This window comes from Argentina anserina, chromosome 4 (assembly GCF_933775445.1).
Source record: "Argentina anserina chromosome 4, drPotAnse1.1, whole genome shotgun sequence".
Lineage (NCBI taxonomy): Eukaryota > Viridiplantae > Streptophyta > Magnoliopsida > Rosales > Rosaceae > Argentina > Argentina anserina.
In genome coordinates, this window is record NC_065875.1 from 16418363 (window position 1) to 16540165 (window position 121803).

General features: G+C 38.2%; 6 protein-coding genes, 1 long non-coding RNA gene and 1 pseudogene across 11 annotated transcripts; 5 read left to right on the forward strand and 3 right to left on the reverse strand.

Annotated features, from left to right (window-relative positions):
* Nucleotides 1-1460: 1460 nt before the first annotated feature.
* Nucleotides 1461-2139, reverse strand: LOC126792270 (FCS-Like Zinc finger 15). The gene is made up of 3 exons (XM_050518731.1): nt 2045-2139; nt 1879-2013; nt 1461-1668 (listed from the first exon to the last, which is right to left on the reverse strand). The coding sequence occupies exons 1-3, from the start codon at nt 2137-2139 to the stop codon at nt 1461-1463; spliced, it is 438 nt and encodes a 145-aa protein (XP_050374688.1).
* Nucleotides 2140-10418: 8279 nt separating this feature from the next.
* Nucleotides 10419-12126, reverse strand: LOC126791901 (protein DETOXIFICATION 55). The gene is made up of 2 exons (XM_050518398.1): nt 12076-12126; nt 10419-11978 (listed from the first exon to the last, which is right to left on the reverse strand). The coding sequence occupies exons 1-2, from the start codon at nt 12124-12126 to the stop codon at nt 10419-10421; spliced, it is 1611 nt and encodes a 536-aa protein (XP_050374355.1).
* Nucleotides 12127-17349: 5223 nt separating this feature from the next.
* Nucleotides 17350-20211, reverse strand: LOC126790622 (uncharacterized). 5 transcript variants are annotated; one of them, XR_007671757.1, is made up of 9 exons: nt 20005-20211; nt 19718-19767; nt 19365-19423; nt 19156-19229; nt 18895-19034; nt 18703-18779; nt 18556-18629; nt 18226-18329; nt 17350-17653 (listed from the first exon to the last, which is right to left on the reverse strand). It is a non-coding gene; the product is annotated as an uncharacterized LOC126790622 (long non-coding RNA). The 5 variants fall into 5 exon arrangements; XR_007671754.1 differs by having other exon boundaries at nt 19156-19238; nt 20005-20209; XR_007671756.1 differs by having other exon boundaries at nt 18895-18929; nt 19156-19238; nt 20005-20207.
* Nucleotides 20212-40733: 20522 nt separating this feature from the next.
* LOC126792003 (lipoamide acyltransferase component of branched-chain alpha-keto acid dehydrogenase complex, mitochondrial) lies at nt 40734-44927 on the forward strand. The gene is made up of 8 exons (XM_050518514.1): nt 40734-41063; nt 41207-41362; nt 41487-41612; nt 42597-42973; nt 43106-43353; nt 43523-43611; nt 43984-44211; nt 44511-44927. Exons 1-8 carry the CDS (start codon nt 40893-40895, stop codon nt 44622-44624), a joined length of 1509 nt encoding a protein of 502 aa, XP_050374471.1. The 5' UTR covers nt 40734-40892; the 3' UTR covers nt 44625-44927.
* Nucleotides 44928-44994: 67 nt separating this feature from the next.
* Nucleotides 44995-50864, forward strand: LOC126792006 (protein GAMETE EXPRESSED 2). The gene is given in 19 exon segments (XM_050518517.1): nt 44995-45299; nt 45382-45702; nt 45802-46140; nt 46349-46386; nt 46388-46676; nt 46761-46967; nt 47054-47139; nt 47233-47374; nt 47669-47977; nt 48200-48324; nt 48486-48703; nt 48781-48913; nt 48915-49009; nt 49196-49425; nt 49523-49761; nt 49847-50006; nt 50178-50344; nt 50446-50537; nt 50640-50864. Coding segments are annotated over 19 exon segments (3618 nt in total). The 5' UTR covers nt 44995-45007; the 3' UTR covers nt 50776-50864.
* A 664-nt stretch (nt 50865-51528) lies between these two features.
* LOC126792005 (probable acylpyruvase FAHD1, mitochondrial) lies at nt 51529-53440 on the forward strand. Its single transcript, XM_050518516.1, has 7 exons — nt 51529-51711; nt 51800-51965; nt 52084-52136; nt 52539-52601; nt 52821-52871; nt 52962-53079; nt 53201-53440. The coding sequence occupies exons 1-7, from the start codon at nt 51616-51618 to the stop codon at nt 53311-53313; spliced, it is 660 nt and encodes a 219-aa protein (XP_050374473.1). The 5' UTR covers nt 51529-51615; the 3' UTR covers nt 53314-53440.
* A 3131-nt stretch (nt 53441-56571) lies between these two features.
* On the forward strand, nt 56572-59690 carry LOC126792271 (protein NRT1/ PTR FAMILY 5.7-like; annotated as a pseudogene).
* Nucleotides 59691-92908: 33218 nt separating this feature from the next.
* Nucleotides 92909-95227, forward strand: LOC126792002 (protein NRT1/ PTR FAMILY 5.10-like). Its single transcript, XM_050518513.1, has 3 exons — nt 92909-93058; nt 93187-93425; nt 93791-95227. Exons 1-3 carry the CDS (start codon nt 92980-92982, stop codon nt 95168-95170), a joined length of 1698 nt encoding a protein of 565 aa, XP_050374470.1. The 5' UTR covers nt 92909-92979; the 3' UTR covers nt 95171-95227.
* The last annotated feature ends 26576 nt before the right edge of the window (nt 95228-121803 follow it).

Below are 121803 nucleotides of genomic sequence, written 5' to 3' on the forward strand. Positions count from 1 at the left end.
CTCGCGAGCATTTTTCACGATGAACTGTTGCATGGTGCCAAACTGCCAATTAGTATATAGACATGATGTTCCAACATCCAATCATACATCTCTATCTTACTTCACTAAATAAATTCTGCATTTCTCTTCTCTATTATTGCGGTCAATTTATGTTGATCAATCTTATAAATACAACATATATTGTGATTTTAAATATTTGGCATTTCTCTTTCTCATTGTTGGGCTTCAAATTCTGTTGATTGATCATGCAGATACATCAAGTAAAAATTTATATATAACCGACAAATAGAAATTTACTTCTCAATGTGACGCTAATAATAACAACTAGCTTTATTTTTGAATAATGTGCAACAATTTCGATATATTCATAACTACAACATACATTACGACAAATATAAAGATTTTCTTCCTAATTTGTCATCGGTAGACGACAACGTTACGCTTCAAACCGAAAGATTTGCAACAAACTTTCACTCGGGTACAACTAAATTGATTGATACGAAATTTCTTATACTCTTTTATGAAAACATCTAAACCTTTTACAATAATGTTGGAAATTTCCGACTTAAAACTATATACAACCTGTGACAATTAAAATTTACTCAACCTAGCTACAGATTCACAGGGGTAGGCTTCTACTATAGCATCACCATTAATTTACCCTTAATTTTTGCAACATAGACCCCCTTGAGAAGTAAAAATGGGAACCTCATGAACCAAAACAATAAAGTAATTTAATTCCCGCAATAAATGTTGTATTCAATGTTGCCGTCTAATCAAATTGGGGCTCGAGATTTAAAAGTTCCAAGGGGTTTACAAATTTATGTTGAAGTGCCTTATGTAGAAATCTTATGTCCTTTGGTGGCAATAATTCTTTCTTTTCTCTCATAGGGACCATGACATAGTTCTACAAGTACTATATACTATTGTCCCTTTAGTGCGCAATTTGGACATTCCCTCTTTAAATCCATCACAAATTCGCATCACATAGAAGAAAAGAAAAACACAACACAGATTTTCAATTGCCACAAGTGATAAAGAGCAATTGAACAAGAATACAAACACCCCCACACAACACACAGTCACACACCACACACCACCATTGCTTGAATCCAAGAAAGGCTAAACTCTCATGATTGGTACTAACCAAAGCTCAAAGAAACTCATACTAAACAGGTTTAAGCACAGAATAAAAATGTCATTAGTGTCCACAGGAAGTCACAAACTACACTTAGAAATTAGTCCTCCATAGTTTATGTTCTAAGCAATGGTGGAAACAATTAAAACTATGGGCTACATTATCACATACATAATGTGATGGAGGCAAAATTGGTTGGATTCTTTTGGCCTCAAACCAGGAAACAAAGAAGCTACAAGGGGGACAACAAGGTCATTTCCAAACAAACAAAGGGGCACAAGCCACAAGGGATATATCTCAATTCTCAAGGCCATTTTCCTTATTATCTCAATAGGCAATCCACCCACTCTGTCTCTTTGTTTCGATTTGAGCCTCTGGAAGAAGAAGCTGAAGAGGTTGAAGAATAAGAAGAAGCTGAACTAGAATTCATAACCACCATTGAGCAGTGCATTTCTTTGCGAACAATCTCCTCTTCATCCATCATAATCTGATTATACCTGCACTCCACACTGCAAAAGCCTCTATCTCCCCTACATTTTTCAAGCCAAGATTTCTACTTTAGTTAACCATGCAAATCAACAAAACCAAAAATCTAAGTTTCTATAGAGAAATAGTAAGATCCGAGATGGGTTACGGTTGTTTTTGACAAAGGAGCGAACTTTAGGCATGCATAACCAAAATCACACACAGGGGCTTAAAACTGGAGAGGGTTGTGGTTCAAGACTTGATTTTTAACTTACTTGTACATGTAGATGTCTTTGCCAAGCAAGAGTTTCTGCTTGCACCGAAAGCACTTGTCAAGAAAATTGGAATTGGGTGGCAAATATGGAGAGTTGTTAGAAGTTCTGGGGTAATAAGGCAGAGCAGTGGGATTGGTGTTGGTGTTAGAAGGGTTTGATGTTGGTGTTGATCACCATGGTGGCTTTGTTAATAATACTAGCAGCACAAGCAGTAGTACCACTACCCTTATGACCTTCTAGCACTACACTAAGTCCGACCATATCTCATACTCCACTGTAAAATTCTCACTATGTAGAGCTCTTTCAGAGAAGAAGAGAGAGGGGGTTTGGCTCTGATGGAGAAAATCTAAGCAAAGATAAATAGAAGAGGGAGAAACAAGGGGGCAAGAGGGGAATGAGGTAGGGGGACCCATCACACAGCTATGGGTCAATCACCCTTGCCCGGACATTCATCTAACATGCAAGTATAACTTGCTACCGCCGCACCAAACCACATGGGTAGCATGTTGCTTCATTGTCAATATGAAAAATTGCCAAAATTAAAACTTTTGTACTTCCTTATTGTATTGTTTCTATAATAATCCTTAAATGTCATTGTTAGTTGTATAATCCAATATGTAGCATGTACTAATTATGATATATACAATTATGTATAAGAGTCATGCATTTTGGGGATTTTTTTTTCTGAAAATGAGGGACTTTTTTCTCAACGAAACTCTAGTCGGCTTTGATGGGAATAAAGATTTATTGAATTGAAATATGCAAGAAAGTAAGGTGATTAAGAATACTTTATAGAGAGAATTTTTGAAGAATGACCCATTTATGGTCTTCAAATTGATTTCTAACCATGTTTTTGTAAACAACTGAAAAATAACCATATAGAGAGATACAATGTCATTACTACCCTTCTAAAACCCTAGATAGCTATTTATTATACCATTTAATCTAATTAGATGTCCAAAACACATCTCATGTTTCTGAAACAAAACAAAACAAAAAGCCTCAGTGGCAGAAGACCTCTCCCTAATTCTTATTTTCTGATACTCTGTTCACTAGGTCATTTACTTTTTCCAACCTATCTATGTCTATTCATTTTGTCAATCATAGTGCTCAAATTTCATTTCTAGATATATAACGATCATGTTGCTTGCTTGTTGGCTTGATCATCTACATATAGCCATGTTTTTGAGCTACGTTTCTCTAGAGTAGTGTTAGTTACCTTTAATATTCAATCATGTTTTGATTTTTGAGAGAGCAATCTCATTTAAAGAAGAAGGAGTGAAATCAGTGTGTGCTATCTTTAATTTGAATAGGAAGTCTTCAAAGTTACTTGGAACTGAAACTCTCGTCATCTTCAAGGGGAATTAGCTCGATCATTAGACACTGGGTGAGATCTAAAGATTTTGTTTGAAAAATATAGTGTAAGAAATATAGTCAACCATATATACTTTGAAACAAAATAGCTAGACATTTGTGACTGGATCTATGGAACATTGTATAATGAGCATGATCATATACCATACATAAATAAGTGCTACGACTGCCAATTTCTTATTGATTGATGAAAGTGTCATTCCATCAATAATGATTTAAGAAATAACTCGTACTATTACTTTTTAGGGTAATTAAGACTTTTCGTTTGTATATATGGTTATTTTCAATAGTTTGAAATAAAATGGTTAGAAGTCAATTTAGAAGCCAAAAACAGGTATTTTTTTCAAAATTTCTCTACTTTAGAGGCTACATTGTTTTGATTCTTATTGAATAGAAAATGTATATTATATGAGTATATATGCTAGGTTGATACAATAAAATGACGTAACTACTCTGCACAATATTACTCATATAATCCTAACATGCCTAATCCTGCCTGATGGTAGGCTTTTTTCTAGGCAAGCGATCTTGGGTTGCAGATTCCGGTGGAAGCCTTGTCCGGCAGTAACCGTGGTACATAAGATCAGTGGGTCTTGTATTCAGAAGCTATAAACTTGATAGGGTGAACTTTGCGCTCTATTAACCACTAAATAAGAATTGACATTAGGTTATGTATTTGATGTCTAATGAGTGGACTTCTTTCTTTAGATCTTTCTTTGGCTATTTCTTTGAATCTCTGTTCTTAATTAGCTAATGGAATCCAAGCTTCCAATATGTAACCCTCCCAATAAGAAAAATATACGTACAAGAGTCGATCATCCCATGCTGGCTTTCACTTTCTGACCTAGAGTATAATGGCACGAAAAAGGAAAGCATACGGTATACCCCGTTTGTGTTACAGATGTATAATACATTTTTAGTTTTGCCAACGCTGGTCTTATATGACATGTTAGTATGTCACGACATTTAGTTTGGATTAAAAGATATGTAATGAGATTGAGGGTACTAATAATAACAATCTTGATATCATTTCAGTTCGATCTCATGACATAGCGGATTCCTACTTTACGAGAAACTATTTTTACCATTCCAGGGACTGTTAGAGGAAGTTTGATTATTGAAGATCAAATGAACGATAATGAGATTCTATTTATTCTAACCACGCTTGTCGAGTATTATCGTAGGAGGCCGATTCACCCGATTCTCAAGGCACGCATAGAAACTCATGCATTAATTACCTGGAAACTAAGCCACACGGCACCACCAAATTAAGTTTTCTAGGGTTCTAAGGGGAATATTTCACCGTAATTAGAACAGTGGCGGATCCAAGGTTTAAAACTTAGGTGAGCAGATTTTTTTTCTTTAGGTAAGTGGGTCACTGCCTCACTGGGTCTGCTCTTTCTAGTTACCGAGCTGTTTTTTTTTTCAATGTGGGCTTTTGAAACCTACCGGGCTGGAGCTGGGCTTGCTTCTATGTAAGTCCGCCACTGAATTAGAATATTTTTTATTATACCATTTTACCAACCTAGCTATGAAATCAACTAATTTGAATGTAAATGATAAAGAGCATTTATGCGAAGATATTATAGTGTAAATTCTTACATTTATACTTGTTTATTTCCTTAAAAATGTCTAACTAACTTTGTTATTCATGTAGGTAGTTCGTGAAGCAACCAACGAGAATTTGGAGCTTAATAGAAGCAAGTAAGGCATTGGTTGTGTAGTACTGATGTTCTGCTACACATGGGTGTCAAGAATTGATCCAAATTATGGTGGGAAGCAATTGTTACAATTCTCAGAAGGTGACAAGATTATTTTCTATATGACCAGTGTCGGCCACTCTTCCAAATTGTTTTAACTGCAATGAGTTGAAAGGCTTACTCCTAGATTATTGCTCAAGTTTGGAAGGGAATCTTGTTTATTTCCTACCAATTAAGGATGAACGAGAGTCCAAAAAGAAAAAGGAGGGTGCAAATCAGAATTGAAGAAACATTCCTATATAAGGAGAATTAAGATTGTGGGATGAGACAATTGAAGAAACATTCCTATATAAGGAGAATTAAGATTGTGGGATGAGACACGCAGAGGCAGAGAGAGACCGAGACATTCATATATCTTCAAGCTATAACCCACATCTCCTCAAAGACAAGTCCACATCTCCTCGAGCTCACCTTCATATTTCATCAAGGCTTCCAATTGTTGATTTTATTTTGTATAATTGTTACAACTATGAGTAGCTAAATCTTTTGTGTTAGGGGCTAGGTTAGAAGCCCAATTGTGTTGAACACTTTTGCAAGTTAGCCTAGTTACTTTTATTTATACCAACAGTGAGATTGATTGTTTGTTTCTTGATTTATAGATAACTTTTGCATGCTTATGTTCTTTGCAAGCCAACTTAGAATGTTTGTATATAATCTGTGCTAGACTTAGATTAAACAATTCACATATGTTTTATTTTCTTTGTCATAAGTAGTTTGGCTATAGTACAGTAGTCAATAATCAAGCAGTTAGGGTTTCATGCTAGATAGCTTCTATACTAGTTTGGACTATGTAATCATTCAAACTTCCACATGTTCTTAATGATCTTTGTATCCATCGAATAGACTTGCTTATGTGTATTTCACTAAGTGTTTTGAGATTTCATGTTTAGAATTTTTTTAACGAAAAGTGTGTTTCACGGCGTTAAATAACTCAAGGAAAGTAGTAAGAACTTATGCAGTGCGTTCACGGTTTGTTCTTGATTGATTTATTTCTCATGGCATAGTAAAAAATTAGGTTACTTGTTGTGTTAAATCATAATTGGTGGTAGACAACCTCTCTATTTTGAATTGTTTATCATTATTCCTTTATTTATTCTCATTATAATCATAACCCCTCCCCTAAATTCATTGGTTTAGTTAGTTTAGTTTAATCAAATTTTTTGTGAGATTTAAATACCCTCAGTCTCTGGCATCGAACGATCATTGCTTATTCTATACTACAATTGACAATTTTTTTACAGAGTTAATTGTGGGGCTATTTTAGCCGTATCAGTAAAAGAAAAAAAATCATGCAGTTCATATACTTTTGAAACTTGGTGCTGCAGGTAACTTTTACCAAAAAGTGCATCTATTTTTTTGAAAGCTATTCAATTTGAACTTTGAAGTAAGAATCATACAATATTATCAGCATGAAAGTAGTTGGTAAATTTATTGCATCGGTTGTAGGGTCTTTGACCCGTAGATTAGTGAGCCTCTAGTCTCCTATTACTCCTAGTTTGATCGAGTTAGAGACGGAGCTCTTTGTTTTTCTCTTTATTGGTCTTGCTTTGTGCAGGTTGTGTAATTGGGCTATTTGGCTCCGTTTAATGAAGGTTCCACCATTTCAAAAAAAAAATAAAAAATTTAACCGCCGGCCAGCGCTAATTATTAGTAGTAGCAGTACTGATTCTACTGAATTGGCAGCTGAAGGTAGCTTGGTACAGGCCGGCAGCAAGAAAAGGAAACTTACGTACATCGGTTCTAAAATGGTAAAGAAAATTAAAAGGAAATCTGGTCCTGGTTTTGGCACTGTAGTCTACAGCAACCCTTAGCTAGGACTGGGAGAGTCCCGCCAGGTCGACATAATACAGACCAAACACTGCACAAGTGTTTGATGAAGAAGAAGATACAACGATGGAATTTGATATAGTACTCCTTTTAACTAGCAAGCATGTGTTGGCGCGCAGTTGGCACCTATATGTACATATATAGCAACACTGCAACAGTCTTTGCCCTAAAACCACATAAATATAAGCACAAAAGAGATGAGAGAGTCTTGAGAGCTCCGATCTTATCGATCGATCATGAAGTACAGATCGAGCCAGCTAGAGATCCATGAAGATCGAGCATGGTAATGGTAAAAGATGGAGCTAGAAGATGGTTAATTGAAAGCTAGGTTCAGATCGATAGGGACGAATAGCATGCAGTACGTAAGAGCTGTGTATATACAAAATCAAGCACTGCTTTCATAAAGACCAGTAGTAGTTCTCCTCCTCGATCGATTCCATTATCTCTACTTCTGGAGGAGGCTGGATCTCCTCCATTGGTATAGAATGGAAACAAAACAAACTACAACGGCAATAGTGGTTTGCTTATATACTCCTGGCGCTCCTTGGTGCCGTACATAGATTCTTTTATATAAAGCCGGCGCCATAGCCCACACGGCCAAGCAAAGTCGGGGACAGGTGGACTCTGTACCTGAATTTTTCTGATATCCCTACAAGGCTTCAATGTTGCCGCGTGTGCTAGTGCTACTAGCTACTCGATAATTGTTACCCTTCTCTGGATTTGCTCCGGACCTCTGGTGATCTTCGATATTGACATACTGTTCATAACCTAGCTGCTAATTAATTGTTACACTTACATCTACTATACTTATTAATTGGTCGAGTTGAAGTAGCTATTATTCTATTAAGAATTGATTTCCTGTACTAAAGAAAGATAAATAATATAGCTGATCATCTATTAGAGTTCGATGGTTTAGGGTTCGCTCCCATCGGAGTTCTCTTTTCCTTTCCTTTTTCCTCTGAATTATTATATCTTCTGTGCAAGTGCAACGATGGCCGGTGTAATCCTACGACCAGTTGGAAGAACTTTAATAATAAACTAAACCAAAAGCTTTCAACGTTAACAGTTGCATCAACTAAATCATCTGTACGTTTGGTCAATTCTCAAAGTTCACATTGAGCTCGATCAGGTAGTTACTCAACAGCATTAAGCTCAGCATTCTGATTCAAAAGTTACTTCCTCAGTTTTCCTTTTGGCTAATGTTCTTAATCAACTGTACCGTACGTACCATATCAAGTGACCCATTAGTATTTAACAAACAACCGCCATGCATGGTTCATGGTTTTCTTGAAGATCGACTTGAACTAGTTTGATATTTTTTTTTGAGCATGGAACCAATTTGAAACATGATGGTACAAAGCAGTTCCCTGTATTTCTGCAAGGTGAGCAACAGTCACCATCGTCTTCAATAAAACAATTAACGAAAGCTTATCAACTACAAGAACCTTTTGGCAGTCATAAAAATTCTTGCATGCAGTGGCGGATCCAAGAAATTTTGCCAGCCAAGGCAAGAATTGCATGTCACAGCAACGAGGGCTACGTTTCAAACAGTGGCTGATTTCAGTGTAATCAGCGATTGAATAAATTCCAAAATCACAATAGGCTAATATCAATATGATTCTATAAACTGTAAACTCCTTACATAATAAAGTAAATCAAAAGATCAGTAATCAAATAGTTTCTATTCATCATATCAATTTAGGGTTTCATCTAATACTGGACCTCTAAGCTATAAAAATAAATTCAACAAATTCAATCAAATTAATCAAACTTATAAATCATTCGACCAATGAGGCACTAAGACAACAAGTAACGTGATAATTAAACATTCAAATAACTCTTGATTCATTAAACAACGAATGAACGAATAAGAAAAAATGAAATAATGATGAATATGATTGATCGATTAATCGATTTGATTCATTGATTCAATACTTACTTGAATGATTAAGGGTCTTTTGCCTTTGTGGGAGAGATTAAAGTTGAGAATGATGTATTGTGTTTTGGAATTGGGGTCTGGGAAACATAGAAGATGAGGAGTAGAATATACGTACGACAAAAACCAAAAGCAGGACTCCACATATGACGACTCCACGAGTTGTTCTTATTTCTCCAACTTTTTTTTAATTACAGATAAAAAGATGTCGTTTTTAAAGAGAACTATCGTTTTTTTTTGGGAAGATAGAAAAAAAATTCAAAAGAGGCACAGCTGTGCCGTGGTCTTTCACCTTCATCTTTGGCCAGATTCTGCCACTCTTCTTCATCTTTTCTCCAGAAAAACTTCGTATAGCATGCCCAACATCTTAAACCCAGCCTAGGCAACTGCCTGGGCTCGCCTACACATGGATCTGCCTCTGCTTGCATGCTAATTTTTTTAATTTACATTTAGTTTCCAATTACTGTACCTTGTTATGCTTTATGGACTCTAAAAAGCCCATGCTACATTAACTCGAGGCCTCATGGTCCCAAATTCCCAAAATGTTGGAAGAAAAATTAAAGTACAACTATTTCATTTAGAAGCTGTAAGGAGCCTAAAATGAGAGCTCTACTAGGGTTTTCCTTAGCGACGATTCGGCACTCTTGGCCGGAGCCTGGAGAGTTTGAATTTTTCCACTCCCTTAGGCCAATTTGATGAGTTTGGCGGCGGGAGAGAGATCTAGAGGCGTCAAGATTGTGTATCTCTGATTTCTTGTGTGCGTCAATGGGTATTCGATAGACCGAATCAAGTTTACGTCAAAAACATACTTTTGGTACACTCCGTTACACCACCATTGTTAACGTCTTATTTTTGCCATGGATATATCACTACAAAAAAATTGAGTAAAGGCCACAAATGTTTTATGGGGAATTTGTGGCCTTTAATGGGGTGGGGATTGCTTAAAATCCCACAAAACTCATACAAATGTGGGATTTTGATTATCATAATAATTAAAATGCCACATTTGTATAAGTTTTGTGAGATTTTAAGCAATAGCCACCCCACTAAAGCCCACAAATTCTATACAAATCTTTGTGGCATTTGATCAAATTTTTTGTAGTGTATTCGTTCTGCTCCCTCTCTTTCTTAGAGCCACACGGTCTTGGTCGAGATCAATTAGAAATAAAGGATAGTATATGCAAAGGAACGATTTTTTGAAGTTGTTCTTGCCAATATGTACAACTTATAATTATATGATATATACATACATACAAACTGAAATTCCAAGAATATTACTAATATTGAAATGATCAATTCGCGATCGACCTACAAATCGGCAAAGTAAAAACATAAACAAGAGTACGGACAATAATGTACAAGGATGAATAATGGCACTAAATTTGAGTTCAAGCTGTCCCATTCAATCAAAACATGCAAGCATTACTTTCCATCTCCAAAAATCTTTTTCCCTTTCAAAATCCTACTCACGCTTCCCTTTCAAAATCCTACTCATGCTTCCCTATCACCATTTGAGTTTGACAGTTTGGTTGGTCGTGCATGTGCAATTCCATATGCATTCTCTTTTTCCCGTTAAACCCCTTATCACTTTTCAAAACGATCTTCCATCAATTCGAAACACCCTTACGTAGCTAGCTAGTTAATTAGGCCTCTTCAGATTTGACTGCCTGATGATCATCTGCGTGTGAAAATACATCCCGTCGAGTCTTTCCAACAGAGACCTTAGCCTTGAGCAATTCCTTCTCCCAATCTGTCTTGTGCACCACTGTCAATATCGACACCACGCATGTGATTTGAGCTGCTAGAAGGCCATAGCAAAGACCCTTGAACCCTAATCTCCACACAAACCCCATCACTATGGCCACAGGCGCACCCACCACGTAAAATGAGAAGAAATTGATCCATGCCCCGATTCCGGGCCTAGCACTGCCTCTCAATATCCCACAGCTTGTGGTTTGTGGACAATTGGCGAGTTCGCATAGGCCGATCACCGGTAGGATAGCCACAGTTAGCTCAAGAACCTCATTATCTGTTGTGAAGATTCTCCCCCATGTCTCTCTGCCTAGAGTGGTAAGTGACAAACCCGAAAATGAGCTCACCAGTGCCATTCCCACCGCCACCACCGCAGCTAAACGAGCCTTCTCAGGTTGGCCTGCCCCAAGCTCGTTGCCTACTCTTGTAGACACTGACGCGCTAAGGGCCGCAGGCAATGTGTACATGAGAGAAGTAGTTTGGATCACTATGGCCGATGTTGCAAGGGCAATATGAGGGTTGTCAAGGTAACCAGCTAGAATTGTCATGAACTCGTACCACCACCATTCTAGGCAAACTGCTAGACAACTTTGTACGGATAGTCTGATTAGCATTCCCAATTCGTCTCTGAGTAGTGAACTCTTTAATGAAAGTGGAACTAACGGTTTGGATAGCAATGGTGTCAATATGGGTGCTGGTTTCGATTTAGTACTACTTGCAAGCAGTTCAGGTTTGTTTCTTATGTCATAATACAATGCTCGTTCAGAATTATTAGTGGTGGGTTCAGTCTCCGTTAACCAGCAATACAAACGTGCTTTAGTGATGTAGGTATACAATATGTAACCCAAAAGAAAAAAGAGAGTGGTGAAATTGGTGAAGGAAGTAGAAATGGCTATTCCTTTGACTCCAAGAGGAAGAGTGAAGGTCAAGAAAATGGTGAGAGGAAGGTGAAGAATGGTAGCTAGTAAAGTGCACCACATCAATGGCCAACTTATGCTTTGGCTGCGCAAGAAAATACGTAAAGGGTGGAGAAGACTATTCGCTATGAGATCAGGGATCGCAAACCGGCAATACAAGCTTGCGATTCGGGTTATATCCGGGTTTTGGTGGAGAATGAGCATGAGAGGTTCGATGTTGATCCAAAGCAAGGAAATAGGAAGAGAAGCAACTAGTAACAAGAGAATTGTTCTTTGCAAAGTGAGGAAGGCCATGGAGAAGTTGCGTGATCCAAAAGCTTGGCTACAGAGGGGTTCCATACCCATAGCTAAACCAGAGAGAACAGAGTAGCCTGTGATGTTGGTGAAGCCAATGGCCAAAGCTCCTCCTGCTAGCTCCAAACTTCCTAGTCTCCCCATGCATACAACTAAGACCATGTTTTTGAGGTAGGCAACTAAGCTCATGGCTGCTATGGGGAAGCCAATATCAGTCATCCTGTGAAGCTCCTCCATAACCTATGGAGAGTAAGAATAAGATGTTCATCTTTTGGGAAAAATACGGAAAAAAGAGTATGAAACTTTAAGATTTGATGATAATTGAGATATTTTGTACCTCTGGCATTGTCGGGTACTTTGGGGATTGACTTGCTGCTTCTGCAGCCATTGTCGACTAGGATTCTTTCGCCGCCTATTGTTTTCTTTCCTGATGAGAGATCGGAGAGAGAGGTTCTTGTTGGAAATTAATGAACGTTGAGGGCTCTAATTTATAAGGACATGGAGTACCCGTTGGCACCGAGATAGGGTTATACATCCGTAATTTTATTTTATTATGATGTTAAATTCTACGTCGTAATCTTACGTGTGTCATGTCACATTATCACGTCAATAATTAAAATAATAATAAAATATCATTTTAAATGAAAAGACAATCATATCATTCTTAATTCAACGGTTATAAATTATTATAAATATATATATATTTTATTTTTTATCATTCTTCTTTTTTATCACAATAATGCTTCTAAAATATAATTTAAAAAATTAATGTTTACAAAAATATGTTTGAAATATGTGTGTGCACGCACGAAATATATATATATATATCAGTCTCTATCCAGAGTGAAGCTTCACTCTGAAATTACAGAGTGAAGTTCTAATTTTGGCACACTTTTCGGTCAAATGTTTTCATCATAAGCGATTCAATATTTAGGTATGCTATTCAAGATCATCTCTACAAAATTTCATCTAATTCGGACATCGTTAAAGTATTGAAATTAGATTAAATCAATGAATGAATTAAAACTGTTCAACGTGAACCGTTCGTGTAAATCTCAATTTTGAAAGCTTAAATCATTGTCAAATTGGATGAAATTTGTAGAGATGATCTTGAATGACATACCTAAATATTGAATCGTTTATGGTGAAAAAATTTGACCAAAAAGTGTGCCAAAATTAGAACTTCACTCTGTAATTTCAGAGTTAAGCTTCACTCTGGATAGGTACTGTATATATATATATATACACAAAAAATATTTTCAAAATAAAACTATTTTGGTCTTAATAATTTGATAGAGAATATATGGTAACTGTATTCATTAATTATAGCCATTAATATAATTTGTAAATGTAAGTAAAAATTAAAAATTGAAAAAAGTCATGACATAAAGTCATAAAGAAGGAAATTGTTGATAAGATTCTTAATTATAGAGGATATGTAAGATAACAAATTTTATTTTCATAGAGTATATAAATCTTAATTAATACCATATTTATATTTACCATATAAATACAATATTTATATGGTAATGTTTCCAGAGTATACTACAATTTCTATATATGCGTGCCCACACACACACACACACACACATATATATATATATATATTTCACGCACATACATCTATATACATATATGTAAATATATACATATATCGCGCAAGCACACATACACATAGTTTCTATCCAGAGTGAAGCTTCATTCTAAAATTTATTACAGAGTGAAGTTCCAATTTTGACACACTTTTCGGTCAAATGTTTTCACCATAAGCGATTCAATATTTAGGTATTCTATTCAAGATCATCTCTACAAAATTTCATCTAATTTGGACATCGCTAAGTTATTGAAATTAAATTAAATCAATAAATGAATTAAAACTGTTCAACGTGAACCGTTCGTGTAAATCTCAATTTTGAAAACTCAAACCATTGTCAAATTGGATGAAACTTTGTAAAGATGATCTTGAATAACATACCTAAATATTGAATCGCTTATGGTGAAAAACATTGACCGAAAAGTGTGCCAAAATTGGAACTTCACTCTGTAATTTCATAGTAAAGCTTCATTCTGGATAGACTGTATATATATATATATATATCTATATTTCAATCATACTTTTGTAAATATAAAAAAATTATTAAATTTTAAATGCATTATATATCGTGATGAAAAAATAAATGATAAAGAAACTATTTTTTTTATAATAATCTAGAACCGTTAGATTAACAAGGATATGACTATTTTTCATTTAAAAATAACATTTTGTAATTATTATAATTGATGACATGACAAATTGACATAACATGTCACATAAGATTATGACGCCGAATCTGATGCCAAAATATGACGCCAAAACATTTTCTTTTCTTTGTGTCTATATCTACAATAACATTTGTTTTGAATTTAAGAATCAGAGAGTGTAAAGTTTACATGTGCACATTTAGTATGATCAATTCATATCCAAACTGCTTATAATTTGACATAGCCATAAAATGAAAAACTTCGATATACAAATCGATCTCTATCTTATGAAGTGGATGAATGTGTAGCTAGGGATGGACCAGATATCAAAAATATCATGCACATGATAAGCCCCTAGCTAAATTAAACGGCTTGTTATATATTTGAGAATTAAATGTAACAATTACTAATGCCTAATGCCAACTAAACCTTGTTACTTAATCAAACCTAACTTTGTCAGTTTTCAAAATAAACTACGACATATCCACTACCTCTTTTCACAAAACAAAAGTCACGTCCTGTTGGCATTTTACTAGTTGATCATTTCTTCACGTGGAAATATAAGTCGGGGCCTAATTTCTTCTTTCAGATTTCTCGAAGGGAACTTAAATTATAATACCTTTCTCAGTTGTTAGTCTTGGGTCACTTTCTTCTTCTACCAGTGTCGCCTTCATGTGCACATGTATATTACTACTGAACGCTCTCAGGGAATTTAGGTTGTGATATGGAAGCAATTTTCTTTCATTTCATGTGCTTCAATTATATTTCATAAGAGATGAGATATCGGTCGACCTAACAAGGCAAAGATCTTCCTGCCACGTTCTGGTGTAGACGCACATACCTAATTTGTTCATTAAAAATGGTGCAGCCGACCCTTCCTCTCCAAAGAATAGGTTGCAAGATTATAGCTCGACAAAGAATAGGCTCTTAATTGGTCTCTAAGCTAGCGAAAAGAATAAAAGCTTGGTCTAATGTCGCTAAGATGGAATCTGCAAGATCAATGAAACGAATTGAACTAAGCCAAAGTTTTAGATCGATCGATCAGCTAGTCACATCATTGCACTACTTAAGTTGTTGAGTGCACGTACTTAAGAACTCACAGTTGTATTCAAAGCTTTGACACACAGTAGTGTGATAAATTAACTTCAAAAAAGGTACGTGTAATTAAACTATATTATCGGTTAAATTAGCTGGTAACACTTTTTATGCGTGAGCGTCGAGTAGATATGAAGTACGTATAAATAACAAATCCATTCCATTTTCTTATTTGTGAACTAGTTTATAAATGGTTATGTTGATTTTAGAATCACATTTGCTTATATCAATTCACAATCAAGATAGTGTTATAATGTAATATGGTAATAGTTTATCGTGCATATTTAACCAAATTAAGAGTCATGATCATTGATTGATTCAGGAGTGACATATATATGCACTTTGTATTAAGAATCATGATCACCGATTCAGGATTGACCTATATATGCCCTTTGCATGAAACCATGCATGTGCGTCTAGTTACACCAAACAACAAAAGGCTTCCACATTCTCAATAATTACAACCACCTTATTCATTTAAGTCCATTATATTCCTGTGCGGAGGGATTGCATTTCAATCACTTCTTCGTATCATATCAATGGTACCATTTTTCTAGGATGGGACTTTTTACCTTCGATCTTAACTCCATATTCAACAATATGACTAAAGATCATGGAGTGGTTTGTTGCCTATTATGGGGGAAAAGATGGCATATCCAGCGGCTTCACATGGTTTTTAAGAACTTGATTAATTTGTCTGCTGTAATAATTATTCTTATCTTAATTGGTTCCAAGGTCCCAGGCTTGTCGTAGGAGTTGTAGGGAAGAACTCAAACAACCGACACTATCCTTACTTGCCCCGCCATGAGTGACATAGTGTAAAGTACTCATTACACTTCCTCTAATTGAGTTTGATCGATTAATAATCAAGCAATCGTTTATCAATTACGGACATGACTCTTGTGGAGTTCAAGGCCACTTAATTCGGTTATATAGAACTAATCACTACGTACCCCGTAAAACGATTAAATAATTTGATAGATTTCAATTTTGGTCGAATTTAGGTGTTCGAATAATGAATAAAAAATCAGTAGATCTTTGAGTGAAACAAACCATAGAGAGGGTCCAGTGGTTTGGTATTCTTGCTTGCATATCATGTTAATCGATCAGTTCATGTAGCACTAGTTTTTCTTGGTTCTATTAGTCAAGAAGCTTTCATTTGTATCATAGACCACCAAGTGTAATGCTAGATAACACTCCTAAAAATCCTAGTGGAAAGAACCTGTCATCCGCCAGATCGTGCACATTACTTGGTCTCTTCTAGTGCGCGCCTACTGCTGCCTAATACACATTGAGATGGAGAGTGGAGTAGACCACAAACCCTTTGATCGAAAGAAATGAGCCAAATCGAGTAAAGCAAGTCAAATCATATAAGTACTAATTAATTACATTTCCTAGCTTATTACAGCACTTTCTTAGAATGACCCTAGCTGTATGAAAAACATAGATTCAAGAGCTTTATCAGTATAGTTAATTTTGATTTTAATGACCTAAATCTATTTTCGAATTAAGCTACAGGAACGATGTATACATGATCTTCTCAGACTTAAGGGGCATGCCCAAAGAATTCAATTTACATGCCTACTTGTCTTCTGTTTTGTGAAGAAATTTAAAAAATAGCAGGTATAAAATTTTCTCACACCCTACTAAACTGGGATGCATACACGCTTCTAAAAGCAGGGGCGGATCCAAGTGTAACATAGAATGGACTTGTGGGAGGAAAAAAAAAATCAATGACTTCACTTCCAAAAATAAAATGTAACCCTAATTAACATACTGATATTCATGTGTTCTTCAATTTCTTTCTACTAATTTATAGTCTTTTCATTCTTAAATCAAACCTTAAGAACTCCATTCTAATATGCATAGTCATTACAGAAAATATCGAGAGCACCCACGTTTTGGATTCGTCGGCTTTGACCTCTATGCCCACATTTATTTGTGGCCAATGCATACACCCACGGTGCAGCGACAATAATTAGAAATGTGCGCTTTACTGCCGTGACTATTGCCAAAATTATCACATTTTATGTAGGTTTCGTGGGTTTACTTACATGGGCCCCATGTTTGGGACCTACCACCAGCAAAAAATTTAAATCATCTCACATTTCTTGGCAGAATCGTGGTAATGTTTATACTAATAATAATTTCACCCACGAATCTTTCGGTTTCGTGAGTTCACCCGATATGATTTTAAAAAAAAATTCTCAATTGATATCTGTATTGCAAGTGAGCTTGATTAATCAAACTGGCTGGATTATGAACTCAGCACCACAGAAGAAACAACAATTAAGTCTAATTTTATTTGTAAATAAAAAAAAAGATAAACCACAAGCACCTAATTACATGAGCAAATAACGTGTACGGTTTTCATCCAAAAAACATAAACAAAAAAACCTGACTAATATTCCCATAGGCAAGTCCATTTAACTAAAGACAACTTCTCTGCTACTAACAGAAGTATGGTCTCAATTATTATAGGTTTTCCGTCATAACTCCATCTCCACCTTCATCTAACTATAAGCTTAGTAAATAGCTGCATTTCTTCAAATTCGCAGAGGAGAATCTGCTTCCCACACCTTACAAGTTCAAGGAAACTTATAAGTCAAACATACTTTGAGGTATACTAAACAATATCTTCATAGAAAAATGTTATAGATCAAATTTGATGTATAAGTTTATAATAGACTAACCGCCGAGTACAAATTTAGTTGTCATCAAGTTGAATGACATATCTCACTTTCAACCAATTACAATACAAATTTGAATCACATAATTCAGATATCAAAACTGAGAACATGAGATCAACACAAAAGTAATTATACCCACCCAAAGAATCCATAAGCTTTAAGATCAGAAGCAAATTACCAGTATGTTCTCAAATTGGCCATATTAACCAAGTCCATTTAACTTACTAAAAGGGCCTAATCTCATGTTGGTATATTAATAACATAGTGGCAACTAATGCTCCAGTAAGAAATTAACTAAATCTCTGCACTAAAATAATTCACTGTATATATTGTAAAATATTTTTGAATTGACATTCTGGTAAGTAGCAATCGAAATCCATGCCACATTGTGAATTTATAATTTCATACTTAAACATAATTTATAAATCAACACAGGTATAACTACATGGTTATTAACCAACCTCTTTTAGCTCTTTTTTCCATAAGAAACAGTTTGTACAGGTAGCTTTGCTACATCAACAACCTTTATCTTATTATCAGTAACATCAACATCTTCAATATTGACCTGCGCATAAAACAATTTACTTTAGAATTAATTTACAGGTTCAAGATATCAGAAGAGTAGTTTGACTAAGCTTATTCACATATAATTATAAAGCTAAAGGTCACATAGCTTTGTGTACATAAATATTAATGCCAATGTATATTTAAAAACTATAACAGTACATAACCAATTGCTACAAAGGATATACTGAAACCATTGAATTTTAAAGTCCAGAACTAACACTTACAATTGCTCAATGAGACTAGAAGCTTAGGAAACCATTGAAGGGTGCATACCACTTCTCTTTGCCATGATTTAACTCTAAAACAATAACACAGTGATCAACAACTACACTTTTAGCAAATCACAAAAACCCTAAGTCATATAAACTTACATGGGAAGTCAAGAACATAGCATATTAACTTCCTACAGCCAAATCACAATTTGATTATTACCAGACGGTGAAAATCCCTGTGCAGAGTAGAGTGCAAAAACGGTAAGCAGATTACAACGAATAATGAAGCCTTAAATTTATCAACGTGATTTTTTTTTATCTCTAACCATCTAGATCAAAAGGGAAAAGTACCGAAATTGAAAATGGCTGGTGCTTTCAGTTGGAACCTATAAGAGATGTCATCATCAGTTAGGAGTATAACCTCCCATTGAATAGCCTATCCTAGATTACAATAAGAACAGGTCGAAGACGTAAATTTACCTCACGTCCAGCTGCAACATTGGATATGTTGATTAAAAATTTGATATTATAAAGACATTGTCGAAAATGAAATAGTAAATTCACTTGTAACCATAGTGACAGATACCTGCAGTAGTTATGAAGCAATCTTACCTTTGCGATTTACCAGTGTCGGGGTTTCTTCCACTCCATTATCATTATCCAAAATATCATTTAGCTGAAACGACCTATTTACGCTACAAAAAGGATCACACTTTAGATAAAGACGACGATAACGATAAAGTTATGTGGACTACTCTAATGGGAATCTTCAACCAATCAGAAAAGATCTACAGAAACATAAATCAGAAAGAAGCATATACTTTTCCTCTTTCGACTCGTTTTTATTTGACTTAACCCGGGCAACTGTTTCTAGTATTGCCTGTTCCAAAAAAAAATGAAAAGGAATTTAGATTCATTTAGCATACGCTCTAGCTGAAAGTTGACAAGGAATCTTACAAAATATGAGCTTAGGAAGAACTATAATCAAATCAAATTTGAAAACTGAATCAAGTATGTAACCAATGTAATACAAAAAGATTATACAATATTGGTTCTAGTAAACGATCTCAACAAATAAATGCTCTAACTTTGCTAATAACACTAAATCAGGGTAAATCAGATCTCCATTTTATGTCAATATACTATTGTAAACCACTATAGAAATGAAATTAACCCAATTTTTTGAACGGGCGACCCTGCTGTTAAAGCTTCCAGGATCAGTAGCTGCAAGTAAAAGCAAGCAAAGAAAATCAAAATCATACGTTACTATGACTAGAATCGCAATTTACAACTAACTCACTAACAACATCGTCTTTGATCTGTTCTTATTGCAATTGAAAGTCTCTTCAGTTGAATCAGTTCAGCCTATCCTATACTCAAATTGAAATCAAACCCATTACCGAGTTCAGAGAGAAACAGAGTGAAAGTGTGTGTGTGTGTGTATATATATATATATAGAACCTAGTTGGGTCGGTAGTTAGCTTGTAGTGATGGCAGGCCGCCAATGGCGACTGAAGAAGTTGAAGCTGGAGAAGGAAGACCTGCACAGCAACGAAAGAACAAGAGAAGGAAGAGGGAGGGGATGAGAAAGGTAAGAAGTGTTGAGACTCAAATCTCAAGAGCTGATCTAAGGCTGAAAATAAAAGGTTCTGCAAAAAATAATCGGTGGTTTTATTATCTTTTTGCTTAGAAAGTGTTTGAAAATAAAATATTGGTGCCGATGTCAATTTCCTGACACAAACTAGTATGAAAAAATTATATAAAAATGGTTAGCTCAAGTTTACTTTTGTACGTGAGGGAGTATACCACAATTATCATTTCGTGCCAACGATTATAGATTTCTCACGAATGATTCGTAGCCTTTACCCCCTTTTTTTGTAGTGAGTCGACTCACTGTCTAAAAGTAAATCAAACTATTTCATGAAGTTTCTTCACTGACCAGGAAAAAATTATTCAATGAAATTTTCTCAAAGTATAATATAGATATATAGATTAGTGCTCCAACAAAGGAGAGAGTGCATGTCTGCATGCATGTTCAACTGGGTGATCGATCGTGATGCCATTATGCATAAACGTTACGCGCGGATTGATTAGATGATTGCAATTGTAAGAGATAGGCCAAGGACGAATACGTTTAGAGTATTTTCAAATACCAAATACAGGAAAAACGTAAACCAGCTGCACTATCAATGCAAGGACATGCAATGATATTAGCAAATCCATCACCAGCTGTGAACTGATTCAAACATTCAGAAAACAAATTTGTATCGACAGTTGGCGCCAAAAAAGAAAAAATATACGTACTATATGGAGATGGATAAGATTTCGATCCAATATATATGCATGCATGGAGTTGAAAGAAATGAGACTATATTTTCTGCTTTCAAACCGTCGTAATCTCAATATATCCATCTGCTAAATACGTAATGACAATCTAGAAATTAATCGTGCAAGCTAGCTAGCTAGCCACAGCTAGAGATATTCGATCAATTCGTTTTGATATTAGGAATTTAGGAATGAGGTTGATTATAATGATGTAAAGCATTGTGTGATCGATGACTTCAGAGATATAGATTACCTAATTAAGCTTCGCATGCATCCCCTTTGTAAGTAAGATGTATATAACAATAATACAAGATATTTTGGTCCATAAATGAATGACTATTTTCCAAAACGATAATGGAGTTGGGTATTTGATTGTTGAGATGATCAGGAAAGGAGAAACATACATTATCTGCATATATGAGAAAAGCTTTTGTACATTGAGAGGGTTCGATCAGAAACCACAAATCGATCATCTAATTAAGTAGCATGTGAATTCACCAACTCCAGTAGCTTATAAGAATCATTGCTTCAAAACATGGCATGCTCACAAGTCACAAGCTCATGATCGAGTGCGTCAATGGTCCAATCAACTTCAACCGAGAAGCGCTTCAGCGACCTGACTTCGCTCTAGAGCCAACCCTGATAATTCAGATATTTAGAGCGTAAACTTGTCTGAGATCTTATAATTGTAGCAATGATTTTCTTTTTTATACACACTACAAGAGATTATGGCAAAAGCGAGGAATTTTTTTTGTGACAAACAAAATCTGTTGCAAAAACTTAACAAATGCGAGGAAATTTCATTTGTCCCGCACAATCTCATTAGCGACAACCAATTTGTCGCAAAAAGTAAGCATTTGCGACCAATTTATAGTTGTCGCTTATATACTATTTTCTGACAACCGAATTCCTCACAAAATATCAATTATGCGACAACATTTACCAGTTGTCGGCTACTGTTTTTGTGACAACTCTAACTTCCTCGCAAAATATTAATTAGGCGACGAATTAAAGAGATTGTCGTTTATTATTTATGTGACAATTTACTTTTTGTCACTGAAGACTAGATCGATCATACGAATACATTTGTATTATCAAACAACTGATCAAGATATATATATATATATATATACACTACTAGAAATTAGGCTTGAGATGACATATATTATGTGTGCCTATTGCTAGCTATATGGACATATATATGTCTCCATTGGCCAAAAGAGACAATTAGTGCAAATGTGTCTTTTGAAGGTGTTCCTATTGCTAACTTGGACACTTAATTCATGTGTCCCCAAATATTTCTTGTGGATACCACATATTCAACTTTTAATACATGAGGAAATTGTACACACATAACAAATACTCTTGGACCTTGTTATACATATATAAATACATATCCAAATCAAATGGGGACATTTACAATAATTGTGCCTATATTACCATAATCCAACATGAGCATGCATATAGTGCATTCACAACACAACATTTTCCATACATCCTACATAGCAAACAATAAATCCAAACCATCTAATTATAGTCAATCCAAACCATCAAATTTATAATCAATTTGAATATAAGATTGCTACACATTTCATCATTCTTTGAGCAATATACAAAGAGTCATTTCCAGACCACATTTCATAGTTAGAATCTAAACTAATATTGATGTATCTAATGCAACGAAGTCATTACCCAAAATATACATAATTCATCTCCAAAAGGACCCTAATAGATATTAACAGAGTCTAATATAATGAGATGAAGTATATATACCAGCAATATGCCTCAAAAACAAACTCTTAAAAGCTTATTGTCCAAGTAAATGCACATACCCTTCCATTGGGGTTGATTGCATTTTTGGGATTGATTGAGTCAATATAGCTTGCAGAGGATTGTCAACACGAGCCTTGATGCTATTAACTTCAGTTTGCAAGCTGTCCAATTTCTCATCCTTCTTTGCTGCTTCATTTGTCAACTTGATGATCTCACCACGCGATGCATGTACATTAGACCTTAGTGATGCTACATCAAGGGACCATGTTGGATTTGCAATTTATATTCCAGAAACATCAAGCCACTCTACTCCAATTCCATACCCTTGTACAACATTGTTTTTCTCTGGTCCAAAGTGCTCACTAAACAATTCATTCAACAACTCAGCAGTAAGTTCTCTACCATTTAACCGCTCCCTTTGCTCAAGATTATCCAACTCCAGCTATAGCAAAATCATAAAATAAGTGTATAGTAAGGTCTGAACTAGTTGGCATCATGTAATAACTCATTTATATAAAGATATAGCAAGTAAGTAAATTAATATTTACAAAGATTTCTTCTGCTTCCTCATTAACAGGCTCAGTACCAAGACCATCTGCTTTTGGTTTGCTGTGAATCAACTGCCAGAATGTTACTCAATCTAATAATTTCTCTGGGTTTGCAAGCTCCTACCAATTCCAAAAAGTAGTCAATCATGCACATTATATAATTTTGAACTACTTGATTAAATTTTATACCATTTATGTTGAAAACTGGTACATAATCAAGTATATAATTAGCTGCCAAAGTTATGATCATTATTGATCAAAGTTAATGGAATGAGTTCATCTGTCATTAGGGTGAAAGTAAACCAGCTTCATTATTACAAAGTAGATACTAAAAATTGGAAAAGACCAAAGGAAGCAACTTTGCACACATATATAATGCCCCATGATCTGATGCTTTTCAAGGACCAAGAGATTAAACTAGGAGCATCGAATTTGATATATAAGTAAATAAAATTCAACACAAAGTTGTTGATGATTAGTGTGGTTTATTTTTAGTGGGGGTGCTAAGGCATATATGTTGATGGTCTGTCGGGATATATACGGCTTTGATATGCCACTCATATGTTACTCAACTGATAGACCTGAGAATTGATGTGAGGAGGGAAATCTAACTATTAACTGAAATAGCTTATAATGAATCGGATTTGTACATCACGACGAATTGATTGTATATTTAGATAAGAAGAATGATGGGAAGTTAAGATAATTTAGCTTATTCTAAGGATAAGACAGACATTGTACTCTACTAAGTGGTCATTTATCAAATTTTCAGATCCAAGGTCATCAATCAATTTAAGGGTTAAAATTTAGTTATTTTCCAAATTTTGTAGACATAGAAGAATACTTTACTTAAATGTCCTATGGTTCATTTAGAAGACAAACAAGATGATAAAAATAGTTTCATAAGAAAGTTGACTTGATAGAATTAATTTAGATATCAGACAGGTATCAGTAACATATATAACTTAATACATATTCATCAAACATGTAAATGATTCCCCTGTATTCATCAAGCATTTCCTAGACCTCTTACCTTTTTGGATGTTGTCTGAGAGGCTTCATATGTATGTTCATGCTCAGATTCCTGTGTGGGAAAAGTAGTATATTAATGATATATTTGCAAGTTTATAAATGAAATAACAAAATCATTGATAACTTATTTTAACATATGTATGATTCTATGCATGATTGTGATACCAAATAACTAAAAGAATTTAACATGCTTCCTAATCGTAGGAACTACATAAAGAAACATATATAAGACTATGAAATCAGTCATTAGAGATACCCTACTCAGTCATAAACTGAATAAAGATGTCAAATTACACTGGAGGCACTTACAGTTGAGGAGAGGTATGGAACTGCGAGATAAAAAAACTATAGTGAGTTATATAGAGTGAAACAAGAAAACTAAAAGGTAGAGAGTTATTGCATTTGTGAATGAAAGAAGGTGAAGATATTAAGGAATTAGATTTCTACCAACATATAAGCGTGTTAAGTTCTTGAAAAGTTAATTATGAAAAACCATTCCATATGAAAACTGCATTCCATAACCAACCTGCATTCCGTATCAAAGTTGTTCCATATCAAAACTGCATTGAATATTATTAAAATACTCCACCTATCATGCCTCCTATTATGCATGACAAAGTTCAGATTGATTTCATTTAGAATTAAAGTTAGAGCAATTTGTGTATATTTGTCATATCCTGTATGCATTCATTGGATTTTGTGGTCGTAGTATTGTAATGTAGTACATATAATAGCTGTAATATAGCAGCAAGATTATAAAAGCATGAATATAGTCGTAGTGCACATAATTTTTTTACTTGTTTGTTAATATTCAAACAATGGAAAGAAGACCAAAAAAAGACAATTGCTATTTGAAGTACCAACATTTTCTGGTAAGAAGTGATTTTCTCCCTTGTTCATCCCTAAATACTGTTGTTTTCATCAGTAAAGATAGAGCTTATTACCAACTATATCTCAACATGCAAAAACCCAGTATAGAAAGGGGGAAACAAACACCTTATCTAAACCATGCATTACAATTCATATATGATTGTAATTTATAAATCAAGTAAGAGATCGACAATAGATATGATAGGGAGCATCACCTAAGGATGAAGTAAATTGAAAATACTGCAGATTGATGCCAATAAGGGTTTCAATCAAGGGAAGACATCTTTCCAAGCAATCTAAACAACATAAAAGATAGTGACATTTTATTCATACCTCCTAAAATGACATTTGGACCTCCATTTTTTTCCTATATAGTTTTGACTTAGTCAATGTTTATGAAATTACCAAAAAACATATAACAATAAAAATACAAGAAGGGAAATAATTCTTTAGTTATCTATTATAAAATACAGATGTAGATAATTATTTTTTATATTTATTGCTAGACAATCCAAAATGGGATCTCAAATTGCATTAAATGATTTAATTGATTACCTTCTTATTTGATAAACATCATTAGTCAAAAAATTAATGTAGTTGATAAACATCAAATTGAATGTGGACGATTTAATATATAAACTATATAACTATCTAGATTTTCTCATAAACTTCGATTTGAGAAGAAAAAAAAAACTCATTCATTAAAGGTTAGAATATTTCATATACGTTGATGAACAAAACTCGTTAATTAGATGTTAAAATATTTCATATACGTTGATGTTACTATCAATGAATGAAAAATATAGTTTATAAATTTATTATGAATTTAGAAAACGAGTGGAAGAGTGATCGAATTAATTCGAGAAGATAGTTTGTGTGAATATTATGTATTTTTCGAGTTGTATATAATAAATGATTTTGAAATAGAGTAAGAAATAAATTAATAGATAGTAATATGATTTAATATATCAAATTAGATAATAGACATTTTAGGAAAACTTTGGAGGTCTAAATATTATTTTAGGTATCTATAAAAGTAAAATGGAAATTTATTGAGTAAGGAAGTCTAATACCATTTTAGACTTAGTTTTCCTAGACTCTCACTCTCTTGCTCGTGTTTTGGGACTGGTCTTTGTCAAGTTAGGTTATCCAGCCCTTTTAGATGGTGTTTTTGTGACGTGGTTTCCTTGCCCAAAATGTGACTGATTATAGTGAATTGGTGATCAATATCTTATAGAGTTATATGTATCCCTCAGTATATAAATATTTAAAAAAAATTATAACAAGCTCCTTAATTACAGTATAAGTCAGCTAATTTGAACTGAGTCTAAAAATAGAGCTTGAGAAGATTTGGAGAGTGACCATGTAACGACCCTAAAATTTCGAGCCTAAAAACTCAAAATTTCAAAGTCGTTAGAACACCAAAAACAATCTCAAAGAAATCGAAATCATTTAAGTGCACAGCGGATCATCACTGAGTTATCAATACAACTCAGAAAACCAATTATTACAACCCAAATTTATAATTTACATTACGTAAGTTGGAATGTAATAATCCTCACAATCTCTCACAAAATAGTCACACAAAATCCTCACACAAGCTGGAGGTAAATCACTTCAAGTCCTCTGAGCGGTCCGTCAATTCCCGCTAATCTACACCTGCGGAGTCATCCACTACACCATCGAATTGGTGCACCGGGATTGTAAACACAAACCCGGTAAGCTTTACAGCTCGTATGAGTAAAATGAAAACATATAACTCGCATATCAATATATACGAAAATCCACAAAACAAACAAATATAAATGCACTCATGAGTCAGTGGACGGCCCATCTGGTTGTCCCAAAGAAAAAGAAGCGCTCATGAGAAATTAAGTAACCCTTATGGTTACCTAAATGCATTTATAATACGGGTACCAAGAACGCTGGTACACATCTGTTACCCCTCTCGTAATACACCGCTGATATTGGATAGCCACCCGCTACCCAACATCCAAAATAAACTGAGTACCCATGAGCAGATAACCACCCGTTACCTCACATGCAGTACTAAGGCAGACAGACTAGAGCTCTAACTGTATCGTAACTTTCGCCCGGCCAAAGGCTAGGTTCCGACTTGCCAAACACGTACAATAATCTCACATCATATTGTACCAATCACGTCCGAAGACAAATCAACATTTTAACAATCTCAATGTTAAAAACCACGTACAATAATCTCACATCATATTGTACCAAAAATCATGTCCGAAGACAAATCAACATTTTAACAATCTCAATGTTAAAATCACGTACAATAATCTCACATCATATTGTACCAAAAATCATGTCGGAAGACAAATCAACATTTTAACAAACTCAATGTTAAAATCACGTACAATAATCTCACATCATATTGTACAAATCAAAATCACATGCTCGATATTTAAATCTCGTCATCGAAATGACATAAATCACGATAAAATCATAACAGTATATTATATAGCAAACTATATATATATGTACATATTTACCATTTATACAATATATATATAATCCATTATATCGTATACATGTCATATTTCGTAAACACGTCCGAAGACAAAAACTCGTCCGAAGACAAAACTCGTCCGAAGACAAAACATTTTAACAAACTCATGTTAAAACCACGTACAATAATCACACCTCATATTGTACAAAAATCACATCACATGCTCAACATTTAATTCTCGTCATTCTAAATGACCAATTCCAATGAATTCATAACAGTATATAATATAGCAAACTATATATATATGTACTTATTACCATTTATACGATATATACGTAATCCACTATATTGTATACGTGTCGTAATTCAATATTAAAAACTCTTGCAAAAATCTTGGAATCACCGCAAGGGTAGATTCGTAAATAAGTGAGATTTTACTCACCTTAACGACTCGAGCGTAATTCCACAATTCCCGATGATAATATTTTTCCTCGATTTAATGATCACCTTGAAAAGATAAGAAAAGAATTTAGAATCGTTTCGTAAACCTTTAAATGCCGAAACAGTAATAATCGGTTACTGTTCACCAATTTTCGGTTTTACGAAATTATTGTTCAGTGTTACTGTTCACTGTTACTATTCCCGGTTACTGTACAAATATACGATTTATACGTATTTCTGTACGTATAAATATTATATACGTATTTCTGTACGTATAAATACTATATATGCATTTCTGTACGTATAAATATTACATACATATTTCTGTACGTATAAATATTATATACGTATTTCTGTACCTATAGATACTATATACGTATTTCTGTACGTATAAATATTAATACGTATTTTTGTACGTATAAATATTAATACGTATTTCTGTACGTATAAATATTATTACGTATTTCTGTACGTATAAATATTAATACGTATTTCTGTGCGTATAAATATTAATACGTATTTCTGTGCGTATAAATATTAATACGTATTTCTGTATGTATAAATATTAATACGTATTTCTGTACGTATACGTACGATTTAAATGTAAATACAAATTCAGTAAATAAAATTTACTAAATTACCCTTTTACAAAATTACTTTTTACATTTACCGAAAGTAATTTATAATTACATTTACCGAAGGTAAAATTTAATTACATTTACCGTAGTAAATAAAAATTACATTTACATTTACCGTACACAGTAAATTACCAAAATACCCTTCTGTCAAAACTGTTCCCATCGCCGCACGTGGCGGCGCGTGTGGCACACGCGCCACCTCCGGCGGGCCGCGCGTGGGGCCCACGCACCGAGGCTAACCACGGCGCGTATCACGCCACCGCCGCCTCCAAAACCACCCTCTTCCTTCCCTCTGCCTTCCCACGGCCTCACACCGTGCCTAGCCCCCTCTACTCGCCCACACGCGCCGCCTAAGGCGGCGGCATCTCTCTCCAAAATCTTCCTTCTCCGATCTCCTCAAACATGAGTTCAAACACCACAAAAATCACACCCAAACATCTAAACCACCTAATTAGGCTAACCCTCACCTCAATTCGTTGATGGAGAGCTCGCCTTGAGCACGGTGATGGCGAGGAGGATCGGCGCTGCGATTGCAGAGGCTGTGGCGACGTCGGGGGGTCCTCACGGGGTGAAACGAGTGCTGGCGGGCTGGAGGGTGACTGCCTAGGTCCTTGCGGCGTCGATGGACTGGGCGGTGCAGGCCACGGATGCGCGGTGGTGGAGATCGGAAAGGGAGAGTGAAGGTTTCGGGAGAGAGGAAGAGAGGGAGAGAGAGAGAGAGGGAGAGAGGGAGAGAGGGAGGCGGGCTGAATGGGAGAGAGAGGGTTTCCAATTATGGAAACCCTAGTAAGAAAAATTTCCTTTTTATACTAGTTTCCAAATCGGAAACTAACTTCCGACGTGAATAACTTTTACGTACGATGTCCGTTTCGAACGCGTCACATACTCACGAACTCGTATCGACGAGCTCTACAACCTTCGTGAAGGAAGTTTTCACAACCGAGCGACGGAATAAAAGTCGATAAAATCGTTCGGAAACGTAACGTTTTCATTAAACGTTCTCGGAACGTTTCCGTTTCCGTTTCGTAACGTTTGCAAACAAATCAAATTCAATTTAAATGAATTTCAAAACTTTATAGAATTTACTTCAAATCAAATATCGTTTTGAAAAATTGGGGTTATTACAATCTACCCCCCTTAAAGGAATTTCGTCCCGAAATTCAAGCTCACTCAAGAAACAACTGTGGATATCTGGTCATCATGTCTGACTCTAGCTCCCAAGATGCATCACCCTCATCATGGTGACTCCACAACACCTTGACTAGCCCAACTTCTCTCCTCCAAAGCTCCTTTGTGGATCCATCCAAATTACCAACCGGCTTAATAACAAAAGTAGCATTTTCCTTCACCTCAATGATGCTATGATCGATCACATGCAACTCATTTGGTACCTACTTTCTTAACAAGAGTTGTGAACGTCCGACATGTTAGTAGGCAAGGCTAGTCGATATGTTAGTTCTCCTACCTTCTTGAGACTTTCAAAGGCCCAAGAGATAGGTGATCGACACTGTTTACCATAGAGAGTCTCATAAGGTGCCATGTCGATACTAGAATGGTAACAGTTGTTGTAAGCACTCAATCGATCCTCAAATGATTTTCCCAGTTACCTATAATATCCAGCATATATGCTCTCAGCATGTCCTCCATTGCCTCAACTCTCCTCTAAACACCCGATCTGTCACGTGTTCTAACATTAACAGCCACATGTGAGTCACCAAAATATAATGGTGGTCTCGGTAGAGATGTCAACATAACCCCTTTGTCTAATTCACCCCTCCCTTGCGGTTATCAAACAATTCTCCCGTCATGAGCTTGCCCACCCACTATGCATGTTCAAGACTCTCAATATCTAACACGAGTCAAAATAAATATTTAACACATACCTACTACTTGCATCACACACATCGGTTTCCAAGGAAATCGTACTTATATCCACAACAGTACCGTTATGATTTCACCTCAACCCATCACTAGAACCATGAATCTACCATTCCTTCTAATCTACAAACAATCTCCGTTCATGATTATCTTTTATAAATGAGTTTTTTTCACCAACAGTCCCTCAACTCTGGTGTACCTACCAATGTGATACCTCAACTCTTAATCGTACCAATGTGATACCCAGACTCTAGTATTGCTATCATTGAAGTACTTCCGTTAGTTTTTTTTTAACTTTTCCGTTATCTTGGTGACGTGGCAGTTACGTGAGGCCCACAAAGAGGGTTAAAAGACAAAATTAACCTCATCTGAGAGGAGCAATGTTTTTCCCGCCCTTTACCTTGAGAAAGACACCCAACAATTCCAATTTTGGCGCCAATTTTCCCTCCCTACTCCTTAATTTATGTCTCTTATCTAAACTAAAGAACTACCGCCAACCAGTCGACCACAATCTGATAAAACCTAGATCAATCTCATTTTCTATTTTTACCCTAGCACTTGTTAAACTAACAGAATAAATATAAAAATTTATATGGAACATCTCATTTCCACAATCTCATAAGAATATAAAAACACATAACTTAACGAAATTCAAATACATGTTTAAGTACCATTAGTTGCCACATTTTATGTTGATCTGCCATGATTTTTGCTTGTAAGAACTTTTAAGTACCATTAGTACAATGCTTTATCTGCTGGTATTATTCCCTCTGGCTTAACGAAATTCAACTACATGTACCATTAGTTCTTACAAGTAAAAATCATGGCAGATCAACATAAAAGGTGGCAACAAATGGTACTTAAACATGTATTTGAATTTCGTTAAGTTATGTGTTTTTATTCTTATGAGATTGTGGAAATGAGATGTTCCATATAAATTTCTATATTTATTCTGTTAGTTTAACAAGTGCTAGGGTAAAAATAGAAAATGAGATTGATCTAGGTTTTATCAGATTGTGGTCGACTGGTTGGCGGTAGTTCTTTAGTTTAGATAAGAGACACAAATTAAGGAGTAGGGAGGGAAAATTGGCGCCAAAATTGGAATTGTTGGGTGTCTTTCTCAAGGTAAAGGGCGGGAAAACATTGCTCCTCTCAGATGAGGTTAATTTTGTCTTTTAACCCTCTTTGTGGGCCTCACGTAACTGCCACGTCACCAAGATAACGGAAAAGTTAAAAAAAACTAACGGAAGTACTTCAATGATAGCAATACTAGAGTCTGGGTATCACATTGGTACGATTAAGAGTTGAGGTATCACATTGGTAGGTACACCAGAGTTGAGGGACTGTTGGTGAAAAAAACTCTTTATAAATCATCAAAGGTTGTTGTGCATGTTACTCATCCAACACCTCTTTTGTAATGGTAACTTGATAAGGGTCTTAACTCATTGAATCCAGGACCACAACATAACCCTACCTTTGACTAAGAATTACTCTCGAACAGTTCACCAGAGATTTGACTAATATTCTCACAAGCCAGTAGAGAATCACTGCCGTTATCACAAGAGCGACGCATCATGCATTCTATCACCCTCACCAAAACTTACCGTCGAAAATTAATTACAGCTTCCTGTTCCCATGAGTGGTACGCCACAATTTACGGGTCAGATAAAGAAGGTCCTTATCCCCCAACAGTGGAACGTGAAAATTAGGTGAACTTACGGTGCAAAAATCCAACATGACCACAACTGAGATATATTTTACCCCCTGGTTCATACATGTCTCAAATGCATGACATACTGTCCCACACAAACGACCCAGTGGCATCATCTAAAGTATTAGTTTTCTCACCATTGTAGTACTGAAAATCAGTTCTGTAATCACTTCAACAACAGAATCCTGATATTGGGTCTACCATTTCTTTACCAGTTGGAGGGTGCTTGTCACGAAAAATTCGTTAAAACACCATTAAGCTAAGGTCATCTCGTACCCCTTCAATAGGGTTACTTCACCGCCATTGCGTCTCATTGGACCAGTGGCATTGTGAAGTTCCAATCCCCAACACCAAAATAAATAAATCATGAAAGACCAGCGTTCTCATTTAAATGCTCATCTAGCAAATAATTAATTCATATCGCCACATTGAGATTTCTCCATCACCTTATATTTCTTGCTGAGCCAAGAACAATGCGTAACATTAATTGTCTATAACCGAACCAAAACAAGTTTGGAATGTCACGTCGACAAAATGTGAATCTCAATTCAATAATTGTATTACCATTTAATGGACGTATCATACGCCCTACCACTCTGTTACCAATAGCGTTAGAGATGCTAGTCACGAAAATTTTTGTTAACCACCTCCAACCTATGGTCTACACATCTCTTACCTGAACATAATATCTCAACCTTGTTAGGCTTCAACTTAGATTAGTTGCATAACTAAAATCTAGTCCTTAACATTTAAACGCTGAACATCCCTCAATATAGGGTCAACGCTCTCTATCAAGACTCCTTGATAGTTCTCTGCCCTGATAGGAAACTATATACTCAAACCTGGTAGCATTCCAGTATTTGGATCGCATGTCAAACTCAGAGAGTATTGTAGCCTCTCTAAGCTGATCGCACTAGTCATTAAGTCTTTGAATTCATTTGTCCCATCCATACGGCGTCTTCGTCATAGGGGCTATAACACAGTATCTCCTGAGACGTTTCACTTTACTCTGATATCACAACGATGTCTGTGATAGCTACTTCAGATCCACATACTCAACATATGCCATGACTCAAACTCTCATGACATTATCCGCCTCGAGTCAAGATACGAAACTCTGGTTTCCTGGGTCTACGAATGAACCCACCATGTCAAAACAATTAATCACCGTGTACTGCGTACTCAACCAATCAATTCCTATGATCACATCATAGGTGTGATCCGGAATCACGATCAAATAAGCAGAGAACTCTCCACTTCCAATCACAATAGGACAAACCTTTCATTGTCTCAAATTCGAGGAACACTCCAAATGCGAAGTGACACATAAAGAGTTTCTCATAGATGTAGGAGTCAATCCTACCATCTCCTCTACCGAACTATCAATAATAAGTGTCGATATCATCTTCTTCTCTCTCAGGGTACTCAATCATCTCAAAATAGATTATGATGCCCTCGATCCAGTGGTCCACTACCATATGATCCAAGCCTCTACGAAATAAGACGTTGACAGACGATTAAAGTCCTTGATCAACTTAACACACGACTATTGTCGTCTCTAACGACAGCAGCAGAATCAACCTGTTCTGCCCGTGGAGCAGCCTCCTCCTAAAGGTTCTCCACATTGCGGACTCGGCCTGCAACCCTACCTCGGCTGCGACCTCTCGTCCGTCCTCGGCCATGTTCACGGCCCTTTTTCCAAATTCATCACCATTTAACAATTAACACTTAGTCAAACATGTGAAGTCTCAAATTCGACCAAATAGATCCAACCAATATCAATCATGAAATTTCAGAAGAATGTGAATCATCGGAGTATCGTCACAATACTCTCTACAGGACCAAACCATAAGGTATGGCTCCTAACACTCTCGCGTACCCGACGACATATCACTACCGAGGAGCATGTGATGGGTGCCCGCCTGCAGTCGGATCATCGCTCCCGGATGATATTGATAATCGCCAAATACACACTTAGGCTCTGATACCAACTGTAACGACCCTAAAATTTCGAGCCTAAAAACTCAAAATTTCAAAGTCGTTAGAACACCAAAAACAATCTCAAAGAAATCGAAATCATTTAAGTGCACAGCGGATCATCACTGAGTTATCAATACAACTCAGAAAACCAATTATTACAACCCAAATTTATAATTTACATTACGTAAGTTGGAATGTAATAATCCTCACAATCTCTCACAAAATAGTCACACAAAATCCTCACACAAGCTGGAGGTAAATCACTTCAAGTCCTCTGAGCGGTCCGTCAATTCCCGCTAATCTACACCTGCGGAGTCATCCACTACACCATCGAATTGGTGCACCGGGATTATAAACACAAACCCGGTAAGCTTTACAGCTCGTATGAGTAAAATGAAAACATATAACTCGCATATCAATATATACGAAAATCCACAAAACAAACAAATATAAATGCACTCATGAGTCAGTGGACGGCCCATCTAGTTGTCCCAAAGAAAAAGAAGCGCTCATGAGAAATTAAGTAACCCTTCTGGTTACCCAAATGCATTTATAATACGGGTACCAAGAACGCTGGTACACATCTGTTACCCCTCTCGTAATACACCGCTGATATTGGATAGCCACCCGCTACCCAACATCCAAAATAAACTGAGTACCCATGAGCAGATAACCACCCGTTACCTCACATGCAGTACTAAGGCAGACAGACTAGAGCTCTAACTGTATCGTAACTTTCGCCCGGCCAAAGGCTAGGTTCCGACTTGCCAAACACGTACAATAATCTCACATCATATTGTACAAATCACGTCCGAAGACAAATCAACATTTTAACAATCTCAATGTTAAAAACCACGTACAATAATCTCACATCATATTGTACCAAAAATCATGTCCGAAGACAAATCAACATTTTAACAATCTCAATGTTAAAATCACGTACAATAATCTCACATCATATTGTACAAATCAAAATCACATGCTCGATATTTAAATCTCGTCATCGAAATGACATAAATCACGATAAAATCATAACAGTATATTATATAGCAAACTATATATATATGTACATATTTACCATTTATACAATATATATATAATCCATTATATCGTATACATGTCATATTTCGTAAACACGTCCGAAGACAAAAACTCGTGCGAAGACAAAACTCGTCCGAAGACAAAACATTTTAACAAACTCATGTTAAAACCACGTACAATAATCACACCTCATATTGTACAAAAATCACATCACATGCTCAACATTTAATTCTCGTCATTCTAAATGACCAATTTCAATGAATTCATAACAGTATATAATATAGCAAACTATATATATATGTACTTATTACCATTTATACGATATATACGTAATCCACTATATTGTATACGTGTCGTAATTCAATATTAAAAACTCTTGCAAAAATCTTGGAATCACCGCAAGGGTAGATTCGTAAATAAGTGAGATTTTACTCACCTTAACGACTCGAGCGTAATTCCACAATTCCCGATGATAATATTTTTCCTCGATTTAATGATCACCTTGAAAAGATAAGAAAAGAATTTAGAATCGTTTCGTAAACCTTTAAATGCCGAAACAGTAATAATCGGTTACTGTTCACCAATTTTCGGTTTTACGAAATTATTGTTCAGTGTTACTGTTCACTGTTACTATTCCCGGTTACTGTACAAATATACGATTTATACGTATTTCTGTACGTATAAATATTATATACGTATTTCTGTACGTATAAATACTATATATGCATTTCTGTACGTATAAATATTACATACATATTTCTGTACGTATAAATATTATATACGTATTTCTGTACCTATAGATACTATATACGTATTTCTGTACGTATAAATATTAATACGTATTTTTGTACGTATAAATATTAATACGTATTTCTGTGCGTATAAATATTAATACGTATTTCTGTACGTATACGTACGATTTAAATGTAAATACAAATTCAGTAAATAAAATTTACTAAATTACTCTTTTACAAAATTACTTTTTACATTTACCGAAAGTAATTTATAATTACATTTACCGAAGGTAAAATTTAATTACATTTACCGTAGTAAATAAAAATTACATTTACATTTACCGTACACAGTAAATTACCAAAATACCCTTCTGTCAAAACTGTTCCCACCGCCGCACGTGGCGGCGCGTGTGGCACACGTGCCACCTCCGGCGGGCCGCGCGTGGGGCCCACGCACCGAGGCTAACCACGGCGCGTATCACGCCACCGCCGCCTCCAAAACCACCCTCTTCCTTCCCTCTGCCTTCCCACGGCCTCACACCGTGCCTAGCCCCCTCTACTCGCCCACACGCGCCGCCTAAGGCGGCGGCATCTCTCTCCAAAATCTTCCTTCTCCGATCTCCTCAAACATGAGTTCAAACACCACAAAAATCACACCCAAACATCTAAACCACCTAATTAGGCTAACCCTCACCTCAATTCGTTGATGGAGAGCTCGCCTTGAGCACGGTGATGGCGAGGAGGATCGGCGCTGCGATTGCAGAGGCTGTGGCGACGTCGGGGGGTCCTCACGGGGTGAAACGAGTGCTGGCGGGCTGGAGGGTGACTGCCTAGGTCCTTGCGGCGTCGATGGACTGGGCGGTGCAGGCCACGGACGCGCGGTAGTGGAGATCGGAAAGGGAGAGTGAAGGTTTCGGGAGAGAGGAAGAGAGGGAGAGAGAGAGAGAGGGAGAGAGGGAGAGAGGGAGGCGGGCTGAATGGGAGAGAGAGGGTTTCCAATTATGGAAACCCTAGTAAGAAAAATTTCCTTTTTATACTAGTTTCCAAATCGGAAACTAACTTCCGACGTGAATAACTTTTACGTACGATGTCCGTTTCGAACGCGTCACATACTCACGAACTCGTATCGAAGAGCTCTACAACTTTCGTGAAGGAAGTTTTCACAACCGAGCGACGGAATAAAAGTCGATAAATTCGTTCGGAAACGTAACGTTTTCATTAAACGTTCTCAGAACGTTTCCGTTTCCGTTTCGTAACGTTTGCAAACAAATCAAATTCAATTTAAATGAATTTCAAAACTTTATAGAATTTACTTCAAATCAAATATCGTTTTAAAAAATTGGGGTTATTACAGACCAACTTCTTCAAGTAAATCTAAGAGAACTAGTGGCTGAGCTAGAAGTTATAATTGAGAGGGTCAATTTACAACTAAAACCTAGAGATGGGTGCTAATATATACGATTATCATAGATAGTTTGAGTGTATTTCAAAGAAAGAAACTATAGGTTTTTTTTTAAGAAGACAAGACAACAATTTTATTAAAGTAAGTAATGTCCAAGATAACAGTTAATTATAAGAAGCTAACCACGAGCTAGAAATAAGCTCATATCTAGCAACCAAAAGACTACCCTCCAAACCCAGAAGTATACAACACAGTCAATGAGCGAAAGCCGGAACGACTAATAAAATATTTGCCCCATTGTCTCAATCAACCAAGCCTAGGTGACAACCTCTAAGCACAATCTCATTGTGAAAAAGAAAACTATTGTAAAAGAGCCCACAAACTAACAACCAGCCCAATAACAAGGTCAAGAGAGAAGCCCAAAAGAAGCATAGTCAACCTTCGCAGGAACTCTGGTTGAGCTACTGCCTCCTATTACCACCGGTGACATTGACTGATAGAGACTTGCAACTAAGTGGAGAAAGTAGAGGCTGACCAGAACCATCTCCCCAACATCATCACTGCCATGAAACCTAACAAAGCTAGATCAAAGCAGCACCATACCCACGAGCGAAATGGCACTGCCGAAGATGATGAAGACAACACCAGGCCCAAATGGAAACACAACTCAAAACAGGAAACCGGAGTCAGAATTGAACACCGGCAAGACTCAACCCAACCAATCTTGAATAAGAACATCAGCAGATCCGAAGCAATGAATCTAACCAGAGAAGACCTTGTTGGAGAGGAGAGATCCAACATCTAAGAAGTGACAAAGAAAATAAAGCTTATAAGTGAGTGGATAATACTCAATTGTATCGAGGTCTTTTGTGATTAAAACCCAACACCTGTGACGTGGCTAAGTTGGGACAATATCGGTACAGTTGGTCTACGGGCCACGCTTGTCGCTATTTAACAGACCCAAATTCATAATCAATTGGGGGACTCAACAACAACAACAAATAAAGAAAAGATATAATAGGTAAGCAAAACGAAGACGGGCTTCGGGAGAACGTCCACGGAGGATAGAAGGCCACCACTGCCGTCGGAGACCGAGGAGGAACATAGGAGGATGAAGCAGAGGCCTCTCCCGGACTGAGGCACTGCGGTAGAGCCACCGGCGCTCGACCGACAGGGGAGGAATAGCTCGGATATGGTTTCTCTCACTAAAGTCTAGAGAGATATATATATATATATATATATTTTGTGTACATGAGTAATGCTATACATGCTAGCTCCGCTCTTGACGAGAACCTTATACATGAAGTATTGCCCACTATTAAAATTGGTGTTTCATGTTTCAAATCATCAACTTTGGTACATAACCTTCAAAAATCTGCTTAAAATCTATACATGGCGTCATGAATAACGTTAGTCACATGGCGTCATGACTGCCGTTAGTCCTTGTCATTTTGGTCAAAACTGAAAGGACAATATAGTCTATTTAAACATAATTTGAAAAAAAATATCAAAAATATAAAGGAATACAATCTGGCATATTGACAAAACCATTGATCTTCATCTTCCCTTTAAGCTCAACTTGGTAACCCGCACATTATTATTCTCCTTCTCAATCGACTCTTGAAATTTGGGGCAGGTTGTTGTGCCAGGAGGAGAAAAATTCCGCTGGTTTCGGCTACGCAGTGGCTGTGGGGATGGGGGGGGGGGGGGGGGGTGAGAGAAGAGCGCGGCTTGTGCTTTTGGGGATGAGGGTCTGCGTCTTTGATTGTCACGGCAAGAGCGGTGGTGGGCTTAATGTTCGTCTTCTTCCCCATCTTCGTCCATGTAATTGGATTAGAGGTTGTGTTCATGCCTTCATGGGTGAGTTCTCTTTGGAATGTTGATTGAGACGGAGATGGGGAAGAGAGACAAAGGGGTGGTTGCTAGAAAGTGTAATTTGTTTGTATGTAAGAATTAGTGAATTACCTTGAATTGATGACACTAGCATTATGGAGATGAGATTATGTGGTCTGCCAATCGAAAGAGTAGGGGTTAATTTGGAGAAGGGGGTTGGGTGATGGCTTGGTTCAATTTGATCTGGTTCATGTGATGCCATTGTTAATAAGAACAATTTGGAGTGGGAGGTTGGTGATAATGGAAGGAGATTCTTGCAGGCCTCCCCTTTCAAATTGCAAACATAAACAAATCTGAGTCAGTCCCCATAAATCAGCAAATAGCCGCAACTAAGCATTTTTTAGAACCCTAAAGACTGAAGAGGCTTTTGAGTTGCATCTCGTAAAAAAAAGGCCGTAAAATACCAAAATATCCCTGTTAACAATGGATAATAACACAGGATTTAACACCGTTTTGACGGCATGTATAGATTTTAGTTAAATTTTAAAGGTCATATACTAAAGTCGGTGATTTGAAACATGAAACACCAATTTTAATAGTGGCCAATAATTAGTGTACTGTTGTCAAATTTTTTCCTATTTTCAATAAGAATATCAGATGAATCTTAAGTTTTGAATGCATAAATACAAAACTCATTTTCTTTTCAGTAGATTTAGAAGGCGAAGAAGTCTCTCCTTTTGTCATCAAGTTTCTGATCTCACAGGTATTCATGCACTCAAAACTTAAGATTCCCCCTAATGAGAGAGCTAATAAGAGGTAAAATTACTCTTGTGTTTATTAACACGTGAAGGAATGACTGATCCTGGATTCAGCATTTACGTTATGAATGAATCAGAATGAATGCAAGTTAATCTTATCAGGACTGAGTATTCAACAATCTGATTATGAGTGAGTGAGACGAGTTGAGATCCGGAACCAATACGAGAGTTCTTTTCTTCTTCCTATTGTTCACCATTCAAGCAAACGTGAGTCTATGACAATAATGAGATAGGTGCAACAAAAGGTGAAAACCAAAGGGGAAATATAAAGAAATTAACTTTTATCATCGAAAGTGAAACGAAAATTCTTAAAACGGGACGGCATTATGCCCAAATCAAAAGAAGAGGCAATATAAATTATTACATATATCCGGTACATATTTCACGGAACGTATTTTTTTAATGTTATTGATCCAATTCTTATTGTGATTATTTATGATTAATTTTTATATATAAATAAATTTTTATTATTTTTACTATATGCGTATTAATTATAATATTACGTAATATAATTAACCAAATTACCACTAGTGTATCGGGTAGAAAGAATAATTACTCAATTAATATAACACGAAACCGAAAACAAAGGAAAATGAGATAACCATTCCATCTGGAGCTGAATCAGCCGACTCAATCCCCGCATCATCCTTAAAACAAAACTACTGAACTGATCGACTTGCATGCATATCCTGTCAGAAACGAAGAAATTCTCTGACTTTTGATCTCACAAACACAGTTAGCCAAACCCACACACTTCTCAGACCTCCGTGGACATCTAACTCTGTAATCACTGACACATAGTACTATCGAACCTCATCAGTTTCCGAGTTGTTGAACGGCCACCAAAAACCAGAGATGATTGCTAGGAGGGTATGGAACAGACGGGTTTGGGTCTCCGACTACCGGTGGCTCTGTTCGCGCTCTGCCCCGGGCTTATCGCCGGTGACGGTGCATGAAGACCCCTCCTCTCAAATACGTGTGTACTCGTCTTCCCCTTCATTTCGGGTCGCTGATAGGATACCCAATGTGAGTCTCTTTCAGCAGATTTCGGTTCTGGGTTTTGGTTGAATGATCAGTCCAAGATTGAAAATTTGCTTGAATTTATATAAAGTTTGTAAATTTATTTGTGATCTTGATCGTTTATGTATTTGGGAGTGCGATTGTTGCAGTCTGGAATTTATGGGAATGTGAAGAGGTGCTGGTTTTCAAGTCAGGGTCAGGCAGTGAATGATGTAAATAGTGGAAAGGGTGTGGTCGATGTGCCGTTGGCTCAAACTGGTGAAGGCATTGCTGAGTGTGAACTCCTCAAATGGTTTGTGAAAGAGGTCAGTGCTTCAGCTGCTTTTGCATTTATCTATCAAACCATACATGTCAAAATTAGTGTACAATTGTCGAGGCATTCATGGTTGTGGGAAGGAGGAAGCTATATTAGTTTTGTGATTTTGTCAGGGTGATCAAGTCGAAGCCTTTCAGCCAATTTGTGAGGTTCAAAGTGACAAAGCAACCATTGAGATAACAAGCCGTTATCAAGGAAAAGTTTCTCAGATTAACTTCATTCCTGGTGACATTGTGAAGGTAAGAAATATGTATGCTCCTATTTCCCTTTTCAACTATTGAGGGATTGTACATCGAACTTTTGTTTACTTCATGCCTATAGACATAGTAGTTGTAGGTATCGCTTGAAGATATTATTATAATCTGTTATTTGAGAGACAGAAAGGATAGAAGACTAGCCGCGATGTTATAATTAGAGTCAATTTGCATCTGTTAACTCTGTCAAGAGTATAAGAGTAATTTTTAGTCCATAGTGTATCAGCTCAAGTTTACGGAGTAGATCTAATAAACCTCATCATGGTACCAGAGAAAAAGGTGTTGAATTTGAAATGTTGTGATTGCAAACATGCTATTATTAGTGTAGTACTTTCTCAAGTCTTTTGGATACAGAGCCTACAAGTCCAGGAGAAACATTATCATCTATAATTATAGGTTAAACTTATCAAACTAGACTCGCTTACAATGGCAGTGTCAGAGATGTGGGCTCCAAATGTCTGGCAGAGAGGCTGGCATAGGGCCAATGGCTTTTATCTTTGTTATTGAAACTCTTTCTAACAACCTATGCATTTGGTTATCATTTCCGGTAATATGATCTGTTAATTATGGGCAATTATAAATTTTCTGGAAATTGGGAATGGATGGAATTTCTGTAGGACTCAAATCATAGACAGGATTTATCACAACTTTGGCTACTTTAAGGGCTTGGGCCGTTACCCCAAGATTCCCGACTATTTCATTTCCTAATGTTAGCAATGTATGGCGGTCAAATAAGACCATTTTCTTTTTAGTACCTTTTAATTTTTTTCATCATGTGGGTGTAAAGAATAATTCCCGCTTAATATCTTTCTGGCTTTTGCATATGCTCTAGATATGGAACTGTAGCTGCAATTACTGTTTTGAAATTTACAGGAGTGACTGCATGGCATTTTTTTATTGATGAGTTTAATCTTTAGCTTTTATCCCTTAGCATTGTTATTTATGGTTTTGAGTTTAATGAATTCTTAGGTTGGAGAAATTCTTCTGAAAATGTTGGTTGAGGAGTCTGAGGTTACAAAGCAGACATGCAATCGTTCGGAGAATACAAAGTCACTTGATTCTGACCTGAACACACTAAACATAGGTGGAATTCTATCCACACCTCCTGTTAGGAACCTTGCAAAGAAATATGGTATTGATATCAATGAAGTTCATGGATCTGGTGACGATGGGAGAATATTGAAAGAAGATGTCCTTAAGTATGCTTTGCAGAAGGGAATAATTGAAGATTCATCTGCCTCCTCGACGTCTAGTTCTGATGAATTTTCTGGATCAGAAAAAAATTACCACACTGCCTCAGCTGCTAAAGCTGGAGAGATATATGAAGATAAGACAGTTACTTTGAGGTAGTATGCAGATGTTACCTAGATCACCTCCTTTCATAATTTTCTGCGAACAATGCCATATAGCTTCTGTCTTTTAGAAATAGTAATCAAACGGAAGTAATTTATGCAAGCACTTACTTCCTGTTCTTTCAGAGGCTTCCAGCGCGCAATGGTCAGATCAATGACAATGGCTGCAAAAGTTCCACATTTTCATTTTGTTGAGGAGATAAACTGCAATGCACTTTCAGAGCTGAAAGATTTCTTCCAAAGGAGCAACTCTGATTCAAGTGTCAAGCACACTTTCCTTCCATCATTGATAAAGACACTTTCAATGGCTATTAGCAAATATCCATTAGTGAACAGTTGCTTTATTGAAGAGTCACTTGAGGTCATTCTAAAAGGTTTGTACATTTGTTTCTGCTTAATCCAATTGCAATTTTCATCATTCAAATGTTGGCAATATTTCGAATTCAACTTAATCCTTTGGTTTGACAGAGAACTATGTGCTAGTTATTATATTCTTAGACTCAACTTTCGAGAGGTATATTTTAATTGGTGAAGTTTTTGTAGGTTCCCACAACATTGGAATCGCCATGGCTACTCCATATGGTCTAGTTGTGCCAAACATAAAGAATGTCCAGTCTCTTTCCATTATGGAGGTTCGTTCTATATGACACCTCATCCTTCACCTGGCCTCACTCGTCAACTGTTTTTTTATGTAGTTTTTTAGAAGATCACCCTTCAATTGTTAGTGCCAGTGTATATCAGAAACTATATACCTTGCTTGGTTTATTTGTAGGATATCCAGGATTTGAGAATATTTTTGTGGCTGTAGCTTAAATTCAGACTTTTAGATGATTGACTCTAGAAATGCTTGCATTTCACCTCTATTACTCTATATGCAAGGCTAATGGTATCCTATGCTTGGTTAAATAGAATGTTTATGCTTAATTATCAGCAGAATAGCTACTTTTTGATAGCTTACTGGTGAATGGACTTTATTAAATATTAATTATATGTCTGATACACAGATAACAAAGGAACTATCACGGTTGCTACAATTGGCATTGGAAAACAAGCTTAGGCCTGAAGATATATCTGATGGAACAATTACTCTAAGTAATATTGGAGCTATTGGTGGGAAATATGGTTCGCCTCTTCTCAACTTGCCTGAGGTTGTCATTATTGCAATTGGACGAATTCAGAAGGTTCCACAATTCGCAGATAATGGAAGTGTATATCCCGCGTCAATTATGACGGTAAGCATTTTAATTATATGGATGTCTGTTGTGATTGCTTTGAATAAATTGAAATTTTTTCTCTTACATTACGTTCTGAAAAATGCACTGGGTGCATGTGCGGTTACTCAATTTGCTCAAGAAGCAAGAAAAGAAGGGCCATGTTCCTCGTGATTACAAGCCCCATTTTTCCATGTTGCCTAATAGACTTTCATATAAATCATTCAGCAGATTGAGTGAAATTATGATGTGTAATGGTTGAACGTGAGGCTTTCATGTTTGATGTTGCATGACTTACATTTACTAATTGTTATTGTCAGGTCAATATAGGCGCTGATCATAGAGTGCTGGACGGAGCAACTGTTGCCAGATTCTGTAAAGAGTGGAAACAATTTATAGAAAATCCAGAGCTGCTCATGTTGCATATGACATAGATGACCAGTCATCTGTGCTTTGCAAAGTTGAAAGGATGAGGGGTCCTTTGCAAAGTTCACTTCCTCAGGCTGTTTACAAAATCAAGAGGCCACTGAAGAGAAGTTGGAGGCTGTAGAGGTGGAATTTCAGTAGGCCATCTTATTCTGGTGCTTCGTCTGATACAAATCGTCCAGTCTTTCAAGTTTGGATAATTTCGCAAATAGTATGCATCTACCCGTGTAAACATTATGACGAAGAGTTCGATCAACTTTGTATATTAGATTTGCTCATTTCTCGATAAAATATATAGCCGTGTTCTTTGACTTGGTTAATTTGCAGACGATCAAGAACGATTCGTTAAAAATAAACACGACAAAGTTATACTGTTGGTAAAAGCAAAACCATGCAGAAAGGTTCAGAGGAGAAAGAACGAGATTTTGAATGGTGGGATGAGATTGAAGTTAAAAGTAGCCGAAGGCTGATTTCAGCCTTGACACACCCACCAGATAAACCGGTTTCAACCGCCACTAACCGCTTTTCCATATCTATTTTCCAGTTTCAATCACAGATAGGAAGTTACTGTTCCTCTGCAGAGCCAAGGCTCTTAGCTTTCTCTATGATGGCATTTACAATGAGCTTACTCATATTCATTTCACTCTTGGCTTTCTCGTTTGGCCCCAAGCTTTCACATTCAGGTTACCATCAGCAAAAGTTTCTCTTCCTTTCTTCAAATGATTCGTCTTTGTCTTAAACATTCTGTGTGGGTCTTTGTTTCAGACAATGCAGCAGTGCCGGAGTTCACTTTCAGTTGGCTGGACGATAAGGATACATATGAAGCCGGTGAAATTGCCACAATAAGGGTCAAAGCCCTGAGCAACTTTGACAAGCTTGACAAGAATGCGTTCAAGCCCACTCTTACAATAGATGGAAGGATTGGGAATAGCTCTGTCATATCGGGGGTTCTGTCAGATTTTGAAGGAGACCCTACTAGTTGGAAATTTTTCTTTACGACAATGACAGCCGGGTTATTTAACGTATTGATCAATGAGGACCAGTACAAAGTGTTTGATTCATCTCTGCATTTCCAAGTTTATCCAGGTACTCAAATATTCAGTTTAACTCTTTTAGTCTTGCCTGTCTTGGTAAGTTGGTATGTGTTTAACTAACCATATTGTTTGTCGCTGCTTATAATTGTAGGGACAATATACCCATCTGTCTGTGTTGCTTCATGGATGGGTTTCGTCCATGAGTTTGAAGCAGGTGCTCAAGCTAGAGTACAGATACTTCCGAAGGATGCATTTGGGAATAAGATCAATGAAACCAGTGAAGATATAAGGGTGCATAATTTTACAGTGTCTGTATTTTTCGCAAATGATACCATTGCAAGCAAACCGAACATTACCCACTTTGGTTGGAACCAATTTGGTTATATCATCTTGGAATTTACTGTGGTAAAAGCTGGAGACCTATTGCTGCAGGTGGAAGGTGGTAATCAGAGCTTGAATGGCTCTCCACTATCCTTTAAGGTGAATCCAGGTGGTGTACCATAGCAATATTTATAATTGCATTCTTATTATATGTGTTGAGGCAACTGCTTAAATTAAGATGGATAATTTCCAATATAGGCTTCAAACAGTTCTTTTTATGGTTTATAATGGCAACGAAAAAGCCATTCAATTACGTGAATGTTTCATACATCTGTGATCTTTCTATAGTTGCTACTGAAAGTTGATTATGTCTGCAGGACCTCTTGAAGTTTCCAATTGTGTGGTAATATGGGATTTTCGAGCCAAATGCATGGCAACTATACTCCAAGATGGAAATGTTTATACACCAGCAAGATCGATACGGTAACCTTGTTCCAGGACTATATGAATTTGATGCTGAAGTTGTTGAGACAGAGACAAATTTGTCAATACCTATTACAGATTTGCACTTTGAAGAAGTGGGGGCTGGAATTCAGCTGTTTTCCTTTACCAATGTTGAGACAGGCAACTTTTTGCTGACTATATCAGATATTAAGCATGATAAAAGCATATCTCATATGCCATATGCTTATACTGTCTTTGTTGGTGAGTTTTCTCTTGTTTTAGTAACATATTGGTGTCATTTCTTCCTCTATCTTACACATGCCTCTCTTGTGTACATTTGGAAATGCTATTGCAATGGGACAAACAGTGTGATCAATGGAACTGGTCTAAATAGCTCTGTGGCTGGAGAAAGATCAGAATTTTCAGTTTATTTGAATGACGCTTATCAAAATCCCTCTCCAGTTGAAATCGAACAACTTGAAATACAAATTATAAGGGGAATTGACTGCTACCATGTTCAGTCAGACACATTTCCTTTCCAGATCATCAATGGTGTGTGCAAGCTAGCAAAATATCGAGTTATTTACCTTGTTAACTATTTCCACTATGTTTCACAAAATTTTGTATCTCCATGTTAGGGAGTGGACCTGCTCAAGGAATAGGATATGGTACAACCAACCAAATAGATTTTACTCCTCCACCATCTATGACCTTCACAAATTCTGTAAGAAGAGTGGCTATATACAGACGCAATAACTCTTATTCTTAATATTTTCTATGCATTTGGATTTTAACTTGGTGCAGTTCCTAAATGCAGACTGTTGGTGGCTTCAGCCCTCTGGCAACTGCTTTCAGTGTGGTATATACACCTGACAAGAGTGGGACTTACATAATATATGTATTTTGTGGAAATATTGTGCTGAACGGAGGTCGTCCCTTTAATAAAGAAGTTGTAGCAGGTATGATTTCAGCTAATATTTGTTGGCATTGCTCCAGCATCACTGCACAGAGATACTTAGATAACTATAACTTCTAAATTTATAGGTAAATGTCAATATCAGAGTCTTATATGTTAGCTTCCCAGTTTGGTTTTTTATATCCAGCACAAGTCCCATCATTTGAAGATTGTTTATGGAAGTGGTTTTGATTTTTTGACCTGGACAACATATTATAAAGGTTATGTGTCATCTTGTTAGTTTTAAATGATTGCATAAAGTATTTTACCTGAGATAATAGGTTCCCACATGATGCAGGGAGTGTTGATCCATCATGCTCAAAAGTAGTCAGATTTTCTTCCAAGGTGCCAAGGATGATTAATAATGAAGTAGTAGTGCAACTGAGGGATTCACTTTTGAATCCTGTTTTGTCACAACAATCTGGAATGAAACTAGAGATTGTTTCTGTAAACAGTTCTGGCTTTTCAAGTTCCTTGTTTGTGGACAACAATGATGGGTCATACACTGTGCACTATCTGGCCAAGGAGGTTGGAACTTACGAGACTTGTGCTTCATTTGATGGCAAACGTATTCCTCCATGCCCCTTTGGGGTAAATGTCTACAGTAGTAAGTTAAAGAACCATACCTTCTTTTCCTTTTGAGGTCTGTGGTATCGATCTGAATGCCATTTGTGGAGAAACTTGTCTTCTAGATTGATATTCTGGCAAGCACGCTAGAGAGATGATACATTGTATATATTCCACCCATTTTCAAATTACTAATACTATTATATTAATTTTTACTTCCATTGCCATAGTATAATGGACCGAATGATGTGGTCATCTGCAGGCGAATATTTTCCCAGGGCCGAAAATGATACAATCTCTGTGTGGGAGGATGAGTCAATCGCTTTTGATGTTCTGGCCAATGATTACTTTGCTGGAAATAATGCTAGTGTTGTTGAATTCTCCAAGGTACAATCATCATATTCCATTTTTGATCCTCCCAGATTATATGTTATGACAGCCTATCATGAGCAATTTAATTGATCTACCATTATTTTACATACTCGCAGCCTAAACTTTTATAGGATTTATTTAGTTTTTTGAAAATTTGATTGGTTGATGCTTGTCAGCCAGGTCATGGCTCCCTTATCAAGTATGGAAGGCTCCTCCGGTATACACCTTATAAAGACTATTATGGCAATGATTCCTTTGTGTACACAATGACTGATATAAATGGCAATCTTGCTACTGCTCCAGTGAACATATCTGTTCTAACCATCCCACCGCAATTTAAGTCTTTTCCAAGTGAATTGCAAGCCACTGAAGATGAGATTAATCCAAAATTTGGGTAAGGTACTTACTATTAATTTTATCACACATTCTCAAGGATTGCTGTATAATTATAAATTTTTGGCTTATTTGCAGTGGTTTCTCTGGGATTACGATAAGATATTCCGACATGGTGGAGAACATCTCTGTTAATCTTAGTGCTCAATCCGGGACAGTATTTCTGTCTCCCATGCTAATGCAATTCTGGGAGCCTATATGGAATGGACTTTTATGTATACAAAGAGGATAGAGGAGTAAAGGGGTTGATATTACAAGGCAGCGTGGAAGTAATTAATTTTGCCCTTCAGTCAATTCAGTACTATGGGTATCTTTCACTGATTTTATTTTCCAATTAAAACGACTCGTGTTGAACTTTGTCACTTTTTGTTAGCATTCTTGTTTCATCATAGTAACATTGCACTAATCACATTGACTCATGTTGAACTTTGTCACTTTTGTTAGCTCTCTTGTTTCATATCAGTAACATTACTTATCATTTTCCTTGAGTCAGAAATGAGAACTTTTGTGGCTATGATACAATTCGGCTCACTACGAGGAACAGGAATGGAGTAAATGATTTGCATATTCCAGTTTTTGTGGAACCTATAAATGATCCTCCTTCTATTCATGCACCTGAGTTTATTATTTTGAAAAGCAATGAAGATGAGTCACTGATATATGACAGAAATACAGACAAATTTGAGTTCTATATTGGTGATCCAGATCTTATTGCGTTCCCAGGTATGTGGTTAGAAAGGATCATACTTTTATATATTGACTGAAATGGAATAACTTGCATATGGCAAATTTGATGTTATGTTGTTGGAATATCTTTCAGGTAATGAATCCCTTTTTCTGGTCATCTTCTCTATGGAAGTTAATGATGGATATTTGGTAACCAGCTTACCAGCTGAGCTCATCAGTACAGTAGAAGTGAAGATTATGAATAGCTACCAATGGCTACCTCTTCAGACTTATGTTACCATCTCAAAGCATTTCACTGTCAAAGCTAAGGGAATTCGATTATATGCAACTGTTAATGAATGCAATACTCTTATGCAACAGCTGTTTTATCATGTGTGTAAATGCCTTGTTACATTGTTTGGAATCTTCAAACCTGTAATGTTGTGTTGTGTTGAGTAACACATTTGCTTTTGCACAGGGTGGAGGAGAACAAGATGCTGTATTGACAGTGACATTGAACGACGTGGGAAACTATGGGTGTTACTGTAACTGCTCCGAACATGTATCAGTTTCCTTACTTGCCGAGGCTTCTGTAAATCTAATAAGAAGAAGGCCGATGAGTTCACTCGTGGCTTGTGGTAAGTTGTAATCGATGCATGGGAGACTTATAAGTGCTACTGTTGATATTACCTTTGGATCTTAACATCAGTAATTGAGAGCCAAAGTGTTTCTCCCTGGACTGCTTGGTAACGCAAATCATTTTTGGTTTTTAAAATCACCATTTGTGATGTCTGTTGTGTTTGATACAGGCTTTGGATCAGCTATAGTAATCGAGTCCATTATAGTGTTTTCACTGGGAGCTGCACTAATATTTTTCACATGCAAATGTGCAACTATCCTTGTAAATGAAAGAAGAAACCAAGCTACCAGGACTCCAGCTGAACCAGTGACAGCAGTTAGTTTGGGCAAAGCAACTGTAAGTATACTATGCCAGGAGTGTGTACCACTCATTTTTAGGAATTTTTCTTCTGAAGCACTTATTCAAAAATCTCAGCTCCTCATTTGCTGATTTGACAGTTAAGTAGAAGCTTATCAGAGAATGCAACTCACCTTACTGCATCTTGCTCAAGTCCCTTGCTTGGTAGCCGACGTCCTAATGTTCGACAACGGTAATGAACTGATTTACACAGGTCAATAATGAGCATAGGCGCATAGCAGAGGGACTGTAAATTGTGAAGGACACATTTGACATGTAATTTTCTTTGGTTCAGGTCCTTCCGTTGATCTGGAAATGGGGAATCAAGCAAGGCAGCATACAAGGCTAGTAATGAACGCATTCAGCAGAATTCTGCGCCTAGTTTTCAGCCATTTTGTGTTGAGAAGGAACAAAGTGACACTGTGATATGACTCATATGAGAGTTTATTTACATCGTTGTGTATCGTAGAAATGGTTCAACTAGTTTCTAAACTCTATCGGTGATCTATCATTTTCCACAACTTTCTTCATAGGGAACTATGCAAATAGTGTAGCACATTGACTACATTCCGTTATTTATTTGTAAATAAATAGTCACTTGATAATTATCTAATGCCAGCAACCTTTTTATTTAGTTTCATTTCTCTGTCTATGACTATGAGTAGATTCGTAGAATCATACCATCTATCCTCACAGCCAATCATCCTATCCATCATAACAAACAGCGTAATCGCTTTATCGAAAAAAAAATTAAACAAACAACGTATTTGAACTCAAGCTCGATAACGGTATCTGTATATTGCGACTGATCCTTTGCAACACGGGCACGAACCTGAAAGGCATCTTCAAACTGCTGGTAAAAATAGGTGGGATTTAAGACTTAAAACACTAGCATGGGCTTCTTAAAAAAAAACGTTAGACATGGGGTTTCTGCTCGACTAATATTACTACAACCATCTAGTTTTAAAATTGAAACTTCTTATTTTCTCTCATCGTGAGTTAAGCTCATAATCTCTCATTTATCAAAAAAGAATTTATATTACTAGACTAAACCAACCGAGTAAAGATAAATATTTCTTGAATTTATTTATTTTTTTAACATATTAACTTATTAAGTGTAAGAGTAAATATTAGAAAATCATTGAATAATTGAAAAGGAAAGAACACTGGCTAGTAGCCTAGTACAGCCCGACTCTTTTGGTTTCTCACAAGTGAAGAAGAATACGGCAGTGGAGAGTTTCAGTTGACATTGTCGTCGTCGGAGTGAAAACATGGCAAGTAGGCTTCTTCAAGTAGGCACCAAGATCGTCGCTGTGGGCAGAAACTACGCCGCCCACGCCAAAGAGCTCGGCAACGCCGTCCCCAAGGTCCCCCTCCTTTTCTTCTCTTTCCCACTCTTTTCCCCATCTCATTTTCCCTTTCAGTTTCCAATCTTGATTGTTATGATCTGTGAAGGAGCCCCTGATATTCCTCAAACCGACGTCGTCTTACTTGGAGAATGGAGGCACAATCGAAATCCCTCACCCTCTTGAGTCGTTGGACTATGAGGTCGAGCTGGCCGTCATTATAAACAAGAGAGCTCGCGACGTTCCTCAGACCAAGGCCATGGACTACGTTGGTGGTAATTATAGTTTTAATCTTTAAAAGAGATTAGTTGGTTATTGTTGTGGTAGTTTGATGTTAACGAGATTATCTTGTTTGAGTTGGAATCTGATTAGTGACAATCACATTGTTTTAAGGTTATGCACTTGCTCTTGATATGACTGCCAGAGAAATTCAAGCTACTGCTAAGGTAATCATCGGTTTTATGACGTAATAATTCAATAGTATGTTTGTATTAGGAGGTTGTACTCTAGTCTGTAGATAGTTATTGAGCTATGATCTACTTAATCTGATAAGTGGATGCACCAAACATGATGCTTGGAAGCGACAACTAAATGTTGGATACCTTAATCATTATATAATCTGTGCAAATGACCAACAAGTTAACTACTTTTAGAGGGTTCCTATGAAATATTATTGTAGTGGATCAGTATTCTGGACATGCCATCTTGTCTGGGATGTCTATGGTTTTAATATGCTTTGCAGTATATATCCTGCCCAATTGGATTTAGAAGATTAGCATGTTTGGGTGTACAAGTTGTGCAAGTACATGACTTTTCATGTTGTTGATACAAGTTATATCCTCTGGCAGTCTGCAGGTCTTCCATGGACCATAGCAAAAGGGCAGGACACCTTCACACCAATCAGTTCTGTGGTAAGTATTGTGTTGCAGTTTGTTGATTTCTCTTTGTTAATAGAAATTTGTTATTAACAATCTTTCCCATAGAGGTGTTGTAATATCATTATCATTGGTTGTCTTCCTTTCAAAGTTTGGCAGGCCATTAGATAACTAATTCAGTCTCTATGAGCAGAGCGTTCATTCATGTATATCTGTCAGCAAATCCAATAGTTTAACTTTTCAAACTTCATGCAGCTGTCCCTAGCATCGGTGCCAAACCCTGACGATTTGGAACTTTGGTTGAAGGTTCTTGTTGCTTCCTATTCTTTTCAGTAACCTAGGGATTTATTGGTCACTCCTAATTGTTGTGTTCTAATTGAATTGCTCACTCGACAGGTAGATGGAGAAGTGAGGCAGAAAGGCTCAACCAAGGATATGATATTTAAAATCCCATTTCTCATTAGCCACATAAGTTCCATTATGACACTCCTCGAAGGAGATGTGATACTAACAGGTGAGTCGAATTGGTTACATCCAACGTTGTGTTCTTCATCATTTTTAGCATCTGGTCAGTGGTCAGAGTTGACCAATATTTTGATCTTCGAACTAATGACACTCCTGGAGCTGATCCGCAGGTACTCCCGAAGGTGTTGGTCCAGTAAAAGCAGGCCAAAAGATAACGGCGGGAATAACAAATCTTGTGGATATTCAATTCAATGTTGCAAAGCGCAAGCACGGAAGTTCTTGAGCTATTTTTATTAGCTACATGGAGTCTTGCACTTGACAATTCCATCAGGAACACAGAAATAATGTTGATTGAAACCAGCCAACTGACTTGGCTTCCAGGCAGCCACGAAGGAACTGCAGTCTTTTTTAGCATAAGCTGGACGATCAGGAAATGTATGATACCTTAATTCAACATCTATGTTTATTTTGATCTGGAGTAATGAGTGAATACCAGTAAGAATTATGTATATAGTAGTAAAGAGCAATCAAGCAACAAGTACTTTGCGCCAGAAAATAGTTGGTTTATAATAGAAATATATCAAAATTGCGGCAATTTAAATCTGTCATGCAACTCTTGGAACTAAAGTCCTACTTATAGAAGTCACAAGAGCAGAAGAAGAAATTACCGAGATAATGACGGAAAAGATAAAGAATTTGTACCAAGAGAGATCCAGAGGTACAATTATGGCATCTCCAATCGCACCTGTAAGATAGATCTAGATGCTGTCTGTGCCTTCCCTTTGTTTTCGTTGCTTCACGTTACTGATAGTCTATGAGTCAATACAGCTAATCATCCAGCTTCACCTAATGTGACTTATGCATCCTAACAGGAAGAATAATTAACAAAAGAATGCTCACTGAAATATAATCAGGTTTAGGACTTTAGGGCTACCTACTCACCTGTATATTCCATAATGTTCTGATATTTTTCCGACGAATATCAACCGGCCAGTGCATCTAACGTACACATCAGTGATAGCACAAAGCAAAATGGCAGCCAGTCCCGACTCCTGACCAACATAACATGTTTTCCTTATTTGAAACTGGTAAATTGAAGAGAAATGAGGATACAAACATACAAAGATTGACAAAAGGATTGGAATTTCGAAGTTGCCTGACTGATACTTCAGTAGATTCATTTGATTCAACAAGAAGATGTTTCCCGATTCTTTCACCAGAATGCATACGATAAAACGCTAAGCATAATACTTCGTTAGTTCGTTTAAGCCAAAGCTTTCACCTTCCTTTGTTTGGTAGTGTGTTGATGGTTTGACAAGAATATTTGTGCATCTTGATTTTTCGATCGGTGCCTTAATAATTTTGCTGTTTACTCTCTCTTATTTTCCAATTCAACTCTTATCCTTCAAGCGTCTGATTGCTTAATTAAAAATTATCAACCGTTCTTGTGATGATGACGGATGACGTTATAATATGACGTCCATGCCATCGAAATAAATATTATGAGGTTTCTAAATTAATTCATGACAAATGATGTTTTGGTGTTATATGCTTGAGATTATCTAATTTATTCTTCAAACTCATATACTGTAAATTTAACTTGCTGACTCTTATAGTCTCTTATTTATTAATAATTCGTTTTCTTAAAAAAAAAACTTATATAAGACAATTGCAAAGAGCTGTTTCCTCCCAAATTAACAACATATCATTCAACATACATCTAGAGGCAAAGCATTTGTCCAACTTGCCACTTGCATTCCGTGCATGAGTAATATTTGCAATTAACATCCATCGATCTAAAACGAGGTTTACCCTCCTTAATCTATTATTATATATATTTGAACTGAATAGATGAGACATATTTTAACAAATTAACTATATCATGAAGTCATGAACTAGCTAGCATCCTCAATGCATCATGAATGATGATGTATAAATTGTTTCCCTGATGTCTTAATTAAAAATTCGGAATCTCCTTCAACGTGTATCAATATAGAATCACACGCGACTAACGATGAGCTGCTAATACCACCTCTAAGTATCATGCCAAAGCATGATATTAGGATATGGACAATACCTTTTTTTAGGAGAATGAAACGAATTTATTTGGTATCAAGATGCTAAGAGCACAAGGGTCAAGGATCACAAGGATCATGCAAAGGGTGACACTATCTACTAGACAGAATATAATGAAACTAAAATGGAATATATGATCGGACCCGCTACACTACACTTATTTAAAGGGATGAGCATTATTAAAGAAAATAAATAAATTAGGGCTAGCATAAAACATGAAATCTACAAGGCCCACAGAAAAGCAAAACCGTAAGCCCACAAGTTGACCCAGTCATGTCACCACCACCACTTCTCCGAGCACATAAACCACTGTCGCACCACTGCACTGATCCACTCCCTGACCTTCCAGAAGATGTCACCAATTCCAAAGAAACAAGACACATACCTCCCCACCAAAAAGAGAGGAAGAGACTCGAAAAGCACCAAAAACATTGCACCCCAAGAGCAACACCATTACTACCCTGATGAGGAAGCAAACGCCTTCGTTGCTAGCAAGAGATAAGCATCCTCTAGTGCCACACCTGAAGCCAAACCACCACTGCACAACTCGAAGAAGCAGAAAAATAGAAACAAAGCCAAATCAAACGATCAAATCCACAAGAATCACAGATCCATAAACCCAAAGGACACCAAATTATCAACACCCGTCTGATGGCCTCATGGCGGCGACGAGGCAAGCCTCACCGGTGCGGACCACCACTAGACATGAGAACTATGGCAGGGAGGCTGTTGTACGGGGCTTTGTGGGGAGAGGAAACGTATAGGGTTTTTTTCTATTACTTTGTGATATGGACAATACCGTTGATATGACAACTTAGCTAGAAATTATGAATTAGATTTAATGGTAAAATAACAAATTATCTTTTTATTTAGATTTAATTAATTTAATTTATTCTGTCTTTAAGTAATAAGATAGTATCTTAACTCACAATTAGATCGAGCCTGACAAGTAACAACCACAATGTATATTGACCAACATAAAATAATATAAAAAATGGGAACTCTTTTTATTTTTATATAGAGAATTATCAATAATGTTTGCATTCATTTTCAAGGAGTTTTTCATGTATGAATCAATCTGTAGACTTTCAGTACATTATTAAATAAGGACCAAGTTAATTAAGTAGATCTTGCATGTATTGGCATGGCTTGTTTATATATTATTTAGAAATAAAAATAGGAATTCGCCTTCCCTTAAGTTATTAATAAAGACCAAGTTAATTAAGTAGGTCTTGCATGTATAATATGTATTGGCTTGTTTATTATTTAGAAACCACAAAAAAAAAAAGGAATCCGTGTTCCCTCTTCTAGCTTGACTCTTTTCTGTGATGGTTTTATTCCAATCTCTCATACTCATTCATTCTATATATAGCGACGACATGAGTAACATGACTGTACATCCATATCCAAAGAAAATAAGAAATACATGCGTTACTACTATACTTCTCTTTGAGTTCTCTCAGTAATGGGCAGAGTTAAAGAAATCAAAGAATGGTTTGGAAAGTTCTTCTACTATTCCATACCTACAATATGCATTCGAGGTTATTACGCAACTATCTCTATCTGTTTAGTGTTTACTCAACATGCTGTAATTCGGGAATCTTTCACATACCAAGATTTATATATATAGACCTATGTTGCACGGACACGGACACGGACACGGCGACACGACACGGCGCGACACGGCGACACGGCAAATTTGAAAAACTCTTGTTTCGACACGGTTCCGACACGGCGAATAAAAAATATTTATATATATTTTTAATACATAAAATAAATTAACAATACTATTATAAAATTGTAAAATCTATCAATTGCATAACAATGTTTAAGAAATAACATCAAATAGTCAAAAAATGCAGTTTAACATCATACTACAAAGTATTCATACTGAAAACAGTGAAACCTCATACTTAAATAGAGTTATACCTGCTCACACAAAGCTCCTAATCTGCCCAATGCCAGTCTCCAACTGTGTTTACCGGCCCAAAATGGAGGTACTCCAGTAACTCCACCAAGTAGAATATACAGAATTACTCCAGCACTCCAGATATCTATCTCATTAATCCGGTACAGCCTCCCTGAGATGTGGAAAGAACATGCCACTTCAAATAAGAATTATTCCAAGCCAAACAATCATATCAAAATACTTTGAAAGCTATAAAATCATTAGAATTCACTTTGATACATTGTAGATTAATTAGCTAATTAGCTAATAGCTACACTATCAGATATGAAGCTGGCACATTCTAAACATTATATTACAGCTTAATTCTCATTGATGTACACAACTTTTCTTCACAAAGATAGCTTCTTGACTTCATAATACCTACAACTAAGTTGCAGCTTAGCTTACAGACAACACTAACAATTTACTTCCAAGCAGTTACACCTCCCTTTACTAAAAGCAATGACATTACCATATAACTCTCAGGCCTGAAGCAACTTTGAAGTTTTTACTTTTGTTCGCTTACATTGTTGGCTACCTGCAAATAAAAGAAGATGAACCAGGAATTCATAATTTATTTACGCAACAACCGCCAAACAGAATATAAAGTCCAGCAAATAACCAACTGATTAAAGGCGTATCGTGTCGTATCGGCGCGTCGGGACGTGTCGGATACAGCGACACGGCTCCGACTGACGTATCGGTGCAACATAGATATAGACACACACACACACTTTACTTCATATGTCTGAAGAGATTCAAAGGTTCAAACTAATTAACTTCTGAACTTCTTCTGTTTTCAAACGACATTACATGCAGGTTTAATTTTCAGCCACAGCCTTGTAAACCATGCGATAGTGTCTATCTTGATAATGTATCTAACATAAAATTGGCGGAATCAGCAATAGCTGCTGTAGTTACAAATGTGCAGGAAGGGTTTCAGGCATAATGGTGATCATCTTCGCTAATTTCTCGGGTACCTACAGGGGTTCCCTTAGACTAATCGTCACCACAAACGCTGCCTATATATTGCTGTAAGTATCTCTTAAATAATTAACCTAACTTATATTACTACTTCTGTATAAATTGTTATTAGTTAATGGCTTGAAAGCCGTAGTTCCATCCCTTAACTTTTGAACAGATTCAATCCGGCCCTGGATCGAAAAAATAACAAAATTGTTCAAAAAAGAATAATTGCTCTTTTACTAAGACATGATATTTGACTATTTGTGCACACCTATTGACTTCCTCTTGTTACAGGGACTGGCTATACTATGGCGTTCTGCCAGCAAGCATATGCGGTAGATACTGCTGCCAAGGTATACTATGGAGCTGTCTTACTGCTGCTACTCGGCGAAACAGGGCGGGAGGCTGCCTTGAATGAATTTCTCGACGAGCAATATTCAAGAGAACGAGACAAGAAAGAAGTCATGGACGAATACAATCTCCGAGACCATCAAGACGCTTTATGGGATCTTCCCTGATTGTTGGGTGCCATCGTACCGCTTTTCCTTTTAAAAACAACTTGGGAACAAATCTTCATGATTTTAACAATTGTGATGGGATTTTTTTACTTGTTCTTTTGTTGTGGCTATTCCTTTTATTTCATAAACAGTTCAAATGAGGCCATGTATCCGATAGACGAAGCAGAAAGGGAGGAACGTAACACAAACATAGAAGTGACCAACAAAGGCCAATTACGACGGCGGAAGAATTGCCTAGACAACAAAGAGGAGCTCAAGAAATCAGAAAGAGAGGATTGGCGGAGTTTAATAAAAAAAATGAGGGGGGCAAAGTATTTCCACAGACGTCAGATATTCTCATTGTGATCAATTTTCCTAATCTACAGTGTTGTCACTGCAGCAGGACATTCTTTTATGAACAAACGAGTAATTTGCGTATTCCAATCAAGAACTATGACATTGCAGTTTATTTCAATATTGTCAGCTCAATTTCAAAGTATGCAATTATACATCTTTGGGAATTACTTATTCCAAAGATAAAGAAATCGCGAGCTTCTACACTGGTGAGAATCGAGGACTGGCTTCTACTCTGCTGTGTTGTGTCACGGCTTGGCATGTTGAGATCCGGAGGTTGAAGGAAGTTAATAAGCAAGGAGTCGGAGATACTTCAGAGGTTGTTCCTATGAGCATCTTTTGGCTAGTTCCACAGTTCTCCTTGTTAAGGATCATGGAAGGGCTAGTAATTGATGGGTTGATTGACTTCTTTGTGGAGTGAATGGCGGGTCTTGATGATAAAAAAAGAGTCAGATATTCTGCATCTCACACTAGCGAATTCGTCATAGGTGTAGGTAAGATACTAGCGCACTGACCATTTTAGCATTTAGACGAAGATGGTTCGATGACAGCATAAATATAAGCCGCTTGGACAAGTACTACAGAGCATTATCATTCACAAGTCTTTGTGCGTTTTGCTGCTACTTATTGTGTGTCTGCATCATCTATGACGCCAGTGATAAATCAGAAGAATCGACCGGAGACGAAGAACACGAAGAATATGAGACCAACTCGCACAGCAGTGAGAATTCGAAGCTTCCAATTATGGATCATTATTATAGTTTGCTAGAAAACATAATAATGGTTAGTCTCTACGGAAGGGCAGGATTTAGCTGGTAGAGGTCGTTTATATTTTAACTCGTACTTAACAACACTTGCCAAACCCTAAATTTTGTTTAATATACGTACGTTTAATTTGTACAAAATATTGATCTTTGACAAGGTAAAAAGACTAATTTAATATATACTATTTTTGAGTTGGTCGGTGCCCTGTAGCTAAGCACTGTTCCCAACTTGCACGACAATTACGGTTCTATCCTCGGTTTTATGGCAATTGCAGTCATGCCATTTGTGTCTGTATAAAAGTCGGAGATGGTGTACACGTGTCATAACTCTCACCTCATAGCGAACGTCTCTTGATTCCTGAAGCTTCTAATCCCTTCTCCATCAGTCTCGGTTGGTTCCTCCTCCATCCAATCCATTGGAAATCTTTCTCAGATTTTGGCTTTTTTGCTGGGGATCTAGAGACATAGATTGAGGTCACAGGGCGACAGAAGAAGCGATCTTCTTTTGGGTATGTTCAATGTTCACTTCTGCTAAGTTCTTGATTCTAAGTTTGCATTTGGTGGTTGGTTCGTTCCTTTTCTTTTCTCAAAGTTTCTTCTTGCTCTTTGGGTAGGTCTATTATGCAATTAGTGATTTTGGCGCATCATGGATTGATACGGAACCTAAAAGTTATGCTATAAATGTCCTTTCTTAATTTTTTAGTGGAAGGAATTAAGACTTCACCACTGGAGTTCTGGAAAACATTCCCTGATGCTAGAGAAGAATGACCAAGCACCCCAGAGCTCGATCGATACTACCATTAGTTATCTTTTATCAAATGAACCTCGGCTATTCATTTGTTGTTTTGGACTTTTGGTTTGTTTTTTGCTTTCCCACTTTGGCTTGCTAATATTTACCTTTATATGTTTTAGATCTGTTTGTTACAATTTGTTACTCTCATCACTCTAAAGCTTCATTCAATAAAATAGATATGCAATTTACGTTTGGGTTTCTGGATGGTGATATATGGAGTTTGGGTTTATAGTATCTACATTTTGGTGATTGGACTTCTTTCAGTTGGGACTTGGTTTATGGTATCTACATTTTGGTTTATTTCTATAAATTGTTGGAGTAGTCACCAAGTACGTTATACAGATATAATGGTTGAACCTGAATTTCATTCTTTTCAATTTATCTTATCATCGTTTATCTTCTGCAGATTTTATACCAGAATTGTGGGTATTAGTTGTTCTATTGTTCCTCATTTTGTAATTCTGCATTATCTCAGTTTTCTTTTCTTTACACAGGTTTGTTTGTTTTTTTAATTAAGTGATTCATTTTTGACTGGATTGCGTCTTGATTTAATTTAGCAAATTAGAATAGGAATTTGAATATTGATGATAATGTTATTTTGTAACGTCTTCAATTCTTTTGTTTTGCATATTTGAATAGCAGTATGTTCTTACGCTATATTTGGGTATAGTCGGCTCTTACGTACAACTATTTTAGATTGAGCTATATGAGTAATTTATCGTTGCATTCTTCATTTCATTTATCAGTGTTTTCCATTATTTAGTATATCTATAATAAAAGTGCAACTATGTGATAATTATATTCAATTTTTCATTGAATAACATGTATACGAAATTAATCATTCATCAGGTTTCAGACTTCACTTTCTTTTTAAAGGTGAAATAGGCTGCATTCTTTCTCTAAATTTAAGTATAGCTTGCATTTTTGAGAACTTGGAAAATTTATATTGGTCATTTTGCAGGAAGCTATAATGCGGCCAGACTACAACTCTAAAGCAATATTCACCGTGGTGTTTGTAGAAGGAAGCGAGTGTAGCGTCTTCAAGGAAGCGAGTGTGTCAAGATGCTACATGTGGCAAATCATATGGGCCGTAATGCAAGAACAATAAGGAGAACAGAGTAGGAGGTTCATGAAAGTCACTGTTGATGTATTAGATGATGAAGTTCTCCATTTTTCAGAAAGTCAACCCATTGCCAATTTGCCATTGCTGCCCAAAATAACTACATGAACGTCAAAGGAGATAGTTGAAAGACTTGGAATTCAATGGCCAAGAGAATAAGAGGAACTTAATTACAGGTTAGTCAATCATGTTTTAAATAAATTAACGTATATATCGAGAATTCCAAATGTTGCGTATCAGTTAATTACAATAAAAGCAGAGAGAAATCAAACTAGATAGGTTGTTCCTTTCTCATTTTTATTGTGATTGCCTTACAAAACATAACTAATTTTGGTAGACTGGCATTTCCTACTAGCCTCACCTGATGTTGTAATGGGTTTTGTTCAGTTTTTAAGAATTTTGTAGTTGAGTGTAGTGTGGCTGATAAAGATAGCTTATCTATGTTACAATGGAAAATAGAAGATATGCATAATAATTGTGCCTACTCAGATGAGCTGAGTTGGAATCCTTTCAAATAGAAACTTTTCAAGGGTCATTATAGATTCTTTTTTTTTTATATATAATATATTTGTTAACAAGTATCTGTCCTGAAGTTTATTAGTTTCAATCAACAAGGAGAGAGTGATTTGTAGTGTAGTTGTGGCTTTTTTGTTATTTGGTGTGCTATCTTTTGCATGTTCGTAAAGTGTTATCACTTCTACCATTAAATTAGTAATTCTATATCGGTATTTATTCATTACTTCTTTTCCACATCTAATCTACGTTATTGAATTCATTACTCCATTTCATTTCCCTAAGCTAATTCGACTTGAATACTTCGCGGGTTGTTATAAAAAGTATAACAACATAATGAATGAGAAGTATTGAGGATGAGGTGAGAGGACTGAGGATAGAGCATGAGAGTAGAAAGGTAGAAGTGAAATTATTCTTGGAAAAAACTTGCGTACAAACTAGTATGTACGCGTGCGTCCAAACTCTCGTTTATTTGCACACTTTGGGAATATAAATATATGATTTTAACCGTTCAAAAGTTTAGTTTATTACTAAAGATCATTTATGTAAAAGATCAACATAAACAAAAATCATCTTCATAGTCGATTGCATCAAACAAATTAACGGTTATGGTGAAAGTTAGTAGTCTCATGATCAACCGTCAATTTGTTTGATGCAATCGACTATGAAGACGATTTTTGTTTATGTTGATCTTTTACATAAATGATCTTTAGTAATAAACTAAACTTTTGAACGGTTAAAATCATGTATTTATATTCCCAGAGTGTCCAAATAAATTAGAGTTTGGACGCACGCGTACATACTAGTTTGTACGCAAGTTTTTCCCATTATTCTTTTAGCTTTTACAATGATGTAAATGATTGACTCTGCTAACAGAATTATGCAGAAGGTGTCATTTAGTTTAGCATAGGTATATGTGAAGCTTTGCTGTTTAATTTAGGACAGGTATATGTGATTTATTTAAGGTGCAAATTCTCTAGGGAAGGTTTCCAGACAGGGGTTAGGGCAAATGGAATATGAAGAGCCGTGTAACTGTGGTATGTACTTAGAGGAGTATCAGATGAGTTGATCTACACATGAAAATAGCTACTTGAATTCCGTATCATTTTTTTAAGCTCAGCAAATGGTTATATTCTACTCGATTGGATATCAACCTGTTTGTTTGTTGAAATCCAATCTTATCTCTCTTTTAGAATGATATATCGTTATTGCAAAATTAGCTTATCATGGATTGTTTATCAATAGATTTGAGTGTACTAATATGTCGGCAACCTTTTAGTGCGCTGAATATGACTGCTTTTTCAGCTTCCTTGATCAATTTTTTTCTATCTAGATAGTACGGGACAAGATACCAGCATCTGTATCCGTAGTGAGTGCCCTTCAAAAGTGGTAGTGGAAAGATCAAAAATATTAAAACTACCAAGTGCCCACATCTGTGTAAGTTGAAGGACAATGATTTGCATCCACTAATAATATCATGCAATGCCGCATTTGATTTGTGAAGAAACTTCGAAAGAAATATGAATGAGGTATAGCACAAAGTATAACTCATTTATGTACAAAATTTTATTTGTTATTGGAATCAAGAGTTTAGCTTATTTAGAAATTTCATGAAAAAGGTTTTGTTTGTAGCTTTGCAATGAAACATATGTGGTGTGATATTGGGATGATTTGCTATTTACGTTGTTGGTAGCTACATAAGTCCTACAATTTTTTTTAAGAGTAAGAAGTTATACAAACATTAATTGAAATTTAAGGAAAAAAAAAACTACAAAACAGAACCTGATCTGAACAAATATATAAATCACCATTTGAATATTGTTAACAAAAGAAACTAATATTGACACAGTACACATTCGTTATGACTAAATATTTTTTTGCACTACATTTTCTATCGTTAAGGGTTCTATAATATAAAGTAGTTTGTTACAAGATGCGGAATTGCTGATAAAATTACTGTGAATCCCCCGTGCAAGGCACGGGTCAGGTAACTAGTAATCCTAATGAATGGCTCAGCTTACTTCGAAGGTGTACAAACTATTGATATTGCTCGATACTAGCTAGCTAGTGCATGTGATATATATACATATATATATATATATATGAACATAATTCGAGCAAAAGTAGACACACTAAATCAATTATTATGCATAGCAGCCAATGCACTATAATGAAGTTGAACGAAGGGCTCGACAACGAGACGGGACGGGCTGACCCCGGCCTATCCCGGTCCATGAGTAGTGGGTCCGGTTCGGGTCGGATCGATCTTAGTACATTTAGATAAATGACGGGCTGAATTATACCGGGTATTTTCATAAATACGAAGATTTAAGTCCGCTCACCTAAAGCGGGCCTTGCGGGTTTTTGCAGGCCGGGCTGGGTCTTGCAGGTTTGTATTAGAAAAAAATATAAGGGTTTGAAATAATAGAAGAATTATTATAAAACATTCTAAAAAAAGTCACAAATAAATTCTAGTTTCGAAATATTGTCGATCGACACCAATAGATGTGATTGATATATATATTCAGGGACCCTGTAAAAATTTCATCCGTTTTGAACATCGTTTTCCCGTCCGTACCTACGGTCAACCAAAAAAGAGGCGTTTTCACATAATAAAACCTTATTGACTAGGGCTTTGCCAAATGGGTTTTCTCGTTGAGACCACGCACGATCCGTGACAAAAATTAGGTGATTTTAGATATGTAAAACAGCTTTCCGCATTCGCATCTTGGTAATAGGTCCCCCCTTATGACATATTGGTGTTGTTTTGGTTTACCGGATATTCCGACCGTTAAACGAGGTCCGAATTGGATGAAATTTTAAAATGATCACTAAATATATATACTGATCACATCAGATTGTGTCAATCTACTCCGATAAGTTTCCTTCATATAGTCGCTTCATAATGTGATAGTTTTATTATAAACCTAATATAAAAGGTTATGATACATTAGTGGACACTTCGGCGATCGACAACTTCAATTCAAAATATGGTCGATTGACACCCGTAGATGTGATCGGTATATATATTTAGGGAATTCGTAAAAATTTCGTCTGTTTTGAATATTGTTTGACCGCGGACTTTTCGGATCCGCGGACTAAATGATGAGGCGTAGTTGAACATACAGTAGAATCTCATTAAATGGTATAAAGATGTTTTCATATCTAGAGTAAGGCTTCGAGATGACAGTAACCAACTATTTTGGAAAGAAAAATTCATATATGGTCTTCCCAAACTTTTGCACATAATATAAGACAAGTCCTCAGTAATGAAACATGATTTATTAATTATGACTCCTTAACCTATGGAAACATAATTACAGTTATACAGAAAGAAGACATGAAAATGTGTACTGATATGAAACTAAATTCTCAACTTAAATCAGAAAAGAAATTAGCCAAGTATGAGTTAGGAAATTTCTGTGAACAATATGGTTTACCATCATTACCTCCTTCTAGACGAAGAAAGTCATCCAACAAATTCATTGATCATTCAAGATCTAATAGTCACAAACCTTATTTTCACAAAAGAGAAAATTTTGAATCAAACCAATTTTATTCAAGAAATAAGCCAAAGAAAAACTAGAACAAAAAACCAAAATCTTACTCTAAGAAAGATCTTTTGATAAAAGTAAAACGAAATGTTTTAAATGTCATAAAACTGGTCACTTTGCAAATGAATGTCCAGTAAAAACTACAATAAATCAATTAATACTTACACCAGTTGAAAAAAAAGAATCTAATCAAGGTATTAGAATTAAGAAATACAGATTCAGAGAATGACATAAGTGAAAATATTAGATCTTTATCAGAATCTTCTTTTTATGAATCAGGAGAATGGTCTTCCTCCTCCCTAAAAAATCACTTTTGGCTGCAATGATGCTTGTTTCAAAACAATTAATGTCTTTTCTAAACAAGAAGATCAACAAGATTATTAATTGATTTAATTGCTAGAATTGATAATCCTGACTTAAAAACTGAGTATCTCAAAAAAAATTTTAAAAAATAATTACCCAAGAAGATGTTAGTAAAACTCTCCCAACAAAAATCAGCAATACCTCAACATTTGATAGGTTTAACAAAAGTAAAAAAGAAATTACCATCCAAGATTTACAACAAGAAATTAAAAACATTAAAATAGAAATTCATGCTTTACAACAATCTCATTCTAATCTTATAAATGATAATACAAATATCAAACAAGAATTAAATATTATTAAAATAATAATGCATTTTCTAACTTAGAATACCCTCGAGTTAAAGAAATATTAGATGAAGAAAATAAAATCCCAAATGATGAAGAAGTATCTGAACAAAATATTTTTAGTGATATTAATCGTATTCAACTCAAAAAATGGTATACCACTATCCAACTTAGAATCAAAGATTTTGAACTCACGACAATAGCTCTTGTAGATTCTGGAGCCGACCTTAATTGTATCCAAGAAGGTTTAATACCTTCAAAATATTTTGAAAAATCTAAAAAATCTCTTAGTTCAGCAAATGGTTCAAAAAAGAATATCAAATATGAAATTCCTATGGCACATATTTGTCAGAGTAAAGTTTGTTACAAAACATTATTTGTCCTAGTCAAAAACCTAAATGATAGACTCATCTTAGGTTTACAATTTATTACCTTAATGTATCATTTCCTTGTTAACTATGATGAAATCATTACTTACATGAACCAGTCAAATTTAATTTTTTTTGAAATCCTGAAATTCATACTCTAAAAGCATTACAAGAAAATTCAGTTACAAAAACTATCAATTATATTCAAACAAAAACTAAACAAATTAGCTTTCTCAAAGAAGAAATTAATTTTAAAAGAATAGACAACCAAATTCAAGATGACACTCTTCAAAATAAAATTAAAAATTTTGAAGAAAAAATAATTAAAAAACTGTGTTATGATCTTCCTACGGCTTTTTGGCATATGTCAATACCCAGACCGCTCCGTCGTAACACGATATTGTCCGATTTGGGCATAGCCCTCACGGTTTTGTTTTTGGGAGCTCAGAAGCACCTTCCCAGTGGGTCACCCATCCTGGGATTGCCCTGGGCCAAACATGCTTAACTTCGGAGTTTTCCTCTCCTCCGAAGCCGTTGAGCCCCCAAAAGGCTTCGCGTTAGATAGAGGTGGGTATGTACATATAAGGCGCATCACCCCCTCTTCGTTAGCCGATGTTGGATATTACAATCCACCCCCTTTCGGAGTCTGACGCTCTCGTCGGCACACTCACACCACATGGCAGAGTGGCTCTGATACCAAATGTCACGACCCGGACCGCTCCACCGTAACACGATTCTATCCGTTTTGGGCATAGTCCTCACGGTTTTTGTTTTTGGAAGCTCAAAAGCTTCTTCCCACTGGGTCACCCATCCTGGTATTGCCCTGGGCCAAACATGCTTAACTTCGGAGTTCTTCTCTCCTCCGAAGCCGTTGAGCCCCCAAAAGGCCTCGCGTTAGATAGAGGTGGGTATGTACATATAAAGCGCATCACCTCATCTCCGTTGGCCGATGTGGGATATTACAATCCACCCACGACCCCGAAATACGGCCCATCTGGTTGTCTAATAATGTGAAAATATATGAACTCATGAGAATTGGGCAACCCCTCTGTTTACCCAAATGCATTTATAATACGGGTACTAATGAATGCTGGAACACCTCTGTTACCCCTCACGTAGTACACCGCCGACATTGGGCAACCTCCTGCTACCCAACATCCAAAAATATGAGTACAGATGAGCCGATAACCCATCTGTTACCTCACATGCAGTACTCCGGCAGACAGACTAGAGATCTAACTGTATCGTAACTTTCGTCCGGCCAAAGGCTAGGTTCCGACATGCCAAACACGTCTGAAGACTGGTCCGAAGACATAAACACGTCCGAAGACAAAAATCACGTCCGAAGACAAAAACTCGTCCGAAGACAAAATAACATTTTAACAATTTCCATGTTAAACCATGTACAATAATAATCATGTCATATTGTACAAATCAAATCACATGCTCGATATATAAATCTCGTCATCAAAATGATATAATCACAATGAAATCATAATAGTATATTATATAGCAAACTATATATATATATATGTACCTATTTACCATTTATACAAATATATATATATATATATTCCACTATATCATATACATGTCATATTCCATTCTTAAAAATTCTGCAAGATCTTGAATCTCCGCAAGGGTAGATTCGTAAAGATGTGAGATTTTACTCACCTTATCAACTCGAGCGTATTTCCACAATTTCCAAATGTAATTCCTTTCCATTATTTATAGATCACCTTGAAAAGATAATAAATGAATTTAGAATCATTACGTAACCCTTTAAATGACGAAACAGTAAAAACATGTTACTATTCAGTAATTTCTGGTTTTATGGATTTACCGTTCACGTATTTACTATTCCCGTATTTATGTATAAATACACATCAATTACATATTCATGTATGTATACATACTATTTACGTATTTATGTACGTATGAATACTATTTAAATGTAAATATGGTCGCAGTAAATAATAATTACTGAATTACCCTTCCGAAATTACTTTTACATTTACTGAAAGTAATTTACATTTATATTTACCGTACGTAAAATAAATTTATATTTACCGTCGTAAAATAAATTTTTACAAATTTACAATGTCGAATCACTGTTCACGTGCCGCCGCACGTGGCGGCGCGTGGGGTACACGCGCCACCTCCGGTAGACCGCGCGTGGGGCACAAGCGCCGAGCCTAGGGCCGGCGCGTAGCACGCCACCGCCGCCCCATTTCTCTTCCTTTCTCCTCCCTCTTCTCCTCCACGGCCTCACGCCGCCTCTTACCCCCTCCACGCACCCACACGCGCCGCATAAGGCGGCGGTAACCCCTCCTCCTTTCCTCCTCCTCCAATCTCCTCTAATCTTCCACAAATCCAACCAAAAACACAACAACAACATCACAACAACTCGATTCAATCAACCCTAACCTTGTTCAAGCCGTGGAAGCACCGAAGAGGCGCCAGAGTGGCTCGACAACGGCGGAGGAAATTTGCAGAAACTTGGCGACGTCCTTGCGACTTCACGGCGGCGCGGCAAGGGGTGGCGAGCTGGAGGGTTGCTGCGGGGGTCCTTGCGGTGCTCTAGGTGCCGGCGGTGAGCGACACGGCGGGCTGGAGGCAAAGATCGCCGGTGAGGGTGTGAGATCGGGGAGGGAGAGAGGAAATGAGAGAGAGAGAAAGAGAGAGTGAGGGGTTTCCAATTTTGGAAACCCTAAACTGATAAAATTCATTTATATACTCGTTTCCAAAATCAGAAACTAACTTCCGACGTTAATAATTTTCACGTCCGACGTTCGATTCGAACACGTGATGTGTCCACGAACTCGTATCAACGAGCTCTACAACTTTCGTGAAGGAAGTTTTCACAATCGAGCGACGGAAATAACAATCGATTCTCACGTCGCAAAACGTAACGTTTTTCTAAATAAACGTTTCGATAACGTTTCCGACGTCACAAAGCAGAACAAACACGATTTATAATTTTCACAAACTTTAAAACTTTAGGAATAATCTATTAAATCGTCCCGAAAAATCGGATTATTACAGCATAGGAAAAAACATATCGTTTCATTACCATATATAAGGAATGCAACGAAAGTAATATCCCTACCAAAGCTTGACCATTACAGATGAATCATGAATTCATGGAATTTTGCAAAAATGAAATTAATGAATTACTCAGAAAAATGATAATTCGACCTAGTAAATTGCCTTGGTCCTGTGTCGCTTTTTATGTTCAAAAATTGGTGAGCTTGAAAGGGGTACTCCTCATTTGATCATCAACTATAAACCATTAAATACAGTCCTGGAATGGATCAGATACCCAATTCCTAACAAAAGAGATTTAATCAACAGGCTAAATAAATCAGCAGTTTATAGTAAATTTAACATGAAATCATGTTTTTGGCAAATCTAAATCAATGAAGCTGATAAATATAAAACACCATTTGTTACTCCTTTCGGCTATTATGAATGGAATGTGATGTCATTTGGTCTTAAGAACGCTCCCAGTGAATTCCAAAATATTATGAACGACATTTTTAATTTTTACAGTCAGTTTTCAATTGTGTACATCGATGATGTTCTAATCTTCTCTCAGTCTATTGATCAACATTGGAAACATCTTAACCAATTCTTTTCGATTATAAAAAACAACGGTTTAGTGGTATCCGCTTCAAAAATAAAACTATTTCAGTCAAACATTGGATTCCTATGATTTAATATCCATCATTTACATATCCAACCCATTAACCGAGTTATCCAATTTGCAGATAAATTTCCGGATGTCATACTAGACAAGACTCAATTACAAAGATTTCTTGGATCATTAAATTACATGCCAAACAACCCACTATTCTGCAAAAGTGAACAGTAAAAGTATATTCGTTTTCTTATATAAAGAGGCCCTCTCCTTTATTAGAACTATCCCAAAATTTTCCAATTCCTATCATCTCTCCCTCTCTGGACAATCCGAGAGCTTCTTCATTGTAATAATCCATTCTTTGTAATTCATGCATAAGTTCATAGTCAAATAAAAGTATATCAGATCTAAGTATGAGCTGCCCATGAGTGGCGTTCCCCCATTGCACAATCAGTTCCTCTGCTCCAGTACATTTATGTTTAATTTAGCTTTCATGTATTAATTTAACTGTCATATAGTAATTATAAATTAATTTTATTATACTTGCTTCCGTGGTCTCTGATATCAGAGTCGTAAGAGTTGTAAGTATTTAATCTCTGCTTTTTAAACCCCTTAGTCCCCAGGTAGAGGCTCTGCCTCCTAAGTGTGGATCCTAAGTATATATATATATATATATATATATATATATGAGAATTTTAAGCTACGGACGTCTGTAACTTACGTAAGGTACGGATTCGCCGATTCCGGCGAAAGCAGGCTGCAACGGCGGGGCGGACCACGACAGCCGCACTACCCACCTCCCGGCGGTCCCGTCTGTGCCGGTCGGAGCTCCATCGGCGAGCCACGGCGGCCGGAATCGTGAAATCGCCGAAATCTGCCTAGAAACTTGATTTTTGCAGATTCTGGCCGCCGTGGGCCACCGATGGAGCTCCGGCCAGCACAGACGGGATCGCCGGGAGATGGGTAGTGCGGCTGTGTTGGTCCGCCGCGCCGTTGCGGCCTGCTGTCGCCGAAATCGGCGAATCCACACGGTGCGGACGTCCGCACTTGAAGCGGCTTATATATATATATATAAGAATTGTCTTCGGTCGTAGTTGTGCCTCACTGAGGGAAAATAAGAATGTGCCCTGAGGAGATAACATACCAAATGCGGTAGGGCGGATGCCGAATAAGTCCATATAAAGAAACGTCTCGGTGGTAGTTGTACCACACCGGGGAAATATATAAGTGTGTGGACACATAGAGCTCGTTGCACATATAAGAACATGTCCCGGTGGTAGTTGTACCTCACCGGGATCGGGGAAATACATGTATGTCGATAAGTGAAAAATGTACCCATAAAGCTTACACTTAATCTTGACATATGGAGCCGTATCATGTATGTGCTGGCGGCCCGGAGTCATTGAAGTAGAGCAACAACAAATATATATAGAATGCTTCCGGAGCACAAGTACATTCATTTATGAAAGTTCACAGGAGATCATGTATATATAGCACCGCTTGGGACATGTGGTAAGCTAGCAAATCATATGCCTCATGCATAGCTCAAGTTGTTTCATGGGTGCGGCCAAGTGATGACATTTGTAAGCTAATAGATGAGGTAGACATTTGCTCCGGATGTTGGCATTGAGCTCCGGAATATTTAACAGGCACGGTTGTGGGAAGTAGCATGTAACCACAAAAATAGGTGTTGCAAGGCACATGGAGAGGTAGGCGTTGATATGTTGATCATCATAGCAATTGGACTTCACTAGAATACCAATATACATGCCGTGCACATATGATAGGTGTCCAGAGCAATAGATGACACAAACAAAGTTTCCAAGTATCAATAACATATTTACATCATCCATCCATGTCTCTACGGTAGAAGCATCTTTGTTTGGACAATTAGAGAGAGAGAGAGAGAGAGAGAGAGAGAGAGACTTCCACTGTGACAATCCAGGAAGCATCCAAAATAAGTGAGAGGCATATTGATATCACCAACCAAAGGAAAACGTAACATGATAAAACTCATGAGGATCATCGCCTAGTGCAGTTCATTTTGTGCATCTGTGCTACCACATGTGACAGTTTTGGTCACTGACCGACAACCAGCTTCGGCAATTATAAATGTTTGATATAATTAGTAGATATGCCAAATTAAATCCAAACCTCCATAGACTGCTCCTCCATAACAAATAAGCGGACTCATTGTTTCACAATGACAGGAGTGTAAGCAGCGAAATAGACAGTGCCACAACCTCATTGCAGAGAAGCATCCACAAAGCATATCACCGACTCAGTGTCAAACTTGACCCGTGCGCTAACTGTATAATTCACCTCCAATTGTAGCGACAGGTAGTGACCTGGACCCATTTGTACCAGCTTCTGTGGTGAAAGAGTATCTAGTTGAGGCAGTTGCTGGATAGCCAGGTGAAGGAGCATCAGCGTCGAGAGTAGACAGATGTAGCTCTAAGACAGGGATAGATCCTTCGGGCCGGCGGAGAAGCTTCGGTGTTGACTCGGCTCAGCCGGGTGAGGAACTTGGTGTGGGTGAACTGTGAGGATTTGGATTTGGGGTTTGTGAACCCCTAAATCTAGAGAAAAGGGATGCTTGTTTGGATTTACTTTGCTGAAATTGTGTCCGATTAGCAGAGAGAAGTTTAGGGTGTGTGGATAAGGATATGAGTTATTGGGAGAGAGAGAGAGAGAGAAGGGGTTTGGATGAGCCTTCTTTCGCTTTTTGCTGGGTCTAGCCTAGTGTATATTAGCGAATGAATAGAGGGAAACCCAAGATGGGATAGAAAGTCGGCGGCGTGCAAAATTTTCAAAGAGAAATCTTGGCCAGTGATGAATTCGATGTAGGTGAGATATGATGGTGACCACTGAGAGGACCCTCCCTCTAGCGCCTCACGTCAGAATTTCTAGTAGGGATAACTTCGGCGAACCGATGAAGTTCTCGGTCACTTGAGATCCACAAACACATGGCGTTACGCGGAGAAAATTGGGTTGGCCGGCCTTTAACACTCTAATGCCTAAGTCAATAAAGATAGACATTATGATATGTGTGAGTGGAGTATTAGAGGCTTATGAGGCTTACCTTGATGTGGAGAGGATATGCGTATTTATAGAGATAAATATGGTGTAACCAGTGAACTTACCAAACTATCCTCATGGGTTAATAATACCTGCAATGAGATTTTGGGCCAATCGAACCCTAAATGAGCGAGCAATCATGATGTTTAGCCCATTAAAGGGTGTAGCGAACCGATGAAGCTCTCAATCACCTGAGATCCACAAACACACTGCGTTACGGGGAGAAGACCGGGTTGGCTAGCCTTCAACACTCTGATGCCTAAGTCAGCAAAGATAGACATTATGATATGTGTGACTGGAGTATAAGAGGCTTAGGAGGCTTACCTTGATGTGGAGAGAAGAGGAGTATTTATAGAGATAAATATGGTGTAACCAGTGAACTTACCAAACTGTCATCGTGGGCTAATAATACCTGCAATTGGCTTTTGGGCCAATCAGACCTTAAAGCGGCGAGCAATCACAATGTTTAGTCCATTAAAGGGCGCAGCGTTAACACAAGACCAACCCTTTGTCAATATAGGTTCCGGGTGAAAAATATTATGGGCCCTCAACCAAATACTTGGATAAAAAAAAAATTAAAACAAATTGAATCATGGAGTATCCTTAAACAGTTAAATCCTAAAACCAAAAGTAAAAATAAATTTCAAAAACATATTAAAGAAAGTCAATATATGATATACCTCTTAAGAGTGTTATCTCTCAATTGCCTCAAGTTGAGAATTTAGGATTTTAGAATTACTGGATTAAATGAGATTTTTGAGAAAAACTGAAAAGAAAACATAGAGAGCCTAAGAACACGAGAAATAAAAATTTGTTTTTGTCAATTGAAACTATAAAAATAATGATGGAAATTTGAATGATCGAAGAAGAGTTAGAATACTAGGGGTTTTCTAGGGACGTCTCGTTATTCTTCAATTGAAAAAAAATTATATTAATGTAATGAACGAAAAAGACTACGAATTTTAAACTTTTAATAGGAGACACCCTTCATTTATCATTTAAACTTGTTTTTTTAATCAAAGCAACTCAATTTGTTTTAAGGCCCCATACAATTTCGAGTTTTAGGCTAGGGCTTATTGGCTCTTGGCCCAGGGACGAACCTAGTAAATGAAAGTGACAAGTCTAATATTTTATTAATAAACCAAGAATAAAACTGAGATAGTTTAAATTTTGAACTTCCCAAATTGCTTAAAGTTTATTAAACTCCAAAATCTATTTGAATATGGTTAAAAAGATACAATTACAATTTGTAATATATAAATGTGAAAATAAAGAATAGAATGAGAAAAAAAACCACGATCTTACAATTCAATCAAAATGGATAATGACTACCATTGTGTAGAAAAGAAAACAACCCACTATTAGTTTTATTTTATTTTTTCACAATTTCTGTTAGAAAAATGGAGTGTGTGTCATGTGGCTGGTAAAAATTGAAGGAAAACAAAATAATACTCCATCAACCAATCATGCAATAAATTAAACTAAATTGACTAAAGCAATACCGTATTACATCTGTACAAAAGGCATGCATGCCTATCCCTTACCTTAAGCAAAGAACTCTATAAACTTTCATTCGATAAGGAAATGCACAATTTGGAGTTACGTAGAGTAGTAGTGGAACAACCAATTTACATTTTTAATGGGGTTTTTACCACCAACTACAAAAATATCACTCTAATTACCAGCTGTAGGACCTAATTTTTGTTACCCATGCTGTCAGCTAAGAGTAATTAGTCGTTAGCCCGTCCAAAATCTAATGACAAGAGTACCCTAATAAGTTTAAGAAATTACAAACACATATTATCTGTTACAGGAGCTAAATCTGGGGGACCGAGCTTCTCGTAGCCTTGTATTCCGGTGTGTCAGCTCAGTGAGACCTACACACAACAAGTCAAAGTCAAAGAGCCAGTGGTAAGCCGGCCTTCGACCCTCCGAAGCTTAAGTTAATATCCGTAGCAGAATAAGTTCGAGAATTAAGGACTTAGGAATACATTACCCCTTTTAGGTGGATTGGTCAGCCTATTTATAGGTGAACTGGGGAATGTGTCTGGCCTTCCCCTCAATGTGGGAATGTGTGCCAGTACATTGTATTTATCTCTGAAAGCGAGCCACCGTTGGTGGTGTTAATGGCGATACCCAAGCAAGTAGAGGGGTTGCCGAACCGGCATGTTTGCCTGCTGGGTCTTCCAGGTCTCTGGCCACTGGTCCGGTGACTGGAGTATGAGGAGATTAAGCCGAAAATCACCCCATTCAGGGGGTGGCGTTAAGTCCCCAAGTCTCCAATCAAGGAGATTCATTGGTTGGGGAGTTTCATATCTTCATCTCCGCTGCAAATATCCGACTTCATATTGTTCGGGACCCGGGCCGGCCTATCTGTGGTCATGGAGAGTAATCAAGGACCCCGGGGCTAAGCATATGAGTTAGCTAGCGCGTTCAGGGAGTCTGTTGATCTGGAGTGACCTAGATATGCCGGGGTCAGGTTTTTTGACCGCCAGGTCAGGTGGTGACCGCCCGGTCGAGTGCCGACCGTATGGGGGCAACCCATGGATCTGGTCAAGGACTTCCGCATCAGACACATGGGTTAACTAGGTGTGCGAGCGTCATCAAACTAGAGTGTGACCTAGGGCTTGGAGAGTGGCCGAGACTTCAATATTAGATAAGGGTTAACTAACAAACCCAATTAGGCACGCGGGTTAACTAACATCGGAGTGTCCCCGGACTTGGAGTGACCTAGGATCTTGGGGTTATGCTCGCGGATTAACTAACACGCTCAGAGCATCCATGAATATGGAGATTGGCCCGGGTCAGAGATTTGCTTCATTTCGGAGTTATATGGCGAGTCCCCACAGTTCTCATTCAAGGAATGTCCCCCGCTGCAACGGTTGAAGTCCCCCAACGCGAGTGGCCAACTCATCCCGGGGCTTGGATAATTAATGCAGGAGTCAAACGTGGGTCACTCGAGGACGTGAAGCGACGGTGACATCAGCAGCAATTATAGCGTATGGGGGTAGGTGAAAGATCGAGGGGGTTATGGATAAATACAGGCACGTGGGGCGCATAAGGGGGAAATCGAGGCGGTTTTATGGTAGTGGGGCACGTGGCGATGAACCGACGGCTGGGGGTAGGTTTTGTCGACGATCGGGATCATCTTCAACGACTATATATAGAGGGGTGGAGTCCTTGTGTCTCATTTCTAAAAAGTGTTAGAGAAGAAGAGGAGAGAAAGAGAAGAATTCTCGGCGATTGTGATCGGAAAAGAGTAGGTATCTCCGTGTTTGCAACCGTAGAAATCACTACATCCAGTCGTCCACAACTAACAAAGGTATCCCTCATTTCTTTACTCTCATTCTTCTAGTTTGGGAGCAATGGGCTAATATGTGTTGATTTGAGAGTTGTAGTAAATGGGGAAGTGGGTGTTGGGAGAAAATAGGCCGGAGTTCTTAACATGCTCCAATCTTCTCTTATAATTGTACCTAGGCGACTTCGGGGTTTTCAGCTTAAAGCGTTAGCCACTACATTTGCTTTATCGGGATGGTATTGTAATGTGAAGTCATAGTCCTTGATAAGCTCCATCCATCTTTTTGTCGCATGTTTAAATCGTTCTGACTTTTGTGGTCAGAGAATAGATCAAACCGCTCATCGTACAAATAATGCCTCCAAACCTTCAAAGCAAAAACCACAGCTGCTAGCTCAAGATCATAGGTTGGATAGTTCTTCTTATGCACTTTCAATTGTCGAGATGCATAAGCTACCACCTTCCAATTTTGCATGAGAACACAACCGAATCCTTGATGTGATGCGTCACTATATATGACAAAATGAATCCCAATTTCTGGAATGATGAGAATTGGTGTTGTCGTCATATTTTCCTTTAGCTTCTGAAATGCTTGTTCACAATTGGTGTCCCAAATAAACTTCTGTTAATATATGCCTTGAATCATCCAATCTGTTCTGGCGGCTAATCTGTATATCGGGTTATACTAGGTTATGGTTTCCTATTAGGACTAGTATATCGGGTTTAGGGTTGTATATAAACAACCTATTGTGTGTTGTGTATATGTTGTTCTGTATTTTTTCCTCAACATAATAAAAACTGTTCTTCTTCTGTCCGTGGACGTAGCTAACACATCGTTAGTGAACCACGTAAATCTGTGTTCTTTCTTGCACTAGTTATAACAAACTGGTATCAGAGCTAGCTGGCCTGGTTGTGATTTCCGCCAAGAAAGATGTCTGGTTTGAATGTGAAGATTGATAAATTCACAGGGAGGAACAGCTTCAGTTTATGGCAGATCAAGATGCGAGCCTTGTTGAAACAACAAGGGATGTGGGCGCCGCTGGTTAAGAAGTCAGGGGATCAAGAAATCGCTGAGATGGCCAGTCTGGAGGAGAAGGCACACTCGACAATTCTGTTGTGCCTTGCAGATGATATAATCATCGAAGTCGCAGAGGAGGAATCTGCGGCTGGTCTGTGGTTGAAGCTTGAGAGTCTATACATGACGAAGTCTTTAACCAACAAGTTGCTTCTAAAGCGACGTTTGTTCGGTCTGCGTATGGAAGAAGGTACATCTCTAAGAGATCACTTAGATCAGTTAAACACTGTTATATTAGATTTGCATAATATCGATGTTAAAATTGATGATGAGGATGCTGCTCTAATTCTGTTGGTATCTCTACCTTCGTCGTATGAGAATTTTGTGGATTCTTTTATTGGTGGGAGAGATACTCTGACTCTGGAGGATGTTAGATGATCTTTACATACTAGAGATATGCGTCATAAGGCGACCGGTACTAGTTCAGACAGTCAGGCTGTAGGGTTGGTAGCCAGTGGAAGTTTGGGACAGAAAGGTTCGGGGAAGAAGAAATATAAGAATCCAGTTTCAAAGGGTTCCAAATCCAAAGATGTCTGTAACTATTGTAAAGAGAAGGGACATTGGAAAATTGAATGTCCAAAGAAGAAGAAGCAGTATGAGAAAGCATCAGGTACTGCTGTTGTAGCAGAAGTTGACACCACTTCGGAAGAAGATCTGGCCTTGGTTGCAGATGCACACATACATCACAGGGATATGTGGATTTTGGATACCGGGGCGTCTTATCATATATGTCCACGCAGAGAGTGGTTTTCAACCTATGAGCAGATAGATGGAGGCAATATTTATATGGCAAACAGTTCTACAAGTAAGGTGGTTGGAATTGGCTCAATAAAAATACGGACACATGATGGTAAATTCTGTACATTGAATGATGTTAGGCATGCTCCACACATGACGAAAAACCTGATTTCTTTGGGTCTTCTAGATAGCAAAGGTTTCAAGTACAAAGGCTTATGTGGAATTTTAAATGTCTACAAAGGTACCAATGTGGTTCTGAAAGGTGTCAAGCGAGGTACTTTATATATTCTGCAAGGTTCAATGTTGTCAGGCTTGGCTACTGTTGCATCATTAGAGGTTCACAAGGATGATATGACCAAGCTATGGCACATGAGGCTTGGTCATATGAGTGAAAGAGGGATGCAAATTATGTCAAAGAATGATCTTCTTGGTAGCCACAAGGTCAAGGATTTTAGTTTCTGTGAACATTGTATCTTTGGGAAGCTACATCGCAGAAAATTTCCTAAAGCGATTCATAGAACTAAAGGCACGCTTGATTATATCTATTCTGATTGTTGGGGTCTCTCTCGCGTTGACTCTTTGGGAGGTCACAGATATTTTGTGTCTATGATTGATGACTACTCAAGAATGACTTGGGTGTTCATGATGAAGCATAAAAGTGACGCCTTCAAGAATTTCAAGCAGTGGAAGGCATTAGTTGAAAATCAAACAGGGAAGAAGATCAAGAGGCTGCGAACTGATAATGGTCTGGAATTCTGTTCTGCTGAATTTGATGATTTCTGCAAGACTGAAGGTATTGCAAGGCACCATACAGTCCGGAATACACCACATCAAAATGGTGTAGCAGAACGTATGAATCAGACACTTCTGGAGAGAGCTAGGTGCATGCTCTCTAATGCTGGATTAGAAAGAAGGTTCTGGGCAGAAGCGGTGAATATTGCTGGTTATCTGATAAATCGTGGACCACACACAGGTATACATCTCAAAACACCTTATGAGATGTGGTCTGGTAAGTCTGCTGATTACTCCAATCTGAGGGTTTTTGGGTGCTCTACTTACTATCATGTAAGTGAGGGTAAGTTAGAACCAAGAGCTAAAAAGGAGTGTTTGTAGGCTATGGAGATGGGGTTAAAGGTTTCAGAATCTGGTCTCCATCTGAAAGGAGGGTTATACTGAGTAGGAATGTAGTATTTGATGAAAATTCTATGTTTAACCCTACTATGAAGTCTGTGGTTGTATCAGAAAATTGTAGTGTTGAGAAACAGGTGGAGCAACAAGTCACTGAAGATGTGAGTGAACCACAACAAGAAGATCAACACCTACATTCAGAATCAGAACAAATGGTTACTAATCAGCATGGTTTGGCTCATGAGCGATCTAGGAGACCAAACTTTAGGAAACCACCTATAAGGTGTGGTTTTGAGGACATGGTGGCTTATGCACTACAGGTTGCTGAAGAGGTGGATCCTCATGAGCCGTCCACCTACAAGGAAGCAGTTACAAGTACAGAGTCAGCTCAATGGCTTGCTGCAATGGGAGATGAAATGGAATTACTTCAGAAAAATCAGACTTGGGAATTGACCAAACGACCTGATCAGGGGAGAAAGGTTATTACTTGCAAATGGGTTTTCAAGAAGAAAGAAGGGTTGTCATCTGCTGAGGGCATCAAGTATAAAGCTCGAGTAGTTGCAAGAGGGTTCCATCAGAAAGAGGGAGTTGACTACAATGAGATTTTCTCACATGTGGTCAGACATACTTCTATCAGGGTGCTACTAGCCATAGTTGCACATCAGAATCTGGAGCTTGAGCAATTAGATGTGAAGACAGCGTTCTTACATGGAGAATTGGAAAAAGAGATTTACATGACTCAGCCAGATGGTTTTCAAGTCCCCGGAAAGGAAGACTATGTTTGCAAGTTGAAGAAGTCCTTGTATGGACTAAAGCAGTCTCCTAGACAGTGGTACAAGAGGTTTGATAACTATATGATAGAGATCGGCTACATCAGGAGTCCGTATGATTGTTGTGTCTACTACAACAAGTTAACAAATGGTTCCCTCATTTATCTGGTCCTGTATGTAGATGATATGCTGATAGCTGCAAAAGACAAGTCTGATATTCAGAAGTTGAAGGGTCTCCTCAGTGCAGAGTTTGAGATGAAGGATTTGGGAGCAGCCCGAAAAATTTTGGGAATGGAGATTTACAGGGATAGAAGTCAGAAGAAGCTTTTCTTATCACAGAAAGGCTACATCCAGAAAATATTATCCAGGTTTGGTATGTCTACATCCAGATCTTTAGATACTCCAAGTGCTGCAAATATTCATTTGTCTACTGCGTTTGCACCTAAATCTGCTGAGGAGAAGGAATACATGTCTCGAGTTCCTTATGCTAGTGCAGTAGGAAGCTTGATGTATGCTATGGTTTGCACTAGGCCTGATCTTGCACACGCTGTTAGTGTTGTCAGCAGATTTATGGGCGATCCTGGGAAGGAGCATTGGCAGGCTGTGAAGAGAATTTTTCGGTATCTCAAAGGTACGTCTGATGTTGGTCTCATTTATGGAGGTAATACAAATGATACAAACTGTTTTTGGTAACAGGCTATTCAGATAGCGATTATGCTGGAGATGTTGACACTAGGAGATCTATGACTGGTTATGTCTTTACTCTCGGTGGCTCTGTTGTTAGCTGGAAAGCTACTTTGCAGCCTACAGTGACTTTATCTACTACTGAAGCAGAGTACATGGCTCTGACAGCCGCTACAAAGGAAGGCATATGGTTGAGGGGACTGGTCAGTAGTCTTGGTTTGCATCATGATCAGGCTATAGTATATTGCGACAGTTTGAGTGCAATATGTTTAGCTAAGGATCAAGTTCATCATGAGAGGACTAAGCACATTGATATCAGGTATCATTTTCTGAGAGATGAGAGCAGAATTAAGGTGAAGAAGGTGGGCACTGCTGACAATCCCGCTGATATGTTCACCAAGTCGGTTCCACACAGCAAGTTCCAACATTGTTTGGACTTGCTAAATGTTACAAGCTGTTAGTTGCCCTTTGGGGGCGACATCTGGGGCAGAAGGAGCTATCTGTACATCTGGCATCACTATGGTGCGTCTGGTACATCTGTTATTTGTGAGAGGATTCAAGTCAAGGTGGAGATTTGTTAATATATGCCTTGAATCATCCAATCTGTTCTGGCGGCTAATCTGTATATCGGGTTATACTAGGTTATGGTTTCCTATTAGGACTAGTATATCGGGTTATACTAGGTTATGGTTTCCTATTAGGACTAATATATTGGGTTTAGGGTTGTATATAAACAACCTATTATGTGTTGTGTATATGTTGTTCTGTATTTTTTCCTCAACATAATAAAAACTGTTCTTCTTCTGTCCGTGGACGTAGCTAACACATCGTTAGTGAACCACGTAAATCTGTGTTCTTTCTTGCACTAGTTATAACAACTTCACATTCTTTCGAGTCAACCTTGTCAATGGAAGAGCAATTTTTTAAAAGTCTTCAATGAAACTCTGATAATACCCAGCAAGACCAAGAAAACTTTGAACTTCGGTTGGAGTGGTATGAGCTTTCCATTCCAACACAACTTCGATCTTTGCAGGGTCCATTGCTATTCCTTTTGAGAGACAACGTGGCCCAAGAATTACACTTAGTGTTGCCAAAAATTGCACTTCTCAAATTTTGCATATAGCTTGTGTTCTCTTAACACTTGTAAGGTAGTCTCTAAGTGTTGTGTGTGGTCTGCTTCATTTTTGGAATAAATGAAAATGTCATCGATGAAGATGATAATAAACTTATCCAAAAATGAACTAAAAACTTGATTCAACAAGTCCATGAATATGTTTGGTGCATTAGTTAACCCAAAAGGCATTATTAACCACTCATATTATCCATACCGCGTGTCGAATGCGGTTTTAAGGATATCATCCTTTTTTCCAAGAAGTTTGTGGTACCCCGAGCATAAGTCTATATTTGAGAATACTCGAGCTCCTCGTAATTGATCAATAAATCATCAATTCGCAGAAATGGGTACTTGTTCTTGATAGTCACCTAGTTTAGTTGTCGGTAGTCAATGCATAGACGAAGGGATCCATCTTTATTCTTTACGAATAACACATGTGCTCCCTAGTTAGAAGAACTACGCCCCATAAATTCAAGATTGAGCAACCCATTGATTTGCTTTTGTAGCTCATCTAATTCCTTCAGTGTTATTCTATAGAGTGTCACATAAATTAGACTAGCTTCGGGTATTAGGTCAATGCTGAATTTAATTTCTCGCTTGATGGTAAATGAGTGATTTCTTGAAAAACATCTTTATAAGAGTTCACCACAGGAATTTGGTCTATTGAAGGTTCAGAATTCATCGATTCAACATTGGCAAGAAATTTGGGATGAGTTGATTTTCTTTGAAAGTCACAATGGAATTTGGAATAGGTTGGCTAGGTATGGCAAAAGTGATAGTTTTCCCATGACAATCTATAAGGGCATGATATTTGCTTAACCAATCAAATCATAGAATTATGTCACAACGCCTCAAATTTAAAACTATAAGGTTCTATGAGAATTTTTGTATCCAAAACATGTATAGGACATGATTTGCAAACTTTGGTTAAGATGACATAATTTTTCTAACGGTGTCGAGACCATTAAAAGCTCATCTTGTTTAGCTGCCGTTAAGCCCAAGGATGCGATAAGTGCAACAATATCAAATAGTATATGCGCTTGAGTACTATATGCTACTAGCGTACCCACCATGTATAGATTAATTCCTTGATTAACATACATAGTCACCATGATTGTTTAGAGAAATATAAACACACATATTATAGGTAAGTTGTCTAGCATTAGCATATAGTTCAAAATACTCATTACTGAATTGAAAATCACTTCGTAGTACTTCTACGAACCGATGATCCATACTATCAAATTATCATTGTTAGTTAGACAAATCAACTCTAATTTCGAAAGACATCGATTCAAATCAAGCACAAAACTTCAAGATGCAACAAATTATAAGTGAGAAGTTATATGCAACTCCTCTAACTTTGAGAAACACATTCACATACAACATAAATACATAACACTCCCCGTTCTTGTTAAGTTTTTGAAAAAAAATATATAGATTTATTTTTAAAATAAAAACTTTAAGAGAGCGAAAGCTCTAATACCAATCTATCACGCCCCCAAATCTAAGACCACTATTATATGGAAATATGGTTCCCGAATTAGAGGTGTGACATTAAAACCAATAAAATTTTCTTAAAATCAGAGTTATTTCACAATACAACGGATTTATAAATACTGAATTTTAGCGAAGATACATGAGTGTCGCATTTATTGTCTTGAAATAGTAATTGAAGAAAAATAATTATTTTATTTAGTATATTCATCACATTCCCCAAGTATCTACTCACTACCTAAAAATAAGATTGTGTAGCATCATGAGTAACACAGACCTAGTAAGTACATATTACATTCTTATAATAATTTGGGTAATGAGAAATTCAAATATGAACAACCAAGTAAAATGTACCAAGAACTAGGTGTATTTGGTCACACGAATTCTTACTTATGCATATAGATATACATATCAGCATCAATATATTCAATCAATTGTGTCAATTTTCAAGAAAACTGGTAATTAATCACAAAGTTACATGTTAGGGTTCACGTTTACCCAAAAACACGGATAAGCCTCAGTATACCGAGGCCAACATTAAAGTATGTATACTCAAGGTCAATTCTCCAATGAGTATAATAGTGCACTATTTGTAGGGACTAGGGCCCAAGGCTAACTTACAAAACACAAAACAATTTTACCAGTAATTCACTTAAGCACGGGGTAATACTAATCACCTGACTTCACACCTCCAACTCAAGAACGTCAATAAAGTATCACAAAGTTTAGTAATTAAGACAATATTTAAATATAATAAAGTATATAACCTTATACCAAGATATAAATACTTATCAATAACTCAATGTATGCATGAAATAAACAAGTTAATAAACTTGAAAGTAAATGTGTAATAAAGTAAATATACTTTAAATTAAAAGTAATTAGACAATATTAGTTTGTAGTCAAATGATTAGTAGTCATTTCTCTCATAATAAGGAAAGTCTTTGTTCAAAGTAGTAATTGTCCTTCAGATAATAGTGTCAAAGTCCGTCAACTTTCCGTATCGATAACTCAATCAATAAATGTTCAAATTAGGTAAGTGAGGAGTCTATGTTCAAGGATTTTTCATAAAGAATCCAATAGGATAAGTTATACAATCCTGTTCAAAGTCATTGAGTCCAAAAAGTTCAAACACTGTCGCAGTGCAAAAACCGATAATCATGTTATCATATTAGATGTCTACGTATTCTACTTGTAACACAAATTTCATCATTTCTTCTGAAACTTTCTAGATTAAAAGTAGAGATCTTAAACTTTAATTTGATATAAAGTTTGTGGTAAATGATTAAGAATGAGTGAGATATGAGTTTTTAAAGTCATGAGTTCTACAAGAGATTTCAGTGAGTTTATTAACTTTAAATTTGATTAGCCATAACTTCTCCATTTATAAACATTTTGGAGTGATTAAGAAGCCTAAATGAAAACATTTTTCATGATGAATTTAATGCTATTATCACCTTGGAGGCTTGGACAAACTCAGATGTTATAAAATATGAAAATATAACTCTTACCAAAACATGGTCTTTTCCATTTTATCTTTAGCTATGCACTTTGATAAATCTTAAAAGACAAAAGATTATAAGGATGTAAGATGTACTAAGCTTGAAGTTTCAGGAGTAAAATGAAGGTTTTTATGTGGATCTAAAGTTTGATTACTTTAGTAAGTAATGAACTTGGTTAAGAGAGAAAGAGTGAATGCTAGAATTTTAGCTTGAGGAACATTGGCTGGTTGAGTTTTCTATCAACTAAGAGAACTCTAGACTTATATGATTTCTGATTTTGAATGTGAAGAAAACTTGAGGTAGTTCACAAATATAAATAGGCCAAGAAGGAACACAAAAATTTAATTATCAACTACCCTTATTGACTTAGGAGACCAATAATTAATATGAGTGATACCTTAGCTAGTTAGGGTGTTGTTCACAAAGAAAAAAAAAATAGTGTGATGGGGTAAAATATAAAAATCAGCTAGGTTCAAAACATATTGGCATAAAAATTATATATGGGTAGATATAACAAACACATTTATATGTGTTATTCTAAAAAGTAAAGGAATTTAGTATATTCTTTTCATCAGGTTTTCAATATATTTGCACTACCTAACACTAATATAATGCATAAAAGATAATACTATTAGTATTAGTCTTAAACTCGATTACAAAGTATCGAGTATACGCAAGAAATATGAGATACCGTACTCAAATTGTGGTCTAATACTTACAAAAAAGAAATTTCTCTATCTTTGAAAGTATGAACCTTAGCATCATTGGTTTCTAAAGAGAAATATTAGAAGAAAAATTGAATGAATTATAAGTTAATATAACCTTAGAGTACTAAGTAGTAAATACTAAATTTCTTTGGGGCGACTGGTAGTTTCCCAATCAAGTCAAGTTCCCACTGTGCAAACGGGACTAAGGAGATGAAAACGGAGAGCGAGACAGACAGGCGACTGATGTAGTTGGCGTATTGGTGGCATTGCACACATGCCCCAACTATAGCGTTGGTATCAGCCTCCATCCTGGGCCAATAATAGCTAGTCAGAGGGCTTTAAAGGTTAGGTCTCGTGCTCCAGCATTGTTGCCTCATATGCCTCCATTCAGCTCGTTTAACATATGTCAGTCCTGCTCCGGGGCCAAATATTTGAGCTGTAGAAAATATTGACCGCGCTGGCAAAGTTTACCATCGCGAACCAAGTAGAGGGCGGCCTTATGCCGCAGGTGCTTTGCTTCGGTTTTGTTGAGCGGCAACTGGCCGATTGTCAAGTATGCGATAAAGGGTCCATCCATGATGGTGGTGGAGCCTGCTCGATGGTGAAAATCTCCGAATAGATTCGGGTGATGCTCAGTTATTCTAGGGTTTCCACATGTTCACTGGGCGAGAGAGCGAGCAGATCTGCTTTAGCATTTTTAGCTCGGGCGATTTGTTTGATCTCGAAGTGGTCGAACTTCCGGAGCAGTGACCCAGCTAAATTCTGGTATGAGGTGAGCCGGGAGAGGTTAGATTGGTAATTCTCTTCAATCTGGTTGACCAACGATTGAGAGTCGTTGTAAATCCGGACGTTGGTGGCCTCTAATTCTCGGCACAACTAGAATCCATCGATTAGTGCCTTATACTCTGACGTATTGTAGGAGGCGTTAAACCAGAACCGGAGAGCATAGGGGTACTCATTCTTTTCCGGGTCAATGATGATCACACTTGTGCCGCTGCGGTTCTTGTTGGCGGAGCCATCAACATAGAGTTCCAACACCGGCGTCGGTGTGGCTGCCTCTGCGTCAGGGTGTGTGGCGTCTTTTGTAGGGATAAACTCAGCAATGAAATCGGTCGCGACCTGTCCATTCAACGTTGTCTGATGCCTGAATTAAATATTAAATTCTCGATGTTTCTAGCTTTTGAAGCACCTGGCGTAATGGCTGGTTGATGAACACATGGACAGTATGGGCCAGGAAGTACTGTCGGAGGCGTTAGGCGGTGGTGATTAGTGCTAAAGCGAGTTTTTTGATCTCCGGGTACCTGGTTTCGGGGCCATTCAAACGTTTGCCGTTGTAATACTCCGGGAGCTCTTTGGTTTCCTCCCGCCGGACCAGGGCGGAGCTCACTGCCAAGTACATGAATAAAATTTTCCCAGATACCGTGGTTGTTAATGCCGGGACTGACCCTATGTATTCCTTGAGCCGGCGAAAAACCGTCTTATGTTCCGAGCCCTAGGCGGGAGATGAAGCGGACGAGTCCGGAGCAATTGGAAAAACAGTGCGTACTTATCCATCAGGTGGGAGATGAAGCGGGCGAGGGCTACCACCCGGCCGACGAGGCATTGGACTTCATTCCTGGTGGATGGCGACTTCATATTCATTATTCCTTGGACCTTTTCGGGGTTAGCCTCGATGCCCCGTTCGCTCACCATGAATCCCAAGAACTTGCCTCCCGCTACGCCCATCACACATTTAGCCTGGTTCAGCCTCATGCCGTAGCGGAGGAGGATGGATAATACTTTGTCGAGGTTGGCGATATGCCCCTCTGGCGTTTTTTTCTTGATGACCATGTCATCTACATATACTTCCATGGTCTCGCTTATTTCCTTCTCGAACATGCGAGTGATTGCCCTCTGGTAGGTTGTTTAGTGTCTTTTAAGCCGAACGACATGATCTGATAACTGTACAACCTTTTATTTGTCACGAAGGCGGTCTCCTCTTGGTAATCTGGGTGCATCTTGACTGTAGCCCGAGTAGGCGTCTAAAAAACTCAGGAGCCTGAAACCGTCAGTCATGTCTACCAGTTGGTCTATCCGAGGGAGTGGAAAACTGTCGATCAGACAGACCTAGTTAAGGCTAGTGTAGTCCACACACATTTGCCACTAGCCATTTGACTTCTTAACAATCACCACATTAAAGACCCATTTGGGGTAGTTAAACTCCCAGATAAACTTGATGTTCCAGAATCGCCTGACCTCGCCCTGAATTGCCTAATATTTCTTAGTCAAAGGCCCAACGCTTCTGACGTACTGGCAGGGTCCCTGGTAAGATGTTTAGCTTGTGGGACATGAAGTTAGTGGAGATTCCATGCATATCCGCATATGACCAGACAAAGATGTGTTGATGCTTTTACTAACTGGTTCCTGAGATCTGGTCCTAAACCCATTCTGATACGGATCTTTCGGTCCAGGTACGTGACCGATAGGCTTATCCATTCAGTCTCCTCGACGGCTATCGGACGTGCCCGTAGGGGATGTTTGGTGGCTTTCTTCCTATATATGTACTTTGGAGAGCTCGTGCGTCATTGGGGCCTCTTCCCGTGGATCGTCAATGGCCTCTGCCGAAGCCATTGGTAGCATCTCATATAGTCTCTGCCCCGCCGAGATGAGGTCGAGGTGGTTCCGAAGCATGTCAATCTCATCTCCTCTGATCGTCAAGATTCCGCCCGGTGTCGGCACCTTCAGCATAAGCATGTGGCCGACGATTATACACTGTAAACCCCATAAAACATCTCAGCATAGGATGGCGTTGAAGGAGGACAAACAGTCCACTATGAGAAACCGGGTGGTGATTCTCGTTTGCTTCGTCCCAAACCGAGCGGCAGGGTCATACGGTCAGAGCCAAGGGGCTGCACAATCTCCCCATAGAAGCTGACCAACGGGTCGTGATTGCTATAAAGTTTCGTCTGGTCTTGCTTGAGCTTGCGATAACAGTCTGAAAACACAACACTGACCGTCGCCCCGATGTCCACCAGTACCTTCCGACATGAGTAATGGTTGACCTGTGCAGTTATCAGCAATGGGTCAGTTTGAGAGGCCTGACTAGGTGCCTCCCCCCTGGAGAATTAGATCGTGTCCCAGGTAGCCGGTGCGGCTTTAACACCCTAATTGAGCTCGTAGAGCTCCAAAGTCTCTTGCCACTTCGCTGATATGTGGGGCAGAGCCCGGATTGCGCCGCCTTGCAAGGTTTCTATTTCGCCATGGATTTATATGACGTTGGTGTCTGTCGTTGGGGACTTGTATCGATCCACCCAGCCAGTCCTGACTAGCTCTTCAACGGTGAACTTCAATGTATAACATACGTCCGTGTCGTGCCCCGAGTCGTCATGGTAGTAACAGTACTTTCATGTGTGCCTTATTGGCCTTTTGTCGTACCGACGCTTGGGGGGGGTTGACAGGAGATTATTGTGGCGCTCATATATTTCAGCGTAAGACATGGTGAGGTTTGTGAAGACCTCATTTTGGGGAACCCCCTACTGTCTATATCCTGACGTGTCACGTCCCCGAGCGGGATACGAGTCAGTACAACCTCATCCTCCGTGGTTGTCTCAGTGCCATTCGCTTCCCTCCGTCCCAGCTATCCTGCTTGTTGGCGGCCTGAGCCTGATCTAACCTATCCCACGCGGACCGTTGTCTGCCATCTCGGGTGTTGGTCTCCGAGGACGCATTCGTCCCGTTGGGATTGCCATAAGTGCAGTATTCGGCTTCTACCCACAGTGTGGCCATTTCTATTAACTCTTCGTAAGTCTTGGGGGGATTGTCATTAATATTGTGGAGGAAATCCTCTGGCCTGAGCGCTTGCCAAAACGCCGCCATAGCAAGGACACAATCGAGGTCGTGACCCCACGCCATGGCGGTCTGCCACCGGGATACAAAATCCCATAGTTTCTCGTCGTTTCTATGCTTTATCCAGAACAGAGAGCTGGTGTCGTGGTAGGCATTCACCTGTATGATGAAGTGGTCGAGGAATTTGCTAGTAAGCTCCTCGAAGCTCTCCACACAGTTCGAGGATAGGCTGAGGAACCAACCCTCGCTAGAAGGTATGGCACGACTGTGCGCATGTGTACCGCGTGCTGGCTAAAACGGATTGGAAGTTCTCCAAATGAGTGTATGGGTCTGAGCACTCGTTGTATTTCGTAACCTTGAGCGGTTTATCCCCTGAGGGGCATCGCTTCGCTTGCACCAGCTGGGTGAATGGGCTGGCTTGGCCGCCATATCCCCCGTGCAACGGCCGCGGCGTGCCCTTTCCCTCAATCTCGTCGACCTTGGAAGATAGTCATTCCAGAGTATCGCTCATGCGCAACAACAGCTAGGTTTGGAGATCATGCGTGGGGGGGGGGGCACTTGAACCCCTAGGCCATCCTGGTCTATATTCTTATTCCCGGTTTCGTGGTCTACATATTGTGGCTCCAGCGAGGGTCTATCCAACAATTCGTTGATTAGAAGTTTAATGACTATTGCTGTCTTGGACTGTGGCCCCAGATGTTGTAGAGCCGCCGGCTTCTCCGTTGCGATCAGCGCCCGTGTGTCCGGGGTGCTGAACCGCTGCTGCACTGATTCAAGGGCTTTATCTGCACTTACGCAGCCCTTAAGGGCAGTCTGGAAGAGTTGTTGCTCTTTCTCCAGTGCCGCCGAACGTGTCATGGCTGCGTGTGTGGCTTGGCATTCCAACTCCGTCTCAGCTTGAAGTCTCTTGTAGTCTTGGAGTGCCAATTCCAGCGCGGCCTGGGAATCCGTGAAGGGTACTTGGGATGACCCCCCAACCGTGGTCTGGGAGTCGAGCAATAGCCCCCAGCCCCGCGTTGTGGGTCACTGAACAATTTTAGCGAAAGCACAGTGTCCGCCTTCCGGGGAGGGGACTGGCGAGGTGGCGATGGATTCTCCTGCTTGTTTAGGGTCACCATTGTGTGAGGCTGAAAAAATTGCTGACAAGGACCCTCCTTCTAGCGCCAAATGGTACGGGAGCTAAATTTGGAGGACCGAGCTTCTCGTAGCCTTGTATTCCGGTGTGTCAACTCAGTGGGACCTACACACAACAAGTCAAAGTTAAAGTCAAAAGGCTAGCGGTGCGTCGGCCTTTGACCCTCCAAAGCTTAAGTTAATATCTGAAACGGAATAAGTTCGTAAGTTAAGGACAGGACATAGGAATACATTGCCCTTTTTAGGTAGTTTGGGCAACCTATTTATAGATGCACTGGGGAATGTGTTTGGTCATTCCCTCGATGTGGGAATGTGTGCCAATATATTGTATCTATTTCTGAAGGCGACCCACCGTGGGTGGTGCTAATGGCGATACTCAAGCAAGTAGAGGGGTTGCCGCACCAGCATGTCTGCCTGTTGGGTTTTCTAGGTCTCTGGCCACCGGTCCGGTGACCAGAGCAACAGAAGATTAAGTCGAAAATCACCTCATTCAGGGGGGGTGGCGTTAACATTATCCATTTTATCAAAAGGAGGCTGTAACTTTCAATTTTATTCCAGATCGAGAGCTCAAATTCACAGCTCTGAATCAAAAGTAGAAGGGAGGAAAATCTCGGCGGCGAAGTGAAAGATTGACGAATGGAAAGCTTGGTTGCCAGGGGAAATCTCGATCGACGGTGAAGCGACTTCACGACGGAGAAGGGAATTAAGAATGTAATAGTTTTTTTTTTTTGAAAGAAATGGTAATTTTTGAATTAAGAATGAGTTTTTAATTGCATGTCACGAAACTCAGTCAAAAGAAGACGCTCCCCTAAACACTAATTGATAGCTGCCGCAGTCGCCACTAGACCTAGTTGTCATTCCAGTTAAATCAACATCACAAGAAAGCAACTAAACTTAAACTAACAGAATTAATACTGCAATTAACTTGATAATGTAATTAGATTGAGGGAACGTATGGTGTAGTAGCATTGTCAACTGTCTAACCACACAAGCTGTAGATTCTTTGTTTATTCTAGTCTTCTGTCTTTAACGTCATGTATATCTAATTGGTAACTTTAATTGTTATAAATTAGCAACCCAATTCGAGAATCTAATATGTTAATCAATTTTAAGTGAAGATGTCGATTTAACTAAATTGTGCATGAATGGGCGCGTTCGAGAAACACTTACAGTCTCATACTAAAAAGTTAGAAGTTGGTGGTTGGGAACCCAATGTGTTGAGACCTTAGTGGATAAAACTTAACCGGGTACTCAAGTGGGTAGACAACTGGGTACTGATTATATATACATGCGCTATGCTTGCATTCCTCATTAGTACAATTAATTATTAAGCTGAGTCAAATGGTCAAATTTGTAACATAGGTCATCCAATTGGTCAATTTTATATCATATAGTTCATCAATTGTGTTATTGTTTTTGTTACTTAGCGTTGTCGATAAAATCAAACGCCGCAATTACGCTGTTACTTCTGGAGCTAAATAAATTATAACATACCTTAACAATTGCATGTTTGTTAAATTTAGGACATGACTTTAGACTGTATAGATAGTAGTCGCAGTTGTTGTAAAATAATCATGTCGATTAATGGTTGGTCAGGTGGCATAACTTGACATAAGCTATGACCCTATGAAGCAGCGCATTCTCCCTAAACAACGTCACAGGCCAGCATAATAGTATTTCTTCCTCTTGCGTTGGACAATAGGCTTGCTTATGGAACCTCAACATGCCTTTCTAAATTTATCCCAACAGTCCAACTTGATCGATCCTCTTCTAAAACGAAGACCGTATTACACACCTTGTACGTAGTTGATCTTTCTTAAATCTCAACATGCACTTCTAAAATTAATCCAACAGTCCAACTTGTTAAAGAAAAAAAAAACGTGTGGATGAGGCCGTGGAAACGTCCTTGGGAGAATATTACTACATTATTGTCCTTGGGAAAGACTTTAAAGTCTCCTCGATCTCAGCCGTGTCAATTGTTACGATGCAAGCCATGGTATAAATTCCCGAAGTCCCATCCAATTTCTCTTCACATCAAAACTGCAGCTTCAAAGAGTGCATGCACAGAACTTCTGCTCTTGAAGGTTTCCGTTGTTTTAAAGGTAGCTAGCCAAGGCATTCTGAATCATATTTCCGCTACATATATCCCTCAGTATAAAATGTGGAAACTCTTCAGTTCAGTGCGAAAGTGGATCAGAAACTACATCTACTTTTCCAAGGCTACCTCATGCATCCGAGGTACTAATTATAATTAGTTAACTCATACGTACATCTCGGCATGACGGCATGTTAATTAAATTCGTGCTTAGCACTTTACGTGCTTTAAACATCTGAAACTAAATGGTGTTTAAATACTTACGATGTAGGTCTGGTCTTGAGCCATAGCTACGTGAAACATGCGATAATATCTGTATTGATAATGTACATCACGAAAGAATTATGGAAGCCGATCGAGCCAAACGATTCCGATAGCTTTCAGCAGGCTGCTGTTGCTATAAATGTGCTGAATGGGATATCAGGTATCCTGGTGTGTGTCCTTGCTTTCATCACTAACACCGTCGGTCCTTTTGAGGTGATTGCGTCCACAAATGCTGCCTATCTTCTTGTAAGTACTCTGATTGAACTATTTTAGTTACAGTTTATTTAGGAGGGTGTGCTTCTTTATTTCTAAGCTCAATTAATTCTTAGCAGGGTAATTAAACTGCTTTGTGAAGGGTCCCTACTCACTAGCTGGCTAGATGGATTGTTTTTATATAGTCATGTCTGCTAAACGAAACTGTATTCTAGTTTAACAAATCAGTACAATTAGCATACAACCAAATTAATTTGTTGAATTTTCTGGTGAACTTTCTATTGGCAACTATTCACCAGTAATTTCGCTCCAAATTATGCATAGTTGATTTCCTTTGTATGCGTTTCATACTTCAGATGAAATTTATTCATGATATACGTCGCATAAATATGCTGCAGGGACTGGTACTCTTATTGAGATTATCGATACATCTGGACGACGACAAAGGGAGCCACCTGGGCCATGCATCTGATAATTATGTATTCTTCGGAGCGGGCTTACTGCTAGCATTAGGCGAGGCTGGACGGTCGGCTGGTTTGAGTAAATTTCTCGACGACCAATATTTGAGTGAAGCAGACTACAAGATCAAATTACCCGAAACAAGTAGTGCTGAAGAAAAAGAAGAAGAAGAAGACACGAAAAAACGTGTAGAAAGCCGTCAAACCGCTATGTGGAACCAGCCCTGGTTCATTGGTGCAGCTGCACTTGCACCTCTTGCCCTTGTAATTGAACCTTGGCCAGATCGCCTGCTAGTCTCAGTGGTCGCATTGGAAGTTTCTTACTTATTGTTCTGGTCTGGAGTCTTCGCGTATTCCAGAAATGTTAGAAATGAATCAAATGATCCAGCAGTTGAAGATGCACCAAGAAGTACTGGACTCTCCCAAGCCTTCAAAAGTCTCTCTCCATCTAAAGAAACAGCTCCAAGCTGGAAGTTTTGGCTCAAACCCGTTTCCAGAAAACGTTATTACAAAGAAATGCTAGTCATGTGCCTAGCCTTCGTAGTATACAGTCTGGTGGAGGCAACGGGAAGCACCTTTTTTTTCAAACAAGTGAGTCAACTGAAGGGTACCAATATTGGGAAGCTTAAGATCCCCCCCTTTTATTTTTCTATGCTCAAATCTTTGTCAAGCTTTCTGATCTCATATCTTTGGAAATTACTAGTTCCGAAACAGTCAAAACGTTCTACGTTGGTCAAGATCGGTTGTGGTTTAGTTTGCTCGGTGCTGTGTATGGTTGCTGCCTGGCAAGTGGAGATTCATAAAAATAGGAGAACTAAGATCGATCCTGAAATTTCCATGAGCAATTTATGGTTAATTCCGCAGTTTTCCTTGTTAGGGTTTACGAAAGGGTTAGCCGCAGATGGACTGGTGGATTTTTTTGCGGATCGAGTTGATGCTGATGGTAAGAGAAAGGCGATGTATTATGGATCCTGCGCTGGTAAATTAGTCCTGGGTATTGGAACACTACTAACCGCCGTTAGTATTGTCGGGTTTAGAAAAACTTTGTTGGTTGATGATTTAAACACGAATCGTCTGGATAAGTACTACAGGGGAGTAGTATTCATTGGAGTTGCTAACCTTTGCTATTACTTTTGCGTTGCTGTTTACTTTTATAGAAAGCAGGATGATAACGCGCAAGTGTGTTGTGAACCAGATGGAAATGAACAAAGTGAAACCTCGTTCAAAAACAATAAATATCATGACCAGGATGTATCCTTAATAAGTGTTCGGGAGACTCCAACGAAGTCGAGTTTTAATTGTTGTGCTATTTTCTTTTGATCGTTCATTACTGATTGGTAGATACTTAATTAGTTTGTTTATGTCGAGAACAGTGTACGTGCGTGATTGTTTAATTTTCTATGCTTAATCTGCAATAAGACAGATTATTTGTAATTTGTAACTAAACGTAGTTTTTTTCATATCATTTATGTGAAGTTCTTTTCTAAACGCTGAAAAGCTAGTTTCGCTGTTCACAACCCCAATGCTGTATAAGATGGATAAGAAATTATCAGTTTGTGTCAATAATTTGATCAAATGAAACACAAAAACTGAGAAAGCTAGACTGGATAATTGGCTGCAATCTAATTACGTACAACTACATTATAGTGCATTTGGCTGCTATGCATAATAATGGATTTAATGTGTACTTTTTCTCGAATTATATTCAAATATATATCACATGCACCTAGCTAGCTGGTATCGAGCAATGTCAGTTGTTTGCACACCTTCGAAGTAACTCAAGTAAGCTGCTCCATTCATTAGTATTATTTATCTTCTTACCTCGTCAAAGATCAATATTTTGTACAAATTAATTAAAACTACGTATATTACAATAAAGTAGTAGGGTTACGGAAGTGGTGTTAACTGTTAAGTACGTGTTAACATATATACGACCTCTAGCCACCCAAATCCTTGCCCTTCCGTAGAGTCTTATCATTATTATGTTTTCTAGCAAACACAATTACATACGAAAATTAAAGAGAAAATCAAAATTATAAACATCCATTTTGATCCTCTAATTATAATTAATCACTAAGTCTCTTTATATAATGATCCATAAACTGGAAGTTTGCATTATTGTGACGGTTAAAGTTGTGGCCTATATGGAAGTGAGTAAGACTGTGGTGGGTACAGCTTCTCTACGAGCACGCTTGAGTACGGTGGAGATCGATGAGTTGTGTACGCCTGCGACGGGTATGATTGTGGTGGGTACGACTCTACAGGCAAGTCTACTAAGTGGATATGCCATTGTTACGTGTTAACACCTCTTCCTGACGGGACATTGCTCGGCGAAATCTCCTTCTATTCCGGTCGCCAGACTGGCGGGAAGGGACCCAACCCAGCGAGATGCTAGGCTCGCATGACCTGCCACATAATTTCCAGCTTAGGCGCCGGCGCCGTCCAAAATAGCTCGTTAGAACAGTAAACGCACAATGTTGCGACACGTTTTCCCACATCAAGAATAGAGAATTGTACTTCCCCCATTGCGTCTATAAAGACCTGTTAGAGGTCTTCTATAGAGGGTAACGTATTCCTAAGTCCTTAACTCCCGAACTTGAATTCTGCTCTGAATAATAACTTAAGCTTCAGAGGGTCAAAGGCCGGTGCATCGCTGACCATTTGACTTGACATTTATTATGTGCAGGTCCCAATATGAGGCACAGGATCCTCCGAATTTAGCACCCGTAACATTGGGCGCTAGAAGGAGGGTCCTCGTCAGTATGACTCTTCCAGCTTTACGATGGTCACCCTTAACAAAAATGAGAATCCTCCATCTCCTCCTCCTCCGGAGGGTGACATACTTTTCGCTCAGGTTGTTCGCTAATTCAAAACCCACGATAAAGGAACCATCCCGGGTCCCATTCACCAATCCCGCAATAACTTTGGAGATAACACTCCAAGATCTTGTGAAACTCCAGCCGAGAGAAAGGAGTAGCGACAAGCCACCCGACCGCCCTAGCGTAGATAGTAGAGCTTGAAAAGAAGCAATTACTCTTCCGAACCACCCTCGAGAGTTGCCTGGATACAGACGTGGCTTTGGAAGCCGCGCACTGATGGTTCCTCACCCGGAGCACCACTCCGCTAGGGGCCGCCACGCCCAACGGTGCATGTCTCCCAACCTTTTATCTCTAAAACGATGGTGGGACCGCCACTGTAGTATATAGAGGGGTTAGAACCAAGGAATCCCGGGACAACCCAGAACTCCAATCAAGAGACCCCGATAGAGCCAGCAACCAAGCAAGATCTCTGAACCAGGCTCCTCTTGCAATTGAGCAACACTCTAAAGGGTCTGACCGCTAGGGTAGAAGGGATTGAAACCCGGGGTGTGCCACACCCGTTGCACGGGGAATATGGCAGTCGTGCTGGGCTATTCACCCAAAAAATACAAGCAGAGTAGCAGATGGTTGGAGTTAAACCTCTTAAAGTCACCAAGTGCAATGGCCTCTCCAACTTGTAGACTCACCTGAAGAATTTTCAGTTTGCTTTAAACAGTTGCAGGTACACGGACGCCATCACATGTCATGCTTTTCAGGAAACCCTCACAGATGAAGCCTTGAGTTGGTTCTTAAATCTCCCACAAGACTCAGTAAACAGTTTGGTGCAGCTCACTGATAAATTCTATAACAGTTTTATCATCCGGACCAGTATGTATCATACCACTGATTCTTTGTTCAAGATTCGGCAGTAGAAGGATAAAAGCCTCCGAGACTTTGTCTCCAGATGGCAGACCGCCACAATGTAGAACCATGACTTGGAATATTCAATCACCAAGGCGGCGTTTAGACAAGCAATCAGCCCGAAGACTTTCCTTTTGAAAATCAACGAGAACCCCCATCTTCATATGAAGAGCTAATGGAAGTAGTAACCCGGTGGGCTCAAGTTGAGTACCATACCAATGGGAACCCCAACGCTGCGGGTACTTCCCAACCTAATTCGACTCGTATGGAACCAGACCCCGGGCAGCAGTCCACCCGGAAAAGGGGTGACTCTAAGGATGCAGGCAGACATGGCAATCAGGGGGGAAGCCGGCAACGAGACATGGACTGCCGAGACAACGGGGCCGCTTCGACCCTTATCCGGCCCAGAATTAAAGATCCCTGATGAGGAATAGGCCAGTGCCCTCTCGGAATGAAGTTTGCACCAACCTCACCATGTCTTACGCCGAAATATAAGAGCACCTTAAGGATATCTTGCCACAACCTTAGCGACGGAGGTACAACAAGAGGCCAATGCGAAACACTGGGAAATATTATTTCTACCATGCAAACAGTGGACACAACACGAATGTTTGATACGCTCTCAAGACCACCATAGAAAAGTTGGTCTAGTCTGGCCAGTTGAGTCAATATCAAACCCCAGGAACTAACGCCAACGCCATACAACTCCATGGGGAGATTCTGATTCTACATGGTGGGGCCCTTCGACCCCCGCCTCATATACAAACAAAGCGACAGCAGACCTATGAACTTTTTGAGCTCCGGTAGGGAATGCAAGCCACCCCGATCATTTGGGACACAATCCAATTCTTTAGTCGGGAGATGGCAATCCAGGCCCCTAGAACAATCAACTACTAATCACGATACATGTGGATCATTATTCTTGTCGTAGGGCATTGGTCGACACCGGGCCAACGGTCAATGTTATGTTCATTGATTGTTACCATAAACTCCATAGGGACCGGACAAAGCTTTACAACAACCATAAGCCGCTGGTCAATTTTTTCGAGGAGATTGTCCAACCTCTCGGGTCGGATCGCCTAACTCTAACCCTCGGGACATGGTCTAAACAGGAAAGCATCACTACCTAGTTTTGTTGTTGTTGATTGTTCTTCCTTTTATAACATCATCTTGACATATGCTCATGGTGAAAGTGCCAATCCCGGGCGGTATCTTGACAATCATCGGAGACAGTGGACACACTCAGAACCACCTCGATCTCCTTACCATTGGGCATAACCGTCTTGAGATGATGCCCTTGGCCCCGATGGAACCCATTAATAACCTTTGAGATGACTTCCCTATGGGGAAACCTTCAAAGACAGGTAAGAAGAAACTCAATAAACACCCACCAAAGGCTAAGTTAACATCAATAGAGGACACGGAGTGGGTTAGCCTCTCTGACACACTCCTGAATCGAAAGGTCCGGATCAGAATGGGTTTAAAGTCAAGTCTCTGGGACTAGCTTGTGACGTACATCCAAGAACACCAACATGTTATCGCCTGGTCGTATGAGGACATACCAGGTGTCTCAACTGATTTTATCTCTCACAAGCTCAATATCATTGAGGGCTCCAGGCCAATTCGCCAAAAACATCGGGCCTACAACCAGGAAAAGTATCAAGCCATCCAGGTAGAAGTTTAATGCCTCCGTGACATCCAGTTTATCCGGGAGGCCAATTACCCTGCCTGGGTCTCAAATGTAATGATGTTCATGGCGGATGTATGCAGATTATACCAACTAGAACCAAGTTTGCTCGATCAATAGCTTCCCTCTCCCACTAATAGATCAGTTAGTTGATGCCACTGCCGTGTTTGGGCTGCTAAGTTTCGTGGATGCATATTCCAAGTACAATCAGATTAAGATGCATCCGGATCACCAAGAGAATACTACTTTCGTGACTAATAAGAGCTTATACGGTTACCAAGTCATGCCCTTTGGGCTGAAGAACGCAGAGGCGACCTATCAGAGGGCAGTCACCCGAATGTTTGTGCAGGAGATTGGGATGCCCGTAGAGGTCTACGTGGACGACATAGTGATCAAAAGTAAAACAGCCTCGAAGTATATTGCCAATCTAGACATAAGTGTCCCCATACTTTTCCACCACGACATGTGGCGTAACCCCGCCAAGTGTGTTCTGGTAGTGGCCGAGGGTAAATTTCTGGGCTTCATGGTCAGTGAGCGAGGCATTATGGCCAACCCTGAGAATGTCCATGCGATAATAAACATGGAACCCCCAAAGACAAAGAACAAGGTTCAGTGTCTCAAGGGCCGGGTGGTGGCCTTGGCCCAGTTCATATCTCGCTTGACAGAGAAGTGTGCCCCATTCATCAAGATACTCTGGACTCAGCACTAGAAACACATAACATGGGGCCCAGAGCAGGAGGCTGCTTTTCTCCAACTTAAGAACTATCTCATCTCGATCCCGGCTCTTTCCACTCCGGTGCCTGGCGAAACCCTATACCTTTACTTGGCAGTCTCTCCGACAACAGTCAGTTCCACTTTGGTCCGGCGAGAGGACAATAGTGAGCTTCCAGTGTATTACAGTGGAAAATGTCTTAATGGCCCAGAAACCCAGTACCCGGAAATCAAGAAACTCGCCTTAACATTGATCACCACGACCCGTGTCAGGCTCAATTTAATTGTAAATTAAGATACTATCAGGAATATCAGGGGCTTTTTCAAATCATGATCAAGATTGGAAACGAAAGGGAAAATGAGATGGGGAAAAGAGTGGGAAAGAGAAGAAAAAGAGGGGGACCTTGGGGACGGCGTTGCCGAGCTCTTTGGCATGGGCGGCTTAGTTTTTGCCGACAGTGATGATCTTGGTGCTTACTTGAAGAAGCCTACTTGCCATGTTTTCACTCCTATGACGATAATGTCAACTGAAACTCTCAACTGCCGTATTCTTGTTCACTTGTGAGAAACCAAAAGAATTGGGCGGTACTAGGCTACTAGCCAATGTGTTCTTTCCTTTTCAACTAAGTCGCACGGACACGGACACGAGTGTCCGTATTTGACACGATTCGATACGTAGACACGGTATACATAAATATTTTTGGACACGGACACGTGGTAGACACGTTAATTAAATATTATTTTTAATTTATATATATTTATTTAAAAAATTATTTTATAAATTTGAAAGTATTTAGAATTTTAGATGTATATATATATATGTCAAAGTGTGCATTAAAATGATGAAAACATAATTTGTTAGAATGACTAAGGACTTGATAAGTACCTTGGATAACCAAGGTTTGAATCCCACCACAAGCATTTTTATTTTTATCACGAGTTTCTCTCCTTATATATATTAATGTGTGCATAAATATAACAAAAACTGAATCTGTTGGAATGGTTGATGAGTTGTTGAGTGCCTTGGATGACCAATGTTCGATTCTCACCATAAGCATTTTCACTTTTATTATGAGTTGGTGCGTGTCCGCGTGTCCGGGCCGTGTCCAAAGTCAGTTTTATTATGAGTTGGTGCAATACGGTGCCATGAGCACGTGTCCGTGCTACTTAGCTTTCAATTATTCAATGATTTTCTAATATTTACTCTTACACTTAATAAGTTAATATGTTACAAAAATAAATAATTCTATAAATATTTATCTCTACTCGATTCGATTGGGTCTAGTGGTACAAATTCTTATTTCACAAATTAGAGATTATGAGCTCAACTCACGATGAGAGAAAATAAGAAGTTTCAATTCGAAAACTAGATGGTTGTGATAATATTGGTCGAGCAGAAAACCCATGTCTAATGTTTTTTTAAGAAGCCCATGCTAGTGTTTTAAATCTTAAATCCCACCATTTTTTTAGCAGCAGTTTGAAGATGCCTTCAGGTTCGTGCCTGTGTTGCAAAGGATCAGTCGCATTATACTAGGGCTGTTAATCGGTTCCGGTTCCTAAAGGAACCGTTGGAACCGAACCAATAAACCCCAGTTCAGTTCGGTTTGTAGGGAAAAAATGAAGGTATAATAGTAGAACCGAACCGTTTTCAAACGGTTCGGTTCGGTTCGGTTCTAAATTCTCAAATGAAGAGGAACCGTTCGATTTTAAGTATAACAAATACTAACCGTTAGATCTTAATCAGACTCACTTTCCCTTCACTCTTCACTTACCCAGTTACCCTAATCGAGTAGTCGCAGCCTCAAGCCTGCACTCCCGCAGTCTCCCCCCGCAGTCTCGCAACCCGTACTCCCGCACTCCCCCCAGTCTCCCCCCGGCCCCCGGCCCCCGCAGTCTCTACTCTCTAACTCTCTATCTGAGTATCTGTCTCTCTCACTCTCGAAGTCTCGATCTCATTCCAAAATCCAAACTCTTAGCCCTCTACAGTGATTGCAGTCTGCCCATAGCCACGAAGACCCAAACTCTCAGTCCTCTGCCGCCTAGTTGCACCGGCCGGAGGACCGCTCAGTACGCACCGCCGGATTGACTCTGAGTTCTCCACCTCCCTCATCTGCCCCCACCTCCCTCATCCACCTCCACCCTTTGGACAAGATTTAACCTTCCACAAATGAACCTTCTCTGATCATTTTGAAGGTAATCCACGAGTGAATACCTATTTCTAGTCTCTTTACTATGATGCTGGAGCTGTTTGATTCGCAAGATTGCTACTTTTGTTTGATTTACTTGTTGAAACTGAGCCCACCAAATGTTCCCTTAGGTTGAAGTTTGCTGTGATTGCAAGATGAAATTATGTTAATTATGATATAACATAAACAGCGTTGGGAATTGTTGAGAATTGTTGGGACTATCTGATGCCTGGACTTGCTGGAGAGAGGGAGGGAGTTTCAGGCCAGTGGGGACTTTCACCAAGCTCTTCTTAGCTTTACTCAGGTAAACCCATTTTATGTTTTGCATTCAATTTAAGTTTGAAGTGTTTGTTTGGTTGAGTTGGGTCTTGTTTGGATAGATGGGTTATCAAATAACTACTGAGATTTTATCATGTTTGTGGTAACTTAATTTAATCTTCTCTTAACTAATTAGTAATTGATAGTTGTTTTGATGTTTAACCTTCTTGAAGATTATTACACTAAAAGAAACTATGGAAGCTAATCTACACCTTGAAGTTTATGTATTTTGAACTCGTTTTGTTTTGCAATCATTTGCTTACTTTTGTGTGATAAATTGAGGGGTTGAAGGTGGGGAGAGGGGGGAGGTAGAAGTTTCTCATTCAATTTGCAGACTATATGGTCTTCTTTGTTTCTGGAGATGAAACAAAATGGCCTAATTTGCTAGAAATTCTGCATTGCTTGAAAGAGACTCGGGTCTACAAAAAATTAAAAATTAAAAATGAATCTATACAAATGTTAGAAGCAGGAGAGAGTAGCTGACTGGCCAAGTTGTGAGGTTGGCCTTTTAAGTAGTTAGGTTTAAGAGGTGATCCTAGAGCTGCAAAATTTTAAAATCCGGTGGTCGAAAAGGTTGAAAAGCAGTAGGATGGTAAGAAGAAAGGTCTAAAATTGTTATGGAATTCTCCCACTGGGTGTTTTTGAATTTGATAAGGGAATGGAGTTTTCTAAACCTGTAGTGTATATTTGAGGATTATAAGGCTTGGGGGCGTAAAATTGTGGTAGAACGTTATTCATTGCTCATCCTTTTGGAAATCAATTTTATGAGGCAAGCTTGTTTTTTATAATGTGGAATTGGAAATAAGCTATTAGTTTAGTCATCTTACAAGTTTGTCTGCTTTGATTTTCTTCTCTTCTTATAATTTTTTTTTCTCTTCTATAGACTTCTGGTTCACAGTCGGTAAATTCTATCAGTTTCTTTCAATAATGTTTATTGTTCCTTTCAGAAAGAAATAAAATGTTACTAGTGAAAGCTTCTTCTGTTTCTGTGTACTGTTTCCCAATGCTTAAATAGTTGCATTATATCTAGACCCAGAAGGTAACCTAATAAAGGGTCCTAGGAATTGAGTGCTCTCATTGGTAAAGTCCCCAATTCCATATTTGATGTTTATAAACATAAACTTCTGAAAAAGATCAATCATCTATCTTTATAGATTAATTTTTTTTAAGAATTGGTAACTGCTACATGGATTTGGTTGTGAGTTCATGACGACGATGATATTATTCTTCTTTTTACCGTTATTATTTATACCATTTCTTGTCAAAAAGAAAACAGAAGAGAGAAATAGTGTTTAGATAAACAACTTAAGTGCACCTCCAAGTTTCCAACAAAAAAAAAAGGATATAAATGCAGTTCAAATATTAGTACTACCTCTGACATACTTGGCCGGTGCCATCTGTGGGCAGCTGGTTTGGGTAGCTGTAAAGAAGTATGGGCTGACCTAGTGTTTAACTAAATTGAGTGTTTGTATCATCCGGCTTACATCGGTTGTATATAGCCACAATTTTCAAGGTTAGATTGCTACTTAGTTTTCCAACTTAAGAAAAAGCTAATATGACTAGCCTTTAGGCATGGAATTAAATGGGCATGACCCATTTCATATGTTGCGTTTACCTTCTCTACTCCCTGATACTAATACTAGTTTTGGATGGTGCATCTTAGAATGACTTTAACATTCTGCATTGATTTTCTATATCTCTATCATTCTTCTCACTGTGTTTGATGTTGGAATCGGCACTATATGAAAACTTACTTCTGTTGTGTTTTGACAATGAACATATAACTAACCAACAGAACTTTCATTCTTTCTTGTAGCACTGTAAGAAGTATTACATAGTAATAATTCACAAAGGTTTCATTTGATTGATCCCAATACATACAATTTGATGTCCAATATGTTGATCTATTAGCTGCTTTATGATCACTGATTATTGAAAGTAGCCGTTGGCTTATTTAATTGTTGTCTGTCAGATTGTGTTTTATAGTCGAAGAGGAAGGTTAGGGATCACAAGGAGGAGACTGTCCGTAATTAATTGGTGTCCTCACATCTTTGCCTCCTTCACTGATTATTACTGGTACTGTTTCCCACTCCTCTATAGATATGTAGCCATATGCAAGTCTATACATCTTTATGTTATCAAGAATGTAGCCATATGCAAATTTATATACCATAAATTTTGAGAGTTGTAGTTGTATATTGAAAAGACAGCAGTGTTATTAGAAAAATGCTAAGTGTATATATACAGAAATATCAATATGCAATTAGGATCCAGAGAATATGCAATATATTACATGCAGCAAAGAAAAGCAGTGAAAACAGAATAATAAGACTGATTGACTAGGGTACAGTACACCATAAACCCTAAACCACATCTGACATCAAAGGATTTCTTTGAAGACCTAAGTGAACTAATGATTTTCAGAGTTAAAAGTATCATAATGATCTTTAATAATACTGTACTTTTTGAGATGTTTGATTAGCTAATTGCAAGGCAAAGCTATAATCCACAATCAAACAAGAGAAATAGCAAATATTAAGGATCATCCTGAAATTGAAAGGATTTAATCTCATTATTCAACATTTAAGCTATAGGAACTGTACAGTACTTTTATTTAGCAGCAGAGCAATTGATTTTTTACCACTATGCATCAATTATATATATCTATATTCAGCTAGCTTGTCTTGTTTTGATGAAGCAAGGCATGCGTAAATTCAACTAGCCTTAATTAGGATTCAAATGGTTGCTTAGATTCATTAAATTTTTCTAGTAATCTGATCAGATGACTTTATAGTTTATATGAGTAATTATGCTCATCAGTGATAAACCACAACTTCCATCAGCTGATAAATGATGATAGACCACAACTTCATGTTCTCAAGCACAAAGTATACTTCATAAGATTAACCGTTAATGAATAAATCTTTAAGAGTTAACAATGTTAGAACCATATGTAGTATTTATTCAAATTAGAGAGGAGGTAAAGCACAAATTGAGAGGCCAAACTATAAATATCAAATCTCCCGGCTAGCTGCAACATCAACCAAGCTACGAATTATATCTTCTTTTTAACAAATATTATGGTTGATCCTAGTAGTTGCTGTGAGTATTATTAAACAGAAATGATCCACTTTGAGAGTTGTAGTTGTACTATGTATATTGATAACATGTATTTACAAAAAACCAGAAATTTCATTAAACATTCCCCTGCCCAGTGCCGCCAGTAATGCTGTAATATTAGTCTCTGTGAGTTTCAGATGTCCTAGCTTCTGTGTTTGGTCTCTGATCCCTATGCAAAAGTTTTTCATGTTGTTGGGTTTTGCTAGGGATCCTTATGTCTCTGATCCCTATGCTTGTGTCTGCATTTTGATCTGTTTATGTGTTGAATTGTGTATGTTTCCAAGTGTTTTGGGACATGAACTGAATTGATTGTATGTACTGATTGTAATTTGCAGATATTCAATGTCTGGATCAGAGAGGAGCTACTATTATGACGAGTCTAATGAGTACGACTCTAGAAGTGATGACTGCAATGATATGTTGGTTGTTGATGGTACAGCTCAAAGGAAGGAGAAAGCAGTAGTTAGTGATGAAGCTGTTCAACCTGCTGAACGGCTTGAACCTGTAAAAAAAAGGAAGAAAAGGAGTGCGAAAAGCATATGTGTATCCTCATTTCGTATTTAATGCCTTGAAGTTGATATGTATTTAGTATTTACATTCTTCATTGTTCTCATTAATGTGTTTTTTCTTGGTGTAGAACATATAAAAGAGGCTCTTAACAAGGCAACTACTCCAACTAGTGCTGCTTGTGCATCTACATCCGCACCAAGTGTGAGAACTACCAAAAGTTCGGAGGCTTCAGTTTCAGCCCCTACAGCTACCAACAACAGGAAGAAAAGGCTATAAAAAAAATTAAATGTGGAGAATCAGAAGCATTTGGGAAGGTATGAACTGAAGATGTTATAGATGATTAACATTGTAATTTGCTATGCTTTCTTGACTATTTGATGAATTTGGTACTGTGGTTTGTTATTTTGTAATCTGGTGAGTCTCCTTAGTTTACCACTGAGACTTGACTATTTGATGAGTTTGGTACTTTATGAAGAAAACTTGAATGTTGATTGAATGATTGTAAATTTGTAATCATGAAGCAAATTACTCTAGATAGTAGCAGTATTAGTTGATTTACTTTGTTACAGACTTCCACAATTGCATATTGCCAATATCATCAAGAAACATTGATGTTTCATTGTTTATACAGAGTTTATACAGAGTTTCAGCTACAGGTTTTTTTTGGAACCGTTTGGAACCGTTTCGGGACCGGAACCGTTAGGAACCGAACCAAACGGTTCCTATTATGAAAAATACAAAAACCGAACCGTTTAAATATCACGGTTCGGTTTACGGTTCCACATATTTTTGGCTGTTTTGGAACCATTTACAGCCCTACATTATACAGATACCGTTATCGAGCTTGAGTTCAAATACATTGTTTCTTTTCTTTTTTCAATAAAGCGATTACGCTCTTTGTTATGATGAATATGATGATTGCCTGTTAGGATAGATAGTATGATTCTACGATCTAGTCGTAGTGATAGACAGAGAAATGAAACTAAATAAAAAGGTTGCTGGCATTAGATAATTATAAGGTGATTCTACAAATAAACAATGGAATTTAAATTTGTCGCACACCTTTAATATGCTCATCTTGTGCCCACCTCTAATCTCGATATCACATGTGTCTCTTTTTTCTATTCACTACCATGGTTAGCTATTTTATATTTATCTTGGAAATTTTATATTTCCTTTTTTATATCTAATTAACTCAAGGATTGAGATGAATATTTGGTTTAAAATCAAAGCTTATGTAATTCATGAAAAGCTAAAAAAAAGAAATACACACAAAAACAAAGCCATAAAAGAATCATCTATACAGTGAATTTTGCATTTGTTACACTGACATCTATGGAACACCATAGATATAATTGGGATTCATGCCACTCGGTCAGTTCGTCAAGGGTTCATGGTTGCATTTTAAGTTACATAAAAAGGGCATGAAATTCTACTCTAAGCAAGGCCAATTAATTGCAATATATAGGAGAATGAATATAATTCTTTATCCCATCGCAAAAAAGAAAAAGAAAAAAGAAGGACAGGTGGAAGAACTATTGACTGAAGGAGAGGGGAGTTATTGACTCTTAACAGAGGAGGAACTCTGAGGAAAAAGAAGAATAAGAGTCCTGGAAAACGAAAGCTTACCAGAAAAACTCAGAAGTTTATCTGGGAGACACGAGACTTGTGAGGATATATTGAGAAGTCCTACTTGGCTTTAACTCGATCGATTGATATATATTTTTTAATTGAGTTAATTGTTTAATCATAAAAAAAGGAAATAAAAATTACAAAGAGAAAATATAAAAGATAAAAGAGTTAACCATAGTTTAAAAAAGGACATGTGGCATCAAGATAGGAGGTGGGCGACAAATTTGCTTACACTTTATGTCAATAATTTGATTAAATGAAACATAAAATCTGAGAAAGACCGGATAATTAGCCGCAATCTAATTACAGTAAAACCTCTATAAATTAATAGGCTCGGGACTGATAAAATTTATTATTTTACCGAGATATTAATATATCGATAAATTAATAATCTATTAATTTATTGATTAATTAATAACTTATTAATTTATAAAGGTTTAATAAATATTTTCGTTCACATTTTCGAAGAAAAAAAGTGTTATTTCGTTCATGCACCACATTGTTTGATTTATCATAAATACCGTTATTTAAAATATTATGTATTATATTATTTTTGTTTGATAATAATTAAATTAACAACATTCTTCAATAAAATCTTTAAAAATATAAAATTTATTATATAAATTATGTAATTATTAATTCATATATTAGATGGGCTCTATATGAATTCTCAAATTTCAATTATCTTACAAATTTAGCGAATATTAATTTAGCACATTAACCCAAAATGAGGACCGTTAAAAAATATTATTTTAGCAAGGTTATTAATTAATTAATTACAATGTTGGGCATTTTAAATTATTGAGTTGATCATGAATTCGAGAAGTGATATGACTTGGAGTAGGCCTCATCATTTAGCCCGCGGACCCGAAAAGCCCGCGGAAGCCCGCAAGCCCGACGGGCTTTTACTCGGCCCGGCCCGCGAGAAAGCCCGCCAAAGCCCGCTTCCGTGGGTAGAGGGCCGGGCTTAAATTAGAGGTGTGAAACCCGGCCCGGCCCGTAAAAGCCCGCCAAATAATAAATATTATACATACATATTTTATTAGGTTTAGAATAAAACTATTGCATTATGAAGCAACTATATTAAGGAAACTTCTTGTGATCGATCGACACCAGTAGATATGATCGTTATATATATTTAGTGACCCTGTAAAAATTTCATCCAATTCAGAACTCGTTTGACCGTCAGAATTTCCGGTAAACCGAAAACAACACTAATATGTCATAAGGGAAGACCCATTACCAAAATGCGAACACCAAAAGTCATTTGCATATCTGAAATCACCTCATTTTTGTCACCGATTGTGTGTGGTCTCACCAAGGAAACCAATTTGGCAAAGCCCCGGTCAATGAGGATTTTAATATGTCAAAACGTCTTTTTCTTTATTGACCGTAGGTACGGACAGTCAAACAATATCCAAACCGGACGAAATTTTTACGGGTTCCCTAAATATATATACCGATCACATCTAATGGTGTCGATCGACCATATTTCAAACTAGAGTTATTGATCGCCGAAGCTTCTACTAATTTATTATAACCTTATATTAGGTTTATATTAAAACTATCACATTATGAAGCGACTATATGAAATAAACTTCTCGGAATCGATCGACACCATCCGATGTAATCAATATATATATATATATATAATGATCATTTTAAAATTTCATCCAATTCGGACCTCGTTTAACCGTCGGAATTTTCGGTAAACCAAAAACAATACTAATATGCCCTAAGGGAGTACCAATTACCAAGATGCAAATGTGGAAATTTATTTACATATTTGAAATCACCTAATTTTTGTTACCTATCGTGCGCGGTCGAACTGAAGAAATCTATTTGGCAAAGCCCCAGTCAATGAGGTTTAAATATGTCAAAACGCCTCTTTTTTAGTTGACCGTTGGTACGAACGGTCAAACTATGTCCAAAACGGACGGAATTTTTACGGGTTCCCTAAATATATATACTGATCACATCTACTGGTGTCGATCGACCATATTTTGAATTGGAGTTGTCGATCGCCGAAGTGTCCACTAATGTATTATAACCTTTATATTAGGTTTATAATAAAACTATCACATTATGAAGCGATTATATGAAGGAAACTTCTCGGAATCGATCGACACCATCTGATGTGATCAATATATATATTTAATGATCATTTTAAAAGATCATCCAATTCGGACCTCGTTTAACCGTTGGAATTTCCGGTAAACCAAAAACAACACTAATATGCCCTAAAGGGGGACCAATTACCAAGATGCGAATGTGGAAATTTGTTTACATATTTGAAATCACCTAATTTTTTTCACCGATCGTGCGTTGTCGCAACGAGAAAACCATTTGGCAAAGCCCCGGTCAATGAGATTTTATTATGTGAAAACGCATCTTTTTTTTGTTGACCGAAAATTCCGACGGTTAAACGAGGTCCGAATTGGATGAAATTTTTACACGGTCCCTAAATATATATATTGATCACATCTATTCGTGTCGATCGACAATCTTTCGAAAAAAACTAGAATTTATTTGTGACTTTTGTTTTAGAATGTTTTCTAACAATTCTTTTATTGTTTCAAACCCTTAAATTAGAATATTATATTATTTTTCTAATATAAGCCCATAAGGCCCGGCCCGCCACTTATTTAAATTTATTAAGGCCGAGCCCGGCCCGTTGACGAGTCCTAACTTGGAGTACCTATAAAATGTTGGATGATTGTATAGAATAAAGTGTTTATAGCATCTGAAATGCCCATATTACAACGCTCATCAAAGATTGGGGTTCCATCCGGTTCGCATTGTATTGCATGTTTAATATCAGATCGTGCATCAGGAGTGAGATGTTTTTCTCACCAAGAATGCAACATTCCGGTAAACCCAGAGGATAGAATATCAATAATTTATGGTTGTGTGAAGTTGTGATTTGTGATTTGTGATGTAACTATTTACTGCCATAGACATGTGATGTAGTTTATTTAATATTTCTTGTTCTGATAAATTATCAATGTTCCATTCATATGTTTTGTCAGAGGAAAACTGCAAATTGTATATTTGAATGAGTGTTGGGTTGAATATCTATTGGGAGTGGTCTTTCAATCCAATTTCTGGAGTGTTGTTTCTTTGGCCGCATTATTCGATCAATATTCAAAGTTTGGAATGCCTTGTCTAATTGGGAAATTATGGTTAAATCGCTATCAGAAGTAGAATCAGGAGTTTGTTTTATATTGATTACGGAGATTATATTAGATGATCTTGGTTCATTTTTTAGATTTTTTAACAATTTTTTTATTTTTTGAATTGAGTTTGTCGGCGTGGTGACAATAGGTTTACTGTTGAAGTGAATTATAGGAGATTCTGCTCTATGATTAGGTAAAATGTGAACTTTAGATGTAACATGATCAAGCATTGTTTCTATTTTGTCTAATTGTTCTCCAATGGTAACTAAGTAATTATTTGTGTAATTATTATGTTCAATGATTTTCTTAGTATCTTGGTAAAGTTCTTTAACTTTTGGATCTCCAGAAAGATTTTTAAAAGGCGATGCTAGGACTGGGCCTGATTTGTAATTAAAAACTATAGTTTCTGAAGGAGGATGACTAGAAGAAATAATGTTAGTTTGAGTTGAATTTGGAATGATAGTTTGCCATTTTATTTTTGTTAAAGTTTGAATATTTTTATGTTCATTTAATTGGTCAACGAAATCAAGAAAGAATATTTCAGTTCTTGTTTTTAGCATTAAGTCTTGCCAATCTTTAAGTAATTGTTTTCTCTGATTTTCAAAAGGGAATTTCATCCTCAAGAGATTCTCCGAAGAATATTTTCTTTAGCATCCAAATGACTATCTAATTTAGAGTAATTGATTTCAAATTGTCGACTAAGCACATTTATATGAGGATTTTCTGGAGGAATTACAATAAAATCTGAAGTTGTCGGAGATGTTGGAGAGTTTTGTCTGTCTTCAACAATTGTATTATTATGATTTTCAGTCTCAGTATAATTTGGGTAACTGACTTGTTCACATATTCTTAAACTGTTAATTCTCAAATTCTGAACTTGTTCTTCTAATTCTGTTATTCGAATTTCTTTGATGATATTATCAAATTCTATGTCATGATCACGACGAGAAATTGAATCTGCAGTAGTTGAGCCAACGAATGAATGCCTGGCAGTTGCAAAAGAATGCCTAGACGAATTTCTGTTCTCTTGGATTCTCGGTGTTTTACTAATTCTTAAATTTTAGAAATTAATTCTTAAAGTTTCATCGTTGAATTGACGAATAGAATCTAAATCAGAAGGATTACGTTGAGTATTTCTTGGTTGATATTCATTGGTAAGAGACCATTCGGCCAGAAGATGAACATCTGACCACTTGATTGTTTGGGAAACAGTGATGTTTGCATTGTTTTAACTACTTTGCATTAACAGAGTTTGACTTTTAGGACTTCGACTAATGGCTTGAAAGTTCATATTTGTGCCCGTAACTTTGTAATGAATTCGATCAATTAAAGCAAGAGGTTGGGTTTCTTCAAGGATATTGTATCCTTAGGTCTTAATTTTTAAAGTTAATGTCTTTAAAATATGAGGATCACTTAAGCTGATTGAAAAATCAGGGAAACAATTAAAGTGAACTGGTTCATTAAAAATGCTTGATTCAATTAAACCAAGGGTACTGTCAGTGAAGTCGGTAAACCTTGCGTCTCTTAAGCATAAGAGAATGGAGGCATTAAGGCCAAGCCTTGTTAAAGGCTTAACACCAATTTGAACTAAACCTATATGAATGAAATGGTGACCATCTTTTTGATATTTTTTAATTGAATCTGGACTGAGAACTTGGTAGGTTTCATGTTGTTTACTTAAGGCGTATACTTGTTTTACTGATTTAATGTGGTGTTCTCCTTTAAAAGATGCAAGATTCTATGTTTTTTCTATAAATTTCACTAGTAGGTACTCTAGGTATGTTTCAATCATTAGGGTCAATATTATCATTTGACTAGTATTCGATCTGTTCTTCATTAACAACGTTTGAGATCATATTCAAGGAGAAACTAGACCTTCGAAAGGAGACTGAGTTGGATCTGAAAAGTCTGCTCATTGTGCCAGATGAAAGGGATCTGGTACTAGACTTATAATGATAGAGAATTGACTTCAAAATACTTAGATCTAAGAGTGACAATCTTCCCTGCTCCACTCATGCCGCATCCACTCATGCCTCACCCAGGACATATTGTTTGGACCTGGAAAACTTACTGTTTGGTCGGAGAAGAAGGAAACCCAAAAACCCAGTAAATAGAAGTAAATTTCCAAATTTTAAGAATAGCAACAGAAATACAAATAACACAATAAATAGAGGATTTAAAGATTCAACTCAAGGACCACTTTAGGATACGTATGTGAGATACGACTACCACCATGACGCTTTCTTATATGGGTAAGCTATATTCTCGGGCACTTATCTATTTCCTCAGTTAAATACAATTGTCACCGGGACGTTTTCTTATATGCAACGGGTTTTGTCGGGGCACAATGGCTGACATGGAGTCCCGTGCATTCACTCCATTTATGTTATCTACGGCATCTTCATGCCTCTCCGGTACACTTCCCCTTACACTTGACTCATCATTACATTATCTCCATATACGTTCTCCATTACGCCATATATGCTACATTATTATTTAGCATACGTGTTACACTTGCACATATTCATATATGTCGCGCAACACGGTAACGCCTCTAGGCTAACACCTAAATGGCTACACCTGATGTTTATCTACGTACGTACACTTTATGCCATGAATCGCCTATTGTTCATATTTTTACATATGCTTCCTTAACTCACTCTCTTTTGATGATCACTCTTTCCATGAGTCTTAAAACCCACGGCTCTACCCCAGCCGAACCAGCCCAGGTAGCACCTGCCCCGGCCGCTCTCTCCGTACGTAAGATGACGCACATATTTTTATAGCGTTGCCTCACCTCCTTAAGGGCCCCACGTTTTTCCCAGACACTAGATGCGGACCCCAGGGCGGGCTAGTTACTTGCCCCGGCAGGTCTTGGTGTTTACCGCTGGGTGACATCCCTTGTATGGGGACTTTGGAGACTCGCCATGATACTCCGAATTGAATTAAATCGCCGACCCATGCCAATCTTCAGATCCATGGATGCTCTGAGCGTACTAGTTAACCCACGAGCCTAGCCCTGAGATCGTATGTCACTCTCCAGGTCTAGGGATGTTTCGATGTTAGTTCACCCACGTGCCTAACTGCATTTGTAGTTAACCCTTGTCTAACATCGAGATCATGGCCATTGTCCAGGTCCTAGGCCACTCTCTAGTTTGACGATGCTCGCGCACCTATGAGTCCGATATAGAGGTCATCGACCAGATCCATGGGTGCCCCATACGGTCAGTACCTGACCTCGGCATACCTAGGGCACTCCAGATCTATGGACGTTCCGAGCGTGCTAGTTAACCCACGTGCCTAGCCCCGAGGTCCTAGATCACTTTCCATGGCCACAAATTGGCTAGCCCATATCCCGAGGAATTTGAACTCGGATATTACGCCAAAGATGAAGATATGAAAACTCCCCACCCAAGTTATCTCCCCGACCGTTGATGTCAGCGTTGCCTCGATTCCTCAAGGGCCCACACTTATCCCATGCATTAATTGTCCTGACCTCCGGGGCGGGTTGGCCACTCGCTCCAGGGGGTTTCGATCGTTACGGCATGGAACATTCCTTGCATGGGGACTCTCTAACCCATCTATTATTCTCGAGGTAAATAGTTAATTAAATGATATTTTATACCTGGCTTTAACAAAATTGTTGTCGTGTCTCCTTAAAAAATAGGTACACTCCCCGGCACGGCCCCAACCGCACTTGCTCTGGCTGCACCGGCCACGGTCGTGCCTTACCCTGGCCACACAGGTCGCACTTGCCCTGGCTACACCGACCCCGGTCGTATCTTGCCTCGGCTCCATTGGCTCCAGTCGTATCATGCCCTAGCCGCACTGGCCTGGTCGTGTTTTTCCCTGGCCGCACCAGCCTCGGCTGCACTCGCCCCTGTCGTATCTTGCCATGGCCACACCGGTTGCACTCGTCCTGGCTGCACCAGACTCGATCGTATCTTGCCTTGGCTGCACTGACCCCAGTTGTACCATGCCCTAGCCACACTGGCCTGGTCGTATCTTGTCCTGGCCGCACCAGCCTCGGTCACACTCACCCCCATAGTACCTTGCCATGGCCGCACCGGTCGACCGCCTCGGCCTCATCTTGAGTCGTCCAGATCTGGGCGCGCACTTAGACAGTCCTCGGCCTAGTTCCTACAACTCCAGACACCTGGGGACTTGTGCCTCCGCTCTGCCATGACCCGAATACCGGGGACTTTCTGTGTTTCACGCGCTACACGATCACATGCATTACACGCATACACGCCTTACCCCGATTGCACTGACCCAACTTAACTCCAAAAGAACTATGTCTTGTTTGATCTCATACGTGGGTACGTAGGCACTCTAGCATCTAGAGGCAACCGTATGTCGCCAACATCGACGTATGATCCCTCAGACTATGGTCATCTACGCCATATCTATTGAATACATCGCCATATGGTCCCCCCGGACCACGCCACACCTATCGAAGACATCGCCATATGATCCCCCGGATCACGTATCGCCATATGTCGGCACGTCGTATACGATACCACATGCTCTACTGAATTATAACATTCGCCTGTCTTGATTTTGGTTCTCCCGAAGCCGTACTTATTTCCTCGTCTGGTCTCTCCGGGGCTTGACATCTTTCCACCGGTCCGTCCCTGCCATACGGAGACCGGGGGACTTATACATTATGCATCATGTGCACGCTCGTTATATATCATATGCATGCTCATCATGCCCCACGTGCATACTAATCGCACACCACTTGCATGCTCATCATGCATCGTCATCACATGTCTCACGGACCATACTCACATCATTGTGCATGTTTCCTTACGCCTGGTCTGCCCCTCTCTTGTATGGGGACTGGTAGTGTCGCCGCTAGTGCTCTGGCACTCGTTCGAGCTCATACTCCCGATGTTTTATTTGATAAAATCCTCACCCAAAAAAATCTCTTGATATGGAATTTGGGGACTTGTTAACGCTACGCCCTTTAATGAGATAAACATCGTGATTGCTCGCCGCTTTAGGGTCCGATTGTCCTAAAACCCATTGCATGTATTATTAGCCCGGGAGCGCAGTTTGGTAAGTTAACTGGTTACACCCTATTTATCTCTATAAATACATCACTCCTCTCCACATTAAGGTAAGTCTCATAAGCCTCTTATACTCCACTCAGACATATCATAATGTCTATCTTTGCTGACTTAGGCATCTGAGCGTTGAAGGCCGGCCAACCCAGTCTTCTCTCCGTAACGCCGTGTGTTTGTGGATCTCAGGTAACGTAGAGTTTCATCGGTTCGCCGGATTTACTCCTGCCAGAAATTCCAACGTAACACCTTGCTTATCAACCACTGAGTCACTCATCTTCTTACTCAATAGTACTTACTCCTTGCGGTAAGCCTAACCGTAGAGAAAACCCATGTACTCTGGCTCGACATAGAACCGGGTGGAAACTCATGATCGTCTTCTTCCTCGACATCGTCGGTGCCGAGTACCCAAGTTGACTTCGTCGTCATCGAAGTTGTCATTTTCGAAGTCAGTATCAGCAGCAGGCTATTCAACCTGTTAACCTGGAACCTAAGTCAGTATCAGCAGTAGGCTATTCAACCTGTTAACCTGGAACCTATCGGCGTGGAGACTATGACTGGTATCGAAGTTGCGGGACGTTTCCCTCCTAGCTAGGTAGCATTCTCTGGTTCCAATTTTCCAATGCTAACCATCAATAACCAACTGTCTCTGCATCTTCTTCATTGACCAATGCCTCCTCACGCAGAAGATGCGGTAAGTAAATCTTCGAAGGGCTGGTTGTGGGCAAGAGCCAATAGGCTCAAGCCTAAGCCTCCAAATTTCATGGGGCCTTAAAAAAAGTTGAACTGCTCTTGATTAAAAAAGAGTTTAAATGAAGAATGTCTTTAACCAATAGTCTTCTTCGATCATTACATTAATATATTTTTGTTTTCAAATTGATGAATGACGAGACGTCACTAAAACCCCGAGTCTTCTAACTCTTCTATCTAGTTATATATTCTCAAATCCTAAGTTCTCATCTTTATCGTTTATTGAAACTCTTTATTTTTTCTTCCGAATTTGTTTTCACTTTTGGTTTTATGGTTCAATTGTTTAAGGATTCTCTATGTTCATTTTTTTTTAAATTCAAGTATTTGTTTGGGAGTCCTAAAATTTTTTCACCTTGAGTTCACATTGACACAGGGTTAGCCCTGTGTTTTTATAAAAGCCGAGATTCCAACACCGGTCAGAAATGTTCCTAAATGACATCGGGTGATCAGTTATGAGCTTGATTAATATTCTTAAATTCCGGTCTATTTTGATATGTCGGTGACTTCTTGGGGAAAATTAAGAAAAAAATTTATTTTTCTTTTTGAAAATAATAAGGCTAAAACTGCACTTAGCTTTTTTGGCTACTTTGTTATAGGTGTTGGTCATATACTATCGACACTGGCTTCTTTGGCGTTTAGACAAACATGATAACAGCCTAAATATGAGCCGCTTGGACAAGTATTACAAAGCATTAACTTTCGTTAGTGTCAGTGGATTTTGGTACTAATTGTGTGTCTACACCATCTATGACACCAATGATGAATATCACACAAACCTACCGGAGAAGAAAAAGGAGAAAAAACAAAAGAGACCAGTTCGAACAGGATTGAGAATGCTAAATTCATGTGCAAACAAAATATAGCAAAAATAGACGCACTTAATCAAGTATACATAACAGAAGCCAACACTAAGATGTAGTTGTAGTTCTGAAAATTTATAATTATCCAGCCTTTCTCGGTTTTTGTGTTTCATTTAATCAAATTATCGACAAAAAAAAGGGTTCGGCTAAAATCAACCACGTCTAACCACCTATGTCCCCTTGACCCGAACTAACAGTCATCTATGAACAGTAACGGAGGTGAATTATTGCAGTTACGGCCTGGTGGATCTCGTGCAAAACACATGATATATATCATCCTCTGTCTTTCTCCTGTTCCAATCTCATTCTTTGTACCTAGTCGATGACGAATTGGGGCTTTCATGATTCGCGGCGGCAGTAGGTGAATTGGGGCCATCGGCAGGGTAGATGAATTGGGGCGGAGGAGGTCAGCGGCGGGGTGAATGAATTGGGGATCGAGAGAAGAGTATTAAGGTCAAAGCCCTAACCAGAGAAGAAGATAAGAATTGAGAGGAAAGAAAGATAAGAAACTTGAAATAACTAATTCATTCCATGATTTCTAAAGGCTGTGAAAACAACTACATATAACAAAGCAACCCACTTGGGCACATGGAGGCTCGACACTGGACAGAGCTAAAACAAAATTAACTCTAATTAACATACAATTAATGACTACTTAGTAATCAAAAAGGCCTCATGCACTGCACGTGACTCGACTAAGACCCTTCCTCCTAGTATTCTTAGGAAAAGACATCATTCTCCTAACAATACTGCCCCTTAAGCATTAAGCTTGACCTCAAGCATATTTAAAGTCTGGGAAGCGAGAAATGATGTCTGTAGCTTCCTCCCATGTTGCCTCTTCTTCAGTAGATCCCAACCAATGAATCAACCACTCTGTGGCATCAGCATTATGCTTTTTGACCATTCTTCTCGCCAATATCTTACCAGGGAACCATATGGGGTTATGAGGATCCACCTGAGGAGGTAAATGTGGTGATGTTACTGCCTGAGATCCAATTTTCTTCTTGAGGAGGGAGACATGGAAAACTTGATGAATTTTAGCAGATGAGGGTAGCTGCAACTTGTAAGCCACACTGCCAATCCTCTCAACAATTTTGCTACACTCTGTTGTTTGTACGGTTGAAGTTTTAGTTATACCCAATCCCCCACTTGGAACTCCCTTTCCACATGCTTCCTGTCATATTGTAGCTTCATCCTACATTGTGCCACTTCCAGATTTCTCTTTAGTATAGATAGTAATTCATCTCTAGTTTGCAGCTGCTGCTCCACATTGTGAACATTAGTTGAACCCGGAACATATGGTCTGATAGCTGGTGGTTCATAACCATATAGAGCTTGGAATGGAGTCATTTTAATAGCTGAATAATGAGCTGTGTTGTACCAATACTCAGCCCATGGTAAAGCTGCCACCCAAGTCTTTGGTTTCTCTCCCACTGCACATCTCAGGTACTACTCCAATGTCCTATTCAAATTCTCAGTTTGGCCATCAGTTTGTGGGTGGTACGCAGTGATTCTGTGTAAAGCAATCCCCTGTAACTTAAAGCAAGGCTCCCAGAAATGACTAAGAAACACTAGATCTCTATCAGTGATAACAGATTCAGGAAAACCATGCAACTTAAACACTCCATTAATAAACACATCAACTACTTGAGCTGCAGTGTAAGGATGGGACAGTGGCAAGAAATGACCAAATTTAGTCAAACGATCTACCACAACCAAAATTACATTTTTACCTGCTGAAATAGGTAGACCTTCAACAAAGTCCATTGAGATGTCTGCCCAAGCTCTTGAAGGAATAGTGTTAGGCTGTAGTAGTCCAGGAGGATTAATGGACTCATAGTGATGTTGCTGACACACATGACATTCAGTCACAAATGTTTTGACATCATGATGTATCCCAGCCCACTGAAAAGATCTAGCAATCCTCTTATAAGTTATGTATCTCCCTGCATGCCCACCATTGTAGCCATCATGAAATTCAGAAATTATTTTCTTCCTCCAATCACCGCTCTTTGGGAAAAAATCATGTCCTTGAACATCAATTGCTGCCGAATGAGCTTATAGTGAGTCTTGAGTGTAACGACCCCAAAATTTCGAGCATAAAAACTCAAAATTTCAAAGTCGTTAAACACCAAACAATCTCAACGAATCTAAATCATTTAAAATACCACAGCGGATCATCTCTGAGTTCAAAATACAACTCAGTCAAACCGATTATTACAAACCAATTTATAATTCAACATTATAACAAATGGAAATGTATAATCCTCACAACAACCTCACAAAATAGTCACACAACATCCTCGCACCAGTTGGAAATATATAACTTCAAGTTCTCTGAGCAGTCCGTCAATTCCCGCAAATCCACACCTGCAGAGTTATCCACTACACCATCGAATTGGTGCACCGGGATTGTAAACACAAACCCGGTAAGCTTTACAGCTCGTATGAGTAAAATAAAAACATATCTCGCATATCAATATATACGGGAATCCACAAATCAACAAATATAAATGCACCCATGAGTAAATGGACGGCCCATCTGGTTGTCCAAAAAATATGAAAATGAAAGTACTCATGAGCAATTGGGTAACCCCTCTGTTTACCCAAATGCATTTATAATACGGGTACTAATGAGCGCTAGTACACCTCTGTTACCCCTCACGTAGTACACCGCCGGCATTGGGCAACCTCCTCGCTACCCAACGCCCGACATTGGGTAACCTCCTCGCTACCCAACGTTCGACTTCAGGCAACCTCCTCGCTACCCTAAGTCCGACTTCAGGCAACCTCCTCGCTACCCGAAGTCCGACATCGGGCAACCTCCTCGCTACCCGATGTCCGGCAGACAGACTAGAGCTCTAACTGTATCGTAACTTTCGCCCGGCCAAAGGATAGGTTCCGACATGCCACACACGTCCGAAGACTGGTCCGAAGACATAAACACGTACAATAATCTACTCATTATTGTACAAATTTCATCACACACTCAATATATAATTCTCATCACCACTGTGATCATAATTCACAACCGAAATCCTAACAGTATATAATATAGCAAACTACATATATATATATATGTACATATTTACCATTTATACAATATATATATATATAATCCACTTTATTATATACATGTCATATTTCATAAACACGTCCGAAGACAAAACGTTTTAACAATTCTCCACGTCAAAACCACGTACAATAATCTACTCATTATTGTACCAATCGCATCAATATGCTCAACATATAATCCTCATCACCACCGTGATCATTTTCACAAATGAAATCCTAACAGTATATAATATAGCAAACTATATATATATATATGTACTTATTTACCATTTATACAATATATATATATAATCCATTATATCATATACATGTCATATTTCATAAACACGTCCGAAGAAAAAACGTTTTAACAATTCTCAACGTCACACCACGTACAATAATCTATTCATTATTTGTACAAATCACATCAACATGCTCAATTCGTAAATAAGTGAGATTTTACTCACCTTCTTTCCTGCGTGCAACTTCCACGACCCTGAAAGTAATTTCCTCACTCGTTTCGTCAGTCACCTAATAGCACGATAAATGCTTAGAAAATGATACTTTTTATATCAGGTGACGAGTTCAGCACAGCTAAATGTTGTTCATAAAACATTGTTCACGGAACACTGTTCATGTTAATAATCACTGTTTTTACTAAACTACTGTTCACAGTTATTGTTTTAACAAAACGTTGTTCACGTCACTGTTTTACCACGTCACTGTTCATATGTACTGTTACAGATCACTATTCACAGTTACTGTTATAGATCACTATTCATGCGGAGTTACTATTCACAATTACTATTCATTCGGCGTTACTGTTCACCGACCGCCACCAATCATCACCAAATTTCACCACCACAACCTAAACAACATTTCCAACAACTTCCTAGTTGACACCAAGGTCTAAATCCGAGTCTAAATAGTCCAAACAACGAATAACATAAAATCGGCACTATTCACAAACCCTAGAAAATTGAAATTTTGATTCGGGTACTTACACTTCGATTTGGCTCAATTCCTTTTGTAGGAATGTTGCTGGGATTGAGACAAGCAAAATCCCTCAAGAATCTCGAGCCATGGTGGCCGGAGGAGGCGGCGCCGCCACAGCAGTAACTTCCGGCGGTTGCTACACCGTGTGTGGTTGTCGCCGGAGTGCAA

What these genes read in the sequence shown, in the direction of transcription:
- LOC126792270 (XM_050518731.1), bottom strand. Translation starts at nt 2,139, where the DNA reads ATGGTCGGACTTAGTGTAGTGCTAGAAGGTCATAAGGGTAGTGGTACT. An exon ending in AAAGCCACCATGGTGATCAA is followed by an intron (nt 2,014 to 2,044) that starts CACCAACATCAA and finishes TAACACCAACAC; the next exon opens with CAATCCCACTGCTCTGCCTT. An exon ending in AAAGACATCTACATGTACAA is followed by an intron (nt 1,669 to 1,878) that starts GTAAGTTAAAAA and finishes TGAAAAATGTAG; the next exon opens with GGGAGATAGAGGCTTTTGCA.
- LOC126791901 (XM_050518398.1), bottom strand. Translation starts at nt 12,126, where the DNA reads ATGGCTGCAGAAGCAGCAAGTCAATCCCCAAAGTACCCGACAATGCCA. An exon ending in AGTACCCGACAATGCCAGAG is followed by an intron (nt 11,979 to 12,075) that starts GTACAAAATATC and finishes TACTCTCCATAG; the next exon opens with GTTATGGAGGAGCTTCACAG.
- LOC126792003 (XM_050518514.1), top strand. Translation starts at nt 40,893, where the DNA reads ATGATTGCTAGGAGGGTATGGAACAGACGGGTTTGGGTCTCCGACTAC. An exon ending in TTCCTGGTGACATTGTGAAG is followed by an intron (nt 41,613 to 42,596) that starts GTAAGAAATATG and finishes ATGAATTCTTAG; the next exon opens with GTTGGAGAAATTCTTCTGAA. An exon ending in ATCCCGCGTCAATTATGACG is followed by an intron (nt 44,212 to 44,510) that starts GTAAGCATTTTA and finishes TGTTATTGTCAG; the next exon opens with GTCAATATAGGCGCTGATCA.
- LOC126792005 (XM_050518516.1), top strand. Translation starts at nt 51,616, where the DNA reads ATGGCAAGTAGGCTTCTTCAAGTAGGCACCAAGATCGTCGCTGTGGGC. An exon ending in GGCCATGGACTACGTTGGTG is followed by an intron (nt 51,966 to 52,083) that starts GTAATTATAGTT and finishes CATTGTTTTAAG; the next exon opens with GTTATGCACTTGCTCTTGAT. An exon ending in ATTTGGAACTTTGGTTGAAG is followed by an intron (nt 52,872 to 52,961) that starts GTTCTTGTTGCT and finishes CTCACTCGACAG; the next exon opens with GTAGATGGAGAAGTGAGGCA.
- LOC126792002 (XM_050518513.1), top strand. Translation starts at nt 92,980, where the DNA reads ATGTGGAAACTCTTCAGTTCAGTGCGAAAGTGGATCAGAAACTACATC. An exon ending in GGCTACCTCATGCATCCGAG is followed by an intron (nt 93,059 to 93,186) that starts GTACTAATTATA and finishes CTTACGATGTAG; the next exon opens with GTCTGGTCTTGAGCCATAGC. An exon ending in CAAATGCTGCCTATCTTCTT is followed by an intron (nt 93,426 to 93,790) that starts GTAAGTACTCTG and finishes AATATGCTGCAG; the next exon opens with GGACTGGTACTCTTATTGAG.